Source organism: Pieris brassicae, chromosome 6 (genome assembly GCF_905147105.1).
Source record: "Pieris brassicae chromosome 6, ilPieBrab1.1, whole genome shotgun sequence".
In the NCBI taxonomy this organism is placed as follows: Eukaryota; Metazoa; Arthropoda; class Insecta; order Lepidoptera; family Pieridae; genus Pieris; species Pieris brassicae.
The window spans coordinates 5,670,773-5,814,951 of NC_059670.1; the positions used below are offsets into that span (position 1 = coordinate 5,670,773).

Genomic DNA, 144,179 nt, shown 5'->3' on the forward strand with positions numbered 1-144,179 from the left:
TTTAATCTACGCATTTTAAATTAACACGAATGAAATTACATACATTTTCAAAATTATTGATTGTGAATTATCTGAAACATTATAAATCTTTGACAGATTTTTTACGGGAAATTTTTAAATGTATATATGTGACGTGTGTTTAGTCAGGCAGAAAATTTTTTTTGCTTCTTTGACTCTAGAAAAAGTTCTACATAAAACTATTTTAAATTTCGAACGCCTGAAAATAATTTAAAATGGTATTTAACAAGTGTAATGCGAAAACCAAAGAATCGCTGAAACGGATTCATTACGTCTAGACTAATTTGTACTAGCAAGCCAATCTCAGCTTTCTCGTGTTTGTTTAATAGGTTTTCATTTATCGTGTGTGTGTTTTAATTAATTTAGGTTTGTCTATCCTTTAGAATTTAGTATGAACTACTACTCTATAATGAACGCTCAATATGATGAAATAAATCAACCTTTTTAGGTCTGAGACTTAGATTTTTGTCAAATTAAAAGGTAAATAGGTGATCAGCCTCCTGTGTCTAAGGCATACCGGACGATGTTTTCCGATGTTTGACGATGTAAGAGCGAGTGTTAAATACACAGAGACAGAAAGTAGATTGGTCCTCAGCCGGGGATCGAACCCACTAACTCAGAGATGAGAGTCGTACGCTGAAGTCACTATAAGATGCTGCAAAAGAAAAACTATAATATGAAGTCACTATACATTGCTCTGTACTAGAAAATATACTAAATATGAGTCCTTTCTAAAAAAAATCAAATAGACCTCTTAACGATTTACTGATTACGATGTAATTTTTATTTTTATTGACAGTCGCCTATCGGGCAGGAGGCTGACCTGATGTTAAGTGATACCGCCGGTTTTGGACGCTGGCATTGCAAGAAGGCTTGCAAGTGCGTTACCGGCTTATTAAGAAAAAGGTATATGTTATGCGATAACTTTGAATATCTACGACTTACCAAAGTCATAAACTCATAAAACCAAATCATATTAGGCATGAAGAGAGTTATAACCATACGTTTTATCGTTCTAAACTTAATTACGGTCCATACCATATAAACCATGTCCTGATTACGTAGATAATGAAAATTAACTCGAAATGAACTTTGAATTTTATCGTTTTACAAGAGCACTCAAAGACGTTATTACATTGTTACTTTTTATAGAAGTGGTCCCTAAATTCTAATTACTTTTTCCTAATTATGGAATATAATTTAGCGAGAATATTTATTTATAGTAACAAAGTGCAACGTACCTTTGTGGTTTGAAAATAATTGATATTTTCTATGTTTTCTCTCTCTCCAACTCCAACTTCAACTCCAACACATAATATCAAAACTCGTCTTGTGGTATTGTTTGTATGAAAAAAAGTTGATACTATTATATGCAGCAATGTTTTTTTATTAATCGGTTTAACTTAGAAAACGTTACCCCTGGTTTAGAAGTATTAATTTATTAAGAAAAACACTTTTTGAACGGATGAAAGCTATGTATTATTATTAAAACTTATAATTATTTACATAATTCTAAATTTTAAATTTTTTCCGACGTTTCGCGTGCTTTTCAGCGAGCGTTATTTACATAATTATAAGTTTTTAATAATAATACATAGCTTTAATAAAATAAAGTGTTTTTCTTAATGTGTAAAAGCTATTTTAAAAAAGACAATAGTATTAATATATTTACCTTATATATCACGTACGCTTAGGGCAGATAAATATTTTCTTCTAAGACTCACGTCAAAGTCTAAGCCACTCTCGAGATACTGCAACAAAACAAACCTGACAAACGTGACTAATTAAGGAGAAGTAGTAGTAAATGTAGTATATGATTAAGAATATTTTACATTTTGATGATATTGTATCGTTAAATTTTATACACAGCACAAACATATTATATAAAATCTGAAACACCAACTGTTCCCAACAAAGCTCTCAAATTTCCTACCGAGGTCTGCTCAGTATTATTTCAGCGATAACGCCGGTCACTACGACAGACTGTAATTGTCTACAATTATTATAACGACTGTATTTCGGTTCAGTTACGAGGTACAATGGCAAATCTTAGTACTTGCAGCGCTCGGGGGTTACCATACATAAATTGCTAACATTATTCCTCGTTGTGACAATATATTTCAGGAATTTAATTACTGTATAAGTAAACTATCTACTAATAATATGACTATATCCAATTAGCAAACTGAAAACAAAACTAACAGCTTAACAACTATACGAGCCCCAAAGCCTACACCTATATTGGGGCTTTTAGTTAATGGTTCAATAATCATTGGAATAGTTGTAATCTTTGGAATTATCTACCACTCAAGCTTTCGTGTGGCATAAAGAAATGTTTTTTAAGAAATGTAAGGATAAGGGGTTTAATAAAAGCATCCAAAACTGTTCAAACCATTTAAACAAACTTGCCTGTATATACCAACACAGCTGTGGGTGCCTGCATATTACACTAGCACGCAAAAAATTGTTACGCCATGGCTATCAAACTATTTAATCACCAAGAAGTTATAGTAGCAGAACACATAAAGTAAAGAAGGAGGTATTGTGACCTAAGCTAAGCCTAAGCTACGTGATTAGAAGTACAAGAGACTGTTATTTTCTTTAAGCTATCAGATACGCGCATTACGCTAACTAGGAGCTTGACAGAGTCCCCGTTTTAAAACAAGTCGAGACAAGAATATTAAACTTAAAAATTACACAGCTCCAGCACCAATCAATTCGAAATCTTTTAGACATATTATTAGACATTCAAGAATTTCGTCTTGCTATTTTTGTGTGATCCTTTGGACATCCACGCCACGCCTTTTTATGCAGTACGTATGTATTTTTTATCAGACATATAGTGTACTTTTAGTAAGTTTTTTTAAAAACAAAACTTAAATATTGAAATTCTTATATGTCTCATTAGACATATAGAGAGTATATTTTATTATAGAAAACTTTGTGTTTATAGTTTGCAAACTCATTTGTGTTTTTAGTGCTTCATTATACGGGTGTACCCAAATATTGAAGGTTGATAAAGCAAACTGTGTGCTCATCACGGGAACTATAATATTTATGAGCGCTGCAACGCTATTGGGTTACTTCATTCTAGAGAATAAATTACGTATACATACTTTATGTTGCAAATTAAATACTATGTAAAAAGTTTACGTTACTATTTAAAAATTAAAATATAGTGTATCAATTCTTCTTTTTGGTATCAAAACTTTTGTTAGAATAACCGACACTTTAAGCTGTCCGCCAGTGTGACTACCAACTTTGAGGTCGAACGTTTAAACCTTTTCTGTTATGTAATGATTTACTCATAACAATGTATGTAGCTCAGTGGGCCCAACGTGTAACGTTCGTTTTGTTAAGATAAAATTTAGGCATAAAATTCCAAGCTACATCTAATGTCAATATATATCGCCGCATATTTCAGGATAAGATTCTGTGTCGTTTGTGTAGTCTCGTCTTGTCAACCTTACTCGAAGACTGAAGGATATGAAAATTAAGAACTACTTCGTATTTATTGGGTGTTGAAGGGATCTTTTCCTTTTAGGGACCGTAAAAGGTAAGTCAAACATTTCGTTTCCCATGCGAGGTTCAGGTATTTTTCTCACCTGTCTTTTAACGATATTTATTACCGGCCCTTTGTGACTTGATTTACGTGCACGCTATCTTAATTGCTTAAGTTTTTAGCAGCCTTATAGATTTACTTATCGATGGTACATTTAGAACAAAATTTCTTTCGGTTAGAATTGACATATATATATTTTAATTTATTCGTCAATTCTATCATAGTAGTCAATGAGAATTGCCTTATGCCTACCCTAATGAAAATAATAAGCGCAACACCACTTTGTAGACATTACAAAACGATATTATTTAGTAATTATAAGTATTAAAGTGAAAATTTAAGAAAATCACACTTCAATATGAGCATATCTCCTTTATCAAATGAATAAAAAAATATATCTTCTTGGAGTGGCGTAAATCAATTGAAAGGATTACTTACTTTAAGCAGTGTGTTAGCCTTCTAACATTGTAGATATATATGTGTATTTAAATATAGTTTGTTTCAGTTGACACGCGCTTAGATTATTCAACAAATTCAGAGCTACTAGGTTCTTAAACGCAACTTTTACGTAGTAAGTGAAATTATGATTTAAGCGAGGGCAAAAATATGGTTTGTTTGTTTTATCATGATACTCTTTGCGAGCTAGTTTACAACAAACAAAAGATAGTGTCAGCTTCAAAAAGTTAGTTAGTGGTCAGGCTCACAATGGCAAATCTAGCCTTGTCTTATATTATTTGATAAATCCATTACATTAAAATAACAAATCAAACTAAATTAGTTATAAACTAAAAAAATTAAAACTAAATTTGGGTAGATATTCTACACTTGTGCGAAAATCTCATCGCGGCGAAAGCTAAAGCTAAATTAGTGCAAAATTACGAAAATATAACAAGTAATTTCAAAACGATCTGAAACAGAAACATATACCATTTTCGTGCTGCGAATTTTCAACGATGAAAATTTTCTGTGGAAATCCTTTCAATTAATTACAAGAAAACGCAAAACTTATGAACGTCTCTTTTGAATACTGCTTAACTCGATATTACTTTCCGTAATTTCGCAGTGGTACCATCTACGAAATGAAACAATCGTTTTTAGTTAGATTTTAATCATAATCATTAAATAGTATAACACAAATCTTAAGGCTACTTAATAACTATTAAATATCACATATCATCAGCGACATCCATCTTAAATGTTGAGCATCAGTTAGTTAGAAGACACATTCGTTAATAATCATTGTTTATATTTATTCATTAAAAAGAAATATCATTTAGGGTTGAAGAAAGACGTATATTTTTATTGCATTAAACATAATTTTATAGTTTTTTACTTTATATATCAAGATGTATAAAGATTATACCTCCGCTAATTTAACAATGGATAGAATAAATGCTACGAAAATTAATTTTACTATCTCAAATAACTGACACCCAAAGTAAAACATTTCTTAAATGTTTTGGTATTTGGCAAGGCTACTACATAGATCACAGTTGGAAAATATTTACAACATCATTGGTCAACGCGTGTTAACTAACGAAAAGTGGCGATCTTCAATAAATATAATATAAGTACTGTCCAATAAATAAAACTGATGGTGGTTTAAATATAAGAAATAACGATTCATATAAGTACAAAATAAATCCTACTGATATAACAGCAGATAACAAAATATTGATCCTTCGAAGAATTATTTAGACTAAGTGATAATTCTAATTTTCAAAAAAACAGATATCCTAATTGTAATTTAAAATTCAATAAAACATTGAATATTTGGAGTTTAAACATGACAAAACAATGATATAAAACTACTGGTACACTCTCCAAAACTCAGTTTAAAAAAAGGTTCAATTCAATTTTAAAGTCACATTATTCCAATAAATACTTCGTAGTTAAAATTTTTCTTTTTACCAAAGCTTTAGAGTTACCTTAATAATATTCTCAATGTCCAGATACATAAAATAGCATAAACTGATGACGTAATTTTAACAGCTCCTGACGTATTATTAACATAAACCACTGGCCACCAATGCGTTATTGAAATGAATTGATTATCATTACTAGGTTTTGGTGTAGTTTCGTGTTCCACCATATTATCAGGCATATAATTACCACACGTTGGAAAATCTCGGGGTATAGGAGGGAAATCTTTTTCTTCACCCACTTTGAATACCAGCGCCATGCCTACTTCTACGTGAAATTCAATATGACAATGGAATAACCAATATCCAGGATTGTCAGCTTTGAACCTTAGAATTGTGTAGCCACCATCCGGCACAGTCACTGTATCTTTGAGTGGAGCATTTTTCAGATTTCGTTTCATGTGGCCTGCTTTGTCATATGCTTTGATTTCGTCTACAGTGATTTCTTCAGCTAACCGTCTCATACCAACTACTCTAAAGTAATAGCCGTGTAAATGGAAAGGGTGGTTTGCATCAAACGTTACACCTTCGTCTACTATAATTAGTTCTACCACCGCGTTCTTTTTGACTGATAAAACGTGAGAACACTCACAGTAGCCTTCTTTACATGATTCGTCTATGCTTGATGCATTGCAGAAGTTATCGGCAGATGGACGAGAGATCATAAGGGGACTTGATGGCATCTTCATACTTATGTGGTTGAGTTGTGGTGTATATAGACGATTGTCTGGATTTGGAACTAAAACAAAACAGAATATTTATAGAGACATAAGCTTCGCTTCTATCCGCCTAGGCATGGGGCAGGAAAGACAGAAACCAATGGAAAGCGAGAACCCACTACTTATGTAGTTACGCCATTTGACAATTGAACTTCTACTAACATAGGCAAATATTGCATGGAACTGAACAAGAAAATTTAAGAGGAAAGAAAAAAATAAGTTACCTTTACTGTTACCATTTCTCTAAATAGAAAAATGTTAGTACACGAAACTGTTAAATAATTCCTCAGATAAGCAATTACCTTGGTAATATCCATAATATGGTGATCTGTGGTAATGAGAATTGTTCTTTGGGTAGAAATCATACGCAATGTAAAACTGATAGTCTGCGACCTCCTTCAAACTGTCATCGTATCCTTCGAGGGACCTCATTTCCGCCACACTTATAGTTTCTTCATCTTCCTCGCCTTTATTAAGAGCGTTTAGTTGCTATAACAAAACAAATGTGAAATTAATTGTAAGTATATTCCATTTTTATAAAACCATTCTTTCCAAACCTAATTACATTGGTATAAAAGGAAAGAATCTAAGTGTATTTTATTTTCATAAGCCCCCAATTTAGCCACAGCCTTGGTTTAATCTTTGCGTTAAACATGACAAAAGCAATGACTTTTTAGCTCTTATAAATATAACGATAATTATAGACACTGGTTGGTTGTGGGCCTATCTCTCATTAGTTACTTTGACAAAAATTTAAATTTTAGGTCTTAAGGCAAAACGTGATAGAAATGTTTATATTACTAAACAACAAAGTACAGATACAACTTTGTTTCCTCAAACAGTTTTATCGTTCACTACAGTGCAGAAAATAAAGTTATTTATTAGTGTTTGAAGAATCAAGCTTCGGGCAACTATAAACACTGTACTTTAGATGCTTATACTATACTTCAAAGTAGTAGAAATGTTTAATAAATATTTTTGATAATATAAAGATATATCTTGTGTTACCTAACACTACACAACAAATGTTCTCAAACCTATAGGTTAGAAAAACATTTGTTTCGGCTCTGTCAGCTTGTTTTTTAACTGGAAACCCTAGAGCTACAGTTTAAGAGACTAAAAATCAGTAAATGGAACGGTGAGGCAATACATTTCATTATAAAAAGACCTGCCAAGTTTCTGCCAACAATACAAAAGCGCACAAAATAAAATTTCACATGAAAATAAACTCGAAAAAACACTCTCCTTAAGAATTATCAGATTTCTGTTGAAAGCAAATTATCTTTTCATCCATATTATTGGTATAACGACTCCCTGGCTTACAGCCAGCTTGCATTGGCTTAGATTTTAACAAGGGCTTATTTCCTTTATGTGAAAATTTCTTTGAAACTTTCTGTTAGACGTGTAAAATTAACCAGGGTTTCTAATAAAACGCAGGTCTTTTGTAATATACATTATGTAATATTAATTTATACTTTTAAATAATATATAAATCTAAAACCTACAACAACCTTAATTCTTATTTCTCATCAAAGTATTTACATGAAAAATCTCCTAATATACCTACAAACTTTAACATACACAGATTTGATTCGAAACTTAGACAAAAACCTTGTGAGCTGTGAGAAATACTTGATAAGATCCACGAAGATTTTTATTTGATTCGTTTGATACTATTTTTTATAAACGAGCAACAAAAGTAGAGATGGGCTAACGATTTCGAATTTCCTTAGATTTTGAAGTAAAAGAGTAACACGAGTTAGGCCTTCATCTAAAAAGGCCATAGTCCGACAAAGATCAGTGGAAAATGTTTAAGGTTATAGTTGGCCTATGCTTCTGTGCCTAACCACGCAACATTATGAAGCACACAATTAGGTTAAGCATCTTCATTAACTATAGTTATGTGCCATAATGATATAATAAATTTTAAGTAGATTTACGTTACGAAATACTCACAAGTCCCTCATTATGTAGCTCCTCCCAGGTGGGATCTCCACTTGGTTCCACCTCCATAGCCCCCTCGTAATGCAATACAGCCACTTGCTTTGCCTTAGTGAATCTAAACAAAGATATTCAGTTATGTATGTTATTTTATAATCGAAACCATGTGCACAAATAATTATCAATTATTAAAGATTAAAGAGAAAAAGAAATTAAAGAAGACAGCGAATGAATTACCAACGTTGAATATTTAATTAATATTAATATTAAATTTTTATTTAAAAAAAATAGTATCTGTGTATGTTAAAGTTTGTAGGTATATTATAATATTTAATTTTGAAGTTACGTCATCTAATTATTGGTCAACTAAAAGTTAATAACTTCATAACTTCATAATCACGATTTTACTCTGCTTATTGTAACCGGTCGTGTTAACTAGCTTGGTGAATTTACTCAAGAAACCAAAACAGTTTTTTCTTTGCACAAAATAGTATTGGTCAGAGAAACATAACGAATAATAATAATAAAATATTCGCTAGTTCATTGGTGTCATAACGTACTCTAATCATAAGAATTCGTCATATATTTTTGTAAGTGTTGTCAAATACCTTTCATCGCAATCCATCAATCCGCGGAAACGAATCCAGTAATTATCGATTTCATTGTTGGTCTCCAGTACAAAGTCAAAACGCTCCCCGGCGTACGTTACGAGTGATGTAGCTGTAAAAAACAGAAATTTTGGATCATTCGTACTTTAAGTTGTTTAACGACTACACAACATTCGTCGTCTACATTTTGATGAAAAAGACTGTTTAAAATCTAGGCGCAAATACATTGTAGAAGTCAGAGCTTCAGATCATTGTTCAGATTTCATTTGAACATTGACCAACTGCTGACACGGCTCACGTGTGTTTCCAAATATTAATAGCTCACTTAAATAATATTATGTATGTATGAATTAGGTGTAAGTAGTATTTAAGATATTGTCTGTGAACATTAAATCAGATTTGAATATTGCTCTGTCGTATTCATTTCTCGCTTCCTCTCTAAGCGGCGAAGACTACTTCAAGGCCTTAATTATCATGGTGAGCCCGCCCGATAGCTTTGAGATAATCCCACCACACACTTTGATCCTACCCGTAGGGCTCCGTCTGTTACCTTAGGTCTCTTGGTGCAGACATCCCGTACTTATTTATATATTCATTGTTTATATGTTAGGGTACATATGTAGGGGTTAGGGATTCGTTGGGTTGTTAGGATCTTACATCTCACCCTCTCATATATTTAGTTATCTAGTGCAGCTTGCTCATACATACAATACAGATACTCCTGACATTCAATACATATAAGTATTAAACACACATTTCACAGTCCACTAGCTAGTAACCTGTACACTTATGAAATTTTTAAATTTCCCCAGCAATCGTGCCCGGTAAAACGTAAAATTAAGACACGGCGGTGGTTATTTTAATACTTGGTGATATAATAAATTTTACTTACATAACCGTAATTTAATTTACCATTTAAGTGTTAAATAACATATTTATTTATATTAGACGAGCTCAGTCTTTTAAAATTTATTTAAAAATCTTTTTTTTGTTCATTTTTCTTCTGCCTCGTAATTAGCTACTACTAATATATATATTCATTGTGACTCAATTATAGCCTTGGATTAACTTTTACATTTTGGTTTATACATATTATTGTTTATTTTTATTTTTTTTGTTCTCCACATGAAATATTAGCAGGCTAATTAGTATTTCACGTTTTACTGATATATACGTATTTATATGTTTTAGGACACCGAAGGCGTGAACTACTGCGTGCTACTGGATGGGTGTAGTTATAGTAGTATAATTTGAATATATTACAAAACTGTTTGTCACTTTATTTATACGGGCTCTTTATTAGGTAAGTAACTTTGGTAAGTCAACCTATAAATTATTATTGCTATGTGAGCGAAACGTGGAATATATGTAACTTAAAAAAATGTGATTATAATTCTGCTTGTATAATTTAGTAATTATTAGTATTGAACTAGTTCTTGATTAATTACTCTAATGATATATTATCGATTACTCACCGAGTTCATTTCCCATATTCTCAGTATTCTAATTAGCTTTTTTTCTATTTGGTTTATGGTTTTTGTTTTATGGATATATATAAATAAACACAAATTGTGTTTGTTAAGATTACTATCACTTCTGACATCAAGGGTTGTGCCGTTCTATAACCCTGATGATGGATCTGTCCTGGCTTCAATTCACCGCGAAAGAATCCTTGTTTATAAAGGTATAATAAAACGATCCATCCAGTAAACAACCAGATCCGTTAATCAACCATTGATTGAATCAACCATTGATGAAATTGATTAAAATTTTGTCCGATAACTTTGTATTTGACGTATGATTAGACATATCCGACAGTCATTAATATTAATTGATAAAATAATATTCTGATCTGTACAGCTAATCCTTTTTAACTCGATAAATGGGTTAAACTAATTGGGACTTAACCAATGTACCTTTAAATGACATATTTTATACATTTAATTATCGGCACCAGGTTAATTGACTCACCAATGTTTCTTATCACCTTAAGGGACTATAAAAAAACACAATATAAACCTTTTTTGCATATATTTTTAGTATTTTATAAACTATCTAAGGATACACCATAAAACTCCTAAGGGATTTAAGTTTGATCTCTGAAGCGTTACACCACAATATATTTTTGTAACTCTTTAGTTTTAAATACTTAGAAAAAAGAAGAAGAATGATATCAAAAAAAAGATTAAATAAACAGAGAAAAAAATGTACACCCTTCATATTAATAAGAGAACAAGCGCAAATATCTAAGATGTTGCATCGCCTCCGGATTATTATGAACGTAGCTTATAAACATGTATTGTTTTAACGTGACTATGAATTCAAAGAAAGTATGCAATAAATTCGCGTTTAAGAAAATATATTGAAATATGTTACAAATTGTGGGTATAAAATGCTCGGCTATTGAACTATCGAAAAGTTCATTTATTAGTGATTTACTCGACCAAAAATCCAAAGTTATGTAAGACTAGCAAATTCCTAAAACGCCAGTAGTCGGGGATGCCGGGCTCAATTTGAATATTCAGATCAAAGAGTTTGCCGACGGTACGAAAATGCTAACTGGTCTGATGCATATTCGTTTAGTGTGTTTTCATAAGGGTTCCTAGGAGTAATTTCAGCTCTACGCAGTGAAACCTTCGTTGTATTGTTTATTTTACACCTACGCTTTAGTAAAAAATCTATCAATAAACTAATAGGGTAACAAAGGGCTTGCCGCTAACAAGCGGTCTTTCAGCAATAACAATAAAGACTGGACTAAGCAGATGCGAGGTTGGAAAATACAAATATACATTTATATTTCTCTATTATATATATTTTATACATTATGTGCTTAAATAATTTCATGTAATTTTGTAATTAACGCGGACACATAGATGAATAATATCTAATATCTTTTGCTGACTCTCTAATTGCTGAAGTCGACAGTTATTATCCTCACCTTGTTCATTGTCAATCTGTACAATTGTTGTGCAGACTTAACCCACGTCCATAAATACTATATATTCTACAAATTAATTGGATTATGGTTAATAATGCCCTTATATTGTATTGTCACGTATATCTCAAACTGACAACCTACTTTTTTCAAGTTGGTTTGGTCGATTTTAACTATAATCAATATTTTTTTTCATAAACAAGGATTCCACATCCTAGGCTATCAGACACGCAATCAGGAAGATATGTGATCGGGTAGCTAAGCAGCAGAGGAGTGTCTAAATCTCCCCTTTCTTAAAAATGGACATTAATAACTGAAAGGAAATATCGTAATAATATTTAATGGCAATTTTTGCCCGCTGCCCGGCGCTAATTATCAATATTAAACATTGTTATATATAATAAATGAATCCTCGATATTAATTTTCACGTAAGCAGATTTGCTACGACTGAATGGTTACGAACTGCGTATGAAACATATCCTTTGACAGATTTCCTTTGAGCTCGCATCTTAAGCATGATCATCTTACGCTATTTAGTTCCATTTTGTTATCTTCGGAGACTTTTTGATTAATGTATAATTTGTAAGTTATAAGGTTTTTAACATATTGTCAATACCCGTCATCCGTAACAAACGTGTTTTCTCTAGTTAAAACTCTATATTATTAAATACTGTTACACTAAAACCTAGTTATAACTAGAACTTACTGGTTTGTGTATTTAATTTTTTCATAAAGTTACGCCTAATTATATAACTTTGTTATAATTTATGAACTTTAACTAGTTTTTACTGAATAAATTTGACAAAACACCAGATTAGATTTCTATTACTTTATTTGTAAGGCAGTTAATTCTTATAGTAACAACAACAACAAACTACGTAGATAAGCTCATCGTGATGGTAACTCAAAACGCAAAAGAACGCGTTCGCTAACGAGATGGACCGATGCGGTGAAAGACGTCTTCAAGAAAAGAAGAAAATAGAAGCGTGAGACAGAAAGGCATATCATTTACGACAAATCGATGGAGCCGTCCTGGTCTACAGCTGACCACGATATTCAGATATAACCATCCAGGGACACAGTTTAAACTTTAGAAACAGGTTTTCTATATATATTCAACTTATATATATATTCGACATTATCGAGATAAATAATGCCAATTTCCCATATACGAACAACTCTTTATCGACTAACTGATACTCTGTCATTAAACAGAGTATGAGTTGGTAGATAAAGCTTTGAAACTGATTTCCCACCCAATGAGATCTATTTTGCATGTCCCGGGTTTTCAATTAACCTTCTTGCTTTTTTCACTGGATACTTGAGCATTCACAAAGCACAATGCGAATCACTAATTCCCTTGAAAGTAATTGAATGAATTAGATAGGTCGCATTCATTCGGAATTAAAAATAAAACGAATAATTCTTATTCTTAATAAAATTAAACACTTAATATGAACGTAACAATTTATTTAACTAATATATTTATCGCCTATTCGTTCAGAGGCGCAATCATAAATCCTAAGCGTTTGTCCATAAAAAATGAATTAATTAAAAGCAGGTCAGCGTAATGATTTGCAAGCTCGTATGTCCCCCCGTAGGGGAAGAAGAGTAAAGTAACTGATGGTTCGCAAATTGTGATCAATAAAAAGTGAACGTTTTGGTTAATATTGTGTAGTGATAATCGCGTGATATTGCATATTATTAAATCATGAATGTGTGAATTCAAGTTTTTTTTAACAAGATCTAGGTTATTTATTCAAATGAAAGCATACATTAGTTTTATAAATATTTTAAAGCATTTATACCTTTGGAAATATTACAGTTGCTAATTCATGACGATCTTATTTACATGTAACTCTACAAAAGTTTTGCTCCAGAATTTTTGGCAGGCGCTTTATTTTTTTTTATGTTCCCTTAATATTTCAAAGTTGGAAGTATTTTTATTTATTACATCCTTTATAATTTTATACAGATACTATTCATTACGATAAGGGTACAGTAAATAAATTCATATAGGTTCATTTACAATTTTCAAAAGAGACAAAGAAAATTATTTCTCAACATTGCATTACTTGTTTCTTCTTTAATTTTTCTCTTTCTCTTTTGCTTTACTTACATTGACTGAAGATATAAAATATTTATTCGTTCGTAAATAAATAAAATATATATTTTCAAAGCTAATCTTATAAATATCTACGAGTGTTTGGAACTCAAAAAGAAATCTGCGCAATTCAATAATAATTCAACGCGAATTAACCGTGTAAACATTATCGTTTAATCAAAAATGTAAATTTTGAATTCGTATTTCTCCGTAAATAAAAATTGCTAACAACTCGAAGTTATGACTAAATCTGAGGATAAATTACTGCGTCATATAACGTGTAAACGTTTAATGAACATGGATTAAGGATTACTAATAAGACTTCGTTCAAGTTTAGTCCAACAATATATAAAAGCCAAAAACCGGTTATTTAGGTATGAAACGGCGGCAAAAACCAAGAATTTGTATACGGGTAGAAAATTTGTCTAACTCATCATTTTATTTACGCGCGAGAAAAAACATACTAACATATCTAACGTATAAAACTCTAACGTTTTAACAGGAAATTTATGTTACCTTTTAGTATATTCAATTGGTACATTTGCACTGAATTTCTTTTTCTTTTCTGAACTATATTTTTGCTTCGCACTTAAATATGCAACCTTTAATTATACGAAATTGTAGAGATGAAACAGACAATGTGCACAGAATTTGCATACGGCTAACAATAGATAGTTGAATGAGGTTGTCGTGTGGTATTGAAATAGTACTCACTAGGTACGACAAAGATTACTATTATGGCTGTTTCTAGCTAATTCTTTGAAAATGTTTGGTATTTTAATTATACTCTGTATTTAATATTTGTTTTTTACTCTATGCCTAAATTCTATTGCTTGTGGTTATTTGACAATCGATCTACAACAATTTGTTTTCAATCGATTTTTATTCGTTTTTGTTTAAAAATTAGGGCGACAATTGTATGTTTGAGTTTGACATGCTTGTCTTCAAGCACGCAAGCAACGCAGCAGCAAGTTGGGAGTCACTCGATACAACTCAGGAAACAAGCATGCTAGCAGCTTATAATGTCGAGTACCAAAATCAAAATATCATTTATTCATGTCAGTTGATCTCTACTTAGGAACGAACAAAACATATATGCTTCTAAAATTACATTTACTGTCATTTATCTGTTTATCTTTTAAACACCCAAGGTTTGTTTGCCGAATGTTTGTAAGCACCTTTATCCACCATTATCCTTTTTGTAAATACCTTAAGCGATATCTAACTAGCGACAGAATTTACTACAGTAATGGTCGATTTTTTATATAGTTTTATTTACGTTTATAAATTATAAATGCTCCAATGTTATCAACAAACTACATGCATCATATTCATGTAAGAATACTCACCAGTAATAGGGACTAGGTCGTAACCATCAGACGCAATGATGGTGATATTGTGGCCATCCACTGACATCTCAATAGGACAGTTCAAGAACTCCGCGTTGATGACACGAAAACGGTACTTGTAGCCCTAAAAAAATAATTGAAGTTATAGAAATATGTAATAGACAAATTGTGTCGTGGCCTTTTTTGTAGACATGTCTTCTATATATCTGTAGTAGATCACTTTGCTCTATTGTCAATAGTTTCCACGGACGGATAGTTACATTATCGAAGTTTTTACACGAACACCTAACATTTTTGCAAATGTTCTATATCTAATGTGTTTTGGGGTGTATTTATGTAAGATTAAACATTTTGTAAATCGGTTCATTAGTTTTGGATCCTATTTAATAAACAAAAAATATTTCCTCCTGATTAAAAGTAAACTTAATTATATCTTAAGAAAACACTTTTTAAAGGGATTGAAGCTATGTATTACGTTAATTTGTATATTATATTTTACTACGCTGTAAAGCACGCGAAACGTCGCAAAAAATTATATTTAAAATTATGTAAATAATTATAAGTTTATAATAATAATACATAGCTTCAATCAATCAATTTATTATTATTATTATTAGATATGTTTGTATTGGTTTAAGTAATAATACAAGAATTGTGTTATTTAGACAATTGAAATTGTTAAAACGAAACATCTTAGAGGAGTAACATTCTTTAAACTCCTTTAAAAAACTTTTTTCCAACTCAGAATCTGATATAATACACATATTATTAACAAATACACAGGTGCGATTGTTAAGCTAAATATCCAAAATATGCTAAAATCCGGTTTATTATAATAACTGCATTAAAATTAAAGACTTTACACTCAAATAAACAAAAGAGTATTTTATTACATACAAAGTAAAATTAATTTTTAGGGCGCCAAAATATGTGATGTGTCTTAATTGCCCATGCGCAACAGATACCAAACATATGATGGTGTAGGTACAAATACCTACTTCGCATATTATGCAAATATGTCGAACATAATTTCGTAGAATTTTTTATTACCTGTTCAACATTAAATCTTGCCGTCTTCATATACTTTGGCTTAGTAGTGTTGGTGTCGTTAAATATTCTGAACCTTCCCACACCGTTGACCAATAGAGTCGGCGGCTTATTGTCTCCGGATGAGTGGTGATGGTCACTGAACATAGCTAAGGACAGGTCATGTATCCAATCTGTTATCAGCATCACGTGGTCCGACCTGTGAAAGAATATTATCATAAGTATCTCCAATCATAATTAAGATGTTGTTCGATTGCTGGCGAATGTTTCTTCTTCTTCTCTAGCGAAGGTGTATTAAAAAAACTCATTAAAACAGACAGAATGTGTCTCTGTCATATGCCCATTATGGGGTTACGGGACTTCACCCGCACTGCGTGTGATGTCATGATGATTCTAAAAGAAGTATGGCCTTAACATATAATCTGTGGGAAGTGGGTAATACCACAACCGTCGATATTAAGGACAAGAGAGAGCATTTAATTTGCATAATTTTCGCATTTACATGAATTTTATTTAATAACTTTCTAATAATAAAAATATTTTTACTTTTATTTATACTTTTAACGTGCTACAACTAAACGTGGTATTGAATGTTATACCAAGAATAAGCAAAATGTCTACTAATAAACCCGGAATAACTTAAACTTAGTATAACGTCGGCGTAACTGTTCATACTAGCGTCATTCCATTCGCCACCATCCTAGTATAAGTCTGACATAACCTAAACTATGACTGACTAATTTTTAACAAAAGCCGTTTGAACAATGTTTTCAGAGGGAACAAGTTCATGGTTCCCTAGTTACATGGCGAGTCTTGCTATGCTTACAGTCCTTATTTATATACACCAGTACTAAATCCAACTACTCATAAAGAAGAACCATACAATTATGCCCACATTAGACCTCGCAATAGAGTGGAGAGATATTTTGGCGTATGGAACAACCGATCAGAACATCAACAGAACCAAGATGTATATATGTATAGTATCTTTGGCAGTCTTGCACAATATAGGCATTGAATTAAAAGAGTATGAGTATTGAGAGTATTGAGTAAAAAAGTATTTTAAGAAATACGATTTAGAGGCGAAAACTGTATATCAAATAATGTTAATGTATTGTGATATATGTATCAGAAATTTAAGGTATGTTTCATACTAAGTCAAACTCATATTTAAAGATTTCAAGAAAAAGTGCTGGCCTGGCCGCAAAGAGGCCGGAGGCACTATAACCTCAGATTTTTGTATGTTTCGTTATTTTATTTGCTTTTTCGAACGAGCATCGAATGATCTTAATGAGCTTTCTATGCCTGACACACAAACATTGGTACACAGCCGGGGATCGTACCGACGATCTCAGGGATGAATGTCGCACGCTGAAGCCACTAGGCCAATACTGCTCGAAAGCTATCAATTAACCAGTTAAACTGGCCGTGTTATTAATAAAGTATTTAGTCCAAATATCTCATATCACATTAGTAAAGTTATATTAAGAAGCCGGTTATGTATTCACGTGATTATTTCGCCCACACAGAGAATTATTGCGTAATATCAATAAATGTTGAGTACAAATAAAAGAGCATTGTTTAGTAATATTAAATTTATCGTTAATAACAACTGGCCCCGTATTGAATTACATTTAAAAAGTTTTAGAAAAATTCTTAGTCGTAATTTTATAAAACCTATAGGAGCTTTTACCCTAAAAGTAAGTAAAACCGTAGAAAAACATACGTAGTAAAGTCAAAGCTAAACTTGATCATAGGCTAATTACAGAAACCACTTTGTTATAATGATCTGAAAGTGACTGATTCCAAAAATTTTGGAAATTGACAAAGATGGCGGTTTCTTTATAATCAAGTCATTAACTGATTGTTTTTTGTTTACAATTCAATTAATACAAATATGGTGTTACCAACCGGATTCTGACGTAATGAAGCATCACGAAACACAACAGGGTAAGACCAAATTGTTAGCTTATTAGTAAAGTACCATACGAGATACAGATTGTGGGTGGATTGTGGTGGAGTGTGGATTTGTCTATTTACTTTTTTTGGTAATTGCTGGGGTCCTATTGGAGGGCCTAGACAAAAATTCTTTGCTTATAGCAACTTGACCCATTATTGCTAATCGAATCTGTTTGAGTATGTCACGTGATTAAGCGTTAGTGTCTACTACTAACTAATCTATGACTTCAAACCAAACTGACATATTACTTTAAATATTTGTACTTTATGCAATAAGCCTTATGATACTTATCTATGGTTAAACAAAAAAAAGACAGGCTCTGTTTTATAAAGCTAAATGTCTAATCACCTGGTGCAAAATACTATTTTAATCAATATTACCTTAATGTTTGATGCATTAAAAAACTAGATATGAAAGCTCCGATCTTCCTAAGTTGCTTTAACTGTAACTTGTAAAGTGAAACCCAGCTAAGTTTCTCGGCTGTTGTTCACAAAGGACAAGTAATTACAACCGAAAATTAAGCTTCTCTTTTAGAGTCACTCTACCTACCTGTATGTATAACGGAACCATTAATTAATGATTCATCAGAGAATTTACGATATCACAAGACATATATAACATGTGAGCCTTTTTTAGGAAACCTGATTGCCGTAATGAAAATGACGCTAATATGGAATTTTCGAGAACCAATTTAAAGATACATTAGTTTGATTTCAGTAGGTGTGATATTGCATATAGAGAACGTATTAATCACGATTTAGTTCTTTATACCTCAATGATTATATATCTAGGGATCTAGAGATCTATAGATTATATACATATATATATATATGTAAAACTTTCCTATCCCGACGGGGTCACCAATTTGAGGTTTTGTTGATGGGTTTAAAGAACTTTCCAAGAATGTTAACCGTTAAATTAAAATTGAGTACGATTACTACCAATTAAAGTGATACCTACAAATCGACTGACTTAAAAGTAACGAGTGTAGAAGATGCATATAACAAAATATATTACAGAAAAAACCTTGTCATTATGCGAGTATCTTCGTGTCCTGCTTAAAGCTCCATCGCATATATTCCGCGCGGAAGTTTTTTTTGCGATAAATTCCGAGATATTTATTGAAATATATTGTAATTTAGTGTAACAAAATGCTATATGTAGTATATTTTAGCAGTATAATAGAATTTGTTTTAGCTGGTTTCGTGATGCAACATAGAATAAATATCGAAGATATAAATACCCGTTGCATTAACAAACAAAAAAAATAAGCTCATAGCAATATACACTACCTATCGTAATCATAAAGAACTCCATGTGGCTCCTGAGATTTGGGTTTTCTGATGATGAAGGGACCAGCCGCGCCATCAGCTCTCTGCATCCCAGAGTGAGAGTGCCAAAAATGTGTCCCAGCTTGGGTAGCATTGAATTGGTACCTAAAACAAAGCAACAATTAATTTAATAAACGTGTTACTAACGTTGTAAACGAAATAATTACGTAAAATTATAAAGATCTTTGGTTAAATTTCGCGTTGGAGTCACCCTTTCAAGTTTAACTTTACACCAATACGTATGATGTGTAAAGTAAAATCTACAATTACATAATTATTCTATAACGTATTTATAATCTGATATATTTTTACAGTTATATATTTAATTTGTGGTTTACGTCGCCTGGTAGCAAATTTGCTTACCTAAAAGTAGTTTCAGGCACTATAGGGCACTGTGTTATGTATGGTGTTCCATCCATGTAGTTTGTACCCCTCTGATGCTGTCCATGCCAGTGCACCGTCGTGCCTTCGGTCATCAGATCGTTCTCAACATCCACAATTATACGATCGTTTTGGCACACCTGTGAATAAACAATATAAAATTAACACAGTGACAAGGTTTATACATATTTTGGTAATTAAATTTATTGTCATCGTTCTAGAATTATACTTAGAGCTCGCTATTAATTATCAATTTTGTACAAAACGCAAATCGCCTCTTCTTGACATTATAAAAATTTTAAATACCTACTCTAGTTTCTATGTTAAAAACTACACAATATATAGTTCTTTAGAGAAATGAGAGATGGAACTTTTTCTATCAAGGCATAGTTGTGGATATCTACTACATTGTCTTTGTTTTGCGTTATTAATATTTGTAACTTTGACATTACGAAATAAATGCATTGTTAATTTGTGTAATATAGTGAGAAAGCCTATCCAAGAAAATAAATAACAACTAAATACAGTTTAAATAATATGAAAGAGGAATGTGAAGGATGTCATTAATTCTATTACAAAATAGCTTGGCCATGAAGCTCTAAAAGTATATTAATTAAGAACACGATTCAAACAAAATTGCTACCAAGATGAGCAAAAAACTGAAATAGTAATAACACTTAAGACCAGAGATCATTATAATTTTAATAGTCATCAAGTAAAATTCACACCTTTTTTACTATACTTACTCATACATTTTATGAGTTATGTTTATTTTATCTATGAAACACGTTTTTTTTATAAAAAGCAAAGGCTTCATTCTTTGTTGTATTTTTTTTTATTATAAGTGAGAAACTAGTGCTTAATACGTTTTATAACATGGCTTTCTGTAATTAGTATTTTGTTATAATATAACAAGTTTTGAAGTCATCGATAGACATTGGACTTTTTTCGCTGGTAATTAATAATTATGTAATAAAAACCCAGAGAGTTCCCGTGGAATTCCAATTATGAAAAAATGTAATATTATGGAACCGAATGACGCATACTTTATATGGTGAAAAATATGCGATACATACAAGTTATATTTTAGGAGAATTGTGTGTGTGTGTTATAAATTAAAATATACTTTTCTGTGATTAATATGTTGATAATGAAACATTTTCACAGTTTGTTATATGAAATTACAACTATGTTTTTGTGTAGACAGATAAATAAATTATATTAATATTTTATATAGGCCCAGAAGTTTCTTCAAACCCCAGATGATTGGTATTTTAGTTGACTTATTTATTGCTACAGTACAAAGTATTCAACACTTATAACTATGTAAATGAAAAGTTCAAGTTAATTTTAATAATAATTGTGTATTTAGTTGTATTAATAAAATACATAAATACCTCAATAGAAGGTCCAGGCATTCTCCTATTTATCACTGTCAACGGACGACTGATCCCATCAGCTGGTATACAGTCAATTCTATCACAATCTGTTTCATTATACGGACAATCAAAACATGCTTTACTCATTGTCATATATAATTCAAGACTAAAGTGATAGTAACATATCATTGATTCACCACCCTCCACACAGTCTCTTTGGCAAGGATGTTCACCGCTTATTAGTTCACCAGTTACTTCATCATATTGCACATGTGTTTTATACTCATTCTTTAATATATGTCTTGTAGGTTTTTTGGGTATTTCCACTATCCTTGGGGGTACTATAGTAGAATTTCGCCTTTTTACTTGATATTTAAGATCATTGAATGAGTCATTTGAAATGATTGGCCGTAGGACTTTTGAAGCGCTTTCCAGAGGCTTGGGAGTATCGTCTAATACTTTTATATTTGGTTCTTCTGTACTTTTGTCGGTGCTCTCATTTCTAGTATCCAATACATGATCTGTAGTTATTTCTATAGTGTCGGTGGTTACTTCAACTGGAGATTGCACAACAAAGTCTTTTGAATCTGTAAAAATATTAAATATTAACTAGTATGAAATATGTTATATGCGTAGAATACATATACAAATAAATACATATTCTGTAACAGATTATATTGCCTGCTATTAAGTCGGTATCTCAGCGATATTTATACGTGAATTAATAAATCACTTATAATGTTAGTAAACTCTTTATTGATTGTTAAATTATTTAATACACAACTTTATTTTGATTAACTGAAAACACCTTGTATTAAGTTGGAGTAATCATAAACTTATAACTTTTAAATTTCGAAATTAAATGTTATAATTAGTTGCGATTGCCATATATGACATGGTGCTATATTAAGAATTAAGCATTTGTGTTAAATTAAAATAAATTTTGCGGTTTTGGAATTGCAGAGGGCTTATCCCTAAAATGGTTTTGATTAATTATTAATTTAGAAATTTCTGAGACCCTGTTTGAGTTGCTTAGCTTTTGGAGACACTCTCAAATATGGTGCACCATACAGATGGTAGAACAATAATACATTTGTATGTGGCATCAAATTAATGTAGTATGGAAGCAATTAAAATCTTTGGTAAAAGAATAATCATAATTTTTAATAAGAATAATTTTATTTATTTAAGTTACTTAGCTAAGACATACTTTAGTTTTATATAACGATTAACGATAATAACGATTTAGTTTTATAATTAAGTTCATATATAAAAACCAATTAAGCCACAATAGTTAGCTTCTAATATTTATTTAATTAAATTCTAAACATTTTTATGAAACATATACTTAAGAATCTTGCTACAAGTATGCATGTGCAATAGTTATCCATTTGACTCGTTCGGTTGTTTACAAGTTGTTACGAATTGACTCGACCTTCTTCCCGAAGTGGGATGATCGAGTCGGAGGAGGGAGTTGTGATTATAAAAGAGGTTGTGACACATGCGCACAGGCCTTTTCTTTGCATAAGTTTGAAGTTACAGTAGTAGTTTACAGTTCATGTAAAATCAGTGAAGTAAATTATAGTGAATTAAGTCATCATTGAAGTGTTTAATTTCCTACCCTAAGAACTAAATCAACTACCGCTATCAAAATTTTGTTTTATTTTAGTTAAATAGCCCAAAATAATCTTTTATTCGCAATTTATTAATCAATTTTTAAGTTGTTTTTGATTGAGACTCAATCACAAATACTAAAGTAACATTTTAATTATTATCTCTTAATAAAACTATATATACAACACTACACTAATATTTGCAAATATGTATAAAATCCATATACAATTGTATCCACAAAACTCTATAGTACCTTGAAATTGTTTTCATAATGGGTATTTTAACGAAGAATAAAGCGTGTTTGAAACCGAAACTGTATTCATTTGGCCCGTCAAAAATACCTGCCTGAAATTGAAAAGGTAAAGGTAGGTCCGAAGGGATCTTGCCCCGTTATTAAGATTAATAGTTTTGGATGAAAATGAAAATTAAACGTATTTCATTATGCGTCAGCTAAAACTCTGTCGATTTGAATTAGAAATTTCACGTCCAAAGAGGTATTACTATGGGATTTTAAATGGTATATAGTGCGCGTTTTGTTACAAATAATAGTGTGAAAATAACAGTGCATCATATGCTACTAAGACCACTCATTATGTACATATTCGTAGTCATTAAAAAATGTATAATAGTAATGAGCAAACCCTAACAAAGATCAACGCTTGTTTGTTAAAAACATAAAAACTCAAAAACTACTCTAACTACTGTATTTCACACCAATTTCAATCGTGCTATTAGCAAATAATAATAATATAAACACATGTAATCCTACATACAGTTTATGTAATTTATTAAAACAAAGCAAGAAAATTTTTAGCAACAGTCACCAATGCTTAGAGTGTAGCATGACGTAACAATCAGTCGTATACCATTTCAATTCAGCCGGAATAGGGAAGGATTATTGAATTTAGCCGACACCGTTCGAAATGTTTCGTTTATCGAACAAAGAGAACGCTTATAATGGCTTTTCCGATTGCAAACTAACTTTAGTTTCATGATATGAGTATAAGTTTAGATTAGTGCTTTGTGTAATGTTAGAAATGCTCTGAGACACGAGAGCTCCTAGGGTACACTTTTAAATATGGAACGTACAAAGACACGGATTCATTTATCATGTTATTTATAGGTACTGTATATATATACCTTATCAGATTTACTTATTTTCGCTCAGAATAGTTAAAAGCTATTTTAGGCTTATAGTACGATTAAGAATAAAGGGGAAATATATATTATAATGTGTAAAACATATGTTGAGTAAATAAACTGGCTGAATAATGTAAATATATCTGTGTAAAACACCACGATTTTTCATAGATGCATAGTGGACTAACGTCCAACCAAAAATCTTACCGATTTGCTGGAAATCGAACGCAGGATCTACTTAACCGATTTTGTAAATGTTAACTTGGAATGTCAACATTCATTTCAAACAAAAGAATGTCGCTAATATGTAGAAATATTTTCATTTTAAACCTCATACATACAGTATACAGTATAATACTAAAGCCTTTCATAGAATCATAGAGCAAGCTGTCAGAAAGAATGACATTAAATATACTCATATAGCCTTAGATGAAGCACAGAGTAACAAATTGCAAAACAGCCAAGGCAAATAGGCATTTCCATTGAGTGTCGCTACACTACCAATCAGGCTTGTAGGGAGTTGTTCAGCTTAATCGCAGCATCCGTCTTATTTGTACGGAGATTGACTTATTTTGATACTATTGGTTAAGAGATTTGTTTTATTAAATAGGGATGATAAATTTTATAAACAAAAGATTCTAAACTTGCTAATGCCCTATAAGTCCGACATTTAATAAAAAATAATCTTTTTAAATCAGAATTAAAAAGTATAAAAAAAATACGCTGGTTTTGCATTATTCAATTTAGCTGGGATTTTAATTTAATATGTGGCATATTTTTGTATAAGTAATTATTTCTTGTAATTCGTTTTTTATCATCTGTAAATTGACGTACAAATTTTAGGTGTTTGGACTGTCATGATAAGAATGTTATATAATGCTTTTTATAATTGTAAATTACTGTATTGCAGTTCCAACAGCTTGAAAGTGGTTCAAGAAACTTTGGTACGTCTTTAACTTGTGCTAACTTACACAAATTTCATTCCTGGCCTGCGCTGTTTGTCACCACTGAACTTAAAAGTAGGTCAAACATCGAATAGATTTCGTTTTAGCGCTTTTAATTTTGCGTGAAGGCTTAGCTAGAAAAATATTTAATTGAAATCAGTCGTTAGCATCATGAAAGCATCCTTAGCGAAGACGTTATCTATCTTGATCTGTATGGAACTTATTAAAATGAATTAAAGCAGATAATATTCTACTATGGGATTTTAGAGTAAATTACGTGAAATGTCTTACAAATGAAAAGCTAGAAACTATACTAAATATTATATTATTTTCTTCATAATAATACACATTTTTAAAATATCTCGGTGCTTTACCTTAATTTGTCTGATATGGTGATAAGGCACGTATTTCTCAAAGCTATTACGCCTCTTATAAAAATTTTGGAGCCGAAGTTGACTTGAAAATTTATTAGCCCGTTGTTGACCTTAGACGCAGACGTATAAGACATGCTTTACGTAATTTAGAGTGACCTATATTTAACACTATGTAAACATATAAATAATTATATAACAAGTATCAAGACATGACAGCCATGTGTTAGTTTACGCAAATGCCACGACGTATGCAATACAAGGATTAACAAAATTATTTCACTATAACCAGCTTAGTGGTTTGACGCAAATCCGCTTAGCCTAAATTACTAAAACTTATATTTTATTTCAATTATAACAATCGTATGCTCTCTCTAATTTAACCATTGTTATGTACGTTTATAGAGACAGTTTACAAGTATCAAAAAACACAGTCGAATTATTTTAATCCTAATATAAGTCGCGACGTATGGACCCAATCCAGAAAGGATTTGTCAAAATTATAACAGTATTACGAAAGAAAGTTTTCGATTCGATGTTAAGCTATGAACAATGTGAGTAAATAACAATTGGGCTTAATATCGATATGATACTTATGAATAATTATTATTTTCATAATTGCTTATAAAAATGCTCAGAAATTGCACCCGTGTCTCTATGACTCAGAGATTTAGAGACGCCACACGATCATTTGTTTAACTTTTCATGTTTCTTTATAAGGCCTATCAGTTGTTTTTTATTGTTTGTTTAAGTAAGTACTAAAATTAATATTTAAAAATTTATTTATTCGTATTTCACAATTATTAAGCTGTCAGACTTAAAAGCTTAATTTCACAATAATATATTATGAAAGCATTATAAAGTAGATAAGTGTAAATGATTTTAAAATCAAGCTCGAACTCAAGGCTAAATACTTACAAACACTTGCAGCTATTGCCAAAAGCACAATATTTCTTGCCAACGTATGAGCCATGCTGAATTCTGAAACAAAAGTTTTTTTTCATAAGTATAAGAAAATGCTTTATTTCGTTATCAAGAGTTACACACAAATCACTACTACACATTAATATAAAATGAACATTAAGCAGAGCTTGTGTGTTTAACACAAAATGTATTTAAATTTTAAAAAATACATAACCAAATACACACGAGCCTTAACTTTAACTTCAATTCCACACGTAGCGTGATGCTTTAAGAATTTATTTCTCATGTAAGTAAATTGTCATATCTTTAAACTGAGCTTTTTAAGAAAGTTTTTGCCGCGCACCACCACTATGTGGAACCAGCTGCCCACAGAAGTAATTCCGGATCAATTCGAGGATAGGTACCTTTACCTTTACCCTTACCTTTAAGAAAATAACGTACCAATTCTTAAAGGCCGGCAACGCACTCGCCCTCTGGCATTGAAAGTGTCCATGGGCGGCGGTTAATTGATAACATCATGAGCCCGCTTCCCCGGTAGTTAATAGACAAATTGTATTTATACCGATTATATAAATATTTTCACGAAAAAAATTTTACACAATTTATAAAAAAAACTGTAAATTTTTTGTCTGTGTGAGAATGAAGTGCCGCGTTCATTTTAATATTTCACTAATTAATTTTACGTGTATCCATGAAAATCGATAAAAATATACCAATAATCCTTGTATAATGGGAATCATCAACACTTTACTCCCAATCAATCCGATGTTACCAAGCACATAATTCTTTGAACAGTATGAGTGCAAAAAACGCGTTCGCTCAAGATATTTTTTCTTAATTTGTTTGTTTATTCTGTATACGAATACTTATTTATAACTTATTGGTAAGAAGATTACTTATGTATTAGGATTTAAGAAATGTTTTAATACTCTTACTTTATAATTTAGTAAAACCATCCAGTTTTTATAAACAAGACAATCATATAAAGTAGATATTATACTATATATACCTACAAGATATTATAATAGATTATACTGACGCAATAATTACTAACTAATAATAATTTTAACATATAGCGGATATAAACCTGGATTTATCAGAATTTGTGATTGTAATAAATCCTGCTGCGAGACAATTGATCGATCGATCGAATCGATCAATTATTACATCATAAATATGAAATCTATGTTCACTTAATTATGCCTAGCTACTTTGTTTTTTCAATTGTAGTTAAGTTTTTGCTTAGCACTAAATTTAAACGTTGCGTTTTAAAAATCCCTACTGATGTTTTTAAACTGTGTATCGGATTTAACGCTTCATCCGCTTGGTAAACGGAACTCAGCGTAATTACGGTTACGTAATCTCTGTCGAAAGGATAAAGTTCACATTTTAAATCGATATTCTTTGTATTCAATGTTGGCCTAGTGGCTTCAGCGTGTTTCTCATCCCTGGGATAGTAGGTTCCATCGCCGGCTTTACACCAATGGACTTCGTCTATGTGCGCATTTAGAACTGGCTCGAAAAATGCAAAAATGTGTTGAAGGAAAACATCGTAAGGAAATCGGCCTGTCTTAGACCAATAAGTCAACGGCGTGTGTCAGGCACAGACGCAAATAGAAATGATCACGCAACAGTAACTGAAATCTGAGGCACAGACCATAAAGGTTGTAGCGCTCTTGGTATATTCAAATACACATAAACTTATATATATTTATATATTCCTTGCAAGAATTTCAAAAGTTATTATAGTGCTTTAAAATAGTTAAACGCCGTATATTAAAAATATACTTTTATCAGTCGTGTTAACCAATTGGTTTTAATCATATTTTTTTAGGTTATCTTTAACTGATGATTTTGTTAACTTGAATAAATCAGTTAATATAAAAGCCTAAATTTCAATCACGTTGTTAAATATTACAGATAGTTGTCCATCACGTCTATACTCTATACGGTATACAGTAATAGATTGAGTTATAATAATACATCCTTTGGCTACTTCCCGGACTACTCATACAATGTCATCGTCGGGTATAAATTAACGTATGTGAGTATATTATGTTACAGAAATAATTATATTACGATTTTTGTACATTACAGCAAATTCGGTCTAAAACTTTTCAAAATTTGTTCCGTGAAAGCATGTTTCTGTTATGTTCTTTCCTATGATTTGTTCAGTGTTGTATTTCTTAGCCATTCATTGGACAACCACCGCCTCTTCGGCGCAATTGGCTGAAACCTTAAGAACTATTTTGCAGTGACCTAAAATTGACCTTTTGATTACACATAAACTGTATAGGTATGCAAACGTGACCATTTTCATACAAATTAGAATGCCGTTCACGGCGTAAAATACTTAGAGGCTTATGAAAATTTGGACATTAAATATGTAATTCCTAGGCATGTCAAAATCCAAGGTCTATTTGTCAGATGAGAGAGCTAGTCCTCACCAAAGATACTACTTGAAATCTTGAGATTACACTTGTCGCTGAACGTTCGAAATTTAAATTAAACGTTTAATTTAGCGAATTGACATATTATTTTCTTTGCTAGACAAGAGTGCTTAGCGCATTAAATATAGCCGCGCAAGCGGTCAGTTTCGGTGACTACGATTGCGATTGATAAATGAATTACAATGAAAACTTCATACTACATCCTAAGTCAGTTATAAATCACTAGAAACGTAAATAAGTTAAACAAATCGCGAAACATATTGTCTTCTCGTGTTCAATACCTAACTTAATTGTATATTCACTATCAAGCCATTGAATCATCTATAAGTGGCAGTTAACTTTTTATTTATTATTGAAATCGAAATTCCCGTAGTCCCCAGTACGATTCGCTCCAATTAAATTAACTGTAACTGAATCGAGGCGTGACGAAACCTTCCATATATTGTATGTGAACTTCGAACACCGACAAATACGATGATTAGGAAAGCGCCATCTAACGTTGGAGAGCAGAGTTAGCTAGTGCGAATCTCAGACCTGAAGCCGCGTGTTCTACCCGGCCCTATTTTTTTATATATTTTTATAACCTCATAGAATACAAAACAACAATCAGGTAGTCTTGCCCCATAATATCTTAGATTTACGATTAATATATATATAATGTCATTTGTATTGATTAAGTACATTTCGTAGGTACGTTCTTTTGTTTTGAAGACGAAGAAGTGGGCGAAATTTTCATTTCAAATAAATAATTGTTGTCTTTCCCATTTCGTTCCTTTTTTTGATATTCAAAATAATTATGCTGAAGTTTATCAAGTTACTTCAATATTGATTTCAATATCTAAGCCTTATAGTAAGTAAACAAACTTTGGTGCTCTCTTAAAGACAAATTCAGAGCCTTATTGTTATGACAAACCTGCGACAAATTTGTCGAAATCCAATACGTGTTTGACAGGAGTCACTCAGCGCTAAGTAACGTTTCTAAATATTAACCTGACGTTATCTTAAGACAGACTTTAAAAGATTATAGTATTTAATCAATAGTTTTTACAATATGTATTGAAGACAATTTGAAGTTAATTGGTAAGTCTCCAGATGTTATTTAGAACCACTGTAGGCTTGTCACTCATCCTCGTATGTAAATAAATCAACGATGTCGTAAAAACAAAAGTCATATGATTAAGATGCAACGTGCTCCGTTGAATAACCTCGCGTCTTATTCGCACAGTATTTTTTTAAATTTCGAATTCAAGTTGACGATGATATTAATTTGCTCATTTGTATATATTACAATGACATTACACGATACTAAGAATTCAATCATATTAATATTTAATTAAAGATTATCGTGATGAATAATCAATGGACTATATAATAGATTGTATTGTCGTAATAAATATTAATTTATAATAGTTTAAACTTATTTCACGGATATCAAGGTGGATTTGTTACGATATTATAATATGGGCTATTTTAATGGGAACAGGCCAAATTGGGTTATCTGATGTTAAGTAATACAACCACGATGTACATTATATAATGCAAGGCACCCTGCGTTGCCAGTTTTTTAAGGATTAGTAGATACGCTGTTTTCTTGTAGGTTTCCCTAAGTCGAATTGGTTCGGAAATACTTCTAAGTATGTCCCTTAAGAAACACTCAGTTGTGGAAAGCCGACCATTGAGGCGATAGGGGTAAAACACCATTTAACATCAAATTTTAATCACTATTACTCTAGCTGACCACGATTATACCATACAAAACAACGCGTTAGGTAAATCTAATAAATACGCGTATATATAAAGATGTTTTATTTGTTAATGTAAATACTTTGGGCTGTTTTTTTAAATAGAAAAATCAGGTGTCGGTGTTCAGAATAGGTCTTTTCGTGTTACGTCAAATGGTTATGTATGTCAATGACAGTTTGTTATACGGTTTTGGTTAACCACTTTGTTATCAGCTGATCGCCTCTATGGGTCAGTGGTTTGTTGGAGCTAAAAATGTTTTAGTCTAGCTTAGGTCAAGATTTCCAAGCTAATCAATAACGAACTTCTTTCTAGAATAAATATGGAGATTATTATATGTGTACGACAATAAAGAGTTTAGTTAGTTTATAAAGAGTTACAAATACACTATTTTATTTTCTCAAGTAACGCACAATATTGTACAGAAGCACGTAAGCTCGATTTGCTACGCTTGAGCCAAATGGAGCTTATAAGTTAAATATTTGTAAGAAACAGTTGACAACATTCCATCATTACTACTACTCTTGTAGTAGTAGATGATGGAGATGATGGGCAAGAATTTAAACCATAAGTTTGACAACAATAGTAACAAACTTAACTTATTATTATGTAATTATGTTAATATTCTTATTTTTATATATTATGACATTTGCATGCCTATTTTGTTATGTCTGATTGTGCGGATTTTATAACTAATCGATCTAAATGTACCACTTTCTTTGCAATAAACAATTAATTATTTATTATTATAGGTTGTACTCCCTACTTTTTGCAGGTGTAAGGTACACATCGATGTCACATTATTATTATTACACGCCCGGTGAACTTCGTATCAGCTACATATATTTGTGTCAAATCTTAATACAACAATTTTAATACAGACCAAATAGATCGAAACTCATACTACAGCTATGAAACATAGGCAAGGCATCTATAACTATATGACAACCAAGTGACAATTTTTTATTTGTAAAAAGACAAAAGACTATTTTATTAGAAAACTCATTTGTCGTTTTTAGTAATCTTCTTAACTTATAATGTTTCCAACCGTTTAAACCTTTCCTGAACTTCCACAAATATTTCAAGATCATAATTAGGCAAATCGGTCTACCCAAACAACGAGCATATATACATTTATATTTATATTTGGAAGTATAACAAAACTTTTTTAATGATATTGACGACATCCATCAAGTAATATTTTAACCGAACATGTTGTTTAACCTATAACGATCTTATCAGCTTTTAAATATATGTATTACGCAATTTTATTTTTCCTGACATTTTTTTGCTTAGAAATAAAAGGTTGGAATTTTTATTTGCTTGCGATGCATACTAATTCTAGTGCTAAATGCACTAGATACTGTTGAATAAAAACAGATTTATATCAACCCAATAAATATAAACCTTGTAATCCCTGATTGATAGTTAAAACACACAACTTAAGGATCAAAAATATGGTTACATAAGCTTTGTTATAAAAAAAAACAGTTACAAACGACAGCTCCATCTACGATTGTCGTATGTTAAAATCGTATCCTTATGTCTAGGCCTCACATTCTTTATCTGATATTTTTTTAAAGGCAAGTAGGCACGCTTCATATTATAGAACAGGGGACAAACGGGTAGGAGGCTCACCCGACGCTAAGTGACACCGCCTGAGGACACTCAGTTGCAAGAGGGCTCGCGAGTGCGTTGCCGGCCTCATATCAATTGGTACGCCTTTATATCGAAGAACCCTAAGTCGAATTGGTTCAGAAATACTTTATTGGTAGTTTAGTGTGTAATAAACAAAAAGTCAATTATTCCGATCAAACAAACGACATTAAGGTTGAGAGTCTCACGCTAAAGTTAGGCCAACATTGATGGTTCTAAAGTAACGTCTTTTCATTACAAAGCTATTATTAAAAATCAAGTTACAAAATTTTATTTATGTAATTTGTTTTGGTCATACGGAAAATCTTATTATAAAGGTATAGCAATTAAAATAATATGCATAAAGACATAACCTTGACTTAAACCTCATTTAATGTGTTCCTTAATGCTTTACCATGGCTTGAATTTAAACCATTGTGTTCAATTACGATAATATGCGGAAAAGAATTTACCGTCATAACAAGAACCTTTTCTTTTTAAATTAGTATCTCGTTCTTAATAAAAAGGAGTTTATAACTATTGTCTTTGGTGCGAAGATAAATGAAATGTGTTCTCTATGGTTCGGTGTTGACATTGTAGTAATACCTATCTATGATCTATTCACCCATCAGTGTTTTAAAATATTTTAAACTCTTGTATGCCATACATATTATTGATTGTAATTTACGCAATAAATCTTCATAGCGGTTGACAAGTAGGATATACAAGGCAACCGCGGATGGTGAAGTCTCATTGGGTAGGCATTGTCATACATACCCGGAACAAATCCATGAGTTCTAGAGAAGGGACAAGTTAAAAGTACCCAGTAGTAACCGACGAGCATGCATGGTATGTCATGATAGGTAATGAAGCGAGAGGAGTATGGCAGGACCGTCGCAAATGGACTTCCGTTGTCTCTGTCTACCCCTTCGGGAAAATGCGTGATAGAAATAAAATAACAATTCTCACAACTATTAACAAAAATATATACACATTTCATGATTATAGATCCTATTTTTTCATACAGAACTGGACAGACTTTTGCTCACAATCACAGCTGAAGTTAAGTAAGATGTGGCCTATTGGAGGGCACGCCTGTCCAGGAGATGTGTATTTAACCGCCGCTTAAATGAAATACCATAGTAAAATAATTCAATGATCAAAACTATTGCTCACAGTATTTCCGGCAAAGAATCTAAACTTTTTACCACGGTAACAATCAATATGTCACGGGCTAACCTTCGAGTAGGTTGTATAATTATAATAGCAGGATACATGTCACGTGGAATAGAGGAACCGCCTCAAGGCTGACTTAGGAGGTCAGGGTGGCCTAGGCAGTGATGTCATTTCTTATGTTAAGCCTTCAAACACGGATCATCGAGATCGTATCGTTAAATCAAAATAACTACACCTATGGAGTAGTCAAAGAATATGTTCTAAGCACAGCAAAAGTAACTAGAAAATTACCCAAAAATAGGAAAGTACCTATCTACTATAGTTACTACAATACCTATATTCTTTCTAATGATAATTAAAAAAAAAACATTTGCATAAAATGTTAGATTTCAATAAATTTTGTTTTCGTAATTTAATACACAAATACCACTTTGAACGCGTCACAAACTCAATTATGTCATCAAATTTATAATTGTTTCCTTTGTAATGGATGTAAAAACATTTTCATTATAAAATTGTCTTTACCACGAAAATGGGAACAAAATATTTCACACATACGTTATCCTTGGTTCGTCATCTTTATCTATTGCAATTAAAATGCTATTTGGAAACTGTCAACCTACTTGCCTTTGTACTGTTTATATTTACGAGCTGTTTTCAATTATTATAAAAAAGATTTATATAAAATATTATTAAATTCAATAACCATATCATTTTCATTTACGATAAAAAATATTGTAGCCTGTAAAGATAAACATCTTTAATAAAATAAAGTAAGTTAATAAAACAATATGAAAGATATTATGTTAAATACAAATCCTACGTCATTTTGAAATTTGAGGATGCCTAGAGTTCATGTTCAATTGAAGATAAGGCTTGCAATTCCCTATGGGAAAAATAAATGAAAGTGTTTCTCATAAGTATGGGGTCTGTAATAAAATGTACCCTTATATTACCAACACACACTCTTGAACTGTGAATAACCTCATCGTGACTAGTACCTAATTCATAATCATAAACAAATGTGGTCAAAAGTAATATTTCATATGACGACAATTCTATAAACCACGAATTAACATTCTAAGGTAAATTTCGAAACTCATCTACATAGACCTATATAAGGACATTTTCAGTCAGTAAAAGTTTTGTAAATAAGGAAGGATAACTCAAGCATACGGAATACCCCGAAACGAATTGTTTATACCTAGTCCAGCCATAAGTCTTGTTACAAAATAAAATGCACTTGTTTAATAAAGTAATGTATACCTACATATCTATTAAAGTTTCAGCAAGAAATAAAAAACATATTCTATTCGAAATGGCCAGCTTTGGCTTTTATACAGGCCTTTAATCTGGTTGGACGCGAATCTATGGATTTACGCACTGTTACCAAGGGAAATTTTCCGCCATTCCATATTTTAATTTGATAATGAACACGAAAAAATATGTGAAATGCCGTAGAAACGTAAGATTTAAAAGAAAAAGGTGTTCCAAATTCAAAATAATTAAAAAGTTGATAGAAAGAAAGTTTTTATGTTACAATATTTATGGCCCGACTAGTTATACTATGTTGTCTGAACCCATAACTTATTAAATCAAGTCTGCTAATTAACAACATCAGTCACTGTTATAACCATTGGCCTGGTGCATATAAACATGGAAAAACTGTTCACCGTCTATTGCCTACAGCGGTACTTAAACTATTAATGGTGTTTCAAACACATATAAGTATATTTATTTAATTAATAAAGATATAAACGTGACGCTACTAAACTCCAGATTGTTTCTTATGTAACTAAGAGTAACGAGTAACGAATATAGGCAATGAAAATTTATTGCCTATACTCGTTGGAGAGTTCACATTTAGAATATTAAGTATTAATAGAAATCAAAACAGATTTTTTGTATCACGAACTAAAATTTTGATGTAATTCATATAATTTCAAATGATGATATTCGTTATAGTGACTGGAAGTTAAGAAAAGCCTTCGTAGTAATACAAAACTTATTTTGTTACATCTTATAGGGTAATGCATGACAGATAATAATAACTATTCCAATTGAAATAAAACAGCGAAACTAACGCGACAATTGTATTTTACTAGTCATCTGTAAACAGCCGGTATGAACCGCCATAGCCAATAAAACTAAAATATTTTAAAAATAGAAGACGAAGTATCCGGCCATTTATGAAAGAATAAAAATTTGCAAGTGTTCTTTGTAACTTTATCTACTGCAGATGCCTTTTTAATTTAAGCATAACATGATTCATGCTAACAGACGATCTTGAGAAAAAGTTCGTGAGTTTGTAAGTATTACTCTTATTGAAAATTCGTACCGTGGAATAAATGTATGAATGTAATGAATGTAAAAAAATTGTCGGTAAAACGTAATTATTTTAATACATAAAAAAACGTTTTTTTAATTCTCTAAAATAATTATAAACCATCCGGACGTAAATTAACTAACCTTGGAAACTGAATGAGTTAATTACTAAGGTATCATTTACTTTATAGTAAAAAAGCAATTTATCGTTTTCAAATTGTCTTTGGAACATATATGTATGTAAATTATTCCTATAAAGTGATTTTACACAAGAATAAACAAAATAAATTTTACTTTATTAATACGCTATACTTAATATTAAGAATTGGTAGTTTCGCATCTTGTACTTGACTATTTTTCCTTACTGGGTCTGAAAGCAATCGCTTGTTTGCGATGCCACCGCCCTTTCAAATAGTCATATAATTTATTACGTCCATAAGTTATTGGTTAATTTAATGTTATTAACTGGTTCGATTCCCGATTATAAAATAAATTCGTATACAACGGCAGTTATTTTAAGTAACTTATTAGGTATGAGCCTCAGATTTCTGTATCTGTTACATGATCATTTGTTAATCTAATAGGCAAATAGGTGATCAGCCTTTTGTGCCTGACGCACACCGTCGACTTTTTGGGTCTGAGGCAAGTTGGTTTCCTCACGATGTATACCTTCACCGTACGAGCGAATGTTAAATGAGCACATAGAAAGACAGTGCATTAGTGCACGGCCGAGGATCGAACCTACGACCTCAGGGCTGAGATGCGCACGCTTAAGCCAACACTGCTCAAGTAAGGCTATACCTAAACATAAACTTATTAGTATAATCAAAAATTGTTGCCCTGGTATTTTTAAGTATTGTCTCAAATAAATTGAAAAAATATGATATCTTTAGTAAGGCTTATTCTCATAATATTAGAAACTGCTGATCGGAATTGGAAAGGTTACTGTGATGGTCTCCTATTCGTAAAGGGCAAGGCGAACCGGCTCTATGGGAAACAGTTTGAACAGTGAAAGTACTGCGCATGCACTTTTGCGCAAAATAATAAAATTCCTATAGTGCATATAGTTTTAAACTTACATAACATAAGACTATATTCTGAAATCCTTATTTCGAAATTTAAAATGATTCTATTTTTAAAAATGAAAAGTAATGCAACGTAGTAAATAGAACGATTTTAAATTAATGTAGAATGTACGAAATAGTTTATAGTTTAGTTACTACTTAATGTACCACACGCAAATAGAAATATGTATGTGAACTGAAAATCGTCCAGAAAATCTAAATTAAACTCACAAACGCTGATCTAAATCCAATTGGAACCTAAAGGAGGCAGTTAAGTTGCAATAATCGTTACATATAATTGCAATACTTAATAATTTCGTAGGTTCGATGCCCTGGGTGAGATCTGCCTTAGTCGAAAATTCGACACTGTGTGTCAGATGTCAGAAAGTTCATCCCCTATTAGAAATATTCACGTAACACAGAACAGGCTCAGACCTCTTTTATATTATGGCAATAGTTTTAACTATATGCTAGTTTCAAGTAAAAGGTTAGGAAACTACCCGCGCGAAAAAATAAACAAAGACATCAAAAGAAAACGGCTCTAACCTTAAATGTAATGCCAATGATACTATTTAATACACGGATGATTCGAAAAAAGAACAAACTTATAAACTATACAAGTTACAAAATTCATTGACCTCATGGAAAACCTGACATTACGATCTAAGTGCTATGTCGTAAGACGTAAACCTATTGTGTAATTTGTTCAAGGGCTGAACCATTAGAACTTTGTTCTTAGTTATCTATACTAATGAATAGCAAAAAGGATATTTATTCCTTAATCGTAAAATTCTCGATTACATACTACATTTCTGCGCATTAAAAAACTATTTTTCCAAATTGTTTCGTGTTATTAAGATCTTTTTTATTGAGAGAAATAAAAGGCCTTATTAATATTACAAAAGATTTGACATTAAAATAATTTATGATAATTTTCGTATATTCATTAGTATCCTCAATGTGACATATTATAACTAATTATAGTTTGAAAATTCGATTTTATTTTTATTAATTATATTTTATTAGCATAATACATATTTTTATTTTATTTATTTTTTAATTACTATTATTATTACAATGTTGGTAAAGAAATTGGTAAATACTATATATTTGTGTGTTGGTAATAAATACTATTTGTTTATTAGCAGAAAAATGTTTTGAATGAAAATATAATTAAATATGAACTAATAAGTGCTATTAAAGAATCTCTTTAATCTTTGAAAAAGGGTCTGCAACTGGCATAAATATCAAATTTACCTCATGATTAATACCAAATATAAATTAATCAGAGAAACCCGCACTATGAATTTATCTCACGTGCTCAATATAGTTTTCCTTAACACGTGGTTAAAACTAATTTAAACCAACTTTATAAAGAAAAAATTGATATTAATTTAAATGATTCAGTCTTCATTCAACAATACTAGTTAATAAGTTAGACTAAAACATTCTCTTTATGGTGTTTCATTACTTTTATTATTTATTTCACAGCCGAATTCTAGCAGTCCTTAACTTGAACAAAAAAATATTTGTATTATAACAAAAAAAAATATGTTTAAAAATAACATCTAGATTTTTGCCGATATATTATAAAATTATTTATAGATATTGCTAAATATACATAACTACATGTTCTTGAAATTAAATTTTTAATATTATTTAATATTAAAGGTTGGTAAGCAGTGTTGGCCTAGTGGCTTCAGTGCGAACGGTGCAGGAAAACATCGGGGGGAAACCGGCTTGCCTTAGACCCAAAAAGTCGACGACGTATGCTAGGCACAGGATCTGAGGCTGATCCCTTACTTGCCTATTAGATTGACAAATAATGAAAAAGATATAGAAATCTGAGGCGCACACCTAAAAGGGTTGTAGCGCCACTGTTTTTTTAATAGTAAATATTATGAATAAGTTATCATTTCGAGTTATTCGATTGTATATTCCTTCTGGCAAGTATTATCACGCTGCTTACAAATCACATACTGTATGTAAACACCTTAAACAAACTAAGTTTAGTGTTTCTTAGAACTAGTGCGGTCAAGGATTTTTAAAACTTCAATTACATTGCTTAATAAACCGGTTGTAAGCTAATATTATGTGATTTATGTTAATATAGTGTGACCGAACACTAGCTACGATTAAACCAGCTAACCTCGGCTTAAAGTTTTTGAAGTAAGACTTCTTTATCATCGTTGTGATTTGAAAGTCGACGAAATAAAAAAGCGACAGTAAAAAGAGACGGACACATTAATTCTTAAGATTGAACATAGAAGAAAATGAGATAGGAAGCATTATACAGTGTATAAACATTAAACTTATACATAGTGTAAATTATTATTAATAATCATAATAGTGTATATATCAATTTATACACTGTTTGATTTTATATACTATGTAAAAGTGTTTGCGTGTGCGTCGCGTTGCATTGCGTTGGTAACCTAAGAATACGCTCTTTACTTGAAGAAGTTAGTCGACTTGGTATGGTACTTCAAATATCGAGAGAATCGTGATTATTCATACTGTTAAACGCTTTAGAGCCAACATTTTTGTTTCTGTAATATATTACATATTAAAGCCTTCAATACAATCTGCGTTAATATATAGTATAAAGACAATATTTAGCACTCAAACATCAACTGAACTTACATGCAAAATATATTGGCAAACTGCACGTTATAATTTATAATTCACGGTATTGTATCAGGAAACTAAAATTAAAATAAACTGATTATGTATTCATACAAATAACTTAAACTTGTCTGAGTATACTATCACGTAATCGCTGAGCTTTAATCTAACGAGAGTAAAATTATTTGGGGCACTGTTTCTAGTTACATTAATCAAAAGTTGTGATCGAAATTATTTAATTGCAACTACAAAATAAATAAATAAATTTAGTTTAATCGCGAGTAGAAATAGATAGACCGAGTAATTTGGAAAAATTCATTATGAAATATAGGAGCATCTACTTGCATAAGTAACTTTAAATATATTTTTGTCTATGAATTAAAAAAAAATGTATATTATATGTAAGATTTTTTTTAAATAAACATTTGCATAAAATATAAAAATTGACATAAATCAAAATAAAATACTTACATTTCAATAATTAAATCCAATTGCAACAATAAATATCACAGCGTAAAATGTCTGCACAATTTCGAATTTCGAACGCCGGCGTTCGATTTTTCGCGCTCGCCCGCGAACACTACATAGGATCTGTGGACGGTAAATGACCATACAGCTACATACATTCGCGGTATCACCTGCCCGACGCATCTCGATAAGTGAAAGGAATACACAAAATGACGCACACCAATTTCGACAGTATTTCAATGTCATAGATGCGATAACAGCACGAAGTTATTAGGATGGAGGTATCTCGCGTCGCCCGGCCTTGGCTTGAGATATGTTTTTCTACGTTGGGGATTTACAGGGGGTTTTTCTTGGGCATACTTTAAGATGCCTTTAAGGCATTGGTCATATCCTTATTATGTCGGTCTACGTGAACCATCAGATTACTATGTATTTTTAAATATGCAGTAACTTTGCCGTGGAAATTGTTATTTTAATTATGAGAGAAAACAAAGTAAGAAGTTACCAATTCGACGTGTAATTTTTACTTTTTTGAAACAATCCGTTAATAAATAATAAACCAAAAAAATATAACTCAAAAACACTTGATTTTCTATACTTATTTTACCAACCACGAGAGTTATTTATATTAATGAGTAGTCAAAATCGATTCGTCACGCATAACTAAATTCTGATGTAAACTAAAAATGAAAATGAAGATTTTACGCTTTTCTTTTGATACCGTGTACATACAGATGTCCCTTCAACATTGATAGTTATCACTTCAGCAAATTCACCATAATCGTAATAAAAAGGTTTTATTACATTGCCAGTGGTAATTAATGTATCAATAGAGACCCAACGAACTCCTTATCTTAGTAGTAAGCGCTTGGTGTAACCCAGCAGTCCTGTCCCTTTTTATTTCCGAGTATTAACACGAAGTACGAATAAATCTAAATAGTAGTAATTAATAACTCAAGAACGGCTGAACCAATTTCCATAATTGTCTTTTTGTTCTTAGTCTTATTCGGAATAATAAGTGTGAATATAAAAATCATTAATAAAAATGAATAATTACGAACCGTTAAAACATAATCGTTAATTTGTTAAAACTCAAGTGACAGCTCACGTAGTAGTCACACAGTCACGTAGTCTATGGTTTGTTAAATAATATATCATAAATCTCCTCACTTATTATAACGAAGTTCGCTGGTTCAGCTAGTACTTGTTAAAAGTAATAAAATTAATGGATTTTAACACTAATTTAGTCGTTGAACGTCAAAAATAGAATTGTCAGAAGATTGACGTGATTAATTTGTCCCTGACATTTCTTAATGTTTTGCATTGACAATTAGCGATCGTAGCCATATAAAATATTCTTATTTCAAATCACAAATACTTTCCAGGGTTATTTAAATAGAAACGTGAAGAAAATATAACCCGCATAGGTCACATAGAAATAAAACGGTCCCTCAATTACTTGTTCCGGTCTAGACATTAGGAATTCTCGTTTACTCATACGATATACCGCTTAACAATGCTGATGTTTATAATAATATATTATAATTCATAACTCTTTTAACGGATTAATTCGCCTTTATATTAATTTTATTATAACTTACTAAATATTATTGGATATTGGAAATTTTCTACTAAGTTTTTAAATCCTTGCTGAATTTATTAAAAACGGCTCTGTGCTTCTGTAGATCTATCCAATTTATTCTAATAAATGTAGTTTAATTAAAAATGATATTGTTCGTTCCTATGTGTCAATACGTGACCATGTTTGGTGCAATTATAAGCATTGTTGGTGTATATTATATAAAATGGACGCAAGATTTTTTTTCTTGACTTGCATTGAACTTAATATTGTCATTTATTAGTACAAATATCAAAGTTTTTTTTAACTGAAATAACCCTCTCTCTCGACGAATCCGGATATGTTTGACAAAATCGTTCTTACCTACTATATTATCGCGTTACAAACCCGAAACTCCTCATCACGGTGAAATATCATTATTCGTAGACGTTATCCTCTATATCTTTATGTTTATTATCTTAATTTAGTTTATCCGAGTTCAAACAAAGCCGCTTAACGTCAGTCTATGCCAATATTTATACGTTGAATTTGACATGTGATTTGTTCGATTTTTGAAATTCGAACAAATACTTATTCAAACGATTTAAAAATTTTCAAAGCGTTTTTATCATTTATGTCATGTCAATCAACGTGAATAAAAATATATTCGTTTATATTCACCATTAAGCGCGTTCATCTCAGCCATGAAGTCGCACGTTCGAAGCCCTACTGTGCCCATAGGAACTATAATTAACACTTGCTTAGACGGTGAATCGTCGGGTTTCCAAAGAAATTCGATGTGTCAGGCACAGAAGGCCCTGCCCACATACCTAAAGAACATAGACGAATTTATCTGCCTTAAAGAACCAAAGACATGTATGTATTATGCTTATAACAGCATAGACAAATTATCACGGCTTTCGTAAATTTTTATATCGTGTCTATATTATAAAATTCCGAAAAATCTTAATCAAACCATGTTAAAATATAAAACTTTATAGAAGCAATTTTATTTTATCTATAGCTTTAGTGATATAATATATATATTGTTAATTGTTATACTACGCCGCTGTCACTACGTAAAATAAGCGATAAAGAATAATATGCGGCTAAAAAGTTCTCGTCTACAAAATTATTTATACTTTTTATAAATTAAAAAAAATATGTTCTAAACTTAAACTTCACATACAAAATCGCCGGCGTCAGTTAGTTGAAAAATAAATATCTATACATTGTCGTCCATGAATACGGAGCACGTATTTGCAAATTAATAATTGTAAATACTGTAACTAAATACTTTAAAATATTCCTCAGATGGCCTGACATTGTTCTAATCTTTATTGTTATTTGCCCATTTAAATAAATTAAATTACGTTTTATGGCAACATAGTGTTTTTAATCTTATACAAACAATTAGTTTCCAGTCACTTCCTCGCCTTAAAATCTCCAGGGTTATTTTGATAAACATTTTTTTCATGAGAAAATCACTATGTAAAGGTTAGTATAACTTCCATATTGTAGTTATATAATATATAAACTATATGATATTAAAAAAGACATACCCTAACACGATATTTAGTTTTGACTCCAGATTTTTTATAGTTAATGTAAAAAAAATTATTCATGACAAATAGGTTGTGACAAAATTCACACTAGGGACTCCCTGTGTTGTGGGTAACTACGTAATAATCAGTCATCGGTAGATATTTAAAACTGTTTTTTTTTTTTGAGAAAAAGTAGGTTTACTGTTACAACTAATCAAACACAAGTCTTATAAGACAATAAGTATGTGTGAACGTGTGTGTGTGCGAATGTGTATAAGAGTGGAGCTAACATTTGTTATAAGCGTGCGCTCAGCGCTGTGGCTCTGTGCGTTTTTGGCACTTCAGAGTCTTGTCAAAATACGTAGTAAAGCTTCTGTAGATTCGAAATATAATTCAGCTAGCGTAATTTTTATGTGATTTTTGAATTTGTATCTGGATAGTTAGCCTATATTGGAGTCCATTTTATTAAAAAGGAGGGGGTCCCTAAATGCAAGGAAGCGTTGGCAAACACATTCTTTCGTTTTAGCGACGGGAATACAAAACCATTGTTCTTAGATGTGTCCGGATTTGTTAGTCCATGAAGTATTCATATATACATACATATATATACATAAAACGAAAAACTTGAAGATGGCTGGACCAATTTCAGAGTTTTTTTCTTATTATACCTTTAATTCAGAAAGGTTGTTATGGAGTAAAAAATTGGGAAAATATATAAAAAGTTAGTACTTGGGATTTTATTCCGTAAAATAGTAGGGGAAGCATAGATAAATGTTATATATAGAAGATACGTTGGTTTGTAGCATCCAAACAAGCAGGCTAAGTAAAAAACGATATTGAGGTGACACAAAGTTCTCAGGGGCAGATAGCCATAGATTACAAAAAATAAGAGTTTATTTATTTCGTAATCGTACGGCTAACAAAAATAATTATACTAAAGATATAGCCAAAGATGGAATACATAATATATACAAAAAGGATCAAACATTTACCAAAGAAAAAAGTTAATAAAATTATTAAATACGCAATACCTCAGCAGTGCTGTGTGTGGTGTGAAATCGAATGTACGTGAGGGTGTGTATGTGGAGTGTACTCATGATGCAGGTGATTTAACGCTATGGATATTCTTAATACTCCTTTTAGCAGCCATTTAAACTAGATTTATATTTGATGACGGCGATATCCTTGGTGAGCGGGTGTAAAAAAAATGTTATACAATAATGGACGAAGTGCTGAAACTTCCAACTTTTTACGTTTAAACCACTCTATCAGTAAAGTAATCACCAAGATTATAATTTCAGGTGGACTTTAAAGGAACAACGGATATGCGTAGTACCATTTATCTTAAATTATCATCATCTTGTAATGTATGAAATCTAGGTATTGTATACAAATCCTAGGAAATTTATATAATTCCGAAGCTATTTAGGTAATGTAAAAAATATTATTTCGAAAACTGTGTAATCCATAAATGTCCTAGGAAATGTGCACAATTCCTAGGAATTATATGTAATTCCAATATCGTATTAGGAAATGTATAAAAATAATGCTTTCTGTAATAAAACACGTTGTTAAAATGAGAATAATATTTTTTATTAGAACTCGTTGAGACAACAACGTTCAGGTAACAGTCATATCGTAATATAGTATCTTCATATTATCTTACTAATTAAAGCGTCGAAAATCAAGTATCTAGGAACTTTTAAAATGTATTTATCACAAAATCGATTTATATTATTCTTATAAAGTCAAACTTTCGTTTGGTGAGTAAACAGTCTGTTATTTAAGAAAACACTTTTTAAATGGATTGAAGCTATGTATAAACTTATAATTATTTACATATTTTTAAATAATTTTTTTCCGTTTCAAGTTTATAATAATAATACATAGCTTCAATCCGTTTAAAAAGTGTTTTCTTGATATGTAAAAGCCATGTTAACAAAAGACAATAGTCTGTTATTTCAATAATTTAATTTTGGCTGCGGCACTTACGCTGAGGCTGCAAAAAACAGGCAGACAGGCAGTGCCACTGTTGACAGCGCAGTATCCCCGCATACCCATCAAATATTTACATTTCCGATTGCTCTTTAGACAATGTATAGATTTCCTAGAAAATGTGTCTAATATAATTTATTTTACACATTTTCGTGCTAATTTAGGAATTACATACAATTCCGAAGAAATGTATATACTGACGGATTACATACATTTCCGGTAACATATATATATTAACAGGTATCTGTTTGTCTTAGCTTCTTATACAACAATGTTACACATATACACACACATATATATATATATATATCTTCTGTGCATGTGCAACGGCTGGACCGATTTTGATGATTTTTCGAGAATTAGATGTTTTTAATTTTTTTTAAATCATCAAAACGCTCATGAAAACTGCTTATATCATAAAAATGTGTTTAAAACGTGTGTGACTTCTGCCGAGTCCGCTAGACAATTTTTTTTTAAATCTAAATGAAAGTAACAAAATCAACATTACGTATACATAGTAGTCGAGTAGTCTAACGTAATTAAAAATTGCTCAAAACTAAAAATAAAGTTCTTCCTACGAAAGTAACTCTATCATTCAATCACCTTATAAAAAAGTAATAGTTGCTAGTTGCTTCTATAAGTTAGATAAGATACAGGGATTAATAGACCTTCCTAACTAGAGGATACAAATTATAGTAAAAATAATGTACTAAAAGCCGTTCATAATAATTAATGAGACAGTAATAGTTGCTAGTTGCTTCTATAAGTAACCTGAGATACAGGGATTAATAGACCTTTCTAACTAAAGGATTCAAATTATAGTAAAAATAATGTACCAAAAGCCGTTCATAATAATTAATGAGACAAGTAAAAGTTGGCGTCGTAAATACAATTTATAAGGATTAAATGACACAGTAAATGGGCGAATAATTAAAATACTGGTTGAGATTTACGCTTATATCAAACGACTCTTGAGAGAGCGATTATATTGTTAGTTAAAATAATAAAATTATTTTTTTAATAACAGAATGTTTGCTACGGGTTGTATAGTTATATCTATCAAATATGCATTCTATAAAAAAAATGTGTGTGGATTGGACTTTTAATAGACGAGCATTTTTTTAAATATTACTAACATTAATAATATATTTATTAACACACAATATTTACAATTTCCTTAACCTATAAAGTAACACCTAGGTACCACTGAAAATTGACCAATGAATGCAATATACCTACTACATTAGGTTACCAAAGAGTTCTAATATTGAAATTCAAAAACTTTTAATTAGCAATGTTTCTAACATTTTCTAACGTTCTAAACATTTTCAGTGTTACCCACGTAATAATAATTGAAAATAGAATTTTTTAAATTTGGAAAAAAAACCATATTATTCTTTTTAACACTTGCAGATAATTGCTACTTATAATATTAGTTTCATTATTAAACCAAGTAATAACTATAATGAATTATTGTTTTAATAAAATTATATTTACGACCTGAATCAATTATTAAGTTGTTTAAGGTTTAGGTAATTTCTCACTCTGTACCTCGTTTGTTTCTCTGTGTATAATTTTCACGTAGTTATATTTTACTAAAGACACCGATTAGTTGAATATAACTGTGTCAGTATGATCTTAATCTTATTTTTTATTTATTTAGATCATCAATCGCTCATCTCGCAAACGTGTACAATCCCGATTGCGCAAGTTTTGGCGCCAACTTTTACAGTTTTAAGTGTTATGATGTAAACATAGCATTGAATTTAATTGTTTATTTTTTAATTAAACTAAGCATTTAGAACAGTCATATTATTGATGCCATATATTATATTACAAAAATATGCTTATTTTCATAATAGTAAAATAAATAGTTAATTGAATTATTTATTTTTAATTAGAACCTGCGACTTATTGTTGTAAGTTTGAACACCAGCTGTGCACCAATGGACTGTCTAATTGCGCATTTGGGAAAATCGCGAGGAAACCGACCGCGTGTAACAGAAGGTGTGAAGAAATGATCACGGAACATATATAGAAATCTGACACCAGAACTTAAAAGTAAGACCAGGGCATTAGAGGTATACAGGATTATTTGTAATTCAACCTATTCCTGTTAGGAAGTAAGATTGCGATAATTTTAACCCGTATACATGAAGTAGTTACCCTATATGAAAAAGTTAGCATTTGTCATTATAACTTAAAATGCAACATCAAAAATGTATGTAAAAATGTTAAAATTATAAATATAAAAACACGAGATTAAAAATGATATTATTTGAATACTTTATTTATGTTTTTTATCACAAAAATGGCTTAAAAACTAAAAAGAAACGCTATGAAACTGGGCTTGCAGATATTAAGAAAATCTTTTTAAAATCTTAACCGTTTTTATAGCTTTCCAACAATGCGTAGTAACTACTAACTTATTTCAAACAAGTTTAAAAAATAATCACGTAGGATGCAAGCGGAAATAAGTATTCGAACTAAACGTTCGTTAAAATCAAGATATTTTGTAATTCAGCCTAATTAAAGGTAGTTGCTCAAAGTGCTGGAGTGACTGGAATGCGATGGGATTTCACGCAGGCCACGGGTCCCAAAACAGGAATTATAAACGCAGCAAATGCGTCTCTCTTAATCTCCTACTGGAACGTCGAAACCACTATAAAATGTGAAATATGATTTTTTTCCCGAAAGCTAAATAAAGCCAGTTACTACTATTACTAGTTAGTTATTTTCTTTAGTACCCTGGCTTAGACTCTTTATCTTTCAAAGAATACAAGGAACTCGCCATAGCTTAGACCCACCTAGATTTCCGCTATAGGGCTGAGTACTATTGTATTATTAAAAAGGACCATTACGCCGTGCGTGGGTAGTTTAGCCGGTTGTAATGTGGGTATTTCATAGAGGACCTACATCAAAGATCAAATGAAAAAACAGTCATTAATAATACCTGTTTTAAAGGTTGTTTATGAATGAGGAAACATCTTTATGCGAATTATAAATTCTGTAAAGAAATTATTTTAACAATTATCCTCTTGGTTTTCCTACAGATAATGATTACATGAAAAGTTTGTTCAACAAAGTGGTATACGTAAAAAACAAAGGAGTAGCCAAACCCTTGTTGGCTTTTTAATGTGTATACCTGGATCTCAGTTCGTTACCTAGATCATTTGAAGGCGCGAAAAAAAATTTCTTATTTTTTTAACAGAGATTTCAGAATACTAAAAGATATTTTTTTCTGAGGTGCTATTTCTGTTATTATTCTATATAAAGATAGATTAGTTGGAAAATTAATTTTTAATTATCATACATACTCAATAATTGACAGTAGAACGCATTACAATTTAAAATAAAATCAACTTAACGATTGTACTTGTCACTTGGCAAATTTAGTGAGCCATAAGTCAAACATTTTAAGTAAATACGCAGTACACGTATTCAAATGACAATGACGCAGAGAGGTGAGTTCAGCCTTAAAATGAGGTAAAGCCAGCATTTCATATGGGGAAGTACCTGCTAGAAATTCACATAAATGGAAATTCCTAGATCATGGTGCTCTATGACGACGAATTTTGGACGTCATCAAATATTATGTCAATGGTTTGGTCAAATCACCAATTTTATCTTTAAAATTGGCGCAGCAATCGACATTAAAAACACCACCAACTAAAAGAAGAGGCACGATAAGAAGAAGATTGTCGTGTTATTGTTGTCAAGATCCTTACTAAGAAATGCTATATTTCAGATAAGTTGCGATAAAGAGCGGTAGAATTGCTAAGTCTACTCGTCCCCTTGATTTGATAACTGGCATTGGAATTTAAAAGTATTAAATTATTTGTTGACGTTTTAATGGTCAAATAAGTTACCTAAATTAATAAAAAAATTAAATAAAATTTTGTTATTATATAAATTAAACAAATATTGTTTTAAAATAAATAAAATATAAAAAAACACGACATAATATACTCCTATGAATACATTAAAAGTGCAGTCATTTTTTAGTTATGAACATAAAAAAAACTCCAAATCATTTCTCATAATATTCATTTGAATACAATTCATTGGGAAATTAATTTACTCATCTCCGAATTTAATATTAAACAATTTGCCCCGCAAACTTAATTTCGCCTTAATATGATTTTTTTACTTAGCCTACCTTTTTAGTAACTACATACCAACATGAATGCTATGCTACCCCACAGATGCTGTTCGTGTTCACAATTCCAGAAATCTGGGTTCGAGTTTTTTCCGTGGTTCTCCATAAAAACCTTCCTCAGAGTTCAAGGAATAAATAAAAACAAATTACCCGAATTGCTTCAGCCGTCTTCGAGTTTTGCGCTTAGCAAAATATTTTGCGATTCATTTTATTTAGTAATGAGGAGGTTTTTACCGGTCTTTTATTACAGCAAACAAATAACTAATTTAGTAGTGGAAAATCACAAATAAAGGTTAATTATTTTATTTTTCCATACAATTTAAATTATTCATTCTCTTTGAGTCATAATTTGCTTGACAGTTAGTCTGCGTTTGTCTATAGTGTCATGTTTTCGAGCCAATGCTCTCTACATCGTCTATAGTTAACAATTCGATTCTGTATATCTCGGTAATAATCTATACTTAATATTAAAATTCTAAAAAGTTTCTTTGACTATAATTAAATAAATAATAATGCGCAATTAAGAAACTACTCCTACGCGTATTTAATTTTGTATGTTTCGTGTTGTTCGGCTTTCAATTTAATAGCCGAACAAGTGCAACATGTTATATCTGTTTGTATGATATTTGAACCCTAGCTCGTTTATAACACGATCTCTTTGAATCTTACAGTTACAATAACAACTCAATGGTACCATAAATTTACTATAGCAATATTTTAATCTCCATTTGCCAACATCAATCGCTATTTTTTAATCTTATCTTACGAAGAGATTTTTGTAAAACTACCATATCTTTGAGATATATTGAGAAGGGATCTTCTTGTCAGGCTGTATCTTGAGCATGTGAAAAAGCTTATGATTTATTACTGTTTTCATTTAGTTTCTGTCTTTTGACTGTCATTAAAATCAAAAAATTACGTAATTCCTTTGATATGGAACGCGATATACATTGCTTTAATTAAAGAAAAATAGCTAGACCAAAGAAGATAATTAAATATTATTGTTAAAAGGCAGTTTTAAAACTTATAATATAACCTAATTTGGAGTTTGATGAATGTATAAAGTAACAAATTATAAAGTATGTGTTATACCCGGACGCAAAATGGATTTTCCGAGAGCCCTCATACATTAATCATTCAAGTTTTAGCACAATCGGTGACGTGTCATGACATAAGGTTAAATGTTAGATCCTTTAGCTCTATAGATGTGAAATTGATTTTCTTTCGATGTTTATATTCGCTAGACTAGACAAGGGGTATGATGAATATTTTAAATTTATACATCATTCATTACATGTATTTAAAATCGCCCTACAAATAAATGACTTTTAAGATTAACTTTTAGTTTTTATATTCTATTTCGGATGTTTTTAATTGTGAAAGTCAACATTGTTATTTTTAAATTTTTTAAATTATTGCAAATAAGAATAGGTTAAAACAACTATTAATGTTCTAAGCCTTGTATCTTTCTTCTTTATTATAGCTACTAGTATGTTTGTCGTTCTCCTGATTTATATATTTTGTGTTGTATTTTCTTCTTTAATAACATTCTGCTATCATGTTTTGCTTTGTATCTTATTTTTTATCAGTGAAACTTTTTGTGGATATGTTCAATGTGTTAATTTTATGTTTTATTTATTTTTTTACTTTTATTGTATAGAGATGCATCTGTTTTGTTTCCTAAATGAAAAAATTAATAACAACCTAATAACAATACCCTTAGTATTTATTTTTCCTTAGTAGGGTTGCCCGTACATCGCTTGTTAGCGATGAGCCCCGTTGCCACCTTAATAATATTTTATCTGATTGTATATGTACTATAAATGTAACAAAGTTTTAATTAATTAATATAAAAACGTATCTCTTTTAGAAGTTTTATTTTAATATAATTTTAAGTGCAAACAAAATGAAAAATTTATATTATTCAGGTGTGTAACCTTTTATGATCTGTTTTTTTTTTAATTCACCTTGACAAAATCCATACCATCTTCACATACATTAACAAATGGAGAAAAATGCCAACTCAATTGTAGACACAAAGTGCCAAACAACTCGCCAATATTTATACGTATTTATAAAAAATCTTGTATAAATCTTTATTGCTTGTTAAATACCTATTATCTGTATTGTTAAATTCTTCGTATTGTAAAATGATTCTATAAGATCAGTGTATACAGTTACTGCCTGGCTCTAATTTAAGTCAATCATTTGAATTGAAACTGAGATTAGAATCGCATTTGTACTTGCGTTGGCGGCCTTAAGAAAACTAAGGCGTCTAAAATATTTGTTTTTATATTTCTCTTGGAAATACCGACGTTTGTCTAACAGATTAAACAAATACAACATATCCCGCAATTGGTTCCGGTGTGCCTGGGCGTGTTGAAGTTGCGCGTCTAACGCGTTTGACTTATAAAAAAATATTCACCTACCTTATATAATCTGTTGAAAGATTTTCAACCTTATTATAATATTTTTATCCATGTAACATCGTAACACAAATCCATAAATTAGGTTCACTGTTCAAATACGTTTTCATATCAATATAGTATTCATACTCGGATCTAGTTCCCGACTTGACTTGACTTTTTTTCTAGGAACGCACAATAACTACAGTAGTATCAAATATAACTGACGTTTGACCATTAACCTGTATAAAGGTGGTCTCAATGGGCCACTTAGGTCCTGATTGGTGGACAATGCTCTGACGCATGATCTTGTACGGAAATATATGAGACATTGACCAGAATGGGTTGGAATCTAGTGATTTTCATTAATTTTAAATAGTATTAAGTGTAACGAAGGTTGGCGATAAAGAAAACTTTGGTCTCACATAAATTACCAAATAATTCTTATTATTTTAATTCATAACATTATAAAGTCAAAGTCAAAAATCATTTATTCATATAGGTAACACAATGTACACTTATGAACGTCAAAAAAAGAAATATGCATTAAATGCTTCTAATTTTACATTTACTGCCAGTTCTCAAATTAAGCTACACCCTTAACTATACGAACTACTAACTACACTATAAGAAATCTAAGGTGATTTTTGCTTTTAAAGTTAAAAAGCTTAGATTAAAAGTTTTCCAATTGAAACGCAACGTAAGCATAAACGACAAACAATTTCTACTCGAGGACTGAACGGCGCACGTAATTAGATACTATTTAAATAAATATAAAAAAATAGTTTAACCACTCGCGTTGACTAAATGCATATTCACATTACATAACATATTGAAAAGAATCATGACTCTTTTCTAGAAATAGATTACATATATATTCCTCCTTATTTATATATTTCTAAGCAGTTTTGTAAAACAAAACATCGAGCTGCCCTGGTCTGGTTGTCGCTTCGTGTTCGTAGCATCTGTAAGAGCAATCTTTTTCATAGTAGTGGTTTTGTGTAACGAAATTCTAACAAAAACTAAAATAAAACATTGCATATAGTTTACTCTGTAAATTGTTACTTATAGATTTATTAAATATACAGTGGCATTACAACCTTTTATACCTTGGCCTCAGATTTCTGTATCTGTTTCGTGATTTGCAAGTAAATGATCAGCTCTGTGCTGACACACTTGGCGATATTTTCTTTCAGATAGTCCAATAGTGGACAACCGGGGATCGACCCTACAACTTGATGGATCAGAGACGCATGTCAACACTGCTTTTTATAGATTTTGTTACGATATAAAGATATTATATTTTAAATAATTTATAAAAAGACACCAAATAGTCGCACACTTCATTCACGGCATGGCACGGTCCTGACACACCTCTCTTCATCCACTCTAACGACATTTACTATTTATGCTCGTTGGTAATGGGAACCTTTGATTTTTCATTCTCTAGTACCACCTGGATTTGGTCCAGGCATGTTTGTATCATACCCAACCTGACTTCACCAGCCTCAATTTCCTTGTATATACTAGTTGAAAGTTGCTACATGGCTAAGCTTATATTTAGTATTATTATTATGAAATATTTTTTAAACCAAATTATATTAAGAGCAAGGTATAGTTTTGTACGACTATATGTCTATTGGTTAATAAAATTCATTCAGGTCGAAGGTCAATCTAATTTTATTACCGTATGTTCACTCAATGATATTTTGGGTCCATACTGCTTATTGAATTAGGGTCCAATGACATTTGGTATCTCTTTGTAAAGGTTGATTGAATTGTGCTGAAAGCCTTAATTTTGTTAAGAACTAGTTCATATATGTATGATCATGATATACTTATCTATATGTCTGATTGGCGCTAGTGTCTATGATTTTATTCCAAGCACTTTGATTTAAAAAAAATCTAATATATTTGTCACTGTCTACTGGAAACTAAACTGTAAGTGGGACATAACCTCTTATGACCTTAATCACTAATATAGTATGCTAAAAACTTACATTTTAATAAGGAAATCCTTCGAATGTCGCTGTTGATATGTAAAATATTTTCAAAATGCTTCGTAATATCACTGCACGCAGCAAAATTCAAACGTGGCTGAACGCTATCGAAAAGCGGAGCTTCTTTTTGAAAATTTTCATTTTTCTCTTCACGAACGGATCCACTGTGGCCAATCTAGAAATTATAAATCGAACAACAACCTCTTTGGATGTTGACGTGGCAAAAGTGGCTTTTAAAAAGATAACTTTGAATTTCGAACACGGGCTGAGCCGAGGATACAAGGATGCTATTTTCACCGTTGCAACAGATTTATTTCTATTGAATGATTATAGTTTAATGGGCGGATTTGTGCGTAACACGAGTAGCCCACGCGATCTCGGGACATACGACTGAACGCACGTATCATCAAATATTCTCCTTAATAATTTAAAAGGCATGTGTACATAGGGCTCTGCGACGTCTCGAGTTGTATGCGACGAGATTTGTATGGAGTGGTTACGATGCAAATATTTGATATCGTCACGTCTCCTTTGAATGATTTCGTTATATACAGCGCTTTGAAATATGGTCGAAATATGTTTTTAAAAAATACATAAAATTACTTTATTTGATCAAATTAAATCAAATAAAAGTAGATTTCTAACAATTAATTTTTATACTTGACATTTTAACCTTTAAAAAAATCCTTCTTTTAAAACAAACGGATCCCAAGTCTTCTTTTCTACTGCTATTTTTCCACATGTTGTCTTCATACAACATAGATTTACCTTAAATTTCATTCTTAAAATTTTGATAGAGCATGTACACATGAACATATTATATTTTCTGTTGCATTCATTTGAATATTGAAAATAACTCTTTTTTGATAAATTAAATATTAATTGTATAAGGTAACATCAACCCTATATTATTTCCTACAGCGTTATATGTAATTAATTAATTAGTCCCTTTTAGTATGAATGGCTGAGTAGATTTTATCCCTCACCTTAAATTTCACTCCCATCAATTATGTATGCCTTACTTTGTCAGGGTGAAATCATTAAATACTATTTAAAGTAAATTCGAATATAGATATAGTTTCACATATTAAATATTTAAAAATCAATGCGTAGAATGCCTTACTCATATTGAAATATTATGTTACGTTCACTGTTATAGATGAGCAGTGTTGGCGGCGTGGCTTCAGCGAGTGACTCCCATGCCTGAGCACGTAGGTTGGATAGTGCGAACCAACTTTTTATATGCGCATTTAACATGAAACAGAAAAGAGCGTACCACTTCATAAAAGGCCGGCAACGCTCTCGCGAGACCTCTGGCATTAAGTGTCCATGGGAGGCGGTATCACATATGCATGTAAGGAAACCGGCATGCCTTAGACCCAAAAAAGTCAACGGCGTGTGTTGGACGCAGAAGGCTGATCAAGTAATTGGATATTAGAAATGACTATATGACGATGATGACGGAACATATACAGAAATCTGAGGCTTAGACCTTGAAAAGTAGTAGCGTATAGAGAGAATGGAAATTTTAGGACCGGGGACTTTTCCATACGTATTTACGTATTCCTTATAAATTTAGTTAATTAATATTTTTAATCAGCGACTTAATTTAATATCTTAAAAAATCGTAAGTTTCATAGTTTTGACATAATCTATATATTAGACTTACGATAAAATACAACAAAATTTGAAGTAATCCTGTCTAATAAATTTTCGAATCAAAATTTTTCCAACCAACTTGACTGGAGAAAAAAGTTATAGAACCTTTTTTATGTAAAATTTAAAGCCCTACAAATTTAAATTAGAACGTTTTCGTCTAACTTTTACTATTTTCAAGTAATTGAGAAAATAGAATACCTTCACACATTTTTTTTATAGAATAGGAGTCAAACGGGCAAGAGGCGCACCTGATGTTAAGTGATACCGCCGCCTATGGACACGTTGCCAGAAGGCTCGCAAAAGCGTTGCCGGCATTTCAAGAATTGGTACGCTGTTTTCTTGAAGGACCCTAAGTCGAATTGGTTCGGAAATACTTCAGTGGGCAGCTGGTTCCACATAGTAGTGGTGGGTGGCAAAAGCTGTCTTAGAAAACGCTCAGTTGTGGTACGACGGACGTCGAGGTGATACGGATGGTATTTTGTATTTTTCCTTGACGTCCGATAATAAAATTCAGCTACGGGTTTTAGACCGAACAACTTCTGAACACTCCCCATGGTAAATGCGGTAGAAGATGCAGAGAGACCCAACATCTCTACGCAACGCCAAGGGATCAAGTAGCACGGGAAGTGATTGGTCGTCGACGATTCGAATCGCTCTGCGCTACGGAGCTGGTACTGGGGAGCTCCCGCCCAGAGGGATTGTTTTAGTACCACTGTACATTATATAAAACATTTAGTTCATATTAAGATTTAAAAATTTACTTGACTGGACTACATGATTTATGTCTGATACGTTACTTAAATTGCGTTGTATCATTATTGTATTAGAGAAATAATAAATATATTAAATTAGACATTTATCACAGAATAAATTCAAAACTTTCGTTAAACGTAAAATTATCAATAAAGCACGGTGCAGTGGTGGCGAGTGAGTGATCTTGCCAGTTCTTCTTGTCCGCTCTACGCCCTTGACTTGCAAAGTAATAGTAAATGTAAATTGAGAATCAGTTTAACATATTTTCTGTTGACATTCATAAGTATACTTGGTTACCTATATTAAGTTATCTTGAGTTTAAGTATATTATAATTGTTTTGTAAAAGTATTGTATGCAATTTACTTCATAATCATTTTTATTATTTATCTATCACTGTGTGGTACCAATGTTTTATTATCAGTACACTTAAGATCATCATATCTTATCAGAACCACTTGAGATATTGTTGTAATTCTATCTCATTATCAATGTTTTTTCAAGTTTATACAAAAATAATGTTGTTATCTCTGATGCTATGGAGATATATAAAACCACTACAACATTAGTCCCATATATCCTAAAATAGGATAAACTCAATCATTGGATTTGTAGAGTTCTTTAGGTTTAGATCTGTATAATTATATATTGAAGAGATTGCATATAATCTCGCCAAAACATACTACTTAAACGTGGGCGCAGGTGAAAGCTAGTATTACGTTGGAGGCGTGTCTCAGCTGGTCTCAGCTACGTCTTAATGTTTGTTCTGTGATGGGTAACGTTGCTCTGCCTAGTGATTTCCAGTGACAGGTATGGAATACAGCGGCATCCTTCTGTGATAGAGCGCTCTAGGACAAATTCTAGGGTTAGAAGACGCGGAGTAAATAGGAAAAGATATTCCCATATTCTATCTTCTATGAAGTGTATACTGCACTGGAGGTTTCAAGCATAACAATTATGCCGTTGAGGGTAGAATGCGAGAGCGACCGCGGTGACTCTGTAACGCGGCTTCGACACAGTAGATTTTTACTAATAAAAGTAAAATTTGGTAGAATGCTGTGAATGAAGTTTGAAATCTATTTTTTTATATATTGTTTGAAATGTTTTAATTATTTAGTAGTTTACAATAAAAAAACTATATTAAGACAATGCTAATTAGATTTATTTCGTTATAAACATAATATAAACTAAAATTTGTAATGATTACAACAGTAGATTTAACAACTAACTTGTAGGTACTGAATAGCTTGCTCCTTTATTCATTAAACAACATTGATGATCATTTTAATTATAAAAATGCTAAAAGCTTTTTATCATCAACAAATGTATTCACACGATTTATTTACAAAATCTTGGGCAATAACAAAATTATAAACGCTGCGTTTAGTCAGTTTATTAATTAATTATCTATTGTTTTTAGAACAAAAATTTCCTTGACACTAGTCTCGAAACTGTTGAACCTGTAATATGATATCACAAAAGTACTTAGAGGACTCATTGTCAGAATGAAAAGGTGAAAACTCCACAAGTGGCTTCTCAATGCTTCTTATCTCTGGGATTATTGGTTATTCATAGTAGGTATTTGTGCGAATACTTCTTGTTAATGTTAACATAATATATAGAAAGAGATAAATTGTGTACTCTCATAAAATTATTATTAAGTGAAATACTTAAAGGCAAACGGACAGTTTCATCTGATGTTATGTGATGCCGCCGCCCGTGGACTCGTTCAATGATAGAGGGCTCGCGAATGCGTAGCTGGCCTTTAAAGAATTGGTACGCTCTTTTCTTGAATGTCTTTTATTTATCTAAAAAAAAATCACAATATAAACAATACGCTTATACGTCGAATATTACGTATTCGATTTAATAATTCATATTTTGGGATCATGCGTTTGTTATACTTAAATTGATTTTTTTAAATATACCAATTATAATAGATATGATACCAAGACGATATGATAAATACCAGGACTTTCTAGTACGGAAATGTAAAGTTATTTCCTTTTTAGGAAAAGTGTTTCTTGATATAACTTATATTCTAAAATATATTATATACACTAAGGTATCCATACGCGTAATAAAACAAAAATAGTCTAAATAGTCGAAATGTTGTTATACAAGCAACTCTAGCGATAACTAAAAGAGTTGCTTCTTAAACCTTGGGCTGTTTAAAAAAAAGTAATTATTAAAAAGAAAACTTACTTTCGTAAGTTTTTAAATAATAATTTGATTTATTTTCTCGTAAATGGGGTTAAATAAGCGATCACTTTATTTTATTATACCAAGCGTTGTGACTATTGTGCCATTTATCAAGTAGCGTTAAGTTTTTTGTTATGTTTGGCCTAAATAATTATAGTTACAATTAATAATCATAGGAAATACACGATTGAATTCAATAAAGAATTTTTAGTAAACTTACCGAAATAAATTAAATAACAGTTTCACGTTTTGAGTTTATTTGGTAGCTGTCGCTAGTTTAAGTTCACAAAATAGACTACTGTATATTAATCTTAGTAATCTAATCATCATGTTATATCGACGCCTATTATAATTATTGTATTTACATAATGATAATGTAAAAATCTTTACCATATATTATACATTATACATTATTTGCATACTTATATATAATAAATTTCAAATAAACGCATCGTTCAAAAATTAAAATTTTTGACAGATGGTAATGACTATTGTAGAAAAATTTACAACTTTGTTATTATAACATATTTATCCTCAGTTAAGCAATTATAACGAATAATTCAATTTCTTTGCATACACCTTTTGGAATCATATTCAGAAATAAAAGCTTCACAAAACTTCTATTTTACCAAAATATGGATTAATTACAAATGCGTTCATCATAATACGTTTAATTTTAATGGTAACATTGCGTGCCTAAACTCATTTAGTTCTAACCGTAATGCTCGATTTGAAAATTTTTAAATACTAGACTGGTAGTTCTTTGAATTCCTAATGGTTTTTCTTTTTATACACTTTTCACCAAGGTCATATGACAGTCAACAATAGATATAGGTAGTTTTACAATACTCGGTTAAAAGGCAGAATATTGTACTTGTATGGTATATAGTAAGTACCCAGACTATAAAATACTTACGTACGGTAACAGGTAGCCCTTTTGTTAATAAACATTTATATATTTCATTATTCCAGGTAAAATCGCAAAATACGTAAACCAAATACATTTGGTTTTTATTAAAATAACAAAATTTCAGACATATCAGCATCGATACTCTCTAACACCCAAAAGCTATTGCGATCCCGACTTCAATATTCAGTTTTTGTACCGCGCCATCACCCATCAAGTTTGCAACATCAGCGCTACGGATACTGAGAGAACTACATCGAAATCGCATAAAAAGTTTGGATCAGTATCGCTATTGGAAGCTACAGATTACTAGCACTGGTTAGCATAGCAGCCAGTAGAAATATCTTATTTTTCTATCTTCATCCATCTTAATTTTAGATTATGTAACTTATACTGGAAACATTTATTAATGTCAATTCTAATTTTCGACTCAGACTATGAATAGATCCTATGGTTGGTTTTAATAACATTGACATTGGTATAAAATTGACAAAAACAGTATAATATGTCAGTACTGAATTGTCAGATGTCAATATTTAATATTCGTCATTTAACAGTATTTCTTTAATGTTGCAGAAATTTCATTACTGTATTTTTGTTTCATTTTTATTCGAAATTATAATGTTTTTGTAATTACCACGTGTGTAATGTCGTTATTCGAAAACACTGCTTTTAATTCCACTCTTTACGAGGCTCTGTATCTTCAAATAGAGGATACTTTAAGCTTTGCAAAAGATTTTTTTCAGTCCTGCGTATCATCGCTACCGATTGATAATTTACCAAAAAGTTTCGTCAATCTTGATGATTTCACATTTTACGATAATCTAGCAGAGGTTTTATTCTTTAACGAGTTTCAGTTTCTCCTATTGAAAACATTTTTCCTTATTCTGCTGTTTACTTTGTTATTGATTTTCGTGTCCTGGCGAGTATATGGTAACCGGATATCAGAACGGTTTATGAAACCCGGTAAGTGTTGTAATTTCTATTTTACTTAAGTAATTGGTCCTAATTGTTTTAGCGTCTGCAGTTATTGTCGTATACAATAAGAATAAAATGGCAAATCTTACTGACACCAGTTTATTAAGTTAAAATGTAAGCTAATTAAAAAGTATCAAATGTTGCGAACACAATTTATAATGTTTTGCTTTTTGTAATATTTTCAGCAACTTCAGCCACAATAGCACAATTGAAAGAGAGTGTCTCTAAACTAAAACTACCAAAAGAGCACACACCAAGAATCTAAAATGGCAGACAAAATCAAAAAATTTTTTCAAAAGAAAAAAGCTGATGCTAAATTTAAGTTAGCTGGTCCAGGCCACAGGTTAAGTGAATCTTCCATAAGTAATCAATCCGTTGTAAAGAAGGAATCATCTGTGGTGAAAAGAAGTGGTTTGTCTGAAGAAAGTAAAATAGCTGCAGATGCTGCCTTAGCTAGATTGCAACAAAAACGAGATAATCCAGCATTTAACACCTCATTAGCAGCTATTAAGGTTTGAAACTAATTTGCAATTATTTACTTGTTTGTAATGATCCATTATGAATCATTCATCTAGAATTCTATGTTGTTGGACTAGTTGTTTGCTACTTTATTTCCTTGACATGTAGTGGTTATGATTCCTGTATTTGTTAATATAATCTATATGAAGATCCACGGAATCTAGATGAATCAATGAAAATCATGGGAAATTTTTCAGGACTATATTTATGTAAAAATCATAACATATGTTTTGTTTCTCCTTGTTTCTCTAATATTTCAATAATTCATTTCTTCATATATCTAATTTCTACTATGTAATAAATTTAAATAAATATATTAAAATTTTAAATTGAATGAAGTACTAACATTTTGTTTTGAGAAGTTTTAAAGTTTGTTGTGTTATAGAAATTAATGTTTAATTTTTAACTAGGCTCAGGTAAAAAGGGAATTAGAAAATGAAGAAACCCATTCAAAAGCTATAGAATCAATAGCCCCAAAAGAGAGACAAGAAATTGAGACTGAATTACCAGGAAACTTTGCTGCATCTGGAGTATTCTTTAAGTGAGAATGAATTATTTAGCTTATTAGAAAAATAAAATAACACTTCGGAATAAACACTTTTTGCTTTTTATGAGTAATCAGATATCAGATCAGTTTTGGATAATTAAGATACAGCTTAACATAAATAATTTAATACAAAGTGTTATCAATGGCGAGTATATAGGTTACTATTAAATAGACAAAATATAATTAGAATTTAATAAGAAGTTTTACCTATTTACTTCGCTTCAACAAACTATAGTTAATTAAATTTCACATTTTTTATTTACAATCATAGCAGCATTTAGGTATACACGGCCTGTATACACAGTTTTTATAGCAAACTTAAAAAACTACCCGTGGAGACTTAAAAAATTATGAAATGTAATTAAGTAATACTTAATTTTATTTCAGGTGTCCCATAATAAGTAATGACATTCTACCAAGAGATGAATGGAAACAGAATATCAAAAAATTTCTCTATGAGCAATTGGAAGAAGAAAGAGGCCTCACAGCCTGTCTGATTATTCAATCTTGTAATAACAATAGGGAAAAGGTAAGTGTTTCAATTTGATTATTAAATTATACTTTTAAAAAATATTTAGTTATAACAACAAAGAGTATCTTAGGCCTGTATTCCAAAAGGCATCTTAAGTCACAAACTCAGCTTGAACACTCAGATATGTCAAATTTAAAAAAAATATTTATTCTTAAAAGCAGATTTAAGTTTGAGTGACATTATACAATATGGGCCTATATATGCATATATATATATATATAGAATATAATATTACATAGATTCAACTAAAAATGGTTTGGCAATTTAAAGTTTAACTATGTATCAGCCACAAATGCTAACTGGACTATGGTTTCAACCCATAACTATTTGTTATGGGTTGGATACCTATTGAAAAAGTTACTGATTTTGTTGATTATTCTTTATCTATAATAAGCCACCAAAACACTGTCTGGACAAATGTTCTGGTAATTGAAAGTGATACGACAAAAGGTTGTAAAATTAGTAAGTAAAATAATTATGAAGCGAAATTATTAGTTATTTCGCCCCAATTTCAGATAGATACCTGCGTGGAGACATTATGCAAATATTTGGAAAACATTATCACATACCCCGAAGAGGAGAAGTATCAGAAAATTAGAATGTGTAACAGGTACTATGTTTTTTTATTTTTCTATAACTGGGATCTTAAACTTATAGTCAGCTTAAAAAAGTTTATGAGGACTTTTGATTTTCCCAAACAGTAAATTGATGAGAAGCTCTATAATGATGATGAGGACATAAATAAACAAATGGCAATAAAAGCTTATGCTCTCTGTTACTTAATATGTCCTAAATCTGTATATATATTTAAAAGGGTTCTGGAAACACAGTATTCATGTATTCATGTATTTATTTGCATTCCATAACGTTACAAAAGATGTTTATGAGGCTTAAAGCTAGGTACAATATTATGGACCCTGTTAGGCCACAGCAAAAGAAGGCATTACAAAACCTATATAACATAACTAATAGCAACAAAATAGCACATAAAACTTCACACTCCAGGCTAGTACCAATTACATAGAATAACATTTTTTTATTTATTTAATTTTGTATATTTAGGGATTAATAATCATGAAATTAAGCTATATTTTTATCTTCTAGGTACTCATTAACGCTATAATAACATTTACGTATAAGAAGTTTTTTTAGTTTGTTTGTATATATATGTATCTTTTTTTCATTTCTTAGTGTCTCCGATAGTTTATTATAAATTTTGATTGACATGACTAGTGGGCTTGATGCATGTATTTGTAATCGGGAAGATAGTAGGTTTAGGCGTTTTTTGTGTCGAAGTGTATATCTTGTCTGTATGTCTTCGCGTGTGGTGTAAAATTCTTTGTGTGTTTGGGCAAATTTACAGATTTCCAATATGTATAATGAGGGTAGAGTGATAATGTTTAGTTTTATGAAATGTGGTTTGCAGCTGTCTGTTTGTTCTATGTTAACTATGATCCGAATTAACTTTTTTTGAGTTGTGAATAGTGCTCGTGCAATAATGTTGCATGTAAAACATGAAGACAACATTATTGTTGTCTTACATGCTTATCATTGTTGGATTAGCAAAATACACATTAATAACCAACTAGGGGCTTAAAAAGGCACTATACTATGCCCAGAAGTCAACATCCTGTAACCGTGATAATTGTGTAATAAAAGAGTGGGTTTAAATCTGAATAAAAATGATAAATAATGTTTTTATTCTAAAAAACTTCAAGTCAAATTAGAATGATTACATATGAAATTGTTTCTATACATTTGTCTAATGTCTTAGATATTTTATATTGGTACAATATTCTCTATAGATACCATAAATTTGGAAATAACAATATTTGTTGGGAATTATTTAAACCTGCGAACGTAAAATAACTTAATTATGAACCCGTTCTTATTATTATAATATTACTTATTAAATTTAAACAAATCTATGTATATTATGCTAAGTAATTAAACTAAGCTTATAATCAGAAACGAGACTTGCTCTAAATCTGACTCCTGTACATCGAAAATATATTCAATTTTTGACATACAAGAGTCATAATAAGTTTGGTTTCTGAATCTCACCCAGCATACAAGTCAGACCAATTTTTAAACCTTGCTTGATATAAATTTCAGGGCATTTTGTGATCGAGTCCAGCCAATAGAGGGCGCCCTAGAGTTATTGTTAGCTGCCGGCTTCGTTCAGCAGAAATTGGAAAATAATGCTGTTGAGGAAGATTATCTTGTATTTCAAAAAGATAATGTGCCCTCTATTGAGAGTTTGACGGTAAGTAATATTACCTAAGTCTTATAAGCTAAGAAATCTAACATTGTTATTTTTGTTTTAAATGCCTTAGCCTTTTTATAGACAAAAAAAAACTTTGTATATTTAACCACTTTATGGATTAATTTTAAGCTGATTTGGAACGTAAAGCGACTTAAAAAGATCTACATATCTTAACTTCTATTATATAACTGTAGGGTTTGTTTAAATGTGCTTATCTCAGAAACTGCTGGTTATTTTTTTAAAAAAAATATTTGTATTGGACAGATATTTTAAGGGATTCAACGGATTCAACTTCGGGATTTATTAATATATAATATAACATACACAGTTTAATAATATAATTCATTTATATTACAGACATTAATAGATGCACTCCGCTCAGCCGAACCGATTCACCTGGAATTGGATCGAAATCTGCAAGTCCTTCTACCCTCACAAGCGGCCACAAAAGTGCAACTACCCCCATCTTTCTATGCACTCTCTATGGAGGAAATTAAGAGGGAACAACAGTTGAGGTATCATTATATATTTATTAATTTATATAACAATCTGTATACACTCAGCTATTTGTCATCAACTGTTCTTGAAAGATACTGATAGGATTTTTTATTCCTAAGTGATTGTGATTTTGTATGTTGTTTAGTTTGAATAAATAAAATTATTTGCAGAGCTGAAGCTATCGAAAAATCCCAAATGCTTCGCACAAAAGCTATGCGGGAGAAAGATGAACTTAGGGAAATGAGGAAATACAAGTTTGCCATAATTCGGATACGGTTTCCTGATGGCATATTGTTACAGGTATATTTATAATTCTTAAAGTTTAACCAATTGTGGGTTTCATTCCATGAGACAAGATTTTGTTTCGTTTTGGACAATGGAGGTTGTTTATTTTTGCTTAAAACCAATAAAAAAAGTATTTATCAGTAAATAACATATTTAAAATTCTACAGTATTCCTGAAAAACTCATAGTATTGTTTGTTTCGAGGAAATATTTTTTGACAATTAACACTCGAACAAGAACTTGATAACCTAAAAATGTCTATATTTTGCACTAGTGGATTCCACAGTAAGTTACGTGCTCGATTGCTATGGATTAACATTTAAAACGAACATAGATAAAATAGAATCAATGCAAACAAGATTTTTAAAATCACTCTTAAATAAAAAGACAAAGAAGTAATGTAAAGAAGGTTACTATGTAAAATTTTACCAGCTAGTCTAAAACATAAATATCTTCGTTGTACCATTTGCATAAATTAATTGTATTAATATAACCTAATTTTATAAATTATAAACTATGTTAATATAATGCAAGTTACCTGCAGTTGGGTAAGCAGTTTTGCAGGACATGATGTAAATGAAAGTGTAACTTTTTAGAATATTACATACAAAAAATACTACTAAAGCAGCAAGTAGTAAACTAAATTCTATTGGTACTTATATAGAAATATAATTCTATATATATTATGTATAAGCAACAAAATGTTCGTATAATAATAGTTTAACTTATTGTTAATTTTAGTAGGAAATTAATACTTTTTAAATGTGTGTATTTTCAGGGAACATTTTCAGTGTATGAAAGATATATGGAGATTCACGAATTCGTTCAAGAAAATCTGGAACATAGTGGCTTACCGTTTATCCTCAATACGCCAACTGGTCACAAGTTACTCATAGATGAGGATGCTAATAAGACCCTAATTGACTTAAAGCTAGTGCCGGCGACAGTGCTCAATTTCGCCTGGGACTCTAATGTCATCGAAGAGATTAATAATAGTCCCAATAAAGATGTTTATTTGAAGCCGGAGGTTATGGTTTTGGTGCGAGAAATGTAACGATCATGTCACTTGACTTGGTAATGTAATACTAAATAAATTTAAAAATTATGCTTAAATTTGACGGCGCTTAACGTATACTTATTGACGTCAGTTCTCTGTTATCTATGGTACACATGAACAATACACATATAGTTATCGTGATAGGACTTTTTTTAAGCGCTCGTGTTGGGAACTAACTGGTAGCATTCATCATTAGTATATATTTGATCTGTCAAAAACTGAAACTATGGTATTCCTCTCTTCAGTCTGTGGATTGTGTCTGAGCGTCATGTTCAGAAAGGAAACATCTAGAACGGACTATCTGTTTCCACTGGTTTGTCCAGCAACCTCTCTCATTACAGTGTAGTTTTGAAGACCTTTCACATGATCGGTCCATCAGGTTGGTGAAAGGCCAGGAGATCTTTTGCCTTCTGTTTTACCAACCACGATCAGTTTCACATAGTATTGTCTTTTGTTAACATAGCTTTTACAAATTAAGAAAACACTTTTTAAACGGGTTGAAGCTATGTATTATTATTATAAACTTATAATTATTACCATAATTTTAAATTTTATTGTGTAATTTTATTTCATTATATTTTAATTATGTAAATAATTATCTATCTTCTTCTTCTAATATATAAAATTCTCGTGTCACAATGTTCACAATACTCCTCCGAAACGGCTCGACCGATTCTTATGAAACTTTTTATACATATTCAATAAGCCTTAGAATCGGCTACTATCTGTATTTCAAACCCCTAAGTGAGATTTTTTCGGTTTTTATTTTTTTATGATACAACATACAAAAATACATACAACCCTTAATGTCACCCCTCTACAATCAACCCATATTTTGTTATAGTAGATAGTTATTTTAATATAAACTAAAAAAATATTTCCTATAAATAATATACACGGCAAAACGACGTTTGCCGGGTCAGCTAGTAAGTCTATAATAATAATACATAGCTTCAATCCGTTTAAAAAGTGTTTTCTTAACACGATCAGTTTCTTTAGTTATCTTATTTACGTATACGAACTTGCTAATGCGATAATGCAACTTTTAATTAGTTTAATTAGCACGTGTCCTCACGAAAGCCTTTTTTTAATGATTCTACAATAATTTGTATCAGACAGTCAAATCCATTTTGAATGTTGGTGCATTTACATTTACAGCATTCCTACAACTGAATATATTTGACTATAAATGTGCTACTAGATTTCGTTCAACGACTCCACGTTGAACGCCATTCCATAAGAGTTGCGCGTGAGTCTATTTCCGTACATTTCATACCGCTTTGTAAATGGTGCAACACATTACTTTTGTCTAGTCCAGAAATGATTTCCACTTAATGAGAGTAGTTTTTTTTTATGGAGTGTTAATGAATTTATAAGTTATCTTTGAATTATGATTGACTTTAATTTGAAATATTAATTCCTAAAAAAGTTTAGTTTTTATAAATTCACTTTGTTCTCGGATGGTTCATTTTTACAGTGACACTTTTGCGATTTGCGAATAAAATCCTGTCTCTTTGAATATTTTTTTAAACTTAACTTCTAAAAGTTATTTTTATTAGTTATTAAAATTTAGAGATAAATTAAAAGTCTTTGCAACCTATTTTCGCTGAAGTTTGACAAGATTGTTGGACATGTTCTTATGTTTACCGCTGTATATATTTTGTAATGCTGGATAGTTAAATACTGTTTATGGTTGTGTTTTTTTTCTTGATTTGTTCTCAAGATCTTCAACTTTGTTTCTTGTTGATTTTCATTTTTTTTTAAATAAACATAAATAGGCACAGTTCTTTTGGTACCAAGATTTATAAGTAACCATATTCAAATATATTTACTGGTTTTAAATGCCCTAATAACCAATAAATATATGAATGAAAATTTTGTTAACAATGCTGCTTTCGTAAACACTCACTAGACGGTGTCTAATAAGGTTTTGAGGATCTTAAGTTGTATAAATTGTCATAATAAACAATTTTATCCCCTTAAATACTACTAATGAGAATATAATCTATGCACTTTAATATTTCACGTGCATATTATTGTTTACTTTTAAATTGTTGATTAAGATGTTCATACTTGTGGTAAATAAAATAAATATAATCAACGTTTTACATTTGTTTCACTTACTCGTTTCCCATTTACTAAAAAGATACGGAAACGGCATTCTTGTACTGATTTAGTTTGGAAATTATCGGTTATTCTAAGAAAATGTTTCATGCCGATTTGTGAAACACTCCATTATATACCGCTGCATTCTAAGATTGCAAATAAAACAGTATAATGCACTAGTAAAGCCCCATTTTGCCGATTTGTGTGCAAAATTAAATCATAAAAGAAATATTTCATTTTAATTATATAACACAATCGGCAAGAATGTATTGTGACAGGTTTACTTGACATCCTAAATTTTGTCTGCTATTAAATATTTACGTTTCGGGCACTTAAGTTCAAAATATGGTATGCTAGAAGTAGGAAGACCAGCAAATACTCAGGATACAAGTGCAAGCCGAGCCTTCCTGTAGTTAGGGAGCTGGTGAGCATAAATGCTTACCTAAAGGTATATGATTTGCACAAGTTTCACGTCAGTACGTATTGGTTTGGTCCAGTCAATTAAGGTCCTAGGTCGCTGCGTTTTCGCGTTACAGCCGATTGAAGTTGCTTAAAAAAAGGGGGATATTAAATCATTTGCACATGTATGCCTCTGGGGTTCATGGTCACAAACATCTTGGAAACGAAGAAAATCGAAGAGGCAGACATTCAGGTATCTACATTATCATGAGACGGAGTAGTAAAGGTGTTAAAAAAAGCTCTACTAAGTAATTTGCACACGATTCTCACTGCGCCCATTCGATTCATTATCAATCCGTGGATACGAAAAAACATTTTGCTCACTGATTTTTAGGTGTATACCTGTTTGAAATTCACGGAATCAAGAGCAAGCGGGTATTGCATGTGATTATTGTAATTATTTATAGTTTTATTGATATTATTCGCTGGAGTCGCGATAACGATTCAAATTCTTCTGGAGCTGAAATCTATAGTTTTTGTATAAGGCAAGAGAAAATGAAATGCGTTTGAAACTAACTAAAGAGTAAATGTTTTTTTCAATGTGTACAGCTTGCTAGCTAGTGGATTGTGAAATGTGTGTTTAATCTTTATATGTATTGAATGTCAGGAGTTCAGGTTATGTTATGTATGTATGAGCAAGCTGCACTAGATAAATAAATATATGAAAGGGTGCGATGAAAGAACCTAACAACCCTACGGATCCCTAAGCCCTACAGATGTACCTTAACACATAAATAGTGAATATATAAATAAGTACGCGATGTCTGCACCAAGAGATCTAAGGTAACAGACGGAGCCCTACGGGTAGGATCAAAGGTTCGAGGTGGTGGGATTATCTCAAAGCTATCGGGCAGGCTCACCACGATAATTAAGGGCTTGAAGTATTCTTCGCCACTTTGAGAGGAAGCGAGAAATACGACAGAGCAATATTCAAATCTGATTTATTGTTCAAAGACAATATCTTAAATACTACTTACATACAGAATATTATTTAAGTGAGTTGGTGTATTGCGCACCTTCAGCTATTAACATTTTGGAACACACGTGAGTCGTGTCAGAACTTGTTCAATATTCGAATAAAATATAATTCAAAATCACCCCTTCAGCTAATAATATTTGGAACACACGTGAGCCGTGTCAGCAGTTGGTCAATGTTCAAATGAAATCTGTATGTTTAAATTTAATCTAAATACGAATTACTGACTCTAACTTATTCTAATCGCGTTTTATTTGTGTGAAATGTTTTTAACTCAGGCTTTCTTTCTTTTTGTAATTTAACGTGAAAAAAAGCGATTGTATTTAAGAAGCATCGTCGTCGCTGGCGTCCGTGAAACCTGGCCAGGACGAAAGGAACTGTGGAGAAATTTCATACCAGTTAACAGGATGAAGCCGAATATTTCTGGCGCGTGTTTAAAGTTGAATTTTGTACTTTTAGCTTGGTCGGAGCGTCGGGTTGAAAAAATATTCAAAGGGTGTGCCTTTGAAATATCAAAGGCCTGGACGTCTGCTATCGAGTTTCTTGATTTTCATAAGAAATTCAATCATCAATCTAAGAGGTAGACATGTGCGCACTATAGCACTTTTTAACATTATTGAAACGCTGTCAATAGCGAACGCAGAGATAACATGCTGGCAGACTATTTTTCCGTGGTCCTTCTCTTTGTTTTTAATCGAACCATTTGAATCTGCCAAGTGTGCACTTAATATAGAGATTTTTAAATCATAAAAAAACTTAAAAAAATAATAACTTCAAAAGTCACGAGCCCTGGATACCTCTAGGAATTTTTGTGTTTACAGGATGACTATGATCATCAGCCCCAGAGGCAGACTTGATTTGACTTGACTTGACTTGATTTGAGAACTAGCAGTAAATGTAAAATTAGAAGCATTTAATGTATATTTCCTTTTTAGACGTTCATAAGTGTACATAAATGATTTTTGACTTTTGACTTTATGCTTGTTACCCAGACAAGTTAGCCCTTCTCACACATAATGTACTTCACAACCTAATCGGTTGATATAGGCTCTAATTTTACTTGGTTCGAACCTCAAGTGTGAAGAAATGATGCACGTATTATTACAACTTTTTTCCCTTATTTCGTTTTGATCGAAAATTTCCAAAAGACAAATTTAAAAATTGAAATCACATTATTGGTTTAACAGCAACTGTCAGCTGCTTTTACATGGTATGTAAGCATAAACTATCTGTGCCTAGCGGATTTACTCGCGTGTCATATAACAAATATGCTCGTGATATGTATAAAAAGCATTCTATAATCATGGTCCTACGGGACGGATTATGAAAAAAAAAACAATTTTCATTATTTCAATTCAAGAGTATTTACAAAAAGCATACAAAAAATCATAGAAATAAATTTTACACGAAAGCTTTAACTATTTATTAGATTATCGAAATTATCGTCTTCAGGGACTCTATTCTCGATAGTCACAGATTTAGTGCAATCTTGAGTTTTGTAGATCCCAACCAGGCGATTGCAAGCTTCAAACATATTGTACCGGAGCGAGATTATGATGAACTGGGCGTTCTTCGTTCGTTCCTAAAAAGATTTAATATTAAACTAAGCAGAGAAGTATAAATATTTTAAAATAGAAATATTCGTGGCAAATTTGTATTTTACGTATTTATTTGTTATTATGTTCGCTATTTATGAGTCAAACTTGCATAGCGACTTTATTAGTGAAGAATAAAAAAGTACCATACCACTATTAACAAACAGAAAAAGTTTTTGAAGTGAAACTTATTGAGTTTATCTGCGTTGGCAAAAAAAATACCGTCACATTTTTCGGTTACGCGCCATATTTTTCTTGTCCCTACCACGGTTGATTCGAAGAGATTCGAAGCCATTAATAACAAAAATATACAATAATGATAACAATGATAGCAATAATTATATTACGATTAATGAAATTATCTAATAATCTTAAGTAGTAATAAGGTAAAATGAAATTATTGTATTATTTGTATTCATGACTATCATAATAAAGCCTTTTGTTAAACTTTATCTAATTTTATTTAACCAATTTCTGTAAAGTTGCATAAAGTAAATTTTGTTTCAAAAATAAGGTCATAAAGAAGTTTCACTCTTACATGTGTACACTAGTACACGCACACATATTTTTATTTATTTAAAAGCTTCAGAACTTTGGTATTTTCTATATTTTTGTACATATCAGAGTCCTGGTCAATTAGATAATATAGAGGATTCGATATGTCGTGTTGGAGAAGAGGAGATGTTGCGACTATGGACTGCAAATAGAACCAACTTAAGATCACCACATCCTTATTGCCCTGAGACAAACCCGACCTATTAGAGCTTTTCAAGACAGGAACGTTTATCTTAATATATATAAATCTCCTGTCACGATGTTTGTCCGGGATGGACTCCTAAACTACTTAACCGATTTTAAATTAAATTGGCACACCGTGAGCAGTCTGGTCCAACTTAAGAGATAGGATAGCTTAGATCTTTAATTATAGTCACAATTTTATCTTATAGCAAATTATTTGTCTATAATTAATTGACAGTCACAATTATCTGTTAACTCCAAAAGAGATGTCGATACTTTTCGACTGGATTGAGTAAGTAATCAATAGATGGCACTGCTATGGTAAACCGACAAACGTGTCATATAAGCAACAATTCAATATCATGATTACCACGTTTTATTGAGGCTAAAGTATAAATAAAATTTATTTTGTAGTAAACGAAATACCGTGAAATTCAATTATTTCTATTTTTTTAATTTTTGGTGTTAGCATAGCCAACCACGTGTTACTTAGACCGAAGTGTAAATTAAATTCAAATTATAGTGACGATAATACAATGAGATTATTCTTTCGTGTCACGGTATTAAGGCTAACTAAAATCACATTAAGGTGAAACGAAGTTTGTGGGGGCAGCTAGTACCTTAATATAATTAGCAACTATTGAGATATTCTTAAAATCCAAGGCTGCGTCTATTTCGTCCATGACATAAAGCGGTGTTGGCTTGTAGTAATGAAGGGCGAAGACCAAAGCCAATGATGATAACGTCTTCTCACCCCCGGAGAGATTTGAAATATTCTTCCACGATTTGTTCGGCGGTCGTACACTGAAAATAACAATTTAAATATTTGTTCTTTTTAAATATGTTTGTTATAATTTAAATATGTGATCTTAATCACGATGACGGTTTCTGAATGTTTCATAATGTTTATTACCTGAAAATAATTCCTTCGGTAAAAGGATCGAGTGAGTCAACGAGTTCCAGCTCCGCATCTCCGCCCAAAGTTATCATTTGATACATTTCCTTCAACTTTGTTGTTATTGTGTTGAAACCTGAAAAAATATTTAAAAAAAAATCAATGGCGCTACAACCTTTGTTTTTTAGGTGGGCCTTAGATTTCTGTATCTGTTTTATGATCGTTTGTGAATTGAATAGGCAAGTAGGTGATCAGTCTTCTGTGCATGACACACGCCGTCGACTTTTTGGGCTTAAGGCAAGCCGGTTTCCTCACGATGTTTTCCTTCACTGTTCCAGCTAATGTTAAATGCGCACATAGAAAGAAAATCCATTGGTGCACAGCTGGGGATAGAACCTACGACCTCAGGGATGAGAGTCGCACGCTGAAGCCACTAGGCCTTCACTCACTTCACTCAACACTGCCTCTCTCGTCTCGTGATAAAACTACTTTTACTGACATTTTAGACATGGCTGTCAACCTGTAAGTTCAGTTTTGCAAAACGAAAAATGGCTAGTTCTTTCTTAATTTAAATGATGATCAACATTAATGTATCTATAAAATGTAAAATAGCAACTATTTTTACGTAATCCATCTTAGCGGCCGTTCAAGTAGTACGTATCGAGAGTTACAATGCAATTTATCAAAGAAACTTTGTGTGCCCAATAGTGCTTATGTAATATTTGACCGGCCCCTTATATTAAATAATATATATATACATATATTTCTATAAGTAGGAAATAATTGTTAACTATGTTTTATGTTTATGTTTAAATGTGTACATTAATGACTATATGAAAACTGTAACTATAGGAACCTTACCGGAATCTTTTTGTCTATGGTTTCCAGATCCACTAATATGCATTTTCATGTAATTAAAGTATCTTTTTTCACGATAAAAATGCAGAAAATATAAAAAAAATGTTAAAATTTAAACCTAGAAATGACTTTCGATTACGATATACGATTCATAAATCACCTAATGTCATTTTGGGACATGGGACGAGATATTGGCGTACAGTCTACATCACCTGATGATTTGACTTTTTATTGCCTTCTAAAAATTATTTTCCAGCTTACCACTCAAGAAGTCAGTTGTCCTCTTTTTACGCAATTGATCATACAAATTCCTCATCTCATTCCTTTTAGTTGTGATCTCATCCAACTCTGCTGCCCTCTTTAAATATAATTCTTCTTTCGCTCTGAAATCCTAAAATAGAAATATTTATAATAAATACTTGTTCACTTTCAAAGACAAACGGACGTGATTCCTTACTTTGATATTATAAATAATAATGCTTTCGAAATTTCATTTAACTAAATTTAACGTAAGAGGACAGAGTTCTTTTTTTGGTTTTAAATATCACTTTTCCCATGTTTTTCTATAGAGAACTGTTTAAACTTAAGATGGAATTTTGATGGCTTAAACGGTGTAATAGTAGTCAAAGTTAGTACAGCTTTAAGGTGAGATTAGCACGAGCTATAATAATAAAATAAAAATGTGTTTATTTATTTTAAATACATATACAATGTGTAAGATTTGGAAACCCTTATAAGTAAAATATACCTATGTCAGCGTTGCCAGCTCTCTCATAACAAACTTAATTATACATTCCATAAAATATATTTATGTAGGATTTAATAACATCTTTTATTTTATTTATTTTTGATTTTTCAACTGTTATCAACACGCTTGAGTGCGCGAGTGAGTGAGTGTGTGAGTGAGTAAGTGAGTTAGTGAGTCAGTGAGTGAATGAATAAAGTGTGTAACTACATACTAGGTCTCAGAAAACGCTCTAACATTGCGTAGGGTGTGTTCATAAGCCAGTCCTTTAGTCGTATTTTTAGATTGTAGACGGTGAGCGGGTAGATGTTAATCAGTCTATTTAATTTATTATAGACATAGTCTGCTTGCATATTGCGCTTGCTGCTATGCTTTAGTTATGTCAAAATCCCAGATGTTTTGACACGCTTTGATAGCACTTAGCACTATATCTGGATGCTGAATTAGACCCAATATCACTCCAGTGTCAAATCAAATAGCTTTAGGATTTTTCAATTTTAAAACGTAGTAAACTGGCTCATCTGATGTTAAGTAATAACGCCCATGGATACTCCATATTGCTAGAAGCCTCGCAAGTGCCTTTTAAGGAGTGGTACGCTCTTTTATTAAAGGACCCTTCTTCGAATTGGTTCGGAAATACTTCAGGATCTTCCTTAATTAAAGGAATATCTTTATTCTAGTAGGCGACCAAAACCGATTTTCATACAAAAACTTTAATCAAATCTGAAGAAAATAAGTATATACCTGAATCGCCTGTAAATTGGGTTTATTATCTCCAATTCTAGCTTTTTGAGCTGTCAGCCGGTTCCTTAACTCATCCACTGAACATTCATCTAGCTCTTCACTTGCGTGGGTCACCAATGGAGTGGGGCGTGTTATACCCGGAATTTCTATACCTGGATCTTCTAGTTTCAGCGATTTTAACTGAAAATTATTAAACCAATAGTATTAAACAATTTAAATTATTATTATTAAATATATTTATTAACACTTCGTTACATTACAATATTAAAAAAATTGAACATAACTAAATGAAAAGGAGGGCAACTGGCGGCCTTATCGCTTTCGAGCGATCTCTTCCAGGCAACCACTGTGAGTGAAGAGAAAAAAAGTATTAAATTACATACGATAGGCAAGAAGTGCAAAAATACATGTTATACATGTACATTTTGAAAACCGTGTTTATATTACAGTTCTCATAATTGTTAAAAATACTTCAGAAAAGATAAAGGATACATACTGTTTTGACAAGCACAACCAAGATTTCTCTACCATATTTACGAATGAAATATTTTTTTGCCAACTGTTTTTTTAATTATACAATAAAATATGTTATCTGCACACAGTTAATGCATAAGACAGACAAATATAGAGGACATGACCAAGATTATTGATATTTTTTTTAGAACACGGGGGCAAACGGGTAGGAGGCTCATCTAATCTTTAGATTTCAAGTCCATGGACACTCTCAATGCCAGACTGTTATGCCAGTTTTATTTTAAATTGGTTCGCTCTCTTCTTGAAGGACCCTAACTCGAATTGGTTCGGGAATACTTCTGCGAAAACTGTCATAAAAACGCTCAGTTTTGGAACGACGAACGTCTATGTGATACGTAATAATTTGATAAAAAGCCTTCTAAAATATAATTTAAAAGTATCGGGAAAATGTAAATGGTAGAAATTAGTTTAAGCATATACACACAACACACATACAGATAATAATACAGAATTGCTAGACTTGACAATCAAAGTATTAAGTAGCGGTATAGGAGATAAATAATTGACAATTGTTAATTGTGGCCATACAGGATTTGCAGGTTTTCAGGGTCACAAGCTGGACCACTCGGCCGATCCTACGCTGGTAAAAGATTTTTAAATGATATACCAAACGTTTGGATGTCTCACCTCTCTGTCCCACTGTGGAGTCTTACTGGTACAGTCCTGTATAGACTTCTCCATTTTACTAACAGCGTTGTTCGCTTCGAGCCTTTCGCTTTTCAATTGATTCTCCTTTTCCTGCAACTTCACTATGTCCTTGCGTAGTCCGGCAAATTCACTTGTACCCTCCGTTATTCTCTCACCTAACTGTTAAACACGTGAACCATTACCATCATCGAAAATCACCACCATCGAGTTTTATAATTCCGCCAGTACTGTAATTTCAAGCGTGTTACTGCTAATTTACCCCGAACTATACTATATTTTATTCGATTCGATTTATTTCATATTTGGACCATTTTTTTTATATACCAGGAGGCGCACGGGCATAAGGTTCATATGTTAAGTGATACCACCGCCCATGGACACTCACATTGACAAAAGGTTTGCCAGTGCGTTGCCGGCCTTTTCTCGAAGGTTTGTTAAAATCAAAGCAACATTACGTATGTTGTTTAGAACATTACATATTTATTATATTTGATAATATTTTGTTGTGCTTGTTTTATATTAAATTTAATTTATTATTTAGTCAACACGCTGGCTTAAATCAAAATGCTAGCGACTTGATTGAATATCGACATTTAATTAACTCTCTGATTTAACTACTTCACTGCGACATATATACACGAGGAAAGATGTCTGGCCATGCGTGATACTCGTGAACGGGTGCTACTTGTGATGACTGGTCGTACTTTAATTCGTGTATGCAGTGATGTTAGTGATTTCGACTAAGTTTTTGCGTGTTATTCCCACGAGAATGTAAGTGCGTGCTACTATTTCACCATGCCTCGTGCTGATTGAGAATCTTTGACAATCTGAGACAAATCTTTGTTTTTAATTTGTTTTTGTTTATTACTTAAGAGGTCATGTGGAACATGGTGTAATGGTTGCAACTCCTTACGAACGTTGTGTAAAACAAAAAAACTTGGCGATTAGAAAGAGTGGCGGAGAGTTTATTGCCAGTCCTTCTCTTCCGTTCTACGCCCTTGATTTGAGAACTAGCAGTAAATGTAAAATTGGAAGCATTTAATGTATATTTCCCTTTTAGACGTTCATAAGTGTACATTGTGTTACCTATATGAATAAATGATTTTTGACTTTGACGTACGTGTAACGTAAACGTGGCATTAAATTTAACTTTGAGCAACTATCACCAAGGATCAAATTCAAGGCTGCTAACTAAGTAACCAATGGGATAATAAATTTAATTTATTATTAATAATTCATTAAGTTTTGAAACCTTTATACAATACACACCAAAACAAACATACGAAGGTGGAATTTTATACACACATATAATTAATAAAAATTTGTAATTCATTAGAGAATTTAACAAATTTGTATTCTATTACCTCTTCAAATTCCTTTTGCAGTTCTGACACATCCAAGGTGAGTTGTTTCTTCTGATTTTTAAGACTCTCCAAATTTTCTTCCGTGTCCTTCAAATCTGTCTCCATTTGTGTTATCTTGTCTTTGGATTTTTTTGCATTTCTGAAAAAAATTAATAACTTTCAATTACGTATGAATAAAGAATATTATTTAATTTTAAAATCTTTACATGATCTCATAATCATTCAATCATTGACTTGAGAATACAGAGTACAGAGTTTTCGTTAACTCCAAACGGTAAGCATTTGCTATTTTCCTTCGTTGACTACGAACTAATAAGTATTCTGAAAGAAAACACTTTTTTACCGGATTGAACTATGTATGTAATTTTTTGTCACCGTGACCATGCACGTTGTAAAGCACGCGAAACGTCGGAAAAATTTAACATTATGTAAAATAATTATAAGTTTATAATAATAGATAGCTTCAATCCGGTAAAAAAGTGTTTTCTTTCAATGTGTAAAAGCTATGTTAACAAAAGACAGTAATAGGTATTCTTTAACCAGTAACCCTTAATTACTTTACAACTTTAAGTTGGAAGTTTAAAGTAATAAAAAAACTAAAATCGGTTATCTGTAAAGGCGGTTTACTCGCGATATTTGAACGTGACAACGTCATAAGAAAATAGTTATGGAATGGTTGCATTTTTCAAAAGAAAATTTAAATGTATTATTGTATAGCAGCTGTCCACGCATCGCTCACTCAAGTAGGAGAGAGACAGATGTCGAAGGCGGAGGCCGATTGTGCCTCCTTGTCGCTCGATCCGCGCTCTCGCTTGCACTTCAAGCCTTATATGGCGAGGTAACGCCGCATGAGTCATGTTTTTTCGTGCGTGCATCGAATTATAAGACGTTGTCACGTCAAAAATTGACGTTTATTTTCGCTTTATTTCCGCTCCAAATTCAGTTCTAAAAACACGTATTAAACGGAAATGCGTTGTGTGGGTCTGTTAGGCGAGAAATCGAAAGGTTATTTTATTATTCACTACTTTGTCACCAAAACACAATGTACATTTCGAACTAGTGTTACAATTTAAATTTAAAAATTCAGACATTTTTAATACAAATTTAAAAAGGTGTAAAGTTTAACTCGTACTTCTGTTATTCTGTTTTATTTTCTCTCACAAAAAAGAATCATATCATCATTATCTATGCTATACAAAAATAGATTAATAGCTTGATTTAATAAATAAATTCGTAGTTGTATTTTTTTTCTCACCGTACACTCGTGTTGATTCCCACCCGTAACTTAGCGATCTCAGCGTTAACCTTATCGATCTTCTTTCCAAGATCCTCAACTACTTTCTGCAACTCCTTCACTTTGTTCCCAGCCACTGTCGCTATCTGAGCGTCTATTCCGTGTACTTCTTTTTCCACCTTTCAGAAGAAATAAATTACAATAATCAAATTTATTTCAGACACAGGTCCATAGTGTGATTTCGTTTGGTTTAGTAGTTAGATTGAATTATACAAATCAATAATACTTCTTTAACTTTGAATGTGAATTTTGTGTTGAGGAACTTTTATTTATTATTTATCAAAAATCTCATATTCATTAATAAATTATGTTAAAACGGCGTCTTAAAAGTCTAAGCGCCAACTACATTTCGCATCTATCGGATGGAAATTATCTCGGATTTAAAGTCTCTTTATATCTTTATACAGAAGACAATATTTAATTTATATAGAAATTTATTGTTGAATATACAGGCAAGAACTAATATATAATTGTATTATATTTAGGATATAAAGGCTTTTGCTACATAAGACTGACTATTAATAATAATAATCAAAAAAGAAAAATAAATTTTTTTTGAAGAAAGGTAAATTTTAGTGTGTAAGGTGTGCGTGTTGTGGTTGTTGTGGTAACTGGTCCTGGCTCAGCATTATGCTGTGGAGCAGACCTGTTCCAAAGCGCTAGACCAAAATTAGTTAGTTTGCGCCTCAGACGCCAAAAAAAAAGAAATGTAATAATAATAATAGAAGAAAAAATTATAATAGTAAAAATTAACAGTATAAGAAAAAAGTCTTGGAAAATTTGTGTGTGTGTATATATGGGGCCGTTCAAGTAATACGTAAGCACTATAGGGGGGAGTCTTTAATTTTCTTATTTGTTGATTACGTCAACAGTAATTATTTGCTTTTTTACACACATTGTCTATGCTTGAAAACGAAATGCATTTTCGAGAATTCCTACAAAAAAATTATACGTCTATGTACCATTATTATTGAGAGCTTTGCTTACTTTTGCTGACAAGAGAGGGGGGGGGGGGATAAATTGCAGTAAATCTGCTTACGTAATACTTGAACATGAAAAATAAAAAATAAGAATAATTGACATAACACACCCTTATAAAAATAAATTAACCTAATACAAAATATAAATTGCAAATAAACTTTTACACTTTTACCTCTCCAGCATCGTTCTTAGCTTTGTTAAGTGTATCTTCAGCTTTTTGAACTTTATCTTCCAGTCTTGACTTTTGTGCTTCATCTACTTTACAGGAGTCCACCTTTCTCTCTTGTTGTTGAACTTGTTTCTGAAAATGTTTTAACAATAGATATTGAATATTGTATATACTGCGGACACATGAAAAAAGGATAAAATATACTAAGAAAAACACTTTTTGAACGGATTAAAGCTATGTATTATTATTAAAACTTATAGTTATTTACATAATTTCATAAACGCGTACTTTTCAAATTTAGAATTATGTAAATAACTATAAGTTTTAATAATAATACATAGCTTTAATCCGATCAAAAAGTGTTTTTCTTAATGTGTAAAAGCTATTTTAACAAAAGACAATACTAAAATATACTATTTTAAATTTTTTTGCATAATAATTTTGATTATTTATTAATAACTATAGAAAATTTTATAACCTCCCAAACGCTCGCGCGTCGCAACGGTTCGTACGTACCATGTTACCAAAGTCAAGTTGTTTACGTGTTAATTATCATTCTTAAATTACACAAGTACATTTGACGAAATTAAACTCCAAAAAAGTATTAGGATTAAACAGATGAAGTCATTTTACAGGCAACTATATAAAATGAATACTTATGTACGTATTGTTTGATAAATCTAAATACTTCATATTTTACATAAAGTACATACGTACGTACATAACGTACTACATCACTACATTTTACTTAAATGTATTGATATTTTACGTTTCATACAGATTACTCGCAATAAGTAGTCCTATGTTCTGTGTTAATGTTTTCTCCTAACTCTTGTGTGACAAAACGTTTTGCTACTTCGAAAATTAAGGTCCCTTACGTACGACCTTTATTATCTTTTGATAACACAAATACTTCATTTTATTTTTAAGAATACTTAACTCGATAAAACTACTTGAAAAATCATGAAACACCATGGCTCTCATAAAACCGAGATTAAACAATCTATCGAGAGTTTTCGAAATTAATTACGTAAAACAACTATCTAAAATTTCTATGACAAATCTTAACTGGGTGTTTTAATCTTTATTAAGAACAAATTAATGAAATACCTGTAAGTTGGGCACTTGGTCCTTCAAACTGTTTAACTCAATTTCGAGTTTATGCAACAACCTCTTCCCCTCTTGAACACCTCCCTGAAGTGACGATAATTTCTCCTCCAAGGTCGATTGTTCACTTCGAATTTCTGATAACCTAACATTTTTTTATTAGTATACACAACAAGGGAACTTAGTCAAAATTTTTGACATTTCAGAATATTCATTTTTATTTTGTATATAACTTAAACAAACATATGCGTTAAGATAAAGAGCATTGTTGGCCTTCGACTTGCGACTCTCATCCGTGCACCAATACACTGTTTGACTGTTTATGTACGCATTTAGTAGTAACTAAGTATGGTGAAGGAACTCTTCTAAACTCTTTTATTGGAGAAATCAAATGATAACAAAACAGAGAAATCTAAAAGGTTGTAGAGCCACTGGTTTTTTATTAATTTAACTTAGCAAGAATAATCTATGTTTAATTAGTTATATATTTTTTTATATAGAACAGTGGGCAAACGGGCTGGAGGATCACCTGATGTTAAGTGATACCGCCGCCCATGGACACTCTCAATGTCAGAAGGCTCGCGAGTGCGTTGCCGGCATTTTAAGAATTCTGTGGTATAATGTTAAGAGATAATTTTAGATATAACAGTTTTTTAATAAACACATTTTATTCAGCCAAGTCCACATCAGTAGCTAATTTCATACCTTTGTTCAGTCCGAGATAACTTCTCCTCTGCCTGCTGAATAACTCGTGGGTCCTGTTCACTGGTGTCTTGCTGCACGGAGCTGGACATCCTTCCCCGGGAGACGGATTTACCACCACCGGACATCGTACCTGAAAATCAATTTCACATGGCTTACAATTAGAAATACAGTTCTCAAAAGGCCGGCAACACACTTGCGATTTTTCTGTCAATAGCGGTATCACTTAACATCAGCCTCCTGAGCGTTTAACCCGTTACATGGAGTTAAAAAAAAATCAAGGGTCAGTGAACTTTACTATCAACGCTGCAATTATAAAGAAATTATGTGCTATTGTTTTGTAATGAATAAAACATACAATAAACATACATTTTCATGCTGCATTTATATCACGCTACGATAAATAGGAGTTAATTTTGACCTGCCATATGTTAATGGTTAACTCACACGTATGAGGATAAATTTTAATAAATAAAGTTTTATGTTCCATTCCAGATAATTCTTTATTAGATGACAGAGAAAGTTGGCGAGTTAAGACGAAAAATAGAACCGAATAAACCAAGATAATTAAAATCTAATCGGCAATTATTTATTTATATGAAAGGACTATCACTTATCAGACTTATCATTTAAGTCTACAAGATGAATCATTTAACATCTCAATTGTCCAGACTCAAACATCATAACATCTCATTGAGAGCTTTGCTGGAACAGACAAAAAATTATACATAAATTTACCGAGTTTTTCGAACTCAGATAAAACTTACCAGCAATCTCAATGACATCTCCATTAAGTGTTACAACACGATATCTCGTTGCTCCATATGCGATTCGTGACGCTTGCTCCAATTCATTTGCGACTAGCGTGTCCCGTAACGCATAATAGAAGGCCGGCAACACACGCTCGTCCTTCACTTGGACTAAATCGAACAGACGAGGAACGTTTTCTGGTCTGAAATGTTTAAACATGGATAGTACGAGGGGTGTCCAAAAAACGATTCTCCTACTTTCTCTTCTCTCCTTTCTTCTCTTCCCTTTGCCATTCAAGAAGCTGGCTGGTTTTATCAAATAGAAATTTTTGCTTTAGAAAAAAGATTACTACGTCGAAAGGTAAAATGACATTTAGTAATAGATATTTGCGTCATACTCATTATTAGTTTTAGTTGATCACTTTTAGTATTTGTAAAAGATATTCCTAAAAATATTTTTCTTCTTATTTTTTTTATTGATTGCACGTATTGATGACATAACTCTTGCCTTTTTTCGTATAGGGAATTAAAATTGTAAAAATAATAAAAGTTTAATGACGAAATTTGGCCCATTCAATCAATAAAAATTATCAGTCATATAAATAGGAAGGTTTGCTCATGCATCGTTGTGTCTATACGTAATTGTTGCCTTGCCTCACGCGTTTAGGCTCTTGAAATTATTTATTTTTAAAGCCAACACAGAATTAAAGAGAACATTTTGTGTAGGTTTAATACAAATAATCTGAAATGGTTTTGAAAATCTTGTCAAATAGCCCAAAAATTTATACACTTATTTTTTTTGGGAATTGGTCAAACATAGTGACAAAAATACTTACAAAGTACACCTCTTCTCGTAGTATCGTTTTAAATGTTGCTGTTTATCAAGCGCGATAAAAGTTGCTCGTCCAATATCATTTCTTTTCAAAAACTCGACACACTCCTGCGCAGTATCAACGACATCTACCACAATATTGTCCAAAGCCCCGCAACACGTTGATATAGCAACATCGTATTTACTGTCTATGCCGCCGAGATCACCCTGTTAACAATGTTAATATAAAACGGCCATAATAACTTTCATAGTAAAAAAAACATCTTTAGACCACTTATTCTGGGTATTGCTTGAGTCTGAATCAGAAATACACATGTCGAGTAGTAGTATACAATTGTACAAAACAAAATTCAGTCTAATTGTACCGTCTGAACTAAAGTTCAAAAGTATATCTATCTCGTGAACAGAGAGATAAAAGAGTACAGCAGGACTGATTTTTCATGGAAAAGAAATATTGTATAACATAAAGAATCAGTGGCGTTACATTTTTGTACGGGCCTCTGATTTCTGAACGTTTTGTAAGTTCAGCCAGCCTTTAGTGCCCGACATATGTCGACTTTTTGAGTCTAAGGCACGCATGTTTTCTCACAACTTTCACCGTAAGAGACTTCACTTAGAAAGGGCTGAGACTAGGGAATGCAATCCCGATCTCACGGGATCTCGACCTCGCATGATCCCGTGTAATTTTTCGGGATCAATCCCGAAGCATAATATGACGAGATCCCGTTCGAGATTGACGGGATTGGGCTGCAATGGTCAGATTCTACACACATCCGCTCGGGACGCTTCACGCGACATTACATAGGGTACATTGCAATGGACATTAGATGCCGGTTAGGTTAGCAGATAGCACTTTTGATACACTTTAGAAGATACACTTTTTTTAGAAGTTACGTTCAAATCCACCGGAATTTCAATTACTTTTTAATCTCTTTGAGCTACACCTACTTTTGTTTTGATTATGTTCATGTAACTAAAATTGTTAGTTGTTTAGTTAGTAATATTAAAGGATAAAGGCTTTTGTTTTCTTTCAAATAATATTTTATTTTAATTAACCTCACTATCACAAACAGTCATGTGAATTATTTTTTTTTAAATATACGAGATCCCGAATTCACGATCTCGAGTGGGGACTGCATTCCCTAGCTGAGACACGATCAAGCCATTAGGGGTTTTAAATTAGTACGCGTTAATAAAATATCATACATGCCGAATGTTAACACGTAAAAAACTTAGGTTTAATAAAGCATGGTACGTCACAGGTAATACATAATGTACGGTAACCATGGTATCCAATACTTATGTACCATCAAGAAAACCTCATTCAGAAACCATAAAATAGTAGTCATGTGAATTATTTTAAATTGATGTTAAAAGCAAATTCTCTGTTAATAAGTGTCAAGGTTACAAATATATCAACAGATATGTTAAGATAAAAAAAATATTTAAATAATGACGAAAAAAATATTTACCAATCTACCAAATATCCCTGGTAATCGCCCAGCGCGTTTTTCACTCATCAAAGCATCAAGCACTCGACCACGAGATCTGTTAGCGCTCATCGCTTGCTTCGACTCTTCTAATTGACCCCTGTATATACATAAACGAATATTTTCACTATTGATTTCCATCCACTACATCTACAAATCAATCTTAACGCCTACGCATAAGTTAATATGAAAGTATATATTTTTATGTATTCTGTGTAATGAGTTTTATTATAATTTACATACAAATTATTTGGGAATTTCGCTTCAAAATAAAAGGCCACATTGGGGTAGTAAATACTTGCCGCATTGGGGTGACCCGTAATGGAAACATATAAAAATATTATAAAACAGAATTTATATTACATTATTATAAAACATTATTTCTTACATGGTAATTTTTTTATTTACTTGGAAAAAATCCAAATAATTGTCACATAAAAATAGATAAGGAAGCTCATCTGATGTTAGGTGACATCGTCACCTACTCACAGTGTCAAGAGGCCAGTGAGGTGGCGGCCCTGAAACGGTACGCAAAGAACCCCTAAGTCGTAATAATATATGAACTTAAAGGGTTGCTCACAAGTCCTGTGCAGCAGCACTTAGTTGATAAAAAATACCTTAAGGCTCTGGCCTCTGTAACAGTGCTTGTCTCCTCGGTCCTCAATGTAGCCAGCCGGCTCTTGATCTGAGTGAACTCCTTTTCTTGAGTTGGCACCGATTTTGATAGATTACCGCGCATACTAGAAGAAAAATATATAATATTTACAATGATAACAACTACATGCACAAAAATGTTTACGAAATTCACTAAACAAAAACCTATTATATTAGGTTGAGGAAAAAGTCTTTTCACATTATCGCATGTATGAACTTGTAATAAAATCTCTTTGGCTATTTGTATCTGGCTGGTATAAATTTAAAATTTTAAAGAAGATAATTCCAAATTCAAATGATCAAAATGTGTGATTTTTAATTAGTTTTCGTACTGTCAAGATGAGTGAATCTAATGAAGATATCGATACATTTTACTATTTTACATTATAAATAAACTATATTAAAAAATGTTGTGTAGTTTCTTAAAAATGCGAAGAAACTTGTTCCCCAACCTATTATATATTAAAATTATTTTAAAAAGAACGCCTGTCATAAAAAAATCCACAACTCGTTTTGGGTATGGAAACGGTAGGGCCGTTGGTATTTTACAGAAATTCACTCGGTGTCCTCAGCGATCCTTGTCTATGCCTATTTGTACGTTCTTTTAACGTACTGCACGTTTGACGCCTGTTAAAAAAATATACAACTTACGTCTTTTTCTCTTCCAAATCAGTGACAGCTTTCTCGTATGCTTCTCTCATTCTTTCCAATTTCTCCGTCTCTTTCAGCTCTGTACTTAAATAAATTTTAAGCTCCGACTCTGCCAATTTAAAGTTTTTATTCGCTTCATCTACAATCTTCTTCAATTCGATTAACTTCGATTGCAATACGTCTTTCTGCTCTTGCAGACCTTTGGTTTTTTCTCTGAAATTTAAAATGCGTATTTTATACAATTTGAAATAAAATAATTATACCTAATTACTAAAGTAATTTCACATTCGCAATACAAAACACACAAAAAGAAGACGGTGTGGTTTTACTGCTTAATGCGATTTCGTCCAGAAAACCTAGGCGTATATAACCTAAACATTATAAAAAAGTTTAATAAATAAATATCATTACTTTAGGCAGGATAATTAATAGGATATTATATACAATATACTGATTTTGAAATATAGTATATAATAAGTATGAACAAAAAAATAATGTAGTTTGTACGTAAATATATTAATTTTACCCTAGCTAAATAATAACTTTAAAATTTGTCTTTTCATGTAATAGAAGATCATATAAATTAAAATACATATAACCAATTTAACAAGATTACATTTGTACTTCTTGCTAATTCGTAAATCTAGAATTGCACTCACATATTATATAATGATATACATGTTCTTTGATATAGTTATTGGTATAGTTATCCTATATCTATATATATCTCATTTGAAAAATAAATATTATCTTTACCTAACTCCAGCCATAGCTGTTTGTAGCTCATCTTCGGCTTGTTTTTTGCTGCTCACATGTTTCCCTAACAATTCTTCACAATCTGTTATTTCACGTTTATTTTTTTCGGGGACCTGAAACAAAGTTATGTAATTTTTATTTTAACGTTTCTTTACCATCAGATATATTTGAAGCACAATAACGATGGTTCATATGTTGCTAAGCAACTTGAAGAATACGTTAATAGCCTTTGAACAGAGAAGAGAAAAATTATGACGGTTAATCCAAGGACTCCTCAATACAAACGAAAGACCAAGGGAGTCCATTTTTTAAAATTAAAATTATAGGTCTATTCTGTAACGATGGTATTTCTATATAATTAGAACTAAGCTAGCTCGAAACATTAAACCTCGCTTTATATTACTGTATTTGAGAGTAGTTATTTTACGGATTTAAGTAGATTATTTGATACTAGTAAGAAAAAAGTTATGGATATTTAAATTTTTTTATATAGATATTTTAATAAATTTTAAATCGATAAAGAATATTTAATAAGAAACTATAAGATTCGTCCCAATGTATGACCACACTCGAGTAACGATACCTTCATAGGGCTCCAGTTACATTTCTAGTTTTTTTTTAATTGAATTTTATCCTTCAGCGTACGGTATTTAAGGAACTACTCAAAATCAGTATTTGCCTTTACTTAGGCAATTGCAAACCTTGGAACTACCGTTGTCATAGACGAAAAAACATATAAAGATTAACTCACCAGTTCCAATTCAATCAATTTCCCCTTTTCAGTCTTCAACATTTCCTCCAAATTGTTTTTCTTTTTATTCCCTTGAGTTATGTCAGCTTGAACCGTCACTTGCTTACGTTTTGACATTTGTAGTTTATCTCCAATTTCATCTTTTTTCTTTTGCATGTCATCATACTGTCTGAATGAATAAATGCATTTATTTAACATATATACTAAATATATTATATATACTTTGTAAAAAATTTAAAGGGATATGAAAAATTATTTATTAAAATAATGATTGTATAGAAAAAACAACATTACAGACACTACTCAATTAACAAAAAAATAACATAAATCATCGTAAGATCTTTAATTGAAATAAACTCAATCCTAATTATTAATAGAGTTTGTATTTTAAACATATGGTCGACTTTCTGATAGCATTTTAGATTTATTGTCTTCATAAACCTATGTAGCGTTATGATTAGCTACAATAAAAAATATATGAATGAAATAATACTGTACAACACTAGTAAAAAATCGATGAATGACTGAGGGTGTGAGAAAGAATGAATGAGGTTTTAAACACTACGGACTGATCACTCGTTCCAGCCTAGAGAATACTTATTTCTAATCATTCTACCCATATATCAGAGCTTACAAGCTAAATCTTTAGCCTTGTTAAATGTAATTAGGCCTCATTTCATATTTATATATCTCTATATAATCTGTGCAATTTATGTTGCACAGATTAAATAACCTTGCAAACAAGTTTGCCAAAGTTTCTTATCAGTAATTATGCCTACGTGGTATCTTAAATAACGTGAAGTAAATAAAATCGTAGTGTATTTATAGATTAATAGAAAACAAAGTTAAACAATGTTAAACATCTCATAGTTTTCTTAATGGAAAAAGACAGTAATGTCTTATTATGAATAAGGAGAAAATTGTTCCACTCAAACAACAGACACACAATAACAGAAATGAGACAGGATCTAGTAACATATAAATAGTAAATAAGACGTTTATAAGGTAATTATGTATGTAGGTGAAGGCGGCGGTCAGTCTAGATACACGCGTAGTTAAACTGTGGTTGACCTATTCCAGCTGGAACTGTCAGAAACACACCAAGCCCTTCTTTATTCTATTTCTTATGTACATTTTATCGTGTTGTATTGTGATTGTTATAAAATAAACGCAAATTTATTGCATTACGTTTTAAATTCTTTACTCAGTAATATTGTATAGGGTAAAATATGTATTAAAAATGTACTCACTGTGTCCCATTTTTCAATTCGATAGTTTTATCGCGCAATTCTTGTTTCACTTCAGCCAACTGTTCATCTATTTTGCTCAAACTCTTTTTCAGTTCATCTAGCTCTTTGGTCTTGCTCTCTATTATTTTGTTTGTTTCGTGTCTGAATAATAATATAATTTAAAAAATATGTAAAATAATTGTGTTTAGAATATATTGAACGACGCCGCATCTATATTAGCCGCTTTATTAATAGACACACCAACAAGGCTCCACATAGGAAAAAAGGTTTCACAGATTAGAACCAATATGTGCCTCGTTAGTTAGATGCGGACGGCGTGCACAAACATTAAGATATAATTAATCCATTTAGAGAAATGACAAAGGGTCCGAAAAATTAACTACAACAACAATCTCAACTAGCACTAGCGTTTAAGTGTGACTATTCTTTAGTTGGAAGGTGAAAAGTTTTACGGGAGAAAAGTCTTTGATGCCTATATATTACCGTGGTCAATCACTATTCAACAAGAAAACCAACTAAGAGTATGTCAAAATATTATCGAAAGAAGTGTTCTAGGTCTCAAACTAGAAGAATTAAAAGACAGGAAAAAGTATAGAAATGCTGTTACTTCTAGTAATATAAAGAAATGGAAATAGACTGTACACATTTCTTTGTTTATTTATTTACAGTACCATAATATACAAAATTATATATATATATATAAAAACAAAAAAAACAGGTTACACATTACAGAGAAGACAACGAAAAATGCGACGGAATGGCTTCCTCTCTATGACAAAAGAAAACGAGGAAGACAAAAAAAAATGTGAGCCGTCACGGGACGCCTGGCAGATGTGAAACATCGACATTATTTTGTAAAAGTAATATGCAGAAAAGAACATATTGTGATGGGAACTAAATATCTCATAATGATAAAATAAAATATTACGATTTTTTTCCAGATATCGATGACTATTTATTGAAAACGTAGCTGGCTCTATGTCGCTGCGTACAGCTAGACAACGAGAAGAGTGGCTCTTAGAGGAGGCCTATGTCCAAGAACCAGCTTGAAAATTTATTTATATAGCAATAAAGCCTATTATTATTATATTCTTAATTTTTTATTCGCAAATCACACCAGATAAATACTTACATATACTTCTGCAACAACATATTCCTGGTCCGCAGTGCTGTGTTAGTAAGTTCCATTAAATCCACGGCTTCCCTCATTGGCTGTTCCAATCTTTGCTTCTCCTGTTCCACCAAACGGACCCTGTTTAATTTGTCTTTTCGCATCTCCGTGTATTCTTCCACCTTTACGTTCAGCTTTTCTATTGGCTCCTGGATAAATTAAAAAAAAACATTTTTCAACAAGCGCACAACCCTTTTGATAATTGAGAAAACATTAATTAATAACATTACATCTCAAAAAGTTTTTGTAACACTTTTTAACGTACCTACAATAAATATCACAGACTACCGCCATAGTTGAAGTAGTAACCTAATTTTAAAAAAAAAATTGGACTTCGACCTAATAATCTTATAATTATATATATTTCTTGCATACCTTTCTTGAGTTAAAATTGCAAGTCTAGTCTCAAGATTTATAATGTCTATTTACATTACTAAGCAACTGCATGACAAAGCCCGAACCACGCTCGACGCCATTGTAATGACAACTTATGAAATAAAATTTTACCTTATATCTCGATGTCCCAATGATATCTTCTAAATACTCCAACATTCCTGATTCATGTTCGTTCTGACCTTTGGGTTTCATCATAGCAATTTGTTCCACTTCGCCCTGTAAAGATAAGAATTACATTTGATAAATATTTTATTTTGTGTCATCCTTAAAAATATCTATTATGAAAATTTTTAATTCAGCAAAAACCATAAAAACTCAACGAGGACGTATTATTTCAAGAAATATCTTAGAAAGAAGGATAAAATCCATGTCAAAAGGTGTAAAGCTAGAGGGTCCTTACGACACGCTTACAGATCGTGTTGGAGAAGATTTGGAAAAAATTCTTCTCTTTAAGAGGAGTTAGAGGAACTCTTTAAGAGGTCATTAAAAAAATAGTTTTGTAAATTATTATCTTGTAGGTAATACAAAAAAATTAGAAGAACTAATGGTGCGTATAAACACAGTGTACAACAAAATCCGTGTAACGTCAGTCGATTTAACGACGAACTCCCTAAAGCGTCGAAATCGTTTGGCTTTGGTTGGTTTGGCTTGTCTTTCATACAATGATACACTCTACATAGATTACACCCACTCTCAATGACGACAACAATTGATTAATAAAGTACTTAATAAGTTGCTAAAATGAGTAAAAACTGCGCAGCTGTGTACGTTCTTTTGTCGCTTTATTGTCCTAGCCCGCAATAAACTCGACTGTCGGCATCATGCATGCGAACTTTTTAAGAAATCCGTTCTTTTGTTCACAAATTGCGATTGCTTGCACGTGTAGACCGTGTGTTGTTGACTATGACTAATAAGTAGGAATCGTGGATTATCTATACGTTTTTTCCTCTGTCTATAACGCCTGTGCTATGTCTATCTATATATAGATATTTGTAAACACTGTGTTGTAAAAAAATCTCTTTTTAAATAGTTTCTTAGCCAAACTTATGTTTGTTACTTGTCAGTATGACGAGCGAAATTAATATTGACAAAAACTATTATGATCTCTGATTGATTGTTTCGAGAGGAAATAATCCATTTCAGTAATGACTGCCATGAATTTCACGCTGATATAATAAATTATAATTCATATAATATACAAATCAAGACAGTATATAAGCAATCCATGATTCAATCGGTAAAATATAACTTTAAAATCCAACAATATGAAGCTTTTTATATTGTGTGATAAGTTTTCCTACAGTTTTCAAAATTACCTACGTATTCATTAGTCTCAGCAAAAAATATAAAAAATATTCTATTCGAAATGGCCACCTTTGGCTTTTATATAGACGTTTGGCCACAAATATATGGATTAACTCAATGTCGATTTTCTAATTACATAATTACAGGTGACTTTATCTTATCTCATCTGGTCATTCTCTCCAGATACCCTACTACAATCTGCAAATACTGAGTCATCGAAATTTTTGTTGCATACCATGTCTTTTATGAATTTAAAACAAAATAATGTTATCCACAACAACAATGGGCGGCTCCTGGACCTAGTCCTACCAACACTTCCCGGGCGTGTTGATTTCTCTGATGATCCTTTACTTGGTCCTGTTCCTCATCGCCCGCCTTTAGATATTCTTAGTACTGTTAATGGGTTAACTGTCATGACATCAGCTACTTTCAATCAAAGAAATTTCTTTAATGCAGATTATGACTTAATAAATAATGCTATAGATAAGGTCGATTGGGTGACATTACTAGCCACGTCCCATTCTGAGGATGCTGTTACCGTCTTCTACTCAAAAATAAATGCAATTATTGCTGCTTGCGTGCCATTCTCTAAACCTAAATCCCGTAAGTATCCAGTTTGGTTTAGCAGAGGGCTGATTAGAGCTCTTAATCGTAAGAAGAAACTCTGGTGTCGCTGGAAGACCTAAAAAGGCTTACTCGACTATCAAGAGTTTTCTTTATTAAGAGCACGTGTTAAAAATCTTATGAAACTTTGTTATAATCGCTATATAGAAAGGATTGAACTATCGCTTAAATCTAATATCAAACATTTTTGGAAATACACGTCCACTCTAAAACAAAGTAATTTAGGTTACCCTTAACTAATGAAGTATGGCAGCATTTCATCCGACGATCCCAAACAAATAGTTGAGTTATTTTCAAATTATTTTCAGTCAGTATTTGAACCTCAAACTCACTCGGATGGAGACGCTGTGTACACAGTTGAAGAGAGCATTTCCAGTGACCCTCAGATCCTTGTGCATAACTTGTATTTCGATGTAGTCGAGATCAGCAAGGAACTATATTTGCTTGATCCGAGTAAAGGTCCTGGTCCAGATCAAATTAGACCAATTTTTCTAAAGCATACACATCGTTCATTGTGTGTCCCTTTACAGATTATATTCAATAAGTGTATGTCCAGTGGCACTTTTCCTGATTGCTGGAAATTATCTTACATAACGCCTATCTTTAAGACTGGTGAAAGGAGTGATGTCGAAAATTACCGACCGATTTCAATACTTTCTGCAATCCCTAAGATCTTGGAAAGATTAGTTCACCGACGAATTTATTCCAGCCTAAGGCACGTTATTATAGACCAATAGCACGGATTCGCAGCTGGTAAATTTACTCTCTCTAACCTCCTTGTTTTTACTAATTATATTTTTAGCGGTTTAGATAATAACCATCAGATAGACACAATCTACACGGACTTTCAGAAGGCTTTTGATAAGGTTGACCATATGATGCTTTTACGAAAGATGTCTTTTAATGGTATTAAGGGCAATCTTTTAAGATGGTTTACGGCATATCTATCTAATCGTGTTCAATTAGTGGTAATAAATGGATTTACTTCTTCTCAAATAGTAGTGACATCCGGTGTCCCCCAGGGCTCAATCCTTGGGCCGTTGCTCTTTTCTTTATTTATCAACGACATATCTAAATGTTTTATACACTGCAAGTACTTGTTATACGCAGACGACTTAAAGTTATATAAAACGGTAGTTGCACTTTCTGATGTGGAACTTATTCAGGAAGATCTCGATAGGCTAGATGACTACTGCAAAATAAACAAATTATTCTTAAAATACAGTAAATGTCAGCATATCGTGTTTACAAGGAAAATACATAAAACAATCACGGCCAACTTCACCCTTGGAAACCATTCCCTCGAACGTGTGGGCTCTGTAAGGGATCTTGGGGTCCTTCTTGACTCCAAATTATCCCTAGATAAACACATAGGCTTGATTATTAATAAAGCCTACCGTATGTTGGGTTTCATAACGCGTGTCACCAAACCTTTCAAAGACAAAACCACATACCTCTATAAGACGCTTGTGCAGTCTCAGTTGGAATACGCTAGTCCAATCTGGAATCCCTACTACGCTATATATGTCACACAACTGGAGGCTGTACAAAAGAAATTTTTACGTATTTTAAATTGTCGCATGAACGGTGGTAGGGCTAAATACAACGAACTTTTAAAAAAATATAATTTACTTTCTTTGAGTACTAGGCGTAGTTTGATAGATTGTGTCATTATAAGAAAAATATGCGTACATGAATTAACTTGTTCAAATCTTCTCGAACTCATAAGATTCAATATTCCTGCCAGATCTCTACGCTCGCACAGAACCTTTAACCTTCCGACACCCAGAACCAACATTGGGTTCCGTGAGCCTCTTCACAGGATGTATTCTACTACTAATATCGATCTTTTTTCGCACTCCTCTACTGCTTCGTTTAAGAATAGGTTAAAACAACTATTCGAGTAGTAAACCTTGTATCTTTCTTCTTATTTTGGCTACTAGTATGTGTTTTGTTGTCGTTCTACCGATCTATAAACTTTGTATTGTCTACTTAAATATTTTGTTCTCTGTCATGTCACGTTTTGTTTTGCTTTATATCATTTTTTTTATCAGTGAAACTTTTTGTGGATATTACCAATGCTTTAATTCTTAACTTTATATTTCTTTTCTGACTTCTACTTTTTAGAGATGTATCTGTTTGTTTCCCAAATGAATAAATAAATAAATGTCGCCATATCGTTTAGAGCAGGATGTCCTCAAAAACTGACTATAATTCGAAGTCTAAAGAGTTGAGGACTGGGCTAAGAGAAGTCCAGTCTTCAGCTCTTATAAAGTATTTATGGCCAGACTAGTTAATTAAGCTTAATAATAGTTTATTAAAACCCTTATTCAAAAAAAAAATCGTATGTAGCTAAAAATTACCTAAAAAATCCGCGCCACCTGTCAATAACTTAATCCCTGAACTGAACTAACGCCAGTCTAGAGGTGTGCGCCTAGTAACAAATTACCTACCAAAATTTTTGTCTAAAAAATTACATGTCAGTGTTGCTGTAACGAATTATTCCGAGCGATTTTTCGATCAAATTATACATATATTACGAAAATTAAAAAATGCGTATGCTGAAATGCGCTCACTTATTACGTACCAGTTCCATTTTATCGTACGTTTTATCAATAAATTAAACAACAGTCCACGGTTATTGTTCGATTTGTTTCATTGAACGTAAACGTACGAACGTACTGAACATGTTCTTCATGTAATTTAAATTGAGTTTGGTTTAGCTAATTACGGCAGAAACGAATGGATCTGGATAAACTATGTCCATCAATTGATATGTTCATAAAATCTCCGTACCGTTAAGTTTTCTATGTACCCATATTTAAGACAACACTTTTTAAACGGATTGAAGCTATGTATTATTATTATAAACTTATAATTATTTACATAATTTTAAATTTATTTTTTTCCGACGTTTCGATTGCTTCACAGCGTGCGTGGTCACCGTGAATTATGTAAATAATTATAAGATTATAATAATAATACATGGCTTCAATCCGTTTAAAAAGTGTTTTCTTATGTGTAAAAGCTATGTTAACAAACCCATATTTGTTAAACCCTGTGTTACGTTTTTCTATTCAAGCTTTCATTATTTTTTTAACGTTAGCTAACCCTCATAATGGCTTTTTTTTAAATACACTGGCCACTAACATAGTTTTACTGAAGTTAGACCTTCGTAATTGTATATCTTCGATATAAAATTAAAATATGCGTTTTTTTCAGCTTTTCTCCTGATCCTTGGTGAAGAAGCGAGCACTCAGCCAGTTTGCATGTGTGCACCCGGACCCCAATATGCGCAAGCAACTTTGTAACATATTTCGGAGTATGTAACATTAATTGCGATGCGACTAGGTTAGGAGTCGAACTCTTTGTTTTATACGATGGGCCATGCCCAGAAAACAGTTCAAAATAAGTAAATAAATACTATATTCGGAAGAAATTGTTTTTATTACCATCATCATACTTTATCGAAACGCTTCGCAGAAAACACAGTACATTATTGAATAAACGTGTGATCTGATAAAATCTATAAACTGAGTAATTTTATAAATAGTACTATATGTTATCGCAGTACAGAGAAGATAAGAACCTCGAAGGAAATAATACATGTGTAAAATTATTCCTATTTATTTTCTATATTTTTTTTCGTCTTTACTCGTGTTAGCGGTAGTTGACTAAGTTCTTAGGGTAGGAAATTAAACACTTCAATGATGACTTAATTCACTATAATTTACTTCACTGATTTTACGTGAACTGTATAACTTCAAACTTGTACAAAAAAAGGCCCGTGCGCATGTGTCACAACCTCTTTTATAATCACAACTCCCTCCTCCGACTCGACCATCCCACTTCGGGGAGATGGTCGAGTCAATTCGTAAACAATCGAACGAGTCAAATGAATAACTATTGCACATGCGCACTTGTAGCAAGATTCTTAAGAATATGTTTCATAGTAATGTTTAGAATTTAATTAAATAAAGATTAGAAGCTAACACTCGTCTTAAACTCTATTATAATCGAAACCCAAGCAAGTAGCGACCACCACATATTTAGAAATACCTCCGAGAGTCAACAAAAATTGCATTATCATTGAACCCTACCTTGCGAAAAATATGTTGAAAAATTTACAACAGCACAACCCCGATCCGGCTTGGCGCCGTGGACGGGACGACTAACCCGTATTTACATTGCCTTTTCAAATATACTCGCAATTAGGTCAGATAGTCTTTAAAAATTCATGGATGCATTAATTAAATTGTCTATAATAGGACTATGTGATGTTAGGAGGATAAAAGATTACGACAAGTTCATTATTATTATATAGGCATTATATCTTGAATGGAGTAGGTTTAATTAGTAAAAAAAATATGAACTACATAGAAGAATTTGTCGCCATATCAGACTGGATCGCGAAAACCAAACACAGTTACTCGAGTAGACAAGAGGCATAAGAGCACAAGGACAAGAAATCGTACCGTAACCGTATCGTTTTATAAAAAAAGAACTGACATTCAAAGTCTACGAGAAAACCTTCAAAAACTGATTATAAGAATCGTAGTCGATGGAGTTGAATATGGCCAGACATATAGCATAAGAATGAAATCGATCTAATCCTAACTAACAAGACGAAATGTTTTGGTGACCGCAGGAATATTAAAAACATTAACACAACAAAAACAACCACAGACAGATCTGAAGTACAAATAAAAGCCAAAGTAGACAAATTACTATTGTATAAAAATATTTATGAACATACAAATAGATGAAAACTACAACGTAGTTATTAATATATTTAAAAATAGAAATAATAGTCGATATAAATTTAATAACGTATGATATGATATGTACGATACAAATAATATAAGAATTGACCAATTCATATGACTGATAATGTATAACTGTATAACTGTATAACTCCTTTAAAGACAAATTTGCGCGCCATTGTATGTGGCAGAATATGCGAACTTACTATTGTACCATTTTACACATTTTTGTACCATATTTTTGCAATAAATTATTATTATTCTTCTTAACTAGAATACAACGTCGAGACATAAAAGATCTATTACAAAAAAGAAAATAACTTGTACAAATAAAAAAGAAGACAAAAGCAATAAGAACTGAAATTTTATTTTTGAGGATATTTAAACACGGCCAATTTACTCTTAATTAATTTAAACTAAATTAATAGTGCATAATATGAGGAATTATACTATTAGTAAGACGAGAGAAGTTATAAACGGAAAGGCCATTTTTCATCACAGGTAATGATTCCTTAAAATACCTTCATTATTGTGCCGGTTCAGTAATGTAACGCAGCAGTCGACGCGCGTTTGCCGGTTTGCTTCAGTCAATTCGTGAGGTATCCACCTTTCAAGCTTTTTAATCTTCCCAATTTGCTTCAAGTGAATTAAAACAGTTTTATCACTAACACCACAGCCTGCAGCTAACTCGGACGTGGTTGGCGATGGATCCGCTTCCACAATAGCCTTCAATACTTCATTATCAACTTGGGTCTCAGGCCGTCCACGGGGCTTGTTCTGCAGGTCGAAATTTCCAGAACGAAAACGTTGGAACCAAAAACGAACTGTATTTTCTTTTGCAACATGACCGCCATACACATCATTCACCCTTTGAGTCGTTTCCGCAGCACTAGTGCCACGGCGGAACTCGTACTCGTAAATAAGTTTAAGTTTTCCATTTTGTAAAATGAGTGACACAAACAGAAAAAACAAATGAATGACGGTCATCGAAGCACAAATACATGAGTAAATAGCTGTACAAATTTGAATTTGAAATTCCTAACCAAAGAGGAGGTATTTGAGGTCAAAGTGGCCAGTACGACAAAACGCCAATTTCATATGTAAGGACCTAATAATAATACCTACATGGTAATTAATAAAATCAAGACATAAAGGCACGCTCTTAGTTACGCTAGGGCAAACCTATTATTTAAAGCTCTCATTAATATAGCATTGCAGTTTTCTCAAATCTATCCAGACTATTACGGCTCATGTCTATTGTCAGCAATTGCAAACCATGATGGAAAATCTAGCGGCTAAACAACCTAGGCTGGTCAATCGCTCCACGCCACTGCTACTTCACGACAGAAGTACGACGACGCTAGACCACACACTGCACAACAGACGGCTACCAAATTAGAAGAGCTTCAATTGGAATGTCTAAGACATCCTCCGTACTCCCCGGACCTTGCTCCAACAGATTACCATTTTTTTCGAAATTTGGACAACTTTTTGCAAGGAAATTTTTTTTAACTCTTATGGGGCAGTCCTTCGCAAATTTTATTGATTTCCGTCCGACTGGTTTTTTAGTAAAGGGATCAATGAACTATGAGATGGCAAAAGTGCATAGAAAACAATGGTTCATACTTTGATTAATTAAATATATATTATATTAAAAAATATTCGACTTTTTGTTCCTCCCATACAAAACGCCAATTTCATATGTAAGGACCTAATATTTGTCAGTGTCTTATAATACAATCAAATTAAAAAAATCAATGGTACAGTATTTAAAAAAATCCACTCATTGAATGGTTTCTTAGCCAAAATAGTGTACGGTACTTGTGAAATTAATTAAATACACGAAAACGAGGGTCACACGATCCCCGTGCGTTAACTCTCAACGCGCACATAACACGGACAAATTACAGTATCTACGATATTGATCTCTGAAATTATTCGAAAATAAATAATCGATTTCAGTAATGACCATGACTTTAACATAAGCAATTTCACGCTGACATAATAAATTATAATTAATATAATATACAAATCAGGACTGTATATAAGCCATGATTCCATCGGTAAAATATTACTTTCCAATCCAACAAGATGAAGCTGTTTCTATTGTGTGGTAAGTTTCCCTATATTTTCAAAATGTATAGTAAAGTTTAATTTATTATATTTATTCTTTCTATCGAAACCCAGAGGTATGTGGGTAACGTCGTGACGTGCGCGGAGTGGCCGTTAAATGAAAATAAAAATTGGTATTAGAAAAGAGAAAGTTTATTTAAGACTACTTAACATTAGGATGTATTTCTTTACTTCTTTAATTCATATCTTACGATATTGAGTCATGTTCGTGATAAATGACAAGGAAGCAAGCGCAGTGTGTAAAAATAATGAACGGATTTATTGTAACGTTTTGTACTTTCTGTACCGACAGTCGAGTTTATTAAAAATTAAAATCTGCATTTTTTTTCAGCTGTTCTCCTGATCGTTGGTGAAGTAGCGAGCAGTGCCCTTTATTGCATGTGTCCACCAGAACCTGACATATGCGCAAGCAACCATAAAACATATTCGGGAGCATGTAACATGGATTGCGACGCGCACAGGTTAGGAGTCAAACTCTATGTCTTACACGATGGGCCATGTGAAGAAAACAGTTCGGAATAAGTAATTAAATACTTATATTGAAAAAAAAATATTTTATTAACCAATATCCATCATATTTTGTGAATTTTGTTAAACTGTTTTCGTTTAGTGAAATAATATATTATCGCAACATCGAAAATATAAAAACCTCAAGTATTCCTATTTATTATTATCTATAGTTCTTCGTCTTACATTCAATTATAATACATCAAAACCCAAGAAAGTAGCGACCACCACATCATTTGGAATATAGAAAATCTAGAAAGATATTTAGAAATACGTCCGAGATTAAAAAAAATATTCACAACATCACACCCCCCATCCGACTTAGCGCCGTAACGGGGCAGACAAGCCCTTGTCTACATTGCCTTTTAAAATATCCTAACAATTAGGACAGATAGTCTTTTAAATTGTATTAATTAATCTTGAATGTATGGAGTAATTTCAATTAATAAAAAAGACATGAACTACGTAGAAGAATTTGTCGGCATATAAGATGAGATCACGATTATTAATACAAATTATATTGATTACTACAGAGATGTTTAAAACATTAATTTCAAAAGCAACCAGAGAATGAGCTAATGTACAAAAAATAAAAGACGAAGTCGACAAATATAAATCCTGCTATAAGCAGGAAAATGTAGAAATATGATGATTAAATAAATTAAATATGTAGATGATTTTAGTATTTATGAACATACAAATCTGAACATAGACGAAAAGTACAACGAATTTATTGAAATATGTATTTAAAAGTAGAAATAACTAGAATGAATATAACAAAACATTAAGAGCTTAAATAAAAAAGAAGAGAAAAGCAATAAAGAACTGAAATTTGCATTTTAAGTAAATCTTATCATCCAAAGAACTTATTGTACCTCTTCCAACTTATACAATGAAGTACTAAAAAATACACGACCACTGGGTTATATCAACAATAGCACTTCTATACAAGGTGCTATGAATGGAATATCAAATTAAATCCTGATATCAAACATATATGAGAAAAAAAATGAGATTCTTGGCGTACAACATAGAAATTTGATGAGAAACCACCAAAAAAACAAGCAGGATTTAGGAGTTACTCAATGATTTATCACATTCATGTTCTTAAACAATTAATTTAAATTAAATTGTTGTTTCGTTGATAGTAGCAAAGCATCTTTGATACTATGGAAAGCACTTAAATCGCAAGATGTAAACCGGAATTAAACTAAAATTCTGGATTACTCACCAATACCGAAAACAAAAGCTTAAGTTTGATTACGAGCAATAGAGAGAAACTTATTAAATATAAAGAAAATATATAGAAAATCGCATTTGGAAAACAACATGGATATAGGACGTTACAAACAGTATACGAAAGTACAAGTGGACATGGATGGGACAAAGAAAAAGAGGCAGACAATACAAGACTTTGGAAGACGATTTACTGGATGCAGACAAGGTTTGGTCAAAAGTGGGGATAGAAAAGGCAGAATGGAAAGTTCTGGAGGAGGCCTTTGTTAGGATCGGCAAACTGACTTTTTATTTAATTTACTGTATAAAAGTGAATTGTGCAAATATACTATATAATTTTTACGCATAATTGAAAGAATGGCTGGTATAACGTAGAAAAAACCATATATAATTTTTTATAGTACAAGTGTGTAATGTGTATATTATCGTAACAGCATTAATGAAATGTAATTAAGTAAACGCCCTATTTTCTCATAAAAACAAATTGAGATAACGTTCGTCATACTATAAAGGGCATCCCAAAGTTATGGGACATGAAGGGACCTTAAATATCGTAGATACCAGTATACCCGGTAGAAGACTTTGTTATTTTTAAAAGTTAGTCATTCTGCATTGTCTCATTCAAAGACTATCTAAAAATTACTTGCCTCGTCTGGGAATCGAACCCACTTAAAAGTAAAAAAAACAACTCTACTTTTATGATACCAATTTCATAATTTTTTGATCTTACATTCCATCAGATTCAGATCGGAACCTGCCAGTGGACTAATTACATAAACGATTTCGGTCACAACGACAAATGGTAAATAGGGCAGGGGATGGCCCGCGAGAGGTCTTTTACCTACAACAATTCTTTTCGCCCAAAAGCATAACACAAAGCGGCAACGTCCCTTGTATAAATTGTCAATAGTATTTTTACTACATACAATATGTTATTTGTTGTAAAAAAATCCACAAAAATTATTGTGACCAAACGGCATAACAGATTTGATTAAAATTTTGCAAATCGTTCAAGATCGTTTAGAGCTAAAAAAAGCATGGCAACGGGATTAACTACGCTACAGATCGAATAATGAATGTTAGAAGACAACTTGTGATTCACGCGGAAGTTGTAAATTAAATTAAAGTTACAGCTGTCTTAAGTTGAGACGTAAGGACCTTACGATTATACATATAAACGTATCGTTAGGTATACAAGCTTTGTTACCTGTAAGATAAGAAATCGGTTGTGGTCCAAGTCAATTCCATGTGACCTTAGCATTCTGGCTACTTCCTTAAATTGTACTCGTCTTCCATTTAACGTGTAAAAAGATGAATTATCCCTAAACGCCGTTCTTGACACTACAATCTCGGTGTTCGGGACTATTGTGAACTCATCGCCCTCCTGAAATGAAGATTGATAAATGTATTAGTTTATCATGCGTCCAATATTTTTTCCCAACTGATCGTTATTCTTCTAGCTATTGTTTCAGTACCACTTTATTTTCTAAAAGAAATATTTTTGCCTAAAACGTAAATTTTCAAATTTTTTATTAACGTATTTACATTAATTGAGGCTAGATATAGTTTATATTATGGCATTATACTTATACCAATAACTTAAATAATTATTTACTTTAAAATACTTAAACGAACTTCTCTTTTTAAGCCATTGATTTGAGGACTGGCACCATATATAAATTAAGAATGCTTCTAAACGTTAAACTTAAATTGACGTTCATAATGTATACCACATTGTGTTACCTATATGGATTGATACAATTTTCATTTTGTACTACGAGTTTAGTCTACAAGATTAATTAATTTTCTTATTCAAATTAAGAAGATATATCAATTGAGATTAATTCAGTAGGCTCAAGCTTCGTAAAGCCTAAGTGCATGTTCAAAGTCGGTTCAAAGGAGATTTTGTATTTGTAATAAATATATTCTATGCAAAATGAAACAATAATGAGTTAAAGAAAATCGATAAAATATTTATTAAAAAGTTTATTTAATATGTATGAAAAATCAATTAAATATATATAGGCCATAAACCTAATATTGAAATTTACGGACATTTAATTCAGCATTATAATTGCGTAAATCTTTCAACTCCTATAAAAAGCAAATCTTTTTTAAACTTGAGCCAGTAGACATATTCACACCAAAATGAAGTTGCTTATTGTTTGTGGTGAGTGTAATAAGTGAATTTGTATCCTTATAGTGTTCAATTATATCACTTGAATTAAAATATTGGTTCTGAAAAAATACAACTCTTTGAAATGGACAGATTAAGCCAAAGTTTTCCCGACGATTATTTTACAATCGCTATTTAAAAAAAAATCAAACATTTCATAGTTAGGTTTTTTTTTCGGAATTGGAGTTTTTATATTAAAAAAAAGCTTGATTATTTGCTTATGAAACATTCCGGTATATTAATCCCTTTAAAGCTTCAGTTAAACCGATCTGTTATATATGTCAGTACATACTGTATAATATAACTTTTATTATACTATTTATCAACAGATATTTACAATATATTATAATCTATATAAGTTTAATATGTACGGTTCACTCTTAATTTAATTATGTTATACTTGAAAAAGAAAATCGGTAATTCATATTTAAATTTAATAGAAACCTGACCGGCAAACTGGCATGCCTTAGACCTAAAAGGTTGACAGCGTGTGTCAGGCACAGAATCACGCATTAGAAAAATAAATGACTACGAAACAGATACAGAAATCTGAGGCAATATGATGATGCAGCGCCACTGTTTTTTTTTTTCATAATTCTTTAATAATTTCAGTAACCATCCTCGGAGTGGCTAAAACTGCCTTGGCATACGCGCTTTGCGGTTGCCAACCAACGTCACCAGTCTGTGGGAGCGACTGGAAAACGTACAGCAGTGAATGCGACATGAAATGCGACAACCGTTACAATCCTAACCCTCCAGTGGTTATATACAATGGCCCGTGTGAAGATCTATTCCAAGTGAAACCGGACCCATTTGACCCATACAATCCGCCCCAACCCTGCAATCCGCTTGACATTTTCAACCCATGCTTATACTTGGGTGCTCGTAAAACAAAATAGAGCAAAATAAAGTATTAACATGGTGTGTATTTTTTATTAAAATTTATTTTGACAATATTTGAGGTATATACACTATGACTTTGTCACCCTCAATTAGGAGATTTAAAATTTCACCTTAATAAATAAATACTACGAAATATGTATATTCCACCTTCGCCTTGTCATCAAGGGGCAATTAGGATCGAGAGTTAAAAGTAAAACTTCTGTATGTCAAATCCAATATGTTTTTGTCGTATGGGAGTAAGTTCTGATGGTAGTGAGTAAGACTCTGAATCCGAAGTTTAAAAACTTAAAATAATGCTCTTTTAACAATTGGTTTAAAAACTCGTGTTTTCATATAATTTGCTCATCAGGAGATGCTTGTCAAACAGGAGTTTTTCAGGTCATACGGACATCGTAATAATAATTAAGTTACAAGCTTTTATGGCCTCTCACTTTTGCATGTATCTTAATCATTCATCTTTACAGACAAACTTTCTACCTCACTTCGAATGTTGGTTCACAGATTTTCCTTATAATATTTTGTAATCTCTCAACAAGCAAGTCCGCTCATAAAAATATATATTTGATGAAGCTGGTTTGCAAACGCCCAACTTCAGAGTTTCAAGACTAACTATTAAAAAACATTGACAGAAAAATAAAATAAAACAATCCAATACAAAATGTACATGGTTTTCATTGTCAAACATATCATTTCAACCCATTGATGATAAACTCTCTCAAATTAAAGACCATATTTAAATAAAGGCTTCGAATGGACAAGATATATCCACAATATTCGAATAATGGTGTATTTTAAAGTTTTTAAAGGTGGTATATATAATGTCAATAAAGAAAAAATATTGGCAATATTGTGAAATATTTATGTCAATCTTTTTGTTACTCACACGTAAGTATTTTTAAATTAAGGAAAAAATATCAAGCTAGTTAAATATCCAAGAAATTAAGCCACATTGTAATGTTGAGTATTTCAATTCGGTGATAGTTGGTAGTATAAAGTTCGCCGGGTTGCCTAGTATATACTAAATAATAGTACTGGTTCAAAAATTTCGTGTATTCATCAACGAGGTATTCCCGTGGACCATACACACGTTGTAAATAATATGAGAGTGGCAGCTGTGTGCATTATCCTAATGTATGTTAATATAAATGTGTCTTCTTAATTAATTATTATAAACTTATAATTATTTTACATAATTATAAATTTTTTAATAATTAAAAAATAATAATTACGTTTATACATATACATAGCTTCAATCCGGTAAAAAAGTGTTTTCTTTAAATATGTAAAAGTTATGTTAATAAAAGACAATATGTATATAGATTTACACATAATTCTTAACTATTTCTTCAGCGTCATTTGGAGTAAATACTAATAACAACAATCTCTGCCACAAACGATTTAATAATATAAAATTATAACTTTGACACTCAAGGCACAGGCGTTTTGATTGCGTATTGTAAGAACGTATTTAAAACAATTGAAAGGTTTACTTTTTTTTTTAATTAAGAAGACACATTTATATTAACTTACATTAGGATAATGCACACAGCTGCCGCTCTCATATTATTTACAACGTGTGTATGGTCCACGGGAATACCTCGTTGATGAATACACGAAATTTTTGAACCAGTACTATTATTTAGTATATACTAGGCAACCCGGCGAACTTTATACTACCAACTATCACCGAATTGAAATACTCAACATTACAATGTGGCTTAATTTCTTGGATAATTAACTAGCTTGATATTTTTTCCTTAATTTAAAAATACTTACGTGTGAGTAACAAAAAGATTGACATAAATATTTCACAATATTGCCAATATTTTTTCTTTATTGACATTATATATACCACCTTTAAAAACTTTAAAATACACCATTATACGAATATTGTGGATATATCTTGTCCATTCGAAGCCTTAATTAAATATGGTCTTTAATTTGAGAGAGTTTATCATCAATGGGTTGAAATGATATGTTTGACAATGAAAACCATGTACTTTTGTATTGGATTGTTTTATTTTATTTTTCTGTCAATGCTTTTTTAATAGTTATTGTACATTTCGGTACGCAGACAAATACATCAAAACAAAAAACATGAAAATAGGCCGTTCTCGAGTTATAATTTTTCGAACAAACCCGACAAAGTTTTGATAACTTAGAAGGTATTTTTGTCTTTAAAAAAAAAAATCAATAGCGCTTTCAACGCGCAATCAACCTTTTTAGGTTTGGGCCTCAGATTTGTGTATCCATTTCATGATCATTTGTAAATTTAATAGGCAAGTAGGTGATCAGCCTTCTGTGCCTGACGCACCCCGTCGAGTTTTTGGGTCTAAGGCAAGTCAGTTTCCTCAGGATGTTTTCCTTCACCGTTCGAGCGAATGTGAAATGCGCACATAGAAAGAAAATCCATTGGTGCACAGCCGGGGATCGAACCTACAACCTCAGGGATGAGCGTCGCACGCTGAAGCCACTAGGCCAATACTTTCTATAAATATATAGGAATAAAGACATATTATATATTTTTCAAAAACAGTTTTTATTTTATCATAATTAAGACTTAGATCTTGTGACGGGTATATATTTCTTTCGTAAATTGCAATAAATCAAATAATAATCCACACGTATCCGCAAGATATGTATATAAATAACATCGTCCTTACTACATACTAGCATATCAGGCTAATATCAAATGCTTATAACGAAAAAGCATGCTCGCATTATGATCCTTTTTCTACTAAGCTATTTTACACATACATTGTGACTATAGCGATTTGAAAAAATAAAACAATGAGTAATGACTGGAATATTTCATAATAAACATACATTTTTGACATCCATTTTTTTTAATAGCGCCACAGTGCAATTCTAAAGTCCATTATGACCTGTTACTACTACTTTAATAGCGTCTCATGACGAACCGATTTTAACAAATTGCATTGTTTCAATCACACGCTTAGTAATTTGACATTAACGTATATTGTGTCGATTATATAAAAACCCAGTTAATGAACGTAAAATACTATATACGCATACATAATAAGAAATATGAAAGTGATAATCTTGTGTGGTAAGTTACTTTTGTAATTTTAAATTAATAGTATTAGTATATACGAAGTAATTAAAACCCAAACAATGACATATATAATTTCATAAATATATTTTAATTTTCTCAGGACTCTTTCATTAAAATTGTTGTGATCTAAAATACATATACTAAAATGAGTTTGTTTCGGCATGAACTGTTGTGCCTACAATTCTTTCTGTTCTTCTGTTTCTTATTCATATGACAAAGTAGCAAGCAGGTTAGTTTATAGTATCGACTGAGCTCCCGCCGTTGGACACCCTATAACCTGCTAGAACGAACAAGTGTATTGATTTAATCGAACGGACTTCCATAAAAGCCCATATCAGTTTGAATATACTTCGATCACTTAACGTTATTACACATAATTAATATATATTAAAATCATTTCAGTAGCACTTTCGTCTCTGGTTTTATCTAGTGCATATAGAAATAACAATGGATTTCTATGTACCTGCGCACCGGGGCCACTACTATGTGCAAGTGACTTCCAAACCTACGCCGGCGCTTGTAACATGAGATGCGCGTCCATTAATAAGGGAATAGAACTGTATATTTTATTCTACGGTAGTTGTCAAGACTATTACAATAACTTAATTTCCAAAAAAAATCTTGAAGTAAAAGGTTTCCCTAAGCCCCACGTAAAACAATGATGGTCAAATAAAATATACTCAAATCATTTAAAACTTTAAAGTGACTGCGTTTTTATTACTTAAGTCGTATTTTATTCAAAAAAAATATTAAAAAATCTGTTAGTTACACTAACGTAATAACACCAATCACATGCAGGGTACGGTTATCGTATTCTATGTGTTCTTAAAAATGAACTAAGCGAGCATATTCAGAGGGTGATATTTCATTAACACATTGCTTATTGTACCAAAACTTTTAAAAGTCTACAGTATTCCACACATTTTTAATATATTAATAGTCCCGTACCGACAATTTGTTGTAATACAATTTAACGTACGAAAGGAATATATACTCGTTACAAGACAGTTTGCCAAGATGCTTATTTCTACAAAAATCTCTTCACATCACGTCACATGTATGCTGACGTCGTACAAATTTACAATAGAGAATCAATTCGAACCGTACCAAATTCGTCGTACGTATATTGATTTGAGACACATAGATTGGTGTGATGATTTTGACTTGCTTTTAAATCCTTCTAATATGCAATGCTTAGACATCGGTTAGTGGCGAGGATCGACTGAGATACTATGCCTAGGGTTACGATTAACTGTATTATTCAAGCATTAGCGTCCTGTCAATAATCTTGATCAGACCTTATCCTGAACTGTGCAATAAGTTACGTAAAAAATGGGAGCTGCGACGACCTCTTTACGACAGTTAGCAATTTTCTTCCCATTCCTACTAAAATTATGCTAGCAGAGAATCTCTTACTTCCTATCTTAGACTACGCTGATATATGGTATTTTGCTCTTAATGAAAATCTACTTTCCGTCCTTTTTCGTTCGGAATTTGTGCATACGTTTCATTTATGAAATCCTTAAATTTGATCAGATCACGGAATACCGTAACAAACTGAACTGTCTTATCCGCAACGTCCTAGCTGTCATACTTTCCCTCCTGCAACCCATACATTTCGATCCCAAAACTCCTGTATATTTAAAGGATAACTTTTATTTTCTTGGCTCCAATAATTGACTATTCCACCTGTTCCAAACGCATAGATGCAACTTTTCAATTCGTCTAAAGAGAAGAAGAGGGAAGAGACTAAATTTATATTTAAGAAACGATTGACAACATTATACCAATAAACAGTTGATATTTTTACCTGAAGGTATTTTTATAAGTTAAGTAAAGGTTTACGTTATGTATTGTATTTTTTATGTGTATGTCATAAATATTTGGGTTGTCTGGAAGAAACTAGAAAAAGGAAATTATTATTATTATTATTCATACTAAGAGCAGTGTTGGCCTAGTGGCTTCAGCGTGCGACTCCCATCCCTAAGGTCGTAAGTTTGATCCCCGGCTGTGCACCAATAGATGTTCTTTCTATGTGCGCATTTAACATTAGCTTGAACGGTGAAGGAAAATATCGTGAGGAAACCGGCTTGCCTTAGACCCAAAAAAAAGTCAACGGCGTGTGTCAGGCACAGAAGGCTGATCACCTACTTGCCTATTAGATTAACAAGTGATCATGAAGCAGATACAGAAATCTGAGGCCCAGACCCAAAAAGGTTGTAGCGCCATTGATTTTTTTATTCACGGAGTTCATAGGTCACGATTACTCTCGACTGTGAATCTTAAGGTAAGCGAAGCGTATAGAAACCTTATTATAGGTAGATTCACAAAATTTAAATTAAAGCTGTAATGAAAGGCAACTTCTTATTTCTCAGTTTCTAACGTTCCTGTTTTTTGTTACGTAACAATGGAAACTTTACAGGCAAGTAAGAATTCGTGATAAAATCACGACTTAAGGGTGACGTGCTTCTAACCCTTAGTTAATATCCCATTTAGGTAAAATTACAGGTATAAGAAAATATATTTTGGTAAAAATCCCAAACTGTATTTCATCATTGAAAATAATAGCTAAATAGTACACATGCAAGTTTCATGTATAATATAAATATTTCATTAAAAATTCATCAAGGTTAACGGCGTCACACAATTTTATTAATATATTTAATATGGTTCATTGGAAATGGATGTAAAATAAAGTATAAAGGAACATCTAATCTTCATTGTATCACAGTTGTGAAGTCACATCCACACACATTTGTACAATATGAAGACCATTTTAGTATTTGGTAAGTTTGCAATGTTAATTATCTCATTTTTCATGATTAACCTACTACTATGTTTGATGCATTACAATTTAAATGTATTAATTACTAATTTTATAATCACGACAAATTATGCTGAAAATAAATAAATGTTTGCAACTTGAAAATAAATAATTTTAGTATGAGAAATTTTTAGAGTTTAACAAATTTGAGACATCAATACAGAAATGTGTCTGCCCAATGCCTCATTAGGTCCATACAAAAAATATATGCAATTGATTCAATAGTAGTTACATAAATATTTTACTTATTTGGTTTCAGTAAGTGTATTATTAATAGGAGTAGCATCAAAGCCACATGAATTGGATCCTAGACAATGTCCTTGCCCTACAGAACCCGAGATATGTGGGAGTGACCTTAAAACCCATGCAGGATTATGCAACATGTATTGTAGAGCCGCTATTGAAAATAAACAAGTTAACATCTTATATAATGGATCATGTGAAGAGTTGTTCGAACATCTGTATAATCCATTCAGAACTTATGAGTTTTTTTATGATCTGATAAAAAATTCATATCGTAAATAGCAACTATATGTGTAGATAAATTTTTATTCTCCATAAGAAATTACTGTAATAGAAGTTTTGTACATACATCTTTAGTTTATGTTACTATATTTTAACTAGTAAAGTATAAATAAAGTAGTAATAATTATGTATAATGTTATATTTAAATAATATAATAATCATTATATAAATTAAGATAACATTAGTTTTATTACTTACCCCATCAATGATCTGGCAAAAATGCACAGATACTGTAGCACTATTCACATTCGGAAATTTGCTTGATGAATGTAGCAGTACTGATATCTTCTTAGATCTGATCTTGCTTGCTCGATAACCAAACACAAAAAGCATGGAATCTATAACATTGCTTTTTCCACTTCCATTTGGTCCTATGATAGCTGTGAAACTCTGAAAATTATGTTATACAATAGTAAATTTAACAACGTACTAAATAAACTTCCATAAAACATGTTTGTTAATTCAGCAAGTAAGACACTGAATATAATTTATAAAATTCTTTGGGTCTTTTAAAGCTTTTTAATAACCGTATTACCTTGTGAAAAGGGCCAAGTTTTTGAACACCCGCATAACTTTTAAAGTTTTCGTTTAGAATGTGCGTTATGATAAGCCTTGGTCCGGTAGTATCAAAAGTAAGAGCCGGTCTGGGAGCGGGAGGTATGTAAATATCACCTATACGCATACCCCCTTCCTCATCATCAGATATATGATCTATTTCATCATCGTTGTTACGGTTTTCTCCGTTTTCACGAGACGGAGCCTCATCTACATCCATAGGTTCGTCAACGGCTTTTTTGTTTGATATTTGCATTTCAAAATACAAACATACGATGTCCAAAAAAAAAATTACAGAATCATTTAATATTGTTAGAGTTCAGATTACCGAATATATTTTAACAAAATTAAACTCCATACAACGGCTCAAATATGAAATTTGAAAATTGTATACTATAAATTATAACTATTAACAAAGGTGACAATCAATAATCTGCGCCTAAATTGACAAAGACATATACATGTTATCTATCAAAGAGTATAAAATAATTTCGTGTACCCGTCAAACGTCAGTTTTTTTATCTCATAATTAAATAGTTATTCCTATATATTCCTATATATCCTATATATATTCCTAGTAAGCTTTATTGGTTATATTGAAGGTAGAAATGTCTGTTACTGTTTGTAACGGATTAATAAAGCACCAATGAGCTTTCATTTGTAAGTTTCTAAATAATTATTGTAATTTCCAAAAAAATACATTATCTAACTGTTGTTAAATCTATAAGTATCCCCGAACAATACGTTTTCTGCTAAAAAAACACACTTTGTCGGTACTCCTCTTTTCGAACACACGTTACGAACAGTATCGGTAGGCATGGTGAAATAGGAGCATGCACTTACATATTTGTGGAAACAACACGCAAATACCTACATAGTCGAAATAACTAACATCACCGCATACAAGCATTCGAGTTCGACCAGTCACCACAAGTAGCAGTCGTTCATGAGTATACGTATGGCCAGCCATATTCCCCTCGCTATATTTTAAGGAGAGAGACAACCCGACGCATGGACACCAACACAAGCAATGTTATTAAGCGAGCATAACGATCCTTGAAATATGAACTATAAGTAAAACAATGATAATACTAATTATACTGAAATCATTTGATACCACATGGATCACGGTTTGCTGCCACTTTACATTAAAAGTCCTGTATGTTGACGGTCGCCCCGAGTCTGGAAATGCAGCAGAGAGATTCAGTCTCTTTATACTGGAGCAAATCATATTCAAGCACTATTATCGTATAAATATTGATTTGTATTATAAAAGAGCTTTGCAAATAGCTTTAACGTACGATTTAAATTTATTCATTGACAACACTTGTATCTCACGAGAGATTTTGTTGAAAAAAACGTATACACGTGCTTTTCACCGTGGCCACGCACGCTGAAAAGCACGCGAAACGTCGGAAAAAATTAAAATTTAGAATTATATAAATAATTATATGTTTTTAATAATAAAACATAGCTTAAATCCGTTCAAAAAGTGTTTTTGTTAAAACGTATACAATTGCCTTGGAAAGAATTACTCATCTTATGCAACCTTGTGGTTAGTGCACTAATTTTGTCTTCAATACGAGTACTATAATTATGGAAGCTACTATTCTTTTTAAAGATATCGAAATTTTTCCACACTTATACAAAATATTCTCATGAATGTATTGACTTGCTAAAGTCAAAAACTTTATATTCTCAAGCGATGGATTTCGTCGTTTTACTTTAAATAAAAGCGAAGAGTCATCAGCAAACAGTACTATCTCGTGAAGCTCCTTTACAAGAAATGGTAGTAATATTACTCAATACAGGCAGCACAGATATGGGTCTAAAGTTTGTGGGGTCAGAAGTGCTGCCCGCTTTGCATAACGGAGTGATTTTACTTAGCTTCATCTGGTCTGGAAAAACTCCTCAATCTATACATTCATTAAATATTATAGCTAATTCTGAACTGATAGCATTGATTGCTGCACCTGCTTTAGTTTGTATTAAGATGCAGAGTGTTAGAATAGAGCGGTAGAATATGAATTCTACCCGTATCATGTCGACGTCCGTGGTTATACAACTTTTTTTATGCAGGTTTTGCCATGAACTACGCTATGAGGAACCAGCTACCCACTGAAGAAAAGAACGTATTGATTCTTCAAAAGCCAACGGCCTGCCAAGGGCCTTCTCTGGCATCGAGAGTGGCCGTATCACTATAGCTGAGCCTCTTGCTCGTGTGCCCCATTCTATTTAAAATATTTCCATTAAAGCACGAAAATTAAAAATACTTCTTGTAAGGTGTATTAATATTAGATATTTCAATTTAAACTTAATTCAGGATATTTCTACCAGATGTTTGGGAGTTTGTATTTTGATAAGCTGGTATTATAATAATTCAAAATGAAATATAATTGATATGATAATTGTCAGTTGTCAAAAATGGCGAATCGAACAGTGAAAGACGCCAAATCAATTCGAGGAACAAATCCTCAATATTTAATTGAAAAGATTATTAGATCTCGAATTTACGATTCCAAATATTGGAAAGAAGAATGTTTTGCATTGACAGCCGAATTACTGGTAGACAAAGCCATGGAGTTGCGATATGTCGGCGGGGTTCACGGGGGTTTTATTTATCCCACTCCTTTTCTGTGTTTAGTGCTAAAAATGTTACAAATTCAGCCAGAGAAAGATATTGTCGTTGAATTTATAAAAAACGAAGAATTTAAGTACGTCCGTGGATTGGGTGCCTTTTACATGAGACTTACAGGTTCCTCTGTAGACTGCTACAAGTATCTTGAACCTTTGTATAATGATAATAGGAAATTACGGCGGCAAAATCGTCAAGGACAGTATGAAATAGTCCACATGGATGAATTTATTGACGAGTTATTACGTGAAGAACGCTTGTGTGATATAATTTTACCGAGAATACAAAAAAGACATGTGTTAGAAGAAAATAATGAGTTAGATCCTAAGGTTTCAGCATTAGATGACGATTTAGATGAGGAAATGCCTTCAGATGAAGATATTGTAGAGCCAGAAACCAAAGAGAACAGAAGAGAGAGTGATAGGAAGGACAGAGAAAGAAGAAGAGATAGGTGAGTTACATAGTTCATAATGTTTGAAATGTGATTATTTTTTATAGGGATTTCATATTATATAGTTATAACTTAACTCTTAATTTAAGCAAAACTAAAGTTTGGGACAGCAACAGGGTCCAAGTGAAATTCAGTTTTATTATGCATCCTTGTTACATGTATCTAGAAACTCAATCAGCATATATTTAGTTTTGTATTTAATTAGTATTAACCAATTGAACCATTTTAAGGCATAGGAGATACAGAATATTGTTTAAATAATTGTGTTAAGAAATATACTACACACATAAATTTTTAAGACAAATTTTTTTTTTTAAATGTAAATTACTTCTCTGACAATGAAACCTAAGTGAAAATTTTGATCTTAGGCAACTTTATTGATAAAAAACATAAATCTGTTTAGCACTTAAAGTACAATAAGTAGACAGAAAACATACATATAATAACTTAAGTAGGTAATATACAATCATGCAATATCTACTAATATATAAGCAATGTAGCTGTCAAAATAGGTCCTGTTGCACAAAATTACTTCACCTGTTTTCGAGCTCTGAATTAAAGTATCACTCTATATTTACTATATTTATTTCAAAGAAATTTTTACATAGGTTCATAATTTTACTTTTAATACTTTTAGATCGCGCGACCGCCCTAAAATAATTAATGACCGACGCGAAAAAGATCGCAAAAGAGATCGTTCAAGAAGTAGAGATCGCGACCGTAGACGTGAAAGAGAACGCGAACGTGAAAGGGAGAGAGAACGACCTAGAGAAAGAGAACGGGATAAAGATAGAAGAGATCGCCATGAACCTGAAAGAAGAAGAGACAGAGGGAGATATTAATATTATCGTTGTTAAATATCAAATAAAGTCTTACAAGTAACAGTGTTATTTTCATTATTTCTCAAGTTGTTGTCATCACTACAGTATTGTTAAAACCGAAAATTAATCAGAATAAATTCATATGCATAAGCGTTATTTAAGACCCGACTGTTCTATGTTTGAAGTCCCATTACCAAAAAGCATCAATACATAATATGACAGCAGCCAGCTCTAAAAAAATAATAAAAGCAAATATATTTTTCATGTATACAAATGTTGGGAAAATAAAATCAAGTATTAAAAAATACAATTTAATTACATAATATTGTTCCATTCATTTTGCATTACAATATATACAGAAATCACAAAATTTCAAAATAAATATTATTACAAAGTACAGTAAACAATCTTGATTGATATTTAAAGTATGTATATTAAGTAAAAATAAATTATTATAATTAATTTAAGTAAAAAAAATAAAGGCTGCCTTGTAAATTGTTTGAAGCTAAAAAGTTAAAAGCTTTCAATTGCTTGCACCCACAAGTTATCACCCTACATTACCAAAGACTAAATGAAATTCAAACAAAAATTAAAATATGTAACATTTACAACAACTTTTGTACATATTTCCCTAAATACAAATTGTCTACTATATTCTATATGTAATATCACAAAATATAATTTTGCTTTTAGCTATATTGCTATGATCTCATTTCTCGTTTTTCAACTAACCATAATTAAAAACTGGATCTCTGCAGATCTGATTCAGCACACATTAACATTTTAACACTACTGTAGTTAAAAGTCATGAGTATATTATTTGATTTTAAATATTAAGACTTCGTTTAGGTTTTATTTAATGTGACTAACACCTCCCAATAATAATAATGATATTTTTATCAGAGTATGAAAAGCTATTTTACATAATTTTTGCAAGTAATTGTGCTCATGTTTTGAAAGGTTATCTGAATTAAAACCCTTTCAAATTTCCTATTTTATATGTATGTAATGGGGAGTAAATGGTTTGATATTTAATTTTACTAGGACACACCAATATTGATTTTAAATATGAAGCTCTTCAAGAGTAGTCTCTAGTAACTAGAATAAATATTAAACATTTTTAAAGTTATAGCTTACTATAACTCTGGCAAGTCAGATTAAAATAGACATATTGAGTTTTGATAAATTTCTAGTTCATAAAGACCTAAAACGTAGGCGCGTTCATAATAAATATCCTTTTTTCTTCATTTTTGATCCATCTCAACAGCCTGTCCACAGCCCGAATAGCTAGATCTTTTTCCATAAGTGGATCAAATGTTACATACAGCTCAAAACCATTTGTTATCTGAAAATAATATTTTGAAATTTAATGTACTTCTTTTATTAACCAACCTTAACAGATTATAATTTAATTTTTTATTTCAATAAAATATCTTTAGCTTGTAAAGTTTAACAAAAAATAATAGAGACTGAGTTAGCCTCTAACTTTCTACTATTTATTGAAGAACCATTAAATCACTCACCCATGCCAAGATGGTATCTTCAGAATTGGACCTGAAAATCAACTTAGCCGGTGATCGTGCACAATGTATCTTACTACAAAATTCCCTATAATTTCTCACATAATCCATGTCTGATAGTTTCTCCACCTTTTTCTTAACAACATCACCCCCTTCTTTGTGCCTCTGTCTATAGTCTTGTAATCGATCCAAACTTATGGGGTCAGAGGTGAATAACTGAGCTGTGGATTTGCATTTATACATAAAGTGTCTTATTTCTGGAATCCCTATATGTTTAAGAGGGTTAGTGGTTGTGAGATCTTTATTTCTGTTCAAAGCATCATTGATCGCTGTAAGGCAGTTTGATCGTCTTAGTTTGTCTGCTATAGTGTGCTTGGCTTGTGACAATGGATAAAAGGCGTCACGTTGTACGGTAAGTAGTAATAGACAGGCTTGACAGTCTTCGGATATGTATGATACATGGCCGTGAAGAAATCCCCTAAAAGCAGATTTATGGTTATGTCATATTGACTGATATTTGACTAAAATAGGAATAAAAAAAGCCACAACGATTTATTTCAATATTGAAAAGAATTCGTTGCTGTTTGTGTGTGTGTTTAACAGACACTGTGATTTTAACAGACTAAAATAAGGTAGAAGTGTCATTAAAAAAGAACTGTTGTTACTTATTTAAAAAAAATGTTTGCTTAAATTGTAATAAAGTAAAAATCTTACGTTGCATCAAACTTTGGTAAACAAATTGGCGTCCAACTTTCAGCAGTTTTGAATGACTCAGAACTCCGCACCAAATTGAACAGTAAATGTATATCAGATGGATGTAATGTATACTTTTTCATTCTAACTAATGTTATTAATTGATTTCCAGCTATCAGTATAGCAAATACTAAATCTCTTATTTTGTGGCATGTGGAAATTATAGCACTTGTGATATTTTCTCTAACTTTCTCTGGCAATGGTAAGCATCGGACAGCTCCAAGTAAAAATGCTGGGTCTTTCTCCATGAAAATGAGTAAATTGTCTATAAGACGCTCAGCACCAGACAGTAATCGCCGTAAATCGTAATTTCTACGCTGCTCGAATATTCGGTTTAGTTGTGTTAGCGTTAATACTGAGACAATTTGGTTGAAAGCATACCTGAAATTGATAAAGCATGAAGAATTAAATTGAATTGATAATAAATTTCTGAAAAAGTATATTGTTACAGAATAATTTTTATTTAGAGTCAGTCTCTTATTGATCAAAACTAATTCAGTCTGATATAGCACTATTTTTCAAAACTGAGAAACATTTATTCATCTAAATTGGAAGGCAACCTGGAACTAAGAGTTTCTTGTATACATATTTCTCATCCCTTCAAGTCCCTGATAAAAGATTTATGGCATGTAGAGAATAAGAGCATCCAGGGAATATGCACCAGCAGTAAAGCTATATATGGATGGAAGTAACATAGACTGTTTGGTTGGTATCAATGTTTCCTTATAGAATAATGATGCCGAATCTAAATCATAAATTAAAAATATCTTCATGCTGTTCCATGTATAAAGCTATTCAAGGAACACCATTCTTTCAATCGAAGTAGTTAAATCTGCGGAAATATTGAGTGGATAATCAATAAAAAAATTTTTTTTGCATTTAAGCATATGCACAGGAATAAAGGGGATTGAAAGAGCACACCAACCGGCAAAAGAAGCTGTGCTTTTCAAACACAGTAGCAGTATATGTATGGATGACAATATAGTTGGGGAATTAGTAAAGAAAATACATATTTTTAAAAATAGCATGTTTGAACTAAAGAAAATTTTGAGTTTTGATTACTTTAGTAATGTCATAATAAAGTTTTTATAATGAGTTAGGGAAATTTTATTACACAAACTTAAATTGGACTTTTCATATTGTAATTTTTCATTAATTTGCAGTGCATCTTAAAAAAATTATTAATTTTTCTGTATGTTGTGTTAATGTTTAACAGACAATTTATGTACACTTACGTTAACTGTAAAACTAATTGTGTTTCACTCTCATTCGATTTTGACATGCCTACTAATATAAGTGGTCCCTTTACTAAAAACACTGCCTTACAGTCTTTTGTGATGATGGACCTTAAAATATCTCGATTTTGTTCTTCGACAACACTAACTAAAGCTTGGATTACTCCACATAAGCCTGCTAGTTTATCTTCATTTCCATATCTGAAATTAAAATATACATAGTTATTTTAACTATAAACTCAAATGTAAATATACCCAAATAGCAAAATCATTAATAAAATTTAGTTTGGTTAGATCAGATAAGTAAGTTGACACTTAATTTGAGTGACATCTCCAAAAACCTAGTTCAAACTTACACAGTAAGACTTAGCTATTAAATGTTTAGTATTAGTTAATTTTTTAATCAATCTGACAAAATATCAATTATCTAATTGAGACTATACAATGTTAAGGAATGGTTTGTGTTGCTAAAGTAAGCATACAGTGGACAAAACTCTTATGTGCAATTTAAAAATTTATTAAAGACCTTGTATAAATGGGCTTTCCAGCAGAGCTCAGAATAAAAACATGTTTCTCTTTATTAACTAGTTCTGGTGATTTTAAATAGTCATCCAATTCACTTTCTGTATCATCACCATTCTGCTCTTGTAAGTTTGAATTGCTCACTGAAGAGGATATGGCTTCCTGCAATTATGAAATTTATAAATAAATAATAAACTTAAAATCTTCTGAAGTTATTATTATTTTTGTCTGTTAATTATTGTATAGGTAAATTACAATAAAACCGCCCACTTAATAACATTGTAGTATGTGTTAACCTTAAGTTATTTCATTAACAGTATTAAGATTTTAAACGCAAAATAAACGATTTTGTGAAAGTATTCTTAAGACTTACATCTTTATTAAGCAAATTTTCACTAGACTTAGTTTCTTTTAGTGCCTTTGAACATTCACCAATTTCACTTTGAATCTCACTAATTGTACTGGATTTTTTTGTAACATCTGTAGCTCTGCCTTCAAGACTTGAGTTCATCTCAGTAGCAAACTCTTCAAAAGAATCCGTAGGATTCAAAATGCTGTCGTGAGATGCACCTGGTTCGAGATCTTTTTCAGGATTATCATGACTACAGATGTTTTGCATATTATCTTTTGATGTTGACGCCATTACAACAAAATATTTTCAAGAAAATTATCAATCAATTTAATAATACTAAAATAAATCTTTGATTCCATGAATATGTTTCTAATTTCTATTTCAATTTTCCAAATAAAGAGATAAACATCAATTTCAAATAGCAGAGACAACTACTTCTTAATGGTAAGTGGCAACCGTCATCATCAATAACAATGACAGTGACACCCTATTTGCTACGACCTACTTGACACCTACAACTTATATATTTTAATACATTTGAATTTTACGCGCCTACTTACTTAATTTACCCCATGTTAATAGTTAAGCTGATATTATTGAGTTACTGGTAATTAAGGTTCATTTGCGTACAAAACAGGCAGGCTGCTTGATCTAATCTGTATGTAATTTTTATAAACAATATATCCAATATAGTCTAAGTACTAACAAAAATAACAAATTTATCAAATTAAAAACATCTAAAACTTTTCTGTGTACTCCGTCCATTAATTAATAAAAAATAACCTGTGAGGTGAACTAGAAACTCTGTGGAGAGAATTGGTCACTATTGAATTCAGGATCATCGGCTATACGTCATAGAACCGACAGGTTGGAAACTGAAGATAATTCCTTGTGCAACTCCTAGTCAATCGATATCTTCTCAACTAACTAGCAAACTGTCTTGGCTTAAAGGGGAGGAAACACGCCGTTTGAACGATTAATAACAATAAGAATATGTATAGCTGTTATTGTTGTAGTTTAGTTTTTATTATGTCTGTAAATATGTTATTTTTAATATAATCAGCAGGCCACCCCGTGCAATGTAAATAATAAAGTGATTTGATCAGCGAGAAGTTAGTTTGATACTATGAAATATTAATATTGCTATTATGTTATTCGTAATAAAGAAACGTACATATAGAAAGTAGGCATATTAACATTATTTCAGGAGGTAAACAAGTATATGAAATACAAATATGTATATATACGAGTACGAACTACGAATGTGAACATTATTCTAAATCGTGATTTAATTTTTTTATATTATAAAAATGATACAAATAGTCTATATGTAATTGAATAGTAATAGTATCAATATTGAAAGAGCATTTTTACTAAATAAAAAAAATATTACGCGGAAGACTTAGTTGTATTTTCTTTTAAATATGTGTCGGTTGCCTAAATCAGAATCCTGTAAAATTTCTACTATTGTGATATTATATTTAGCGACTACTATTGCTTTTCGAGAAAAGGCCTGCCAAGCAGACCTTGTCCACAGACAATTTCTTTGAAGGTGGGAAAATCTGCAACACTTGTGCAATTCGAAATATCCTAATTTTAGAATGACGACCTACCGAATCCTAATCCTAAAGTTTATAACATATATAATCTTTATTATTTGCAAATTTTAAAAGTAACAATTAACTTAAAAAGTATTCACACAAAGTACCTATAAAAAATTGTAAAGAATAAGACAAAAAAGTTTACTTAAATAAATGATCATTTTTTATTAATTAAAAAAAATTGTAGATATTTTTATTTTAACTTTAATATTTTTTTAGCTTAATTCATAAAAAGTCCTTACTATATGTGAAGGTAAAAGCTGCTCCGTTGCTTCGTTGCTCGCGTGGCAGCACCGCAAGCCAATACTCAACTATGTTCAAATTGTGTCTATATCCTTTATAATATTAAAAGTCCACAAATAGAAGACTCTGATGTTCCTACGAAATGGTTGTCGATTTTTGATTCTTGAACAAGTTCAACTCTTCCGTCCATGCGACTGCCATAATTTCCAAGATTGCACGGGTCCCATCTGAGCAGTTTGACTTCCCCAGGATTTCAGATTTTTCTGATGGTTTTGTGCAACGATACACGCGATGTTGCAACTCACTTGCCTCCTTACTAAACCGGGAACCCGTGTAGTAAGTGAGTGAATCGGTGGCAATGTAGCTTTATATATACGAGAGGCTTTAGTAAGTTATTAATAAATTTTACATAATGCGGTAGATTATTGTAATCCTAATTCCCAAGTCGCCGACAAATAATTTCCTTCATTTTGATACAGTGATTATCCTTATCAACCTTAAGGCAGAGTTGTACTTTGCCGCTCGAAAATAAAATACAATAATAAGTATCAAGACGGGACTACTATATACTGAAAGTCTCCGTAACGATCGACATTTTTATATGTTCTCAGTGTGACCTCACAGTAGCGATATTGTGAAGATTATGTATTTAATATGATTATTTTTTTTCGTCATTATTGTATTCGCTTAGTACTATAAGGATAATATATGTATTTTTGTGAATAAATAACATAAGTTCCAATAATTCCTTCTTTTATATTGAACCAACTTCACAACTATTAACTAACAATATTTCTGGTTTCTATTAATTAGTTTTGATTACGTTGACAATAAAACGTATTAAACGATATTTATTTGTATAAGGTACCCCGTATTTAAATGTTCTCTTTTTTTAATGTTCGTGTCAAAGATCGTCAATCAATCATATAAACCTGTCTATGGGACCTATTTTCTCTAAATTCGAATAATTGGATAACTATCTTACTATTTTCTTATAAATATTATAAAAAAACAACCTATTTCATTCGTTCACTATTAAAAAGGATCAACAACAATATTAAACACTATAATCTTACTTGGTTATTAATAAGAAATCTCAACAAAGATCGGAGCTATTTTTTGTAGCAATCATACAATGATACAAATTAATAAGTAAACACTTTAAGATCTTGTCTATGTTGATGAATTCAGACTTAAGTATAGTTAAACTAGAATCCTAGATTTTTATTCACTACAAGCTTTTGTCTTTACCACGGTTTTATTTTCCTTTAAATTTGCGGTAGTAAGATACCCGGTACTTCCTTAACTTTTTATTTACAATTAAAACTTATTCGAAGCAATACAAGCGAATAAGTGAGAATTTAGAATTTGATGCTGATGATTGATGAGCAATGATGAAAATTGATACGAGTATTGTAAAAAAAATTCAATAATTCCGTCCCTGTCGAGTTTCACGTTCATCTAGCTCTACATAGTATACATAAACGTCTCAAGTCCACCCTGATCTTATCCTTATCAAATATTATTTTACATTCAAGCTATCCGATCCTTTACCCTTCAGATCCTTTATAAAGATTTATTCATATATAAAATCAGCTTTTGTCTTTATACTTTAGACTAAATTCAGAAAAGAAACAATGACACGATTTATTATCGCCATATTTGAATTCTTCTTCGACGTTAGAAGTCGATAGTGTAAACAGTTCCTCAGCGCATGTGATGGTCCATTCCAGGCATGACTTCTTCTTTCTACCAGCCGCCTTGCCATGAATTTTTCCCATAACTATGAGCTGCGAGAAGTCGTATCGGTGTTGCAACAAAACGAGTCTCAGACGTGACTTTCCCCATATTTAAATGACAAACTTAAACACGATTTTAATGATGTTCTTTGAAGAAAGAACATTAATACGGAATAAATATAGTTCATTCGTTCCCGCGATGTTGTGTATCGAAATTATAGGCTGCGCACGCTTTGCGTTTGGGCCTGCGTACTAGGGATGTCCAGAAAGGCCAGCCATAGCGGCCCATGGACACCCATTTTAGTGGGTGCGTTTCCCCACTATGAGGGACGAATTTGCTCTCTTTTTAAACAATTGGAGGTCGTATCCCCCAAGGAAGATCTCCACAGTTTAATATGAAATGCCTTGCGAAGGAGACCGTGGAAGGCTTCCAGCCATCAAGGTGATGTGGATGCAATATGGAGTTAAAGTAACTAAGTACTAGTTACGTGGGATTATAGTAAAACATAAGCGAATAACCAAACCCTTTATATATTTATCTCTCAATGTGTCGGCAACTCTTGTCTTAGTATCGTGGCCATAGCTGTACAGTAAGATCTGGCGCGAATAATTTTCCTCTACCAATTTCATGCGCTTCTTTTACTACAGTGTATAGTTTGAGGTTCTTTGACTTGATCATTCCATCTCGTTGGCGAACGTCCACGTGATATTTTTCCTTTGGTATTGCCAATCACAATCCATTTCTCTAGTTGCTCGTCGCCTCTTCACATTTTGTGACAAAAGTACGAAATTAAGCGTTGTATGGTTAATAAAGGGGTTTTAATATAGAGCTGCGTAAGGATCGATGCATTGCGTTTAGCGAATCTCGGTTAAGAAGTATAATTTACAGGTGCTAAGCTATGTTTAAAGAACTTTATTTTATCATTACAAAATTGTATTTTATTTAAATGAGAAACTTAACATTATGTTTATAAGAGCGAGACACGTCCCAATTTCAGATTCACTTTGAGATGTATTTTAATGCCTTTTTGAATTTGTTAAACGCGCTAATATTGATTCCTTATTTTAATAATATACAAGTTACAGTAACGGTTCTGCGTCGGTCAAGACTTTTTGGATTATTAAAAAATGTCATTATTATATCAGATGAGGTGCCCAAAAGTCTAAATAAACTGGAAAAGTTTCGAGAAAAATCCAGGGGCTATAAACGGCGGCGGAATCGGCGGTGGCGTTTTGGTACACATTGTATAACCTATACACTAACTTGTTCAATATGAAATTTCAGTTCGATTTCGAGTCAAAATAACCAATCATGAACTCCATGAGTTATTAACTGACCGCCTGTTTTTTTTATTGATTGCGTGAACGATAGACTAACGGGCCATTCAAGTATTACGTAAGCAGATTTACCGCAATTTATCCCCCTCCTCCTCTTGTCAGCAAAAGAGGCAATTCTGACATAATTAATAGTACATAAACGTATTCATTTTTTGTAGAAATCCTCGAAAATTTATTTCGTTTTCAAGCATAGACAATGTGTGGGTGATATGTGTGAAAAAGTAAATAATTACCGTTGACGTAATCATCAAATATGAAAATCAAAGAAACCCTCACCCCCATAGTGCTATTATAATAATCTCTTGTTTATTTATACAGGTTGTAACAAAATTAAAAATCAATATCGGCAAAGGGCGATAACCCTTAAATAAAATATAAAGGGTTATAGGGTAGGTAGGTAAGTAGGTAGTGGTTAGCACAAAAAATCTATACCACGTATTTTTAAAGATATACCATTCAAAAAGTAAATCTATTTTATGCACCCTGTCATATTACATAATTACATCCGGCTGGAATTTCAAATGTAGGTACTATGCAATGTTATTAGTGACATAAAAAGATTGCGGATTTAGTGCGAACTCCAAAGTGTAAATAAAATTAAAAGAGTTTTTATATAATGAATATACGGGGCTAGCAACTACCCTAACTGCCCTAACATCCGACTTTGGCTTTACGTTGATTTATGGGACAACCTGTATAAGGGTATAATAATATAAATCCTTCGTTAATTGAAGTTTAAGTAGGCAACGTTCTTTATAGGCTGTATAAAAATCTCTATAGCGTAAAGAGAGTCAATCAAAAACATCACTATCAAAGAGAAAAAGGATTTATGAATGCATATCACAAGAGGGCAGAGATCGTGCCCTCATCATGGCTAGTCTAAGAGTTGACTAGGAATCTTTAGCAATTATTATAAAAACCGAAAATTCACTAAATATTGAGATAAGACAGAAATCGTAGGTGATCAAAAGTTATTGTCACAAGACGGTGTAGAAATGTAAAGGTACAAAAACCGTGTACTTTCTTAAGTTGGTCGGGTACTCGATTATAGCTACAATACTCATAATTAAAAACAATTTTGGTTCACAGAAAGTCAAGTTGATTATTTTTAATTTCGAACTATATCAATTGATATCACTACTCCATTTATCAATCTTTAGATAGTTAAATATACAGTATTTACAATTTACTAAATTGAACAAATAATTAAATATGAATAAAAAGGAAATTAAAACAAATTTATAAAGTTTGGTTCCAGCTTTTTTGTTTGTCCGAGTGGGATAAGACGGGGCTAACGTGTCCACACAAGTAGCATCCCGTACCAAAGCCCGTCTTCCAAGGGATCACCGACAAAATATCCGGTCGCTTGCCATCGACAAGTTGTCGTATTCCTTTATAGGCTAAGGAAATTGTAAATATTGTATATTAAATGTAGCAATAAGATATAAGTATAATATAATAATCATTTGGATACCACAGAATCCATTTTAGTTAGTAAGCTTCGCTGTCAGTAAAGCAGATGGAGTATATAGTATTGTCTTTTGTTAACATAGCACATGTGTAAAACACATTAAGATAACACTTTTTTAACGGATTGAAGCTACGTAGTCACCGTGCCTACGCACGTTGTAAAGCACGCGTAAAGTCGGAAAAATTATAATTTAAAATTATGTAAATAATTATAAGTTTATAATAATAATTCATAGCTTCAATCCTTTTAAAAAGTGTTTTCTTAAGATGGAGTATATCTATTTCATATATTACCGTCTCTTAGACTGCAAACTTCTTACATAATGCAAAAGCATCACGTAAAACAAATTTGTCTCTCAGCGCGTTTTTAGGCGTTCCAGTTAAGAAGTGACGGCAATAAAACAGTTATTTGCAAAGTGTTCGCGACATCTGTGCCACCTTATAGATTTTTAAGCAAAATTGCTTAAAAGATTTCTGTATAATGGCTCGGTTCAAGCGATTACATAGAGCGCTATATTTTATGAGTGTTGGCTTAGTTAATGTCTGTAGTTTATTTATACGTATGAAATACCACTTTCCTAGCAAACGCTAGTTCATTATCTCGGGATTCTATGGATTTGTTATGGTGGATAAATAAGTTAATTTTTTATTGGTTCATCTATTAAATAGTTATCACCTTTCTCGTAGTCGAATTGTTAAATATCTAAAACCGAATAACAAGAAAACCTACAAGTTATTAGCACGCATTTAAGTGATCATACTTTGATTACAATTCCCAACTTCAAAGTCAAGTGACAAGATTAACTATGGCAGCATCTGTGACAGACATCATTTATTATAATAATACGTGAATATAACTGTGAAGTACAACAATAATTTACTATGTCAAATTTTCGTTTACAACATTACTACCACATTTCAAAAGTCAACAGAAATGGTACTACTGACAATTTCAACAATACTTACTCGGATTTTTTTTATATTTATATGAAAATACTTACTGGGTACTAACACATAAAACCCGAAAGACAAATCTGAATCACGACAAATAAGGTTTACTTTATGTTAAATTATTAAATTCAAATGGATGATATCTCAGATATCTGCCTAAATGTCAACCTTCACGATCCTGGTCAATCGTAACTTATGTAATTCATTTATTCTTATGTATTGCATTGTAATTTATGATCCTTGAGATTAACTTTTAGTTTTATCATTTTAGTTAGTTTTGGTAAATGTATAATTTTTCAGTGTTCCTTGAATTTTATTTTTATTGCTTTGGTTGTGCCCTTTTTGAATAATTTCGTTTTTTAGTTTTTTCTTTACTGGGGTTGCCTGGAAGCATGTTAGCGACAAGGCCGCCCGTGGGTATCCCCAATAATTTATGTTATTTGTTTTTATCTTAATGTAACGATCTTTAAATAAATACATGAATATTCTCTTTGAGTAACCAATATTATGATGTTTTTCCGGGCCTAGAATACAATTTTAGGTTTTTAATGTGTTTTAACTTTGACAAATAAAACTATTTTGTACTTTCATAATTTATTGTTGCATCTATAGAAAAATATTCGTGCACGAACAAACAGTATAGGGACTAAAATTAACTTTTCAGAATAAGATTAATACAGAAATATAAAAGGGTAATGTCAAAGATATTTTTAGGCAACAGATACACTACATTTTACATTGCTTACATAATTACATGCCAATGATGACTGGTCCCAATATAGATTACTGGGGCACAGAAAATAGTGGGGCATATATAACCCATCCCCTATTGAGGTACACACGTAGTAGGACCTGCAACTCTCTGGATCAGGGAACCAACCGAACCCTTTACAGATGAACTCAGGATTGGTCGTTGTTAGGGGAACTGAAATTTAAAAAAAAAATATATTACACACGATTTTAACACACGCTTCGGTTACACGGTCTGAGAGCTGTGGGCAGAAAGGAACGGACAACCTGTTACCACAGGTTTCTGTCGAGCGCATCTCTGATTAAAGTGTACAGTTTTGAGGACGATGAGTCCTTCATTTGGTTGGTGAACGGCCACGTAATCTTTTGCCTTATGTGTTACCACCCACGATCAGTTTCTCAAATTCTCATCGCCTCTGCGCATTGTATGGCTGAAATGTGATATGATTCGTTGTCCGCATAGGCGAGACTGTATGCGGAGTTGTGTCGGATATACGCACATACAAATACACACCCACACTCTACATTCTCGCTTTAATATTAATTAATATTAATTAAAGCGAGAATGTAGAGTGTGTGTAGTGTAAACAATAATTTGTTTATTCTGTAAACCTTTTGACTGTCGCTTACATTTAAAAAATATTTTATATTGGTTTTAGTAAGCTGTAAAGATTTATAAACAGCTAAATAAATAGTATTGTCTTTTATTAACATAGCTTGTACACGTTTAAAGAAAACACTTTTTACCGGATTGATTGTATTATTATAGACTTATAATTATACATAGCTTCAATCCGGTAAGAAAGTGTTTTGTTTAAGCTAAATAAATACTTAGCGTCCAGTATGTAGTATGCTAAAATATAAGATAATATTGATCCAAGAGAATCTCAGTACCGTACTTCGTATTATGATAGACGTATGGAGACGTCAACCAACATATAGAAAACGGAATATGTAATACCTGTTGTTGTAGTTGCATTTGGACTGGGTCGTAAAGTAGTTGGAGTGATTGTAGTAGTCGTTCCAGGGTTGGACGAATTAGTTAGAGCTCGATTGATCGCTCTAAGTAACGGAAAATCCTCTCCATGACACGAACCATGAAAATCATCAGTCTCAATGCTCCATACCATAACCCCAGCAAGGTTTTGTTTCAAGGCATATAAGGTTTTGGATGCTAGTGATGACGCATCATCATACGATACCCAGTTTCTGTTTTGTACCGCGTATGGCACTTTGGCTAAATCATCGAACTTCGTGGTCCAAGATTGTGTGCGAAGTAGATGGCAAAACTGAAATGATGGGATAATTGTTTACGTTGATGCCAGTTCGTAATGGAAATTGATTAATAAGTTACAATTGTTAAGTTACAAAATATTATCTTCTCTATTTATATACAATTCTCAAAATTTTCCTTCCCACTCCTCTGAAACGGCTCGACTGATGCTTATGAATTTATTTATGCATATTTAGTAAGCCTGAGAATCAACTGATATCTATATTATATAATAAACCCCTAAGTGATAAGGCGTGGCCACCCCAATTTTTTTTAGTTTTATTTTTTTTATAATACAACATACAAAAATAGAGACAACCCTTAATTGTCATCCCTCTACTATCAACCCATATATTTTATTTGTTAATTAAAAAAATATGACTCGAACTCTGCGTTTTATATAGAGAAACATTCACAGAAAAATCTAAAAAATTTCATTCCGGAAAACCGAACGGTCTCTGGGGTAGCATAGCAAAGTGTTCCATGTTGGTATGTACTAAAAAGGTAGGCTAAGTAAAATCACATTAAGGAGAAATGTAGTCGCGGGGGCAGCTAGTAATATATAAAATAACGTCAGTTTTGCACGTTTTTAACTTGAGACCGGCTGGACCGATTTGGTTATTGATTTGTTGTATTTGTCTCCGTTAATTAAAGTTAAAAAAAGTAATATAATTTTCCAATTCAAAATGTTCATGGGTTTCATAACTGTCGAACATTAAATGTTAATACCGTCGATACGGTAAACTCTCCCCTCCAATAAAATAACGTGTTTAAAAAAGGTGTCGAAAGGACAATATATATCCACAACATTCGGATAACGACGTATTGTAGATTTAAAAATGTAGAATATTATCAGTAATTAAAGAGGATTGACATATATAGTATTTATTGCTTAAAAAGTAGTGAAATTAATATGTGTTTGTTCATTGTATTTAAAAAAATTAAAGGCGCTACTTTTTTAGTGTGGCCCTCACATTTCTGATTCATGATCTTTTGTCAATCTAGGTAAGTAGACGATCAGCCTCTTGTTCCTGACGCACGCTGTCGAATTTTCACGCTGACACACGCGGTCTAAGGCTAGCCGGTTTCCTCATGATGTTTTCTTATATCGTTCGAGTGAATGTTGAATGCATACACTCATATTTGTATATTTTTTTATTTTATTTGTAATAATGTTTGTGTTTTCGTCCTAGAAAGAAATTAGAGCCACTCACGGCCATGTCTAATACCTTTCTAGAATCCCTATTAAGAGCGCCAAAACTTGTAATACAAGGTCACTTTTCACTACGTTAAACTTCAATACACCCAATATACCAACCATAAATAGTATGTCTAACGCAAGGTCTCATCAATACCAATCTATTAGATATTATGAAAAAGATACAGGATGTAGATTTTTTCGAATTTCAATAAGAATTAGTCAAAAAGGATTTTTTTTATGAAAACGCAAAATAAAATATAACTCTGCAGGGGTCAAGTTTAAGTCGAGTCGACCTCCTGTAGAACAATTTTTTGCAGCTGTATCTATTAAACTATTATAAGTATCTATTAATCATAGATCTTATAGGAGATACATTTTATCGTTTTGGATCTTTTCAATTTTTTCTTCGTGTACTGTGTAACTAGGTGACCAAACCATATTCGAGATCACTGTTCACTGTCACGTCTTACAAAACCAAGTTGTTTTATCATTAATTAAGCTTAGCTAATCTGAATCACGAGATTCATTGATTGTTATGCTGTACGAAGTTCGCTGGGTCAGCTAGTTTTTATTATTTAGAAATCCTTTAAATATTTTGAAATTGCTATTATTGCACACTACACTGTTCAAAAATAGCTATATAGTATAAGCGGGCAACTAAATATTAATTATCTTTAGACGTGTCTTTCAATATTAAAATTAATGGTGTGGTGTCACGAACGTTGGTGGATTTTAAGTATGTTCTTTTAGCAGAATATTTTCATAAACATGACTAAAGCGACATTTCTCGCTAAACTTAATTCAAGACGCATTTAATTAAAGTGAAGTTCTTATCAAAGGTCTTAATTTGTAAATGAATTAACTCAAAAACTTCATTACAAGACTGCCGTTGATAGTTAACTAGCGAAACTTTCATCTTAGAAATAACGAATTAACTCAACAGTTAAGTGAAATAAAACTTTCAGGCGCGTGGCTTACTAGAGCAATGCCCTAACCGAGACACGTCCTTTGTTTAATTAGTTCAAGTACTTGTCATACGAGTACGTATTTAATTATTTTAAAATGATTTTACAATAATGAGATCGCGGATAAACCGCCAGTTGCAAGAGGATTTAAGCACTGATTATTTTGTATGATGCAACGAAATATTATTATCGGCCAGACGGCCAGATCTTTGTTATTTTTTAAATGCTGAAAGTTTCTCTGTCTATTTCTCCAACTTAGGTTAGAACGACCAGCGACTATTGTTTGGATTACTTCGGTAGGTAATAAAGGTGTGAAATAGTTTCTTTATAAATTTAATCGTATTTCCATCTTATAATAGTGTTAGTTATTTAAAATAATGATACTATAGAACATTGTTATAGCAGTTTTTAACTGAAAGTATGATATATATTACGTGCTACCCATAGAGACTGTTTGATTCTCTAAATAAATACGGGTTTTTCGGTTATTTCAAGGAATCAAAAAATCATTGAATTGGTCCAGTCGTCTTCGAGTTTTGCACTTAGCATATTTTAGATTCATTTTTATATATAGATAGTTTCTTACCTCATTATAGCCAATATTACCATTGGTAGCGGTATACGGACCCGCAATGCCCGCACCATAAGATGGTGCCCTAACCGAGTTTTCTTTTGGATTAACTAGATTAAACGTATGGGCGTAAAATGGGAGGCCGATGACAAGCTTCTTTGCTGGAAAACCTAAAAATAAAACATTCAATCAGTCGTCAAAAGTTTAATTTTTTGTTCACACTCATTGCTTGTTGATGATAAACGTTTGTTACTTGGGAGTGAAAATGTAAAGCTGGCGTAATGGATCCTTACAATTTAGAGCTAAAAAGTGGCGGAGAGTGTCATAGATTCGTATGCCTTTGATTGGTGGGTACGTTTTTCACGTAGATTTAGACCTGTAATTTTTTTAGGAGCCTCTGCCGTGATTTTATCGATTAATAAGTTAACGTTTGTGTAAGCTATTTGACAAATATTTTCAAAATAATAGGTATATAATAATTGAAAAAAATATCTATAATGTATATTGAGATAATAATCGATCACTTGTACAAATCCCGAGTCTCGTCTAACCGAATCTGCCAATGGGCCACAGACACATTCTGTGTCCATGAGTAAATAAAAAAAATCTTGTTAGGAATCTAACTAAGAAGCTCTGATTATATATGTTACAGCCGATCACTTTCTGAATTCGTAATTTTTCCAGTTTATGAATATAGTTGTTTTATTAATAATATTACAAATCATCATTATATTTAAAAAAAAGCTAAAAGCTTGCTGGCGGTAAAATCGGTAAGGCTGGATTACCCCTAGAAGGGTCATACTTGGAAGTACATTTCTTCTTTTTAATTTTATGATTGAATATACTTTAATACCTACCAATATAATATTTAAGAGAACATTATAACTAACACACTAATAACCATAAGGACTTATGATTGTCTGCTTAGTAAATAAATAATTCTTATTCTGTTTAGTTACTATTTCTTAACACATGAATAAATGAATATATCCTGGTACACTGTTACACAAGGGTTAAAGCGAAGTGACCACAGTATTTATGGGTTATTATTTATTATTATAAATTAATATTACCTTGTGCCAGCCAGTACTCCACAGCAACGTCGAGTGTATTCAAGGATTCCCTAGGCGAATTCTCGTCTCCTTTGCCTTTGTATAGAGGCGCATTATGGCCTGTAACTGCGTCCCATGGCCCATACATATCGTATGTCATAATTCCGACTATGTCCAAATATCTGATATAAGAAAATATTTAAGACCTTTGAATTAGTAGGTAAAGGCGAAAAGCAATCTCTCGATAGATCTGCTTAGAGATTCGACGAAAACATTTCGCTCCTATTACATAAAAAAAAAACAATATTTGCTTTTGTTTTATTACTTACAATATGACTTGTTACTTAAATATATTAAGGTTTTGATGTAATTGAAATATACGTTTTGTTATATTGGGGGTACATAATGAGAGGGAAAACTAGACAAATAACCAAGTAATTTAATTGTTCTACTGAATTCAAATTGATAAGGCAAAAGATCGCACGGCCATTGTTGAACTAAATGGAGCGGTCACGCAAAAGAATCGTCGCCCTCAAAATTAATGTGTAAAAAGCGCAGACAGAAACCCGTTGAGGCAAATCATTTGCCTATTCACACTGCTGGACGTAGTTCGGTAATTTTACTTATAAATAATAAAAATAAATAAAGCTTACTGTGCTATCGAAGGTATATCGTAGGACAACGACGCGGTAGCTTTTGTAGACGCCACAGCAGCAGACAGCAACAAACCATATTTGTCATATTCCGTTCTTAGTTCTTTAAGAAGCTTTGTAAAGTTGTCTACATCGGCTTTTCCATTGACAGTGTCCCTACGATTTGGGTATTCCCAGTCTAAATCTAATCCATCAAAATCGTAGGTAATTAGCATATGGATAGAGCTGGATATAAAGTTTTTGCGGAGGTTGGCGTTCGCTGCCATCTAAAATAACATTGAGATTATTAAGATTTTTTTAACCTAATAAGCAGTATTAGCCTAGTGGCTTCAGCGTGCGACTGATGTCGTAGGTTAGATCCCCAGTTGTGCACCAGTAGATTTTCTTCCTATGTGCGCATTTAACATTCGCTTGGTAAAGGAAAATATCATGAGGAAACTGGCTTGCATTAGACCCAAAAAGGCGACAGCGTATGTCCAGCACAGGAGGCTGATCACATATTTGCCTATTAGATTGGAATATGATCATGAAACAGATACATAAATCGGAAGCCCAGACCTGAAGAGCTTGTAGCGCCACTGATTTATTTTATCAACCTAATATATATAATTTACATTTATAAGGCAAAAAAAGATATGCAACAATCGAACTTTGTGCGTACATATAATTCGGGACGATTAAACTAAAGATATAAGAGGTAAGTCACATTCATTTGTCGATCAAATCTTTCGTGTATCAAAATAAGTATGTTTTATTTGACAGAGGATGATCTTAGTTAGATGTTCTAAATATAAAGAATTTATGTAAGAATATTTTTTTCACCTAAATACAATGCAGTACCAGTGCCGAATAGAAGTTCACAGGAATAGCAACTAAACTTTCAGCGTTTAACCATTCGTAAACAAAACAGTAACTTACAATTGAATACTTTGCGGAGCCCTCATTCCAACCGCCAACAGCCAAAATAGTTTTCAACTTGCTGTTCTTTTGTTTCAATGCGTTGAATTTACGAAAATTATCTAAAATATTTTGATGGATTAAATACTTATTTGTAAAGTTTGGCTTGGCTTGCAAAAGTTGTTAATTCAACCGAACTGTGAGTACTTTACAACAATACAAAGGTTAGCGAGATCTTATGTATTCTCTACTAACTTGGTTATTACGTTTTTGATCACTATATTCGTCGTGCTAAATAAACTAAATTTTGTTTTTCTACTAATTTGTTTCACCATCGTAAGTTTCTAACTGGATGAATGTGTTAACTTGAATATGTTTTCTAACTTACCACGCCCCCAATTATCGGGAAGGTCCAAGTAGGGGTCCAGTGATATGAGAGTTCCTTGTGAGTTGATACCAGCGAATGCATACACCAAGTGCGTGCAAAGGTTTGTGTTGATGTTGTTAACGTCGAATTTACCCAAACCGTTTCTATACGTCGCCCAAGTTCCATAATAGCAAATTACATTTTCTAAAAAGTATAGGTAAATAACATGAATAACTTTAAAGCAATGAAACAAATGCTTACTTAGCTGAAATTCCTTTGTTTCATCTATGATCTACTTTCACGAATCTATCTGAACACACACAAGCTAGTAATTGGAATATTCAAAATTCAAATGTAAGTATATTTGCATCCAAATCCACAGCGACACACACAAAGCAAAGCAAGAAAAAAAATAACTCAAATATCCTCTTGGTCTCAGATCTCTAAATCTGTTTCCTTGATCAGTTTTTTTTATATGACTACATATACAAAACGTCAAATTTTAGAGAGAATAGATTTCATCACAATATTTCATATCTTAAAAGCAAGTATTTGCACGTAGACACAATAATACATGTGCACTGTGATTAGTAGTGATGTTCTAAAAAATTAATGAATTTATAAATACTTACTTTCTGCCAAACCACCACACAACAGGCACAACACTATTAACTTAAAAAACATCTTCAGTCCTGCATCCACAACAATCTAAATCAACTATTTAAATAATCTTTATCATTATTGCTGTAAGCTTGTGATATACTTAAGATAGTAATCGAATCGGTTCTGATTGAAATTTATTGATGTTATCGATAAAGATCCGTTCTTAATCCTTACCAATTGATAACGTTTGAGTGTTTAAAGCTATTGCTACTACTAATAAAACATTTACTGGCCTTTGTTTTAATGCATCATCTAATTATCGTGATGAACTTATTAGCATAACATTAACTAACTGTTATCCCTTAATCCTTTCATTAATATATGGGTCCAATTAGTTATCTGTTCGCACTGTTTTTCTTAGAATTTGTAGTTTAACGTCAATTGTTAACAATATTATATTTTAATTCTAAATATAATTTAGCACGCTACTTAACTAAAATAATTAGCTCTGAATTTGAATCGATTTTGAATTTTTTTTACAAATACAAAGCTACATTATTATCTTATTATATTATAGAAGTCTTCTTTTAAAAAGGGTCCAAGGAATACGTTTTTATGTACTCTATCTTGACGCTGAGAACTATATGATTGAGATCCTGCAATAGTGAGCAACAACATATGTCTAACTATTATGTTATACAAGTCAGTAAAGTAAAACAAGTGGTAGGTATATCATTTTTCAAGATATACCGGTCGCCGTGCGAAGCTGAGAAGGTTGTGTTAGAATGAACGTAGAATTTTACTTATTGCTGATGCACCAGTGTTTAAAAAGAATGTACAAATTCTAATAGAAATATAAAATTGGCAAATATTTAAAAATAATAACTTCTATATACTTATTTATTCCAATTATTGATATCTGTCCTTTTAAGGATCGCAATAAAATATTCTTGGTATTTGTCGAAAGGGATTCTAAAGTTGTAAAATAGTGTTAAATATTTTGAACTGAAATAGTATGTGTTTTACTATTTCGATTTTTACAAATTCGAGTGACTCGTGACAACTGACAGCTGAACCAATCAGCTTAGTCTCACAATTTTAAAGTTACACGTGTTGGAACGTCAAAAGGACTTTCTGTACTGCGGAATCCATTTAGCCATCACCATACAAATAGTAAAAAACTCTCGACGCATTTGGTAGAGACATTTTTTCGACTTTCATTCGAGCGGCCGTCCAGCCTTGTAAATTATTACCGCAATGTTTCCCTTAAAATAAAACTAGAGCGCGCCACATAAAAGCTTCTGTGGGCTTTAAAAATTCAATTTTCGTCCGAATATGTAAGGATTTTGATGTTTGTAAACGATATGATGAATGGATAAAGTGTGCTTTATTACGGTGTACCAGCTTTAGTATTTTATTTTACTTATTGATTCAAGCAAATCGCATTATATATGTATATTAAAATTTTCTTCACATTATTTGACAATTTTGGTAACCATACAAATAGTATTTTAATAAACAAGGTTTAGGGAAGTTATGGGTTTATTTAACCCAGGTTACAAAACATTGGTACTTCGATAGTAGGTAAAATAATGATTACCTATATTATTTCTGGTGTTTTTTGCAAACCATCATTTCTTTTTTTGTAAAGGTTAACCAGCCTTAATGTTACTCAATAAGTCTTTCACTTCAACCCACGCAAAATATAGAGAGTTTAAAATCTATTAGGTAGTATTTTTTCAACAATAACAACCTTTGTAATTGCTTAGCTCATTAATTTAAGATAGATGTTTTATGTATGTATGTACAAAAAAATCTGTTCTTTAAGTATCGATTGTATATTTTCTCTTAATTATTTTGTATCTAAGTTAAGGAACTTGTAGTATGGCCATTCAGGAACCAAAGTTAAACAATGAAAAACAACAGAAAAACTCCTTAGTGATAAGTAAAACAACAAGGAGGAGGTCCTTGTCGTTTTAGTTCTTTTATTGTAATAATAAAAAAAGATAAATATAGATACCGACAAACATCTTGAACAAATATCCTTGTCTGCGCAGAAGCGATTTTTAGGTATGCGCCGCGTACCACCGCGTGACGTTCGATCGCGTGATTGGTATATCAGTTGACGTTTGTGTCCCGCGCTGTGTACGATGCGCAAACTTTCTCCCACTCCCTTGTTTAATGCTCAAGAAGTTTGCCGGTATTTGTAATGAGAAATGATTGGTCACATATACTGCAATAAATCAATGAACTAAAGGACACTTAACTTAAGGCCTTTATCTTATCAAAATATAGTAATGATTATATACTTACTACTTTCTTTATAAAGCGCCGATTGAATGACACATTGAATCGGCAAGATCTTGCAAGTAAAATTATATTAGTAGTTATAAATATTTGAATTCTTTAGGGTTTATTTATTTAAAAATGTAAACATAACATAACACTAAATGCCACAGAGTAGATAAAGAACAAAGTCTTATCCGTTATTTCAGCAAGCTCCCTTACTTCGCTGTACTGGATGTTGTCAGTCTGCATCTGTTCAAGATTTCTTGGCGTTGGTACCTCATCTTCTTGTTGTAAATCCTCGTTTATCGTTTCGTAAATGCGGCAATCCTGAAATAGATAAAGTTGTACTATACACAAGGGCGCATTTAGAGTTCCCTTTAGGGTGGCTATTTTTAATGAATAACCCTATATACAAGTTTGAGGGTTTATAATGCACTATTTACATTGATTACGATTTGTATAATTTTAATACATAATTAACAAATAATAACCATTTTAAGAATACATATTTTATTTATATATATACATATACATAGTAGCTGACCCGGCAAACGTCGTTTTACCATTTATATTATTTCCAGGAAACATTTTTTTAATTCAATAAAAATAACCTATCTACTATAATAAGAAATAGGTGTTAATAGTAGAGGGGCGAAAATTAAGGGTTGTTTGTATGTATTTTTTGTGCTGTATCATAAAAAATACAAAAATTAAAAATTGTCTTAAAAATAAAGAAAATTTGGGGTGGACACCCCTTATCACTTAGGGGTTTGAAATGTAGCCGAGTCACAGAATAAGTTGACGACGTGTGTCAAGCCCAGAAGGCTGATCGTAGGCTATTAGAAAAAAACCACCAGGTGACAGAAATCTAAGGTCCACCTAAGAGGTTACCGCCACTTGATTATTAAAATTTACTTTGTTAATATTGTTTAGTATCAGTTCCAATATTTATGATACAACGACTCTTACCAAGCATCAGGAGAGGGGATTAAACCCCAATGACATACCCTAATCCGCCCTTAACTATACATAATAAATAGGAAAATAATTTTCTTTCAACTCTTATGATATTATCTTTTGTTGACATGGCTTTTACACATTAAGAAAACACTTTTAAACGGATTGCAGCTGTATTATTATTATAAACTTATAATTATTTACATAATTTTAAATATAAGTTTTTCCGACGTTTCGCGTGCTTTACAGCGTGCGTGGTCACGGTGACTATAATTATATATTATTTTCTTGAAGGAGTAAGTAATACCTGTATCTTATATACCATAATAAACATGTTTATCTTTATTTTTATTTTATGATATCCTAACAGAGTTATTTAGTCTATGTAGACAAATTTTAAATAACATCCATCTACTTAAAAAGGTCGCTGCCCAATTCTAAAATCAGTTAGCTAATTATGTAATTTTGTAGTTACAACATTTTCTAAATAAATAATTAACCAACTAGAGATAAATTAATGACTTTATAATTCAAAGCCTTATTTTCAAACGATAAAATAAATTAAGTATATTATATTCTCTAAATAATTAAATATTTTAGTAAATTTTCACACAATTTAAATTAAGCTGATTACACCCTACGTTATATAGACAACAGCATTTGTTAATTTCATCCTCGAGACGGTATTACGCTATTTATAATTGTTTGAAAGGCCAAAGAGTTTAATTTAATAAAGCTTACCTTCAAAGGCGGCAAACAGAACAGAGAACGAAACCATTGGGCCGTTAAAACGTTTTGCATAACAATGGTCCGGGCTAGCCGCTCCGCCAGTGACGTCATTAGTGCCACTTGTATTAGCAATGCCAGGAGGATACCCCCCAAAACTGCCGTGTATAGAATCACTGGAAATGTGTAGGGAAAATTCTTCAGGTTATTAGGTTAATTAGTTCGTCGTTTTTATTTATTTTTATAATAACCATTATAAGTCGTACGGGCTTAAAAATCTGTGGAAGGAAATCTGTCAAGGACAAACCATTAAAAATATTATATCACGAAAACCAAGTTAAATTAAGACAGAAAACAAAAAGGTCCATATTCTAATTCGTATATGAAGTCACAATCTCGTTTGTCCGCTGTCAAATATGTTATAACTATTGAAACTTGTGGTTGTGGAACTAGTCAGTTCAATTTAAGCTTTATTTAAGACGTACAACGTTACGTACAGGGTTAGATGAAAACACTGCTGTAAGTTGATTTTTGATGTATGGAGGATCGTTAATGAAGATTTGTTTCCCGTTGAAACTAGTTATAGTGGAAAACACAGGACACTGATCACTTACTTGCCTATAAAGAACAATCATTTGTAAAACTGATACAACCTTTGTTTTTGGGTGCATAAATAACATGCTTAAGCCAAAAGCCAAAGAGCTTCAAAAGGTGTTGGTTTCTCTACTCGGTTGTTTTTTGAAAAAAAAAAGGTTTTATTTACTAATCTATAACGGTAATCAGGTAAGCTGATGCAATGGGCTATTGAACAAGATTTGAAAAACAATTTAAGTCAAGTAAATTCATTACATACAATCAATGTATCATACATTTATTTTTTAATTAAACATAATTTCAAAAAGCAGTAAACACGTAAACTAACGTCACGTTTATACTTAACACATGAATTATCATTCTTAAATTTCAATTAAAATCAGTTAGGCGAAAACATACTTAGCATTCTACAACATCGTCGATTCGACTAATCTGTGCCGTTCTGTGTCACGTGATTGACATATACCAATCAATATTGTGTAAATTATTTTTTTACAAATTAATGACTATTTGCAATTTATTTTACTCGATAAAAATATTTTATACAGATTACAGTACACTATTATTATTCTCTCTTACCCTATAATGTTTAAGTTAATTTAAATTAACATTTTGGGGTTGTATGTAGTATGTAGTGTGTATTTATATACTTACATATAGTCGGAACAGTGTGGCATGGCACTAAAAAGTCGATAAAGCAAAGTCCCATACAAATAATAATAGAGCAGCACGCATAGAACCATACTCTTGTCAAACATAGGGTCTCCGTCCAGAATGATAACAGGAGGAATGTTACTAATACTAAAAAAAACACGTGAGTAAAAATATGAAAATATTAATCGTTAATCTCTTTATATATGAGGTACCTAATATGATCATAGACATGTAGAAGGTTCCTTTTAATAAAGAACTGGAGATATATTTGGCCATAATCCCACCTGATGTTAGGTGATGCCTATTGGAGGACACCCCTGTCTAGGAGATGACTATTTAACCGCCGCTTAACTACACTCCTTTGCTGTTTTTACAAGAAACGATGTATCGAGTCTTGCAGTGCGGTACCCGAAGTTGTCAACAACGAACTGCTGAAACTCCAGTGCGCTTTCAGATGAGCTTTGTTTACCATAGGTTAATAAACGATCGAATTATAAGCGACTAATCAAGGCGCGAGTTTTGGATTTTTCAGGTCAACTCCCAAAAATCAGTCTTGTTACAAAATCCTGCCTGGAAAATCATTCAGGGCCTCGAACTAGTTACGCTTGTGAATTGATAACTTTCTCCAGTTTTTTTGAACACGGTTAAAACCCCCTCATCACTGAGGTCGTAGATGCGATCCCAGGCTGTGCACCAGTGGCCTATCTATATATGTGCGCATCTAACGATCACGCGTAAGGCGAATGAAGACATCGTGAGGAAACTGGCAAGTCTCAAATCCAACAATCAACGTCTTCTTTGAATTAATAATGATCAAAAAATTGCAATCTGAGGCCAAGACCCATTTATTTAGGGTTGTAGTTGTCAGGCAAAGTTGATCACCAATTAATAAAAAAACAAATCATCACGAATCAAATACAGAAATCTCAGACCTAAAAGGTTGCCACTGGTCTTTCTTATACTACTAAAAACAGAATAATGAAAAAGATTGCTGAAGCCCACATTAACTTCGCTATTGAACTTCCTGACACCGCAGGCCTAGTAAGAAGATTGAATAGGACAAAATCATTTGAATTAGTGAATAAGTCTTAGTGCACATTAGTCGTTAGTGCTTAACAATGCTAAGTGAAAAACTAGAACACAATTACAAAGTGTCTTGCCGTTAATAGAGACGATAAGTAGTATTAGTGTACACTTATAAGTAAATTCGCTTAGACTTCAATTATTTATTAGTCTTAAGTTAAGCTAAATCAGCATCTCTGATGTCTCACTGAAAAGATAATGAAAACTTACCCAACAATGGTGTATAAAACACAATATTATAAGCAGTGGCTCGTCGCTTAAGACCCATTTTGATTGCAAATCTATCACTACGGTGTGTTGTATTATCATCAGATGTGTACATTTGATTCCAAGACGCTGAGCTCACTATATGCTGACTGGACGACACTTCCCATATATTTAAAATAACATCGTCTAATTCACTAAACTGAAATATAAATGTTTTACGTCAAATATTAAACAACTTTGGATAAAATGTAAATTAGCTTTTAATTTTCTTGTAATGAGATAATTCAGAACATTTCAAAATAAAAGGAAAGGCGATAAGTAAAACAATTGACTGACACAAAACACGATACGGCACTAGTAGGTTTCTCTTTTGGTACGCAATTATCATTTGGATTAAGAAAACCTTTTTGCTGCAAATCCGAATTATTTGAAATCTATCGCACTTACGAACCCTTTGAAGTGTGAGTGTCTCGGGGAGGCGGTATCACTTAACATCAGGTTACCTTTTTGTCCGTATATCCCTGTACGATAAAAAAGGAAGAAAGAAGGAAGAAGAAGGAGTGTCGCAGAAATTAGTTAATTTTATACTTACAACTTTCATGGCTTCAGTGTTCTGGTCTAGTTGTTTAAGAATAATTTTTTCATGTGCCTGCCATGGCTCTATAACGATAGCACAAGTGTATTCATCGCGCGGCCACCTGAAATTGAATATTCAAGGTATTCTTTAAAAATATCTAAAAACATATTTATTTGTTAGTAATCTTACAGCTAACATACATATTATAAAACAAAACAGTTAGACATAGATAAACAATATATGAACAGAAAACATAAGTAAGTACAAACATTACCTGTCCACATCGTATCACCAACTTTCGAACTAACTACTAACTGATGTGAGACTGATCTTGAATTGGATAATCGTGATTCATGTGCACTTTTTACTATTTGCTTTTCATGTATCCAGTATCAGTTTAGTAAATTTTTTGTTCCTGTTTAGTTTCTTCTTTATAATTATATGCAATATGTATTTTTGCATTTCTTGCCTACATTATGTAATTTAATACATTTTTTCTTTACTCACAGTGGTTGCCTGGAAGAGATCGCTCGAAAGCGATAAGGCCGCCAGTTGCCCTCCTTTTCATTTTATTATGTTAAATTTTTATATTGTAATGTAACGAAGTGTTAATAAATAAATAAGTACGTGGGTAACACTGAAAATGTTTAGAACTGGCCAATGAGACACATTGCTAATGAAAACTTTTTGGTAACCTTTGTGAATTGGCGGGAAATCTAAAACTCTTGTTACACGTGAATATACACCTAACGCGAAATTTTCGGTTAATGATTTATTATGACTTTCGTTGTGGACTTACTCAACAACAAAGGTATGATAGGCTGCGATTAACATTACCTAATGAAGCCCGCGGATCATCGTGAGGGACGTTCTTTAACAGCGACTACTGAAGATAATAAGATAAGAAGATAATAATCAGTGCTATGCGACGCATGATAGAGGAAGATAAGAGAGTGACCTATCAGCAGATACGGGCAAGCCTAGGCTTTGGTATCAAGTCAAGTTCAATAAATATGACACGAACATTTTGGCGTCAGGAAGCTTTGACCCAGATGAATCTCCCATTCTTTAACTGACGACCAAAAATACCTTCACAGTCCTGGTGTCGCCAAATGTTAGATAAGTTCAACCGCGGTGACTCAATTTATTAAAAAAAATTATGAAAATAAATTCTAAGAAAAGAACTAAATCTGAAATTATTCTTCAGAAAGTCATCCATAATTGTTCTATATAGTTAAATGGATGATAATTTACGCTTGACCGTACCTGGTCATCGTGGTGGTATAGTCAAAGCACCAAGTGTTAACAGCGGTCTGCATATGATATGTTGCCTCACCGCTGTTCACCATTGTTATCAACTCAGGGTTCTTCGCGTCTAGCATACTTACTGTGTCGGAGCTGAAAATATCCAATGAAATAAGTTCATAGGAAATTTATGAAAAACAACTAAAATGGAAATGGGTGAAAACATACAGAAAAATGGACCATAGAAGTTATGGAATGGTGGTAAATTTCGTAATAATATTATTCTTAGAGAAATAAAAATTTTGAACCATAAAGAAAAAAAGTTGCCAATTCAGGCAAAGAGCAGTGTGGGCGCGAAAGTGTGTATGGAGATCTAGTTTCAACCACTACTACTCAGTTCAGTTAAAGTGTGATCACGGAGAGATCATTCCAATTCATTTTGACCCGCAAAAATCTTGTTTGGTGGACAGAGTTCATTATTGCGACTAGTCTGCACCTGCATTAGACACGCTTCGAGCAAACGCGTATAAAGGGCCCAATTTTAAGCAAATGAAAATGAAACAAAATAATCAAATCTAAGTTTTCATACATTACTTACTTGAACGTGTGGAATGATGGACTCCATATTTGTCCTTGACGAAATTTTAGGGATGTTACATTGTTGAATTTGGCGAGGTCCCACGCCATAGTTTGATCAGTCCAAGTCTAAAGAATACTTATGTTTCAACGCTTATAAAAATTAAGATTTCCACGGAAGAAATGAGGATTATGTTGTAAATAAAATTAAAATAGGCTTGATAAGAATGTAGAAAAAACGACTATAAAGTTTTTTACTTGATTATCAGGTTATTTTTTTGTTGCTAATTTTGTTTCGTTAATATATTGCCAAGATCCGGATTTCCATTTCAACACCACGAAGTTTAATAATGTTTCATAACACGCCAATCTGATTGACACTCCATAAAAACACTTTTTTTATTTAAATTTTTCAAAGACTTCGAGATTTAACAGATTATGCCTGGAAGTGCGTATGCAGTTGAGGGATTAA

General features: G+C 31.9%; 8 protein-coding genes and 3 long non-coding RNA genes across 15 annotated transcripts in view; 6 read left to right on the forward strand and 5 right to left on the reverse strand.

Moving 5' to 3' along the window:
- Positions 1 to 4,677: 4,677 nt before the first annotated feature.
- LOC123710568 (laccase-1-like) lies at positions 4,678 to 58,307 on the reverse strand. 4 transcript variants are annotated; one of them, XM_045662550.1, is made up of 12 exons: positions 58,227 to 58,307; positions 53,395 to 53,569; positions 26,245 to 26,307; positions 21,276 to 21,844; positions 19,861 to 20,018; positions 19,459 to 19,602; positions 16,210 to 16,405; positions 15,160 to 15,283; positions 8,771 to 8,882; positions 8,178 to 8,280; positions 6,524 to 6,710; positions 4,678 to 6,241 (listed from the first exon to the last, which is right to left on the reverse strand). In XM_045662550.1, the coding sequence occupies exons 3-12, from the start codon at positions 26,297 to 26,299 to the stop codon at positions 5,505 to 5,507; spliced, it is 2,385 nt and encodes a 794-aa protein (XP_045518506.1). In that variant the 5' UTR covers positions 26,300 to 26,307; positions 53,395 to 53,569; positions 58,227 to 58,307; the 3' UTR covers positions 4,678 to 5,504. The 4 variants fall into 4 exon arrangements, with proteins under 4 accessions (XP_045518506.1, XP_045518505.1, XP_045518504.1 ...); XM_045662549.1 differs by lacking the exon at positions 53,395 to 53,569 and having other exon boundaries at positions 58,227 to 58,298; XM_045662548.1 differs by lacking the exon at positions 58,227 to 58,307 and having other exon boundaries at positions 53,395 to 53,778.
- A 1,130-nt stretch (positions 58,308 to 59,437) lies between these two features.
- On the forward strand, positions 59,438 to 66,038 carry LOC123710570 (UBX domain-containing protein 6). Its single transcript, XM_045662551.1, has 9 exons — positions 59,438 to 59,879; positions 60,077 to 60,403; positions 60,821 to 60,951; positions 61,345 to 61,486; positions 62,005 to 62,099; positions 63,605 to 63,755; positions 64,113 to 64,270; positions 64,424 to 64,553; positions 65,316 to 66,038. The coding sequence occupies exons 2-9, from the start codon at positions 60,158 to 60,160 to the stop codon at positions 65,589 to 65,591; spliced, it is 1,329 nt and encodes a 442-aa protein (XP_045518507.1). The 5' UTR covers positions 59,438 to 59,879; positions 60,077 to 60,157; the 3' UTR covers positions 65,592 to 66,038.
- Positions 66,039 to 70,543: 4,505 nt separating this feature from the next.
- Positions 70,544 to 111,164, reverse strand: LOC123711109 (structural maintenance of chromosomes protein 4). Of its 2 annotated transcripts, XM_045663526.1 has the most exons (24): positions 110,817 to 111,164; positions 110,480 to 110,671; positions 101,985 to 102,161; positions 90,321 to 90,425; positions 89,775 to 89,962; positions 88,643 to 88,783; positions 87,393 to 87,561; positions 86,642 to 86,754; positions 85,886 to 86,098; positions 85,198 to 85,320; positions 84,563 to 84,680; positions 83,095 to 83,297; positions 82,277 to 82,461; positions 81,513 to 81,642; positions 80,811 to 80,952; positions 79,704 to 79,832; positions 78,512 to 78,669; positions 77,257 to 77,395; positions 75,872 to 76,051; positions 74,711 to 74,890; positions 73,483 to 73,612; positions 72,382 to 72,499; positions 72,089 to 72,272; positions 70,544 to 70,717 (listed from the first exon to the last, which is right to left on the reverse strand). In XM_045663526.1, the coding sequence occupies exons 1-24, from the start codon at positions 111,090 to 111,092 to the stop codon at positions 70,550 to 70,552; spliced, it is 3,861 nt and encodes a 1,286-aa protein (XP_045519482.1). In that variant the 5' UTR covers positions 111,093 to 111,164; the 3' UTR covers positions 70,544 to 70,549. The 2 variants fall into 2 exon arrangements, with proteins under 2 accessions (XP_045519482.1, XP_045519483.1); XM_045663527.1 differs by lacking the exons at positions 110,480 to 110,671; positions 110,817 to 111,164 and adding an exon at positions 102,521 to 102,680.
- On the forward strand, positions 94,827 to 95,577 carry LOC123711114. The gene is made up of 2 exons (XR_006753903.1): positions 94,827 to 94,915; positions 95,361 to 95,577. It is a non-coding gene; the product is annotated as an uncharacterized LOC123711114 (long non-coding RNA).
- Positions 98,786 to 99,691, forward strand: LOC123711112. The gene is made up of 2 exons (XR_006753901.1): positions 98,786 to 99,014; positions 99,366 to 99,691. It is a non-coding gene; the product is annotated as an uncharacterized LOC123711112 (long non-coding RNA).
- On the forward strand, positions 102,814 to 103,875 carry LOC123711111 (kazal-type serine protease inhibitor domain-containing protein 1-like). Its single transcript, XM_045663529.1, has 2 exons — positions 102,814 to 102,947; positions 103,566 to 103,875. Exons 1-2 carry the CDS (start codon positions 102,926 to 102,928, stop codon positions 103,850 to 103,852), a joined length of 309 nt encoding a protein of 102 aa, XP_045519485.1. The 5' UTR covers positions 102,814 to 102,925; the 3' UTR covers positions 103,853 to 103,875.
- Positions 106,661 to 107,634, forward strand: LOC123711113. Its single transcript, XR_006753902.1, has 2 exons — positions 106,661 to 106,926; positions 107,335 to 107,634. It is a non-coding gene; the product is annotated as an uncharacterized LOC123711113 (long non-coding RNA).
- Positions 111,165 to 112,781: 1,617 nt separating the features above from the next.
- On the forward strand, positions 112,782 to 114,804 carry LOC123711110 (pre-mRNA-splicing factor 38-like). Its single transcript, XM_045663528.1, has 2 exons — positions 112,782 to 113,922; positions 114,560 to 114,804. The coding sequence occupies exons 1-2, from the start codon at positions 113,261 to 113,263 to the stop codon at positions 114,762 to 114,764; spliced, it is 867 nt and encodes a 288-aa protein (XP_045519484.1). The 5' UTR covers positions 112,782 to 113,260; the 3' UTR covers positions 114,765 to 114,804.
- Positions 114,805 to 115,092: 288 nt separating this feature from the next.
- LOC123711220 (protein SAND) lies at positions 115,093 to 119,536 on the reverse strand. The gene is made up of 6 exons (XM_045663706.1): positions 119,147 to 119,536; positions 118,778 to 118,935; positions 118,252 to 118,452; positions 116,978 to 117,397; positions 116,267 to 116,741; positions 115,093 to 116,088 (listed from the first exon to the last, which is right to left on the reverse strand). The coding sequence occupies exons 1-6, from the start codon at positions 119,414 to 119,416 to the stop codon at positions 115,948 to 115,950; spliced, it is 1,665 nt and encodes a 554-aa protein (XP_045519662.1). The 5' UTR covers positions 119,417 to 119,536; the 3' UTR covers positions 115,093 to 115,947.
- A 7,514-nt stretch (positions 119,537 to 127,050) lies between these two features.
- Positions 127,051 to 134,967, reverse strand: LOC123711337 (probable chitinase 2). Its single transcript, XM_045663869.1, has 8 exons — positions 134,829 to 134,967; positions 134,218 to 134,400; positions 133,851 to 133,951; positions 132,933 to 133,198; positions 132,301 to 132,461; positions 131,243 to 131,397; positions 128,179 to 128,506; positions 127,051 to 127,392 (listed from the first exon to the last, which is right to left on the reverse strand). The coding sequence occupies exons 1-8, from the start codon at positions 134,878 to 134,880 to the stop codon at positions 127,178 to 127,180; spliced, it is 1,461 nt and encodes a 486-aa protein (XP_045519825.1). The 5' UTR covers positions 134,881 to 134,967; the 3' UTR covers positions 127,051 to 127,177.
- A 1,760-nt stretch (positions 134,968 to 136,727) lies between these two features.
- The window catches only part of LOC123711266 (neuronal acetylcholine receptor subunit alpha-2), a 10,474-nt gene continuing 3,022 nt past the window's right edge, over positions 136,728 to 144,179 (reverse strand). Inside the window, exons 6-12 of the mRNA XM_045663765.1 lie at positions 143,730 to 143,836; positions 143,153 to 143,284; positions 141,902 to 142,007; positions 141,313 to 141,508; positions 140,020 to 140,166; positions 138,787 to 138,947; positions 136,728 to 137,415 (exon numbers count right to left, since the gene is read on the reverse strand). Coding sequence (XP_045519721.1) covers positions 137,221 to 137,415; positions 138,787 to 138,947; positions 140,020 to 140,166; positions 141,313 to 141,508; positions 141,902 to 142,007; positions 143,153 to 143,284; positions 143,730 to 143,836 — 1,044 coding nt within the window. The 3' untranslated portion in view covers positions 136,728 to 137,220. The remainder of the gene's footprint in view (positions 137,416 to 138,786; positions 138,948 to 140,019; positions 140,167 to 141,312; positions 141,509 to 141,901; positions 142,008 to 143,152; positions 143,285 to 143,729; positions 143,837 to 144,179) is intronic.

Bases quoted from the DNA above. Each gene is read 5' to 3' on its own strand.
- LOC123710568 (XM_045662550.1), bottom strand. From the start codon at position 26,299: ATGGCTCATACGTTGGCAAGAAATATTGTGCTTTTGGCAATAGCTGCA. The intron at 19,603-19,860 runs GTAAGCAAATTT...GCTTTGTTTTAG, and splicing joins GTGCCTGAAACTACTTTTAG to GTACCAATTCAATGCTACCC. The intron at 6,711-8,177 runs GTGAGTATTTCG...GTTTTGTTATAG, and splicing joins AGCTACATAATGAGGGACTT to CAACTAAACGCTCTTAATAA.
- LOC123710570 (XM_045662551.1), top strand. From the start codon at position 60,158: ATGGCAGACAAAATCAAAAAATTTTTTCAAAAGAAAAAAGCTGATGCT. The intron at 61,487-62,004 runs GTAAGTGTTTCA...CCCCAATTTCAG, and splicing joins GTAATAACAATAGGGAAAAG to ATAGATACCTGCGTGGAGAC. The intron at 64,271-64,423 runs GTATCATTATAT...AATTATTTGCAG, and splicing joins AAGAGGGAACAACAGTTGAG to AGCTGAAGCTATCGAAAAAT.
- LOC123711111 (XM_045663529.1), top strand. From the start codon at position 102,926: ATGAAGTTGCTTATTGTTTGTG. The intron at 102,948-103,565 runs GTGAGTGTAATA...TAATAATTTCAG, and splicing joins GAAGTTGCTTATTGTTTGTG to TAACCATCCTCGGAGTGGCT.
- LOC123711109 (XM_045663526.1), bottom strand. From the start codon at position 111,092: ATGCAAATATCAAACAAAAAAGCCGTTGACGAACCTATGGATGTAGAT. The intron at 88,784-89,774 runs GTAAGTATTTAT...ATTATTATTCAG, and splicing joins ATGTTGTTGCAGAAGTATAT to ACACGAAACAAACAAAATAA. The intron at 80,953-81,512 runs GTATGAAATTAG...AAAAAATGTTAG, and splicing joins TTATCTCGGACTGAACAAAG to GTTATCAGAAATTCGAAGTG.
- LOC123711110 (XM_045663528.1), top strand. From the start codon at position 113,261: ATGGCGAATCGAACAGTGAAAGACGCCAAATCAATTCGAGGAACAAAT. The intron at 113,923-114,559 runs GTGAGTTACATA...TAATACTTTTAG, and splicing joins AGAGAAAGAAGAAGAGATAG to ATCGCGCGACCGCCCTAAAA.
- LOC123711220 (XM_045663706.1), bottom strand. From the start codon at position 119,416: ATGGCGTCAACATCAAAAGATAATATGCAAAACATCTGTAGTCATGAT. The intron at 116,742-116,977 runs GTAAGATTTTTA...ATCTGCTTTTAG, and splicing joins TTACCAAAGTTTGATGCAAC to GGGATTTCTTCACGGCCATG. The intron at 116,089-116,266 runs GTGAGTGATTTA...TATTATTTTCAG, and splicing joins AAGATACCATCTTGGCATGG to ATAACAAATGGTTTTGAGCT.
- LOC123711337 (XM_045663869.1), bottom strand. From the start codon at position 134,880: ATGTTTTTTAAGTTAATAGTGTTGTGCCTGTTGTGTGGTGGTTTGGCA. The intron at 134,401-134,828 runs GTAAGTATTTAT...TATACTTTTTAG, and splicing joins GTGTGGTGGTTTGGCAGAAA to AAAATGTAATTTGCTATTAT. The intron at 132,462-132,932 runs GTAAGCTTTATT...TTCTTATATCAG, and splicing joins GATATACCTTCGATAGCACA to ATATTTGGACATAGTCGGAA.